Raw genomic sequence first — 104,386 nt, forward strand, 5'->3', positions numbered from 1 at the left:
TGTCCAAACTTGGCCACTTTAAGATGAGTGGACCAACTCCCAGAATTCCCCAGCCAGCATGGCTGGCTGGGGAATTCTGAGAGTTGAAGTCCACTCATCTTAAAATGGCCAAGTTTGGACAACACTGACTTATATGCTAAAAGCTACAAAACAGAACGTTCAAGAACCTGCAACTCTGCGAAAGCGGAGAGGACCATTGGGACGGTGAACCCAACCACCTGTTTACTGGGATTCATGGCCCCCGTGGTGAGTGAAGGCTACCTGGGAAGTCACTTGTGGTTGAATTCATGCAGTTGTGTCAACCCCCTTGAAGGAGGGGGTGCCTTGAAGGAGGCTATAGTGCATCCCTTCCTCAAGAAATCATCACTGGACCCAACAGTTCTAGACAATTTTCACTTGGTTTCCAACCTTCCCATTCAAGGATTATCTAGACTCTTTTCAGTTAATAATAATAATAATTTATTAAATGTATATGCTGCCTGACTCCCAGCAATTCTGAGTTAGGTCTCAGGTTGGGGCATATTATGGAGATAGCATTGATTGTGCTTGTTAATGATCTCTGGTACAGCCAGGACGAGGGTAATACAACCCTCCTGGTTTTCTTTGATCTCCCAATGGCTTTTGATACCATAACCATAGCACCCCTCCTGACCACCCAGAAGGAGTAGACATGAGTGGGCATCACTGTCCTGGAGTGTTTCTACTTTCTCTGTGAGCTGTTCCATCAATGTTGGGGTGGAGGAGAGATCTAACCCGAAGCCCCTAATGTGTGGGCTCCTGCTCTTGCCTCTCCTGTTTAACATCAAGATGAAGCCCTGGGTATGGTCATCCATCAATTCAGGGTCTGTATTAAGGAGTATAGAGGTAGCCTTGAAGAAGCCTTGATGTAAACACCAGCTTAGCCCTGAAATTGAGGAAGAAATGAGAAAGAAATTCAAGATTGTCCCACCTTGATTCTCTTTGATAAAAGGAGTGAAAATCTCTGTCGGGCTTTCAAGATTTTATTATGCCCTTTAACAATAGAGTTCCAATAGTTCTTGTGTATTTTTCTTGACTTGACCTATCTCAAAGGGCTGACGGTCAGGTATTGTCAATATGCTGATGGTATCCAGCTGTATATCTCAACCTCAGGCCAACCAAATGATTCTGTCAAGATCTTGTCATAGTTTCTGGAGACTCTGATGGTCTGGATAGGGAGGAACAAGGCTACTAAGATCAAATGACTGTTAGTATTTGGGCCACCCAATCCTGAAATCCTACATTTCCACCTTTAGTCCTGGGTGAGGTACTGCTTCCCCATTTAGGTCTGGTGCACAATCTGGGGTTTTTCTTGGACTCGTAACTCTTCCTCAAAGAGCAGGTGGCAGCTGTGGCTAGGAAGGCCTTCACATAAGTCCATCCTTTGCACCAGCTGTACCCACACCTGGACTGGGAGGCCCTCCAGACAATTGCTCATGCCCTGATCACCTTGCATCGGACAATTCCAATATGCTGTACAGGGAGCTGCCCTTGAAGGCCACTCAGAAACTGCAGCTGGTCCAGAAGGTAGCAGCATGAGCAATGAGTATGCCACAGAATGCCCACATAAAACCTCTGCTTCATGAGCTGTGGTGTTTGCCCTTTAGCTTCCAGGTACAATTCATGGTGCTGGTTATCACCTGTGAAGCCCTTTGTGGCATTTGAGGAACTGTCCATATTTGAGGAACTGTCCAGTCATTTCTGTCAAATTGGATTGGAAAGAATTGGCATGCTCTGGGTTCCACCATCCCCCCAGAAATCTGTAGGCTCTTATGCGCCCCTCATTTAAAAGGTATTTAAAAATATGGCTTTGCCCCAGATCTTAGGTTAGAGTATGTGATGAATCTCTTATTGGATTATATATGTTGAAATGGATGCTTTTCTTTTATGGAAAACATTTTTTCTCCTTTGTTATATAGGTTTTGTATGTTTCTTTTGTTGTAAGTCACCCAGGGTTGCCATGGAGTTGGATGACTTTATAAAACTTATATAAATATTTATAAGGCTGCCTGACTCAATGAATATTTATCTATTTTATTTATAAATAAATAAAATCCCTAGTATTATCTCATGCATCTTGTGTTAAATACCAGAACTGGAGTAATTTTTAAACTTAAATGTGATGCCTATGAATTACAAAACAAAAGCCAGAGTAAAATTATTCAATAGAATTTTTTTTCATAGCTTAATACGTGATATAGGCAGAACCATTTATTGAAAATTTCTGTTAAGAACAGGATAGGTAATATATAGATGAAGTATAGGCAAGGAGGAAGGATGGAAGGAGGCAGTTTAAATCAAATTAGTGTTCGGACTTTTATATGAATGCCAAGCAGAATCTCAGTTATTAAGTAAATATAAATGAGAGCTTAGTTTGAAAATAACAGCTGTTGACCTAATACAGATTGTGCAGGATCAGAGGAAGGTAATTATATATAATCACATTTGCACTGTGTACTTTGTGGCATTGCACCATCCATTTAAAAAAGTAATACAATAATAGAGCATATAGCTAAGTTTTTAGGAGGACTAGATAATGTTCTTAAAAGGCGAATAGGTTACTTAGATGTATGTACCCATGCTTTCATATATTTTAATGCATCTTTATTAATTGAGACATGCATGCACGCATACATATGACCCACAAATAAAATCAGAGTTTATATTTTTAATTCATTTGAGAGGTTTGAGTACAAATATCAGCAATACATGCACTGCTTACAGTCATATATTCCATCAGACACAAACATACACAACCACACTATAACTTTCTGAAGACAGACAAAAAAATCAGTATGATATAACTTTAGAGAGTGTGTGTTCAGTTCTGAACATTTGCACATAGCATAATATGGAAGCCTGACCACAGAGTTAATTTGGTTTGGGGTCAGAAACAGCATGAGCACGTTTGTAATGGTCTGTATGCCATCCTCTAAAATTGTAGTTGGGATATATTTTATACTTGTAGGCATAGCTATTGTAATTTTAAACTAGCACTTTCCTACAAATAAAACAGTATTTTACTGTTACAATAAAGTTTCAATATGTCTCTATCAACAATAGAAAACCTAACCATTGAATAAGTACATTCATATTTATATTCATTTAATATTCTTAACTTTACAGCATCTTGCCTGTCAGACACATACAATGGTTCTCTTCTACCTTATCCTCTAAAAAAAAAGTTAGGGGAGTGGTGGTGGAGCTGAGCCTAATACAGTCTCCAGTTAGTTAAAATAATTCACCACAAAAAAAGGGGTGGAAAAAAATCCCAAGGAGGAAAGGAAGGCTTTCGCTGGTTTCTTTCACATTCTAGGAGAGGTTATTATTTTAAATATTTGCCATTTGATTCATCAAAGAGGAGCTATACCATCATCAGCTCCGTAACAGTGGGGTGTAGAGCTAAGTTGTTGCACTAGGACCAGGGAGACCTTGGTTCAAATCTGCCCTGAACCACAGAGGTTGAGTGGCTTTGCGCCAGTGATGTGCTCTTAGCCCAATCTAGCCCACAGATTGTTCTGATGGGGAGAAGGGAATGATGGATATGCCACCTTGAGCTCCTAGAGGAAAGGCAGGGTATGCATGTACGAAAAGATAGAAATCCAGTAGGTGATCTACACTAAGGGAAAGCTTTAGTGTGCATGTGTATGCACGTGTGTGTGCGCCTTTGAGTCAGTCTTGAGTCCTGGCAACTGCCTGGACTAGTCCCTGCAATTTTCTTGGCAAGATTCCAGAAGTGGTTTACCCTTGTCTGCTTCCTAGGGCCAAGAGAGAGAGGGACTGGCCCAAGGTCAGCCAGGTGGCTTCATGCCTAAGGCAGGACGAACTCATGGTCTCCAGATTTCTAGCCTGGTAAGCTACACCAGTAGGCTTTCTTAAGAAAGAATGGTGACAAAATTACTTAGAAATCTACCTTTGTATAACTGCCTTTCCTATTTTCTCTCCATGGCCATTCTCTCTCCAAGTCTCTTCCATCTGTAGACTTCAGTTGGGGGACCCCAGATATATCATTAAACAAAACAAAACCAGGTCAAAATAGGTAATTAGTGGAAACAAATCTGGTGTCAACCTATGACTAACAGTTCTCTCCCATGCATGCTTATTTTTAAAGAAAGACTCAGGGAACAAAAAGGGGGACTATTCTAAATAGACATCCATAGAATTACAGTTTGGTGCCATAGGTATTTTCTATTTTAAAATTATTGTAATTTCAAAAATATATTCAGTGTCACTATCCTATCTGCATCAGGATATTTTCTTTTATTTTTATCTACTTGCCTTTCATGCAAGTTCCCAAGTGCCTCCCCCCCTCCCAATTTCTTCTATAGGGATGAGGGAATCTGTAGAGCAGATCTGGGGGGCCCCACAGGGGGGAGGAAATGAAAGAGAAAGTCCCACTGCATAAAGAGATGTCTGTGCCACATTGAGCCCCTTACTCCAACAGCTAAATACATTGGCGTGCAATTCATTGCTTAAAAGAATTGTGTAAATTCAAAAAGCTGAATCATTTCAGTTTGCAAAACTTTTTTTTTTTTTTTTTTTACAAATCTGAAACAACTGTTTCAACTATTTGGGGAGTGTTTTGACCTGAAACATCTCCAAAATGACTGAAACAACCTGTTTCATTCTTAATATCCGTTATTAAATCCACTGCAAAACCCTGGGGCTTCATGGCAACTCACTGGCCTGTCTTCGGAGAGGGAGTTCTGTGGGAAGTGGCCTCAACTCAGTTTTTACACTTACTGTGGAGCCACTGAGCTGTATTCTGGTCAAATACTATTGGACCAAATCTTTTCAACCCTTTTGTCAAAGCAACCCATCACGGAACACTGCTTCCAGCCATATAAAGTAGAATTAAATAAAACGAAGTGGCATTAACAAACCTTGCAGTGCAACTGTATTTAAAAAATAGAAATAACAGGTATTAACTTGAAAAGGCATAGATATATCAGCTTACCAGTAATGCTTTATTCATGAAATGGTTGGGCTTATGTATTTATGTCTTTTATTTATTTAATTGGCAGATTCCTGTCCTCATTATCGTCAATGCATTACCAAAATATCTGAAGGGATACTGTACACCAACATTTGGACATAACACAAAACCTCATTTTTTAAATATTTGCTACAGAAAAAAATCAGGTTCATTCATTTATTCATTCATTAACAAACTCTATTTAAGATAATATTTTTGCCAGTATCTAATTCAGGTAGTCCTTGACTTATGACCATTTGTTTAATGACTGCTCGATATTACAACATATGTCGGTGCTGGAAAAAGCAACTTACGACCGGTCCTCGCACTTACGACTGTCACAGCGTCTCCCAGTCATGTGATCAAAAATTTGGGCACCATGATGGAATGTATCTACAAGGAGGAGAGTGATGTGGGAGATGAAGGCTATCAGGAAGGACCGGGTGCATTCTAGCAGGGCAAAGGAGACAAAAGACGACACAGCTTGCAGGGGAAGTATGGGAAGACTAAGAGGTTGAGGGTAGCCACTCCCTAGAATCTCCCAGGGTATATCCACTAGTTGTTGTAGTATAGATTTAATTTGGCAAGATTCTGTCTATAAGGTATAAGCAACTATACTCAACTGTTTCATCGTTCTTGGGCTGGGCCTGACAGGTGCTTGGCAAGCAGCATGTATTTACAACGGTTGCAGTGTCCCAGGGTCATGTGATCGCCATTTGTGACCTTCCCAGGGAGCTTCCAACAAGCAAAGTCAATGGGGGAAGCCAGATTCACTTAACGACCACGTGATTTGCTTAATGACTGCAGCAAAAAGGTCGTAAAATCAGGTGTGACTCACTTAATGATGGCTATCCCGGTCCCAATTGTGGTCGTAAGTCAAGGACTACCTGTATACAAAACTTCAATCATTTTATGGAACAAATGTACTGACTATATGAGTATTTATAGTTTAGTGCTTTTACTACTTACTGCTTTGAAGGATTGTAGATCCCCAGTTCCCAAATTCTGTTGGAATAAATCTACTGTCCAGTGGATTTTGACTGCTTAATAAACATCAGCATGCATGATTCCATCACATTATGAAAGATGCACAAATCAGATACAGTATAAAATATATACCCAATATCAGAAAAGGCCATACAGATAATTGTTTAAGGTGGAATACAGCCCTTTTAAGAGATTTTGTTTTAAAAAATCATGTGTGCTATCTTAATATTTCTATACAAGACTTTCCCAAATACTCAACAATACTAAACATTGAGCCCAAAAGTTAAAAGTAAATTCTGCATCTGTGAATTCTTTCACAAAATTATCCTGTATAGCTTTTACTTTGCGTGCTGTCTTAACTTATACAATGTGTGCATGTAAAGGAAGTTTCAGGGCAATGTAAGTTGGCAGAACTTCCAACATCCAAATCTCTATTATCCACTTTTTTCAAAAACGTATCCCATTGCCATGTAAATTCAATTGTATAACTGTAAACTGTCTACTTGGACCCAGTGACAAATTATCAACTATTATTTGAAAAAATAATATTGCATTGTAATTTTTTGCCTATGAAAAGACTGAATGCAAATAATACATAATTCAAGAAAATCTTAGTAGTTTCACTGATAGTTACATCCTGCCTCCTTAGCCACTGAAATAACACTATAAAAATTAATAATGGAAAATCATAATTAATGGAGAAACAGATGTGGCAGTCTGATTACAATAAATAGAAAAGTATGTTATTTTTTAAGAAACAGAAACACTAACATTTCAGCATCTACTACCTAAAACTAAAGTGAGGCATGTCGTAAAGACACTTGGATGCCAATAGAGTTAGTAATTGCAAACAAGAGCTGAAAGGATGTGCCTCAAGACATCAGTTCTCAAACTAATCTTACCTGGAAAACTTAGGACACTGCAATAGCTAGCTTGGTTTGCTATGACATCCAAAATTTATAGATTCTCAATGTCAAATGAACATGGCAAAGCAAACATCCTCAGCTGAAAAATTTTGTTGTGATTTAAGCAAAAGTCTTGAGCGATCCCATCCCTTAGGAGATACATTTGCAAGTATTCCACATAAATTGTATTAGGCAAACATTATTTCATTATATTCAGAGTACATACTTGCAAGCTAGTCAGTCAAAAGCCTGGTATTCATGACATTTTTTTCTGTAATTGTTACCAATGTTTAGTTTAATGTGCCTGCAATTCCTTATCAATCATTCCTGCAGGAAGGAACAGACTATCTGCTTTTGGCCTAATTTCTAAAGACCTGTGCAAGGGATCTACTCAAAACTTTGAGAAGTATCTTTCCCCACATAATGGGAGAGAGTTAGATAAGAGAGAAAATTGAAAGGCTCAGAGAGAGTATGAGTGTCCCTAGACAGTTTTTTGCTTGGTCCTGGCCATTCCTCGCCTCTACCCTGCCTGTGTGGCTCTCCATGAATTCTAGCCAGGACCACATTCTCTTGTATGTAAACATTTTCCTCACTCTATTGTTATTAATCAGATTTATAGATCATCCTGATCCAACATCTTTCCTTGGTTTTAAATCCTAATGGAATTTCTTCTACCTTCCTGGGCATATGATTGCAGATTTAAAGCATGGGCCTGTGTTAGTCTATACAAGTATAACAGAAGTTATATTCTATGAACGTACGTAGTAGTAGTAGTATTGTAATTCCCATCAATCTGAGTCAGTCTAAGTACAATAGGATTTATACCCTATGAATGTAATAATTAGTAGCAGCAATAATACTGCAACTCCCATCCAACAGTCCCCAATATTGTTATCCAATCAATCTTCCTTATCTGACTTCAGTAGAAGCAAGACTGGGTGGTTTACATTTGCCAGGCCATGCACGTTGTTCCACTGATAAATGGCTAATTTCATTCCTTTTTCCTAAGTTACAAAACTGACCCACAACTTTGACCTAAACTATTACAGCATGCAACATGCAATGATATCTAGAACAACAGTGTAATTTATATAACATCTATAATGATCTTAACAAGAAATATTAGCAAAGTGTGTTGTGGCTTCCTGAATTTTCAGCATAAGGCTATGACCCTAAGAACCTGTAGGTAAAGTAAGTTTCAAATTACTGAACTTATTTATAAGTAGGTATGTATAAGTTCAGGGTACACATTTGCAATCAGTGTCTTCTCTTCTGCTAAACATTCTGAAGACACTAAAATAAATTATAGACTGTTTACAGTACAGTATTAGCTATATAGTTACACCCCCATTTTTCCCAAGGAATTGTGGCAGTGCACAGTTAAGAGTACACAGGAAATCTGAACTATTTTGCCTACCTCTTTGAATATTAAGAGAATTCTTGCCTTAAATGTTGTGGTATGCATTTTCCATTGCACATGGCCTAACTTGTTATATTTAAGATTGCTATAAGCACTCTTGTAAGTCAATGTTTTTATACTATAAATTACACCCTAAAATAAAATTGTTAATTTGCAGATGGGAATGTCAGTGGATTACATCCCTTTTAAGAATACACAAACTATCTCAGAGTGATAATGAGAAGCAATCTTCTCATTATGATAAAGAGACTGCCTGATTTACGGATGTCAGAAATTATGAAATAGCTTTGGGAAAGCTATATTTTAATACTGAGATAAAATTTTGCAGTATCAGTTATAAAAAAAAAATCAATTACGTTGCTTCACTGAGTGTATTCTTGCTGACTGTAAGTTTGCATATCCAGCACAGCTCTAATTTTAGAAGAGGGCCAATGAAATGAAGACATGAGAGATGTCTGGCCAGACTCCATTTCACTTCCTGTGGATTGGCAGCAAGTTCCCTAGATCTAGCCGTTCTCCTTCTACGTTCCCTTTTTCTCTAGGGGAGCAAGAGGGAGAATGCTGATTCTGAGTGAAGAGTCTCCACTTGGTGACTGCTCACACACAGTGGCTGGGTTCATGCATGGCACTGTTACTCATTGTTATGCACCACTTTTCCAGTAAGGCAAAACATTCAAAGTGGCTTTCAGTTAAAATATGCTAAGCCATTATGTAACTTGTTTCATTTGGCTTAGCTTATGCAACCAACAAATTGTGATTTAGCCACAAACTATAGCTTGGTACAATACATGAACCTAACTGTGTTATTTTGGGTTACTTAACACTGGCAAGAAATACAGGCCTTGGACAAATCAAATGCCCTGCCACTTTTTTGGGAGACATGAACAACCTTCCCTCAAACTATGATCTACTGTAGTTCCAGTTTGCTTCCTGCACATGGTTTGAACTGGGTTTTCAGTTACGATTTGGACTCAATTGCCCTGGATGTGATTATCATCAGTTTATCCAGATTGGATATACCAGAAAGGGAATAAGAATTCACAAATGATAGAAAGAGATGGAATAATGTAGACTCCAACAATCAAACCATTGTTTTGCTATAACAAGTGAACTGAGGTACAATGGCTATGTTACTTGAGCCAGGATTTTAAGCATAAAACATAAGGCCTGGGTTACATGTATGACGATACTATACTGGGTGAATTCACACATTGTGGCTCATTGCAATGCATGGATCCAATCAATATTTGCCAAACAAGGAAAGGTTCAAGGGCCTTTAAAAGTTTCCATTTTAGTATCTCACAAACATTTCCATAAGCAAAGAGCAATTTCCAAACAGACAAGCAAAGGGATGAGTTTTTTTTTTGAAAAAAAGAATATAATAGGATTTTGCAATTGTGCCAGCTTGTCAGAAGAAAAAAGGATATTGCAGTCTCCTGCAGTTAATTTCCAGAAAAGAACTTTTTTTTAAAAAAAATGAACAAATACATGTATAAAGGCAAAGATATTCAAGAAACTTTATACCACACAAAACAGGGCAGCTTTTTTGTTTCAGTTTAAAAGCAACACTGTACAAACAAAGCAAATTTGGAGAGTTATTGGGAACAAAGCTAAGGCACTAGAACTGCAGCAGGTAAAGAAAGAAAAAATCTACAACTCTTGGTGGAAAAACCTTCAGCCTCTCAAGGATACTGGTACTTGCATTTGCTGAAATAATTTACTAAATTAGAAGGAAAAAGATAGGTGAAGACGAACTTGATCATACCCCTGATTCTGCTTAAATTTAAAAAAAGATTATGTTGTCCTCAAACATAAAGATTGGCTTCGGTTACAGGATTTATTATTGAAACAATGTTTTAAAACATTTGGAGTTGATGAGAGCTGTTCCTCTTCTGAAATTAAAAAAAAATTATGCCACTTTTTCCCTTCTTTTTTTTGGCATGACATGCAGATTCAATGTTCAATGTTTCTTGATCTTCCCTGGATCCAAACAGGTGGCAGCTTTCCCATGTGTTCATTTTATCTTAATCATCACAACTTTATAAATACGGATGGTTGGCTCTGTTTCTGAATGGTGTCATTTAGAGGAAAGATGCAAGAGATGGCTACATCCACTATACCTTGACAAAGCTCTGCATAGAGTTTCCTAAAAAACCAAAAGGTGGAAAACAGTAATTAAAATTACACATTTAAAATACTGATTAAAGTCTCAAACACTGATCCAGAATAACTGCAATATTGACCCCGTCAACAAACTGATTTCACAAGGAGCACTATCTTACTGATTTTGATGCTGCTTAGAAGCTTCTACATTTCTTCCTGATAGCCTCAGCAGATGTAGATTTTATGTGTGGGGTTCTTTTGTGCCATAGGAATTAACCTCTCTCCAGAAGACAAGAATAGATCCCAACTGTTAAATCATTACTTCTGTGGTCCTGACTCGAGCACATTTATTTTTTGTTGTTTTATTTTTCACCACCTCATAAATAGCAGTTAGAGCCATAGAAACAGGACTACCCAATACCTGTCCTTGGAGGCCTCCGATGCCAGGGGCTCCAAGGAATCCAGTGTGCTGGACTTCTGCCAACAGGGCCCAAGTAAAGTTAGACACATTTGTATCTCTCCATCTTCATCCTGGCTTTTTTCAAAAGCCCTTTCCTTGCAGGGGAAGATTTAGATGCAAGGCAGTTGGACTTGATTATAGTGGTGTGGGTACAACACTGAGAGACCTGAAGGGCCAGGCTGGAGACCGACCATGCTGGAGAAGATCCAGCTATGTGGTCACTAAGAGTTGATACCACCTTGATGGCACATAATCAATCAATGAGCACTAAGAGGGTGTAGAATCCAGCAGAAACCTAGCTCACTGTCGAAGCTCCACAATTAGTCTTTTGGAGCCTTCCTGAAGCCAAACTTTCCAAGTTGGGAATAGCTGGGCTTGGAGACTGACAAAGGTGACAGCAAGAAAACTGATATTGGATTTCATCTTCCAAAGTCCTCTCTTCACTATTGGAGTGGGAAATCACAAAAATCCTATGGATGCTGGGATGTTGCAGCAATTAAAATTTGGGACAGCATTTTTTTAAATATTTTTTTTATTCTGCCTTTATTAGTTTTTATAAATAGTTTAAGGTGATGAACATACCTAATACTCTTTCCTCCTCCTATTTTCCCCACAACAACAATCCTGTGAAATGAGTTAGGCTGAGAGAGAGTGACTGGCCCAAAGTCACCCAGCCGGCTTTCATGCCTAAGGCGGGACTAGAACTCACGGTCTCCTGGTTTCTAGCCTGGTGCCTCAACCACTAGACCAAACTGGCTGCTATTATTATTAATAATAATAATAATATTCTTATTAACATTATTGTAAGAGACTCCACTGTTTATCTATAACCTAATTTTTTAAATTTGTTTTTGTTACACTGTGTTATTAATAAATTAATTCAGCTGCAAGGGACAATATCATGGTTGAGATCTGAGTTTACATAATTTCATTATGATTATTATTTATAATACATTAGCTGATCTAAATTAGGCTCAGAATAAAGTTTGTAGGGTTCCACTGAAAGATGAAAATTTTATCCTTTGATATTATTGTGTTGGAAGGAGCAGAAATTTCAGTCTCCCAATCAATCAAGCACTTGCAAGGATCTAAAATGAATGTCAACAACCGTCCCATAAACGGCATTAAACACATGCACAGGCAGCAGGTGGAGAGACAAGCTGGGCAGGGATCTAGGAATTCATCAAGACCCTTGTTCTTTATCACTGGGCCATTTGTTTTCATGATAGTCTTGCTGAAAATAGCATCTGGGGCTACTACAAACAGGCATGAAATGCAACTGTCTTTAGATACCAATTGAGCTTTTTGGCACAAAGGAGGGTTAGTGGTTGTTCATAGTCTCTTTCTTCCACTTTCCTTTTGTGACAGGGGAAGACAAGAACAACTTTCAATTAGTTTTCCAGTGAAGTAGGGGAAACTTGAGAAGAGAGTGATAAATAAAACCATATCACTGGGGGAGTCTTTTCTGAACTGATCCTTTTGCATTTCAGGGGATTACACTGGATTTCTCTTTCATCAGCACGCAACAGTTGTGGCCTCCTTTGAGCTTCTGCCTGCAAATACACCCAGCAGGAAAAGATTTAAAAGCAGATTCTGGAAGCAAAAGAAAGGCATCCATTCATACAGATGCCACAGATGGAGGTCATTTGCTGTCCAATAAGTCTTTATCCATATTTCTGTAAGTACCTCAAACTCAGCCAGCCTTGCACTCATTTTCCTCTACTCTAAGAAGCGATTCCAAGAACAATGGTAGAGTATTATTTTGTACATGTTCTTATTCAGAAGACACAAGCATCAATCTGACAGTGCAGTGCAGGAAAATATCTCTTTGGCACAACACCCTGAAAAGTAGCTATAGATCAGTCCTAGGACAAGATGAACCAGTAAATAAAAGGGCCCTTCCTACATTAACAGCTTATGACAGAGAGGTCCTTCCCATGTATTCCTTAGCCAAAGCTCTTCTGTTGCCCATTTTTCATAGCTATCGAGCATAATACAAGCATAAGAAAGCACAAAACATGTAGATCCCCTAAATTATTACTGTCTACCACATAGTTCCAATGTGATCTGATTTCCCCACCTTATCTTTTCCCTAGAAGAGAGGAAGGAGAGTTTAGGATAGTTCAGGCAGAGGGTTCTCCAGTTGGCCACCTCCTTTCTTGACGGCCTTATCTAGAATGAGCAGAAGCCACAACCAGGCCAATGGATCTTGCCTCCTCTAAGCCATCTCACAATATTCCCAACACAAAAATATTTTGGGGCATTGTAAGAATTTAGAATGGCATCTAGAGCCAACCAATCAGGGCTGTTTGGAGCACCAGGCAAGGAAAAAATAGATGTGTTAAGAGAGGGAGAAATATCCAAGGTAGGCATGAGTGGTAGGGCAGGCTGTAACACTGTGACCCTGGCAGTAGTGTAAGAATGCAACATTGATTGATGGCTTTCCAGAAAGGCCTGAAAACATGGCTTTGCCATCTGGCCTGAGGATCAGATAGTGGTGCAGAGTAATATAACAGTAAAATGGTTGTACTGTTCCTGAATTGATTGTGCTCTTCCACTGATTGTATTGTATGGTTTTTAAACTGTTTTAATTGTTTTTAACCTTTTTATGCTTGTATCGTTATTCTATTTTAGGGGGGGGGTTGGTATTGTTTATATTTGAATTTTGTAAGCAGCCCAGAGTCATGAATGTGAGATGGGCAACTATATAAATCAAATAAATAAAAAGCCAGCCTTGTGGGAAAGAAAGAAAAGCTGGCACCTATGGTCCACCTACCAAACGCCGGCTATGGACAGCTTTATCAGTTCAAAACAGTTTTACCAAACACTCCAAGGAAGACATTATGGCACCATTCACACATTCATGGGGAAGTTTAGAAGGATGCTTACTGGGCACATGCAGGAGCACCATTGACTTCAATTAGCCAAACCTTCATGTCTTCATCCACCATGAAATCAAAACCAAAGAGCTGGAAACTCTGATAATGAAGATGTTTGGTGCTGATAGCAGGTTCTATACACATAAGGCAGCTTCTGTGAATAGAATGAAACATCCCATCACTTAATTATTTTAAATTATGATCTGCCCAACATCTACAATACATTAAACTGAATTCTCAGGGTACTAGAAAGAAATGCCAAATACTGAGTATCTGTGATGGACTGGAATGGAGGAAGGGGGGTGAAAACGGTGCTCTCGCTCTGGAGACAAGCGGAGAAAGCTGGCGCATCCCTAAACATTCCAGAAGATAGTAGAGACTTGTGCATGGGAACTGCTGGTCAGTCTGAGAAGATTTCTGTAAACAGGTGCTGGCAAATAAACCTTGCTGATTGAACCTGCATGGTCTCCAGGAGTTCTTTGGGCTAGGCCTGACAGTATCTTTGCCTAAAATAACAGTTAAGGCATTGAGAAGGATTAGGTGGCACAATGTACTCACTGAATGGGTTCAGACATTGCATTAAATCTACAATGTAGTTTGTTTAGTTTTTACTCAATATGTTGTGTGAACAGTTAAGTATTTATGGCAGTTTTCCCCAACCCGTTTCCCAGGTGTTTTGGATTTCACTCCGTATAACTGTACTGGCCAAGGTGTTGGGAAATTACGGAAGTTGAGGTCCAGCATATCTGGAGCCCAACAAGTTGGATTTTAAATGATTTTGTTTTCAACACCTAAAATCTACCCTGTCCAAAATTAGGCAAAACTTTAACTTACAATGAAGCTGTCAATGGAGGGTTTTCTTTAGACAGACAGCTAAGGTAACCTAATTTCCCTTCTAGAATTGTCTAGAACTTGCTACAAACAAATTGAATTTTATTTTAGGAACTCAGAATTACATTTTTAAACTTCCTACTTTTAGCACAAACTTGCAAGCAGCATTCTGTGGCAGGGTGATGGACTTAGGATGATATAAGTCATCCTAATGATGCACATTAAAGTTTTTTTCCTGAAAGCAGGCTCAGTAGCTTTGTGCCTAATGAAAGCTTCTTTACAACTATAAACATAGAAAAGGCAGAAACATTAAGTAATGGAGGAAGAAATTGTTAGATATTCCTAGAGTTGTTTTTGGTTAGCAGGGACTGCTGATACTCTGTGTGTCAAGAAAGGGAGGGAGTGAAACAGCAGCTAAAGCCCCTGCATATATTAAATATCACTGTAAATAGAGAAAAACTCTGTGTGTGTGTGTCTGGAAAGTTCCTGTCCCTTTTCCCCACTCTCTGACACATTCACAATTCAAATTCCAAGGGAGACTTCACACAGCTATAGAGAGCACATGTGATGTCTTTGGCCATATAGTTCCTCCTAGCCTCTGCTCCCAGGCTGCTATAGTGCAGATAAAATATGAATAACAACAGTGCAAAGAATGCTGGGTTTTGCTTCCTGGAGGTAGGCTGGGATGAAAAATAAAAGACAAACATATTACCTTATTATATTTTTGACTTGCAGTAAGATTGTATTTTCCAAAGTAACGTTCAAAGCATTCATCAGATACCGATTAAACTCTTCAAAAAACATTTCATTCCCTTCTTCATATCTTCCATAGTTTTTAGAATATTCCTTCTGTATGCAGTGATTGGTCAAATGACAGGTTTTGTCCAGGAAATTAGCACTATTGTAAGGTTCCGAAGAGGTCCGTAAAACGCCTTCTCTATAGAGGTAGATACTATATTGGTGATCCACTAGGACCCAACTTCTAAAAGTTAGAAAGAAGACACATTATATAGGTTTTTTTAAAAAAAAATCAGGTATCAAGATTCCAAATCAGAAGAATCAGATTTAATAACAAGTATTCAATAATGTGCGGTAATTAAAGTGAATAAAAAATCAATATTTACATCAAACTAAAAAAAAAGGCAATAGAAATACACATATCCACTGCATTTGAGATGCTACTAAACAAATCTAAATTGACAGAAAATTAATGAGAAGCATCTTAGATGCAAAATATTTTTTAAAAAGGAAATTGTTACCTAATATCAAATTTGCGATGACCTGGTTCTAAGAGCATAGGCTTCTCCAGATATTTCTGAATCACGTGCACTTGTCCTTGATTATCTATAAAGTCCAGAAGTTCAGTAGCCTCCGAAGAAATAAGAATTCCTTCACCTAGACCAAAAAAAAACAGTTAAGAAGTTGGACAGGAGGATCACTAAAAAAAAAATATCAACACTTCTTCAACCCTAACAGTCTTAGAATTGTATCTCAAAATATGGAGCTTAATATTTTGGAGTTTAACCTATAACCTTGGATATGGAAGACAGCCATATAAGCCATCAAAAGAAATTCTATCAAGCTGTATATGAAGCACCACAACCATGGTTGCTGATATACAGACTCTATAGAATATGACCATAACAGGGTTAAACTTGGCAGCTTTTGTTCCGCAGTTGACTTCTCAGCCAAAAAGAAAGTAAGCATTTTGCATTTCAAGTATTTCCAGACATCACCAGCAATTTTCTAGGCCCCAGGTATAGTAGTAAAGCTTTGGCTGCAGTTACTGGGCCCCAAAAAGCAGGCTTGCTTAGTTCTTTTCTCACGCAGCTATCTTTCTCAGTGGAGTTATGGTCTCAACAGATCTGTAAGACATCAAGTCAAAGAAAGCTACTGCATAACATTTGACATCAGGGAAGGAAACCACTTTAAGCTGGCTTTAGTATCAGAGTCTTTTTCCAGATTCTGTTAATTTTCTCTATCAATTTTAATCAAATCTATGCCTGCCTCCCAGTACACAATTCTGGCTGACTTTGCATATCACATTATGTCATGATTTATTTTACCCATGGTTTATCAAATAAGCCACAATGGCTGAGTTTATGTATTCCAATAAGCCCAAAACTTTGACAAAATACAACAGTTGAGTTCACACCAACACACTAGGTTGTGGCTTAGCACACACCACACTGTGGCTTAGCACAAAGTACAAACCCACCATGGAGCCCAGGAGAAGGTGGCTTGATCAAAGCCAAGCAGTGATTGAATAGCAAAGTTGGAATTTGAGCAGGGGACCTTCTTTATTAATAAGCCAGTTTTTTAATACTCTATGGCTCCCTAGCTTCTCTTGGATAAATAAAAAGCTACACAAATAAAAGTAATGCATTTCAGAGTCTTTGCCAGAAGTTAACCTTTGGCTCCTGCTGAAGATTTGGCTATCCACACGTTTCCTTCTCCACTCTCTTTCCTCTTCTGATAGGATGACAAGAAGACTTCCCTTTCATCTGTTCTTGAGTTGTGTATCAGGTGATGAAGCCCATTCTCTGCTGGAGCTACTGGTGTCTTCAAATTGGTTGGATAAATCACATAGGATTCTGGAAACCATGTGCAAGACTCCACCAATTCAGGACTTGTCTTGATTAGTCTACAGAGAAAGAGAGGGAGATCTTAGCTGGTCTTCTTGATTGTAAGCTGTAGACCTCTTAGAAGACATATTGTATTTAAACATCTTTCACATTACCAGCAAGTGTCTCCAACACATTTGGATCAATCCAATCATTTCTGTTTTCCAGAACACAATGTGGAAATGTATAATTCAGTGACCCTATTTCACAATGCATGTTATTTCCAAAACTATAGGGAAACTATTTTTGGAAACATTCCTATGATGGAAATAATGCATTCTCTACTTGATTTTTGAAGAACTGGGTGAGAAACGTATAACAAATCTGACAGCAATAATCTCTGCACCTGTAAATGTATTTCTTGAAGAAGTTTATAAAGATGTGACAGACAAAAATATGGAAGAATTTATGGACAGACAGGATGAAGAGGTGATACAAATCTTAGCTGATGGAGAAATATTGAAAAATAAAGAAATGGAGGATTATAAGATAGAGATGACAGGATGGAAATACAAATGACAAATCAAGACATGAAAAAGGACCTGGACAAGGACTTATTTTTGGATTTACAAAAGGTTTCTAAAACCTTGAAAAAGTATTTGAGATGGGAGAAAGAAAGTATGCATGGAGATTCAATTTTACAACAGCAGCTTGATGAACTAAAGAATACAGTTGTTAGAAGCAAAAGAAAGGAATTTAAAGTTGACTTGTTTGACCAGGGTTAAAATATGGAATATTTTTATAAAATTCTGGAAACCCTTTATGGACTTTTTGCCGACATTTGGACAGAAATGACAACAATTTTTGGATTGTGAATGGAGTGGGGGGCAATAGGAAAAAGTGAACCATGTATGTAATTTCATAGGGGGTGGGGAACTATTAATTTGCCTGTACTTGTTGCAAGGAAGATTGGGAGTAACTTCTTTAAATATTCTTTTTTTCTATCTCTCTTCTTTTTTGCACTTTTTGTTTCTTTTTTTCTATTCTTTTCTTTCTGATTTCAGTTTGTATTATCTTTTAGCATTGCAAAACTCTAATAAAAAGTATTTTTTTAAAAAAACTTCCCAGACAGCATCAAAACTATAGTTCTAATTTACTTGGAGAACACCAAATACTCTACAAATAATTGGCTGGGGAAGACTGGTTTGGGAGCAAATTTACCAACAGTTTAAACAGAAAGATACTGTTGTGCCAGTTAAAATTTCTAATAACCAAAGGGCAAGCTTGCTATATATTTTGCAAGATTCTTAAATGAATCTTAAAAGACAATAAAACTTTGGCAAAACCCACAAGCATTTTATTTTATGTTTCAAGAAAGGTCAGAGATTTTAGAAATGCCAACCTGAACTTAATGAATTTCATACCCTTAAGGCTTATTAGTATATGTAAATCAACAGAGCATAAAGGTCAGACATAATCCAAATGTGTATTATCCATTAAAACAAGCCCTCTAGCACTCCTTTTCATTGAATGAGAGTGGACTGTCATGTAATTTTCAGCCAAGCAGCACAATTCTGAGAGAACCATGAAGTAATGCCTCTGGTCATATTATTTATTGATACATTTTTTTAAAAAAAGATACTTGGCGTTTCATAGCCTTAATAGTTGAAAGAAGGCTCTACCTTCAGGGAAAGTATTTGTTTTGCTACTATTAGGGAAAATGAAGAGAAGGTAGTAAATTACATTCAAAACTCATTCCACGTCCCCAAGACCTGTGCCCTGAAAATAATGATTGAGCATCCGTATCTGAAAATGAGGCAATGCCCTCTGAAGTCATAAGCCAGCAGGAAACATTCTGGATTTGAAATCAATTGACTGTCGGTGGCAGCGCTGAGAAGGTTACCTAGAGGGGTAATTCCAAGGGATTTGCTCCAAAAAGGCGAAGAGACATTTAAATAAAGCTAACTATGTACATAGTTAGTTGTTTCAGATTTATCCCCTCTTCAGATTTATCCCCTCAGTACATTTCTGATTCTGAAACTGTAGGTTGCTTGGATTGAGAAAGCTTCTTTACCGTTTTACACATTATCTGTATATGGGAACTGTAATGCTCTGATTCAGTAGCTAAGTCTTATTATTACAAGTTAATAGAAAATATGCAGCCCAACAGCAAGCACAAATGAGTTGCACTCCTGAGATCCAACCAACGTCCACAACCCTTTTACTAAGATGGGGGACACAACACTCAATTAATTTTGTCTATATTTATTTATTTATTTATTTATTTATTTAATTTAATTTAATTTAATTTAATTTAATAGACTTGTCCCCGCCCATCTCCCAACAACGGGTGACTCTGGGCGGCTTACAACAAACTAAAATCAGAAATACAATTAAAAGTTATAAAAACCAGACATTACAAAGATAAAAAGGCTAAAAAATCCAAGAGGCCGATAGGGGCCACACCAGGCCGCTAAGGGGCCAGCCAACCCCATTTCTGCTGAATGGTTATGCACTAAGACCCACAATCTCTTTATTTCTACAGATAAGAAACATATCATCTTTTGCCACTCATCTGTATTCACCTTTTTTTTGTTTTTTTCTTCTTTTTGTTTGATAAACATTTGGAATGCAAATGCTCTTTGCCACACCTAAAACGGTTGCAGTTATTAACCAGAAACAAGCTGAGCATTGCTCCTGAGTATGTTGATGCAGAAGCAACTTCAGAAAATTGACAAAAGGCGGCAAGAATCTCACCGTAACATATAAACAAGCAAGCAAAAATATCTTACCTCACTAAAGAAGCTTTTCGACAAAGTTTATCAGCTCCTCTGTAGTAGTTCACCAACTGTGTAAGTCCAGGTTCATGACCTATAAAAAGGGAAGTAGAATTTTTATATCCATGTTGTTTGCATTCTGGAAATGTTTTTTTTTTAAATTAGACAAACATTTATACGGATAACACCACTATTAATCTCCACTTTTTTAAAAACAAAAAAGGAGTTGTTCACTGCCACATTTTAAGTATCAGCAACTCTGCTTATATATAAGTCTTGTACATTTTTGATTTAAATACAGTAAGCCCAAACTGTAGCTATCCCAGCACTTTTGGTCAGCAAGAGGAGGAGTCTGCTGCACCAGATGTTAAGAGAAGCATTAGAATAATAATGTAACATAAACTAAGAGAAATAGTTAATGAGCAAATAAAATCTTGAGGGATACAAAATTTCAGAGGAACCTGCCCAGCCAAATAATCTTGCTAGCACATAAAATTAAAATAGGGAGCAGAGAGAAAATGTAATGAGAGAGGGGGAAATACATGTATTCCCACCTCAACACCTTTTTATTTTTTTTTTCTGAAAAATTAGAAACATTAAAATTTTTGAACAGATATTTTCTTTTAGAATAATGACTGCAGAAAGACAAGATTTCTGTATACTTCTCTCCTTAATTCCCCTCCTCCATATTTTCTATTAACTTGTAATAATAAGACTTAGCTACTGAATCAGAGCATTACAGTTCCCATATACAGATAATGTGTAAAATGGTAAAGAAGCTTTCTCAGTGCAAGCAACCTACAGTTTCAGAAATGTACTGAGGGGATAAATCTGAAGTCTCAAAAGAAACTAAAACTGACTACAACAGTAATAAATCAGAAAATGCGATTCAACACAGGTAGTCCCCAGGTTAAGAATGCCCAGTTTATGAACGAGACATAGTTAAGAATGGAATCTATTGTAGCAAAATTTGTGTTAAATACAGAATGGTTTGAGTTAATTACACAATACTACTTATACAGTATTATATAATAATACTGTTCCAGCTTACAAACAAATTTGACTTAAGGACAGACCTTGGGAACGGAACTCAAACTGGGGACTACCTGTATGTAATACGTAAAAACAACCCCTTTATGCAGAAGGTTTTCTGATTTTTCGTGTTTTCTTAATTTTTTTCTAAAAAATGTGAATATATGAAAAGTCTAAGACCAGAATATATAATTTTGGTTTTATTATCTTGATGGTTTCTTCTCTCTTTATTTTTGCCAATTTATCAGACGGCCAAAATTAAGAGATCCTGGGTTTCCAGAGTTAGACTTCCATTTTGTAAGAAAATTTTAAACATTTATAGTAATTTCAGTTGGTAAGAGTAATTATTATTTCTCTAAACCTCACCTAAAACACAGAGACGCTAGAGCCTGGTGCTCTTCAGGATACACCATATTCCTGCCACAGAGCTTTTATTTTGTTTTGCTTAATCTTAATCAATTCTGATGAATTGAAATCTCAGAAGCAGAGACTTGGATTTGTCAATTAAGACAGGGAAAACCACAACCACTGATCTTTTTCTTAAATTAAGGCAGAAGAAATAAATCATTGCAGCCTAAATATTTTGCTTGTCATTCAAAAATCCCTAAAATATTGTTTTTCTTCTTCAAGTTTATGTCTTCTAAGTTTTCACTTCCTGGAGGTTTTAAGTCCATTTTTACAGCGGTAGAGCCCCCTGCTTTCTTTTTAAAAGACAGTCTTACCTATTCTACAAGCCAATCTCCCCCTCCCTCCCATAAATGTCTCTCATATCCACTACATAAAGATATCATGCAGCATTAATACTCCTTGTTGGGAACTGGGCATGAGTGAATGAATGTTATGTGTGGAACACCCCAAAGTATCAATCTCTATCTAACTGTGTATCCAGACCCAGACAAAGTGCATCATCATCTGAGCCCTTAATCAGAGACTAGTAAAACCAGTGCCATTTCTGAAAGGTGGACACGAACAGAGGCATCCATAGATAACTACAATTGTATACAAAATGATGATATCCATGCAGCGATGTCAGGATACAATCTCCATCCTTTTGTACTTGTGTTTCAACGCTGGAGACAAGTATGTAAGTCATAAGGTTTGAATCATGACCTCATAATGCAACCCTGTCACTTGCTCTCCGCCTATGATGCTGATGGGCTGAAAGCTTCTGCTAATGCAATCCATTAGTCTTTTAAACGGACCTCTCTCACTGCTGACTCATGTTACTTAATCCACAATCATAATTGTTTCGGTCTCAATTCTTCTGACTAGCTGCTCGGATTTGCTTTTCATAATTTCATTACTTTGCCACACCTTCTCCAGTTTACTAAGATTTTTCTTTAAGTTTTCATAAGGGATAAAAAAAGCATTTCTTTTCTTGATATGCCAAAACCATTCTGGCCAGCTTTTCCAACCTGGCAATCTCCTGATATGTAGGACCGCTTTCACAAATTTGCAGCCAGCTTGGCCTCACAAAAGCTTGTGGCCTCACCACTTGTTAGACTTAGCTACGCTGGCTAGGAATTCTGGGAACTGCAATCCTAAGACATGTGGAGCAACACACTGGGTTGGGTGGTGGTAAAGGATCAGTATTATGGCTGGGTAGGGCTCTGGATTTGAGGACACAAAGCTGCTGTGGAGCACGTGCAGCACAAAGCGTCTGTTGGCAACTCCGCAAAGCAGCCATGTCTTCTGCCAGGATGACGAGCTCCCCACCGCCTCCACAGCTGTGGTGTGATCCCAGGAAAAGGCATGTTTGGTTTAAGGTGTTGCAAAACATGCTATGTTCATGTATTTCTGCTCAAAACCCAGAAATTGCATGCATTATATAAAAGTTTTAATTATGAAAATCATTAAGTATTGTGCCTATGCCAATCCCTTCTTATCCATTAAGCAAGATTAATCAAAACAGTTTCCTCCCAAATAAAAAAAAACCTAGATCAGAAGTAGCAAAGACAACCTGAACCAGAAGTCACTGCCCATAAATGTTTCTTCAGCATCAGGCAGCCTGCTAATTGCTTCACTAGTGAGGGATTCAAGTCCATTATCCTCAAGTTTTTTTTTTAATGTAGAGGCAGAACTTGGGAAAAGACAAAACTGTTACCAGGCACAGGATAACACTCAGCAAAAGCCTTGTAGTAGCACAGACTAACTAGTTCCTTGCAAATGGGGCTGCTGTATTTAAAAGAAAAATCAAACCATTTCCTAATAACAATGTCTGTCTGACAGACAGACAGACAGCCTAGGTATCTCCAGCCTAGCTATCATTAACAATAAATAGATACCTGTCAGAAAAAAAGGAATTGTTTTTATTGCCAGAGACTAACATGAATACCCTTCCTGGCCCAGAAATTATAGTAGTTCCAGTTTCAGCCACAGAGACATAGGACTGTAAGATATCGGGTGTCTGACAAAGGAGCCACACAAAAATTTACACCATCATAACTGATTTGTAGCATAAATGTTCCACAAGATTTCACCTACTGTTGCAAAGGTGATTAATTATTTGGTAATTTCAGCTGGTTTTACTCATGTATAGTAAATACCTCCTTTAAATAAGCATATTTTCTTTAAATTAAATTTTTCATTGTAGCATCTTACTTTGCTTACTCATACACTCCCAACACTGAATAATGGCCTTCAGCACAAAAAAGCCCCATACCCTGTTACACAGACAGAATGTTTATGACATTATACAGCCTGCCATTTGCTGGAACAACTGTCCTATTCTAAATTAAACAACTGCCAGCATCACTTAGCAGCCTATTTCAACCTGATATCCTCCAGATATTGGACTATAATTGCTCTGATTTCCAGGCAACATACTGGCTGGGGGAGACAGAGAGGCTGACTTCTTGGTGGTAGAATCTAATCCATTACCAGTCTACTTCATTCCAACTTCAAAAATAGGAGCAAATGTAATGTTTACCCCTTTTGAAATCATGGCTAAGATTTGCAGCAGGTGCAAATCACAGAGTAGATACTCCTGGGGAAGGGGCACCTGCAAGAGAATAGAGCAATGCAGAAGTCTCACATGGGCACAATATCCCTAGGCAGTTTCCATGATTCTGCCCCTTCTTTTAATAGATGGATCATAGCAGTGTTTCTCAACCTTAACTTTAAGATGTGTGGACTTCATGCTGGCTGGGGAATTCTGGGAATTGAAGTCCACACATCTTAAAGTTGCCAAGGGTGAGAAACACTGGATCATAGGGTCTTATTTGGTTTGCATAAGTAGGGTCCAATTAAATATAAAAATTTAATAACAGCTGCAATGTTATGTCCACACAGCCAGGTCTGTTCTGAATAGATATTTTCTGTTTACTAGAACACTCAAAGAGGAATTGTTCTTTGGGCAACGAACCCAAGGGTTCCAGAGAAGTCCTATTGTAGTGTTAAACTGCTCTAAACACACTCCACAAGAATAGTGTTTGGAAAGCAAGAGGTATGTCTATATGGAATAGAAATTTGTAAGTTGCATGAAAATAGTTGGTTATATCTTTTTAACCCCAATGTAATGAATAATTTTTCATGGACTAAAGGTGAAAAACAGTTCTAGAGATCTGTTAGTCCTTGAGGTACGACCAATCTCTTTGTTGCTTTAAAGCAGGACTCTGGGTGTGATTTATTTCTTTTATACTGGTTCTTGCAATACTTTGCATTTTGTAGGATGGTTTGCTTTCTCCTCTACTTTTTTCTACAGCTTTAAAAACTTGAGCTCCTCTACCCTCCTTATTATTACAGGCTAAAATAGGTTAGTCTTAAGTTACATCTTAAGTGTACAAAGCACTGTTACATTTTTTAATTTTAGTCTTACTCCAAAGAAGAAGAACTGGAAGAAACTTCAGAAATTATCCTGTTCAATTCCCTGCAATGTAAAAAAATCTAGTATTACAGCATCCATGATCATCCAACCCTTGCTTAAAAGGGTTTAACAAGACAAATCCATCATCTTCAGAAATAGCAGAAGCTGTTTGGCAATGGAACTGACTATCTGGACTTTTTTCTATATATTTAGTCAAAAATCCTTTTTAAAATCCTCCAGATCCCATCCTCTGGAGCATGCTTTCCCAAGCTGGTGCTCTCGAGATGTTTTGAGGCACAGGTACGTCATTATCAGTGAGCAAGAATGGAGTTGTAGTTCATTCACAGATTAGGAGGACACAAACTTGGGGTAGTCTGGAGGAGCAAAAAAGGACAGATTTGCTCTAGTGTTTAATTGATGCTATTGAACTATGCTATTATTTTGAGTTATAATGTCCTTAGCTAAACATACTCACAGGACTTAGTTTTCCTGTTCCAGTCATTCAGGTCATTTTCCACATTCAGCAAGTCACACCATTGTAGAATTGAAAGAAGCCATTTAGGCCCTCAGGTCCAATCTTCTCCATGCCTCCATGCAAGAATCCAAATTAAAGCATCTCTGAGAGACAGCTGTCCAACCTCTACACACATTCAGTGGAGGGGAGCCCAGCTCCTCTCTTAGTAACTGCCCTTATTTCTTGTATTATCTATTTTAATTTGTATATAAATAAACCCTATACTTTATTTATATTTATTTACAGTGCTTAGAAGCTACACCAATCAACTGACTTATCTTCAATTATGTATGGAGACTAAAAACCAATGGGACCTCCAGGTTAATGATGCATATAAATGTAAAGATGCAGCCTCTTTCAAGCTGAACCCAATTCCTTGTGCCTACGTGCGATAACCAAATCATCTTCTTGGCAACAGTGGTTTGCCACTGCCTTGTGGGGTGGATGGTTTTGGTGACTTCAGTCTGCTCTATAGCCCTAGAATTCTCTAGAGCAATGTTTGTCAACCTTGGCAACTTGAAGATGTATGGACTTCAACTCCCAGAATTCCCCAGCCAGTACTCGCTGGGCAATTCTGGGAATTGAAGTCCACATATCTTAAAGTTGCCAAGGTTGAGAAACACAGCTCTAAAGGTGTCCCACCCAGGTTCTAACCAGACTCAGTCCTGTCCAGCCAAGGCCACTCAAGTGCCTAGGACAGCTCTTTAAACCTCTCCTTCTGATGTCAGTGAAACCTGAATGCATTTAACAGTAGCTGGAATGATTGTTGTGACTGTCTAACATCACAATAACATAAGCAGCCCCTATACAGAAGCAAGCTATTCTTCTTTGCTTTTGAAAGCTTAACACAGGTTCCATGAACAGCACTTTAAAAGAGCCCACTTGAAGAAAATAAGACCAATACTCTAAATTACAGCAAGAGAAAATTTGCAGGATCCATTTTCTTCCACTGACATGTGGACCAGTGCCATGTAAGTGAACCAATAACTTTTAACAATTCGATTCAAAGTTTTATGGCATACTGACTGAGAATTCAGGGAGCTGGAGTGGAGGATGCCAAGTTAAATAAATCTGCTGCTTATTTTTTTAAAAAATAACTGCTTTTTGATTGAATAATTGTTAGTATTTCTCAAAGATTTCCCCAGCATGGAAAAAACATTCCCCAATTCACTTGAATAAAAATCACTATAAAAATCCACTATAAAATTTTCATAACACTGGCCCCAGTCACAGTCCAACAGAGGCACGTAGCACATTACTACATGCATCTCCTCAAAGCTAAATCCCACTTGAGATTCCTGCAGCTTACTCCCAAGTGAATGAGGACTTCAGTCTTTGAGTAAACATACAAAAATCATTGGGTCTGTGACTCTCAACAGTTCATGGAAATTGGAAATGCTTATGCCCAGAGTTTTTCCCCCTTTCCTTACATCATGAATCATTTCAACAAATATATCCAGTCTTTAAAATTCAGAACTCATAGAGAACCCAGTCTGTAGGCCAGTGCTTCTTAACCTTGGTAGCTTGAAGATGTGTGAATTTCAACTCCCAGAATTCCCCATGCTGGCTGGGGGATTCTGGGAGTTGAAGTCCACACATCTTCAAGATGCCAAGGTTGAGAAACACTGCTGTAGGCCATTTAAATATACCCTGCACCCAGTTCAAACCAACTTGAAATAAAAGGCAGAGAGTTGGATGCCTGACCCTTGACACAACCATGCTCAATAGTTCGCTACTGGTGAACAACATAAAATATTATGGCAAAAGGAAAAAAGCATTTTCTTTTCAGTGCCAAAAGGAGTCAGCAAAGGTTAAATAGATGACCAGCATCCTAATCATGGCTAGACAGAATGCAGAGGACTTGCACTTAAATTGGAAAAAAATCACTAACATACAGACTTAAATACAGCATCAAATATTAGGAAAGCTGTAGAAACTATATTAGTATAATTTTATTTTCATTTCAGATATAGGTTTTCCTGGATAGTAAACATATTATTAAAAAATAAAAAGATCAATTAGAATGCTAACTTAACAGATGATTCTGCCCCGGTTAAAACAAGAAATGCAAAAAATTATCTCAGTACCTGTATTATTTCCTTGCAATACTTTCTGACCCAAACAGATACACCACCACCCTTTTCGCAACCTGGCATCCAGCTAGTCTCAGCGGCTTGCTAAGGGCAAAATCACTCCCGTGTTGCAGCAGACAACACCCCGTTTCCAACATCTGCAGACCCGGGTCTGGCACACGTTCCCCACCGCCGCCCTCTCGCCAGCACTTCCAAACTTCAGCCGCCGCCTACAGATCGGCGGGTCTCGGAGGCGGATCGGCCAGGACCCCCTTCTTCCCGGAGAGCTCCGCAGAAGGGTCGCGCTCGGGCTTTGCGTCCCCCACCGGTCGCGCGCGGCTTGCTTACCCAGTCTCCCGAAGGGCAGCCTGTTTCTCTCGCCCAACATGAGGTTGAACCTGGGATTGTCTCTCTTGAGTCTCTTCCATTGTCCGGTGGAGAGCAGGATTTTAGAGACTTCAGCATAGACGCTGCTGTTCTCATCTCGCACCACAAACGTGTACATCTTAAACTGTAGGGCTATCCTTATAAAAAAGCCACCGGCCACTTGGAAGACCGAGCTGGAAGCCCCTAATTAAAAAGGCATAAATCCCACCCATTCACGCAAGCCGACGCCTCTCGGCCGGCTTCAGGAGCAATGCAACCCGGCATCGCAGGAGGAGGAGAAGGAGGAGGAGGAGGAGGAGGAGGAGGCGCTCCTTTGCAGCTGGCGCTGGGACGCGTCGCGGGCTGCCGCCTGCTCCGGGCGGGAGAAAGGGTCGCTCGGCCCGATTCCTCCGTGAGCCGCGCCAGAAGGAACCTGCTGGGCGAGCGCGGCCTCAGAGCGGAGGCTGCTCGCATGAACTCGCAGGCACTTCCTGCAGCGCTGCCTGCATGCCGACGACGCGGCGGCTCAGCATCCAGAAGCGGCGGCCGGCGCGCAACGGCCCCCGTCGAATTCCTCCAGCTGCCCCGTCATCCGGCGGGCGCTGACAAGCCCAAACTTTCGGCCCCGTTCGCTGCAGGCGGGCAACCGCCTCTCTGCCGGGCTCCCGCGCGTCTTCGGGGCCGGAGGCTCGCCCACTGCCATGCCGACTCCTCCCCGGCGGGGCCAGCGCCGCTGAGCGCAGAAAGAGGCGGATCCAGCGGGGACCGAGTCTCGGCGGCGGCGGCCTCGCAACGTAGAAAGCACAGGCGAGCTGCGCCCCCTGGCCGCGCCGCCCCCTTAGTGCACCGGCGGCTTTGCGCGCGGTCGATTCGGAGCCTATCCAGTTTCAGGGAGGATGGCAGGCTGGTTTTCACGAGAAATACTTACGATCTGTTTTGCAGCCAATAACGCGGAGCAGGAGGCTCTAGTTTTTGCTGCCCGGCCCGTCACACCCTCCATTCAGGCGAAGGAGGGGAACCTCCACGAGCCGAGGGAACCTTGCAGCGGTCTGGCCCTGACCATCGGCTCCTTCGGGTCCTCGTAAAAAAGAGCAAAGACCCGTCTGGCCCAGCGTCGCTGCGTTTCGAACAGGGTTGGTGGGGAGCGGAGCAAAGGAGGCGCTTCAGCGGGCGCTTGGGGTGCAGGGAAACGGCACGGGGAGCGCCCTTCCTCCTCCTCCATCCCGCTACAGCACTGGGTGTGGCCTGCGGGAACCGGGTCCGCGCTCCCCTCCCTCTGCCAGCCTGCGGGACCCTGGGAGTCACGTTGAGGCATAACTGGAAGCGCACCCCCGGGTCTCCCCCCGGATGTTAGGAAGAGAGGAGGCGAGGCAACCCGTAAAGCTCAGCCGCAGAGAGACTTCAGGGGCGGGCGCCTTCACGCCGTCCGCTGTATCGTGCACGCGCGGGTGGGCGCCAGCTGCCGGGACGGCTTTAAAGGGTGTTAGGCAAATAGAAGGCTAGCTTGGCTGCAAGGCACTGCCGGCCATAGGCATTTCGGGGGGAGGCTGTGTGACGTGTGCTTTTTTGTCCCCGGAAAATGTACCATTTCAATGTGTTTCAAGCTGCCGAAGATGACCGCGTGATTTTCAACTTTTTTCAGGAATAAAAAATTGATATGCTAAGCCTCTGATAGGCTTTAATGCAGCTAACGTAATTAAAAAAAAATAAATGAGGAAAGAGAACAGGGCTAAATTTTTAAAAATCTGCCCCCACCTTCTCCGGTGACGTCATATCACTGCCACTGCCTTTTGGGGTCTTTGGCAGTTGAGAGAGAGAGATTGATTTTGATTGATTACATGCCATCAAGTTGGGGCTGACTCTGAATACCCACATAAAGGCTTCTTCAAGACAGAGAGAGAGATCAAAGGCAGTGTATCTGTCAGTAAGAATTTCAGGGTACCAACGGTGGGGAAGGGGGCCTGTTGGTGGGCTTCCTTGGTGGCTGCTGTAGGAATATAGCGCTGGACTAAAGAAGCATTTGGTCTGACCTAGCAGGGCTCTCCTAGGTTTTTAAAAATTGAAGATGCTTGTTATACGCAAAAGAAAAAGGAAGGAAGCCCACACGAATGATGCATCTCTTACGTGCTAAGCAAAACTAGTTTTACATATTCATGTTATGTTATCCAATTAAATTAGTAATATTTAAATTATTTTACTTAAACATGGAAAATGAAACAAGTGTATGGAATCCAAATTCCCTGATAGGGGACTCTTGATGGTAAAAAGTTTCTTCAAATATAGAAAGAGTTGAGTTCCTCAGCCCATGATATACAAAGAACAGGAGTTTCCCACCTTGTAGTATCCTTGCCTACATGAAAGTGTGCAATATTGATTTCTGTTGTCCCCTGCTAGTTTCTAAACCATTGGTATAGAGTTCAAAAGCTTAAAGTTTTTAACCAGCATTTTGCCTGTTGTTCAGGCATGGATGCAGGATTTCTCCTGCTGAACTTCAGATACAATATGGAGCAATCTACACACCAGGCCATGACTATATGATTCAAAGCTTATTGCCTCTTTTTCTCTATTCCTTTTTGGGGGAGGGATTTTAATAGTAAACACAGGGTTATTTCTACCACAGTTGTGACTGACTGATCATTTAGGCTTTGGAAATTCACCACATCTCATCTTCTCAGGGCTCCTATTACTAGTAAATAAGCCTGTGTAAATTATTTATTAAAGCTGACCTCTCACGTTGCACATATCAATGAAAAGTGCATGCTCAGAACTTACCAGAACCCACCTTAAGTAGCAAAGGAAATTATTGTCTCGCTCTTTTTCTCTGTTGCAAGCATCTCCCTTGAGCTGGTGTCTATCTGAATGGTTCCTTGAAAAGGAAGACCACATGAGTTGTCATTTTTACCTTTTATGATGAAAAGAGAATTACGAAGTGAATTCATGGTTCAGCAGTCTATGAGTCTTTGTATTTTCAGGCTGATTTGAAACCTTATTTTTAAGTGTCCTCATAGATCAAGAAAATGGAATATATCCATTCAGAGGAAACTGCCTGATACTGGATCAGAATATTTATCTATCTAGTCCAGTTTTGTCAACTCTAACTGACAAGACCTCTCCAGGTTTTCAAGCTTCACATCACTTGTTGTCTGATCTTTAGAAACTGTCCTAGAGATATCAGGGACTGAACTAAGACTTTCTGTTTGCAAAGTATGTGTTCAACCACGGAGCTTTGGTCTATCTCCTGACTTCCACCCTGATAGTCATCTGAACTTATTGCTCTTTGGGCAAGGAAGAAAGCAGCTTTTAGAATCTCTTTGTCTTTTTCTTATACTCCAGTTCCTTTTCCTCCTTCTTTTCCTCCCTTGCTCCAAGTTTATTTCATTTTCTTTCCAGGCCATGCTTTCTAATTAATGGACTGTGAGACTGGAAAATTGTTTATGCTCCAAAGAATGGCACACGGGAAGAAGATGGCAAAGACTGGTAAAGTAGAGAATTGGTAGGATATGTATATGGATAGGGACCAGATTGTTAGTTAAGAAATGCTTGATTTATCTAAGAACAGCTTTTTGACTGGAAGTGTAACATATGCTTACTCAAATGCATGTATCTGTTCAGAAATCAGTTCCGCTGGGTTCAGTAAGATTTATCCCCATGTAGGATTGCAGCTTCATTGGTCTGAGCTGGGCATCTCCCTGATAGCTGGAGCTACTTCCAAGATGGAAAAGTAACATTAGAAGGGGAGATGGTAGGTCTATAAAAGTGGGGAAACTGCTAGATGTATCATCTTGTAGGGAACTTTGGGGGAAGTCTGGTATTAGGAGGGCGAAGAATTTAGGCCTGGAAATGGAGAGAGTCTGCTTTAATTTCTGAAAATTGCCTACACTCCATTTGCACTGAGGTAGTAGATGAAATGCATAAATAACTAAAATAAACATGCAGCTTTTCCCCTGGGTCCATTGGAATTTCTTGATATGTATAGTTAGACTATATTATATTATAATGTTTGGCAAATGAAGAATATTTGAGATGATCCTAGGAAATATTTGCCAACTCTTGTGATAAGCAATATTAAAAGCACTTTTTCTGCAAAACACGTCAGAAGATGTGCTATTGAAGAGATACCTTTCTCAGCTCTCTAATTTTCAAAAATGTTTATGATTTTATGGATAGCTTGTTAACTAGAGTATAGTAAATAGCACTGCATGTTTTATTATTCTATTTATGATGTTCGTGTGTGAGTGATGTTGCTTATGTAGCCAAAACAATGCTACCCACTCACAGTGTCTGTAGTGCAAAAGCAATTCATTACTGGGTTTCCTTTTTTAAAAGAGATTTTTGAGATTATTTGATGTACAGCATTATCAACTTTTAACACTCATTGCTATTACCAATTTAGCTAATTAGGTTTGTTTTGAATGGCTTTTCAATAGATTTTTGTACAGCTTGGATTTAACAGTCCTTATGAAAATTTCTCCTCAGCCACAATGTCACCATGGTTGAGAGAAATGCCAGTAGCGTCAGACAAAGAATGAGGATGTTTAAAATTTAGAGCTGACTAAAATTGAGATATCTGTGGGGATCTGATACATAGACTTGCTTCTATTATGGTCTTTTGTAAGAGCTTGCCTCTGAAATATCCTTCCAAATTTTATAATTTGATGTATCATAATATTTAAGTGTTTTTACTTAATAAATATAGCTCAGATAATTGTGTCTCTTATTTCCAAAACAGAAGCAATAGAATGCTTCTCCCTGTATGACATCAGTGCTATTGTTTATACCAAATCCACGCAGAGAATTATTTTGCCCATGATTGCTCAACTTTACAATTTAATAATAGCAATTGAGCAGAGAGAAATTACCCATGAAGCTTTTGCTGATTTAGAGACAACTGCAGAAGAATTAGCCAAAGCTACTGAAGAACTCAGCTGTCTTGCTAGAAGGTAATTTTTATTTTAAAATATAAGCTCTTTAATTGTGAAATTTGGGCTCAGCCTAACCACCAAGTAATTTGTATATTATAGGAAGGAAATGTAGGTTTGCAACTCAAAAGGGAGCTGCGCAGAATGATGCTATACGTGGCACGTGTGCGTGACCTCACAGACAGTTTGTTTACAGTACCAGCACCCATGAACTGAGCTGAGTGCCACATCTTTTGTTTCATTCTAGACTGGCCGAAGCATCTGGTGATGAGGTCCTTGAGAGGGAGGTGGTGCCAGCAGCTCAAGCTCTCCTGATATCAGGGAAGAACATCCTTCTTGATGTTCAGAAGCTTCTCATTCAACCTGATGCTTGCAGTTCTATAGAGGAACTGGCTGTCTCTGCAAAAAGGATTCTTGTGGGAACCATAAAAGTACATAAAATTTATTACTATCTGTTGGAGCATAGTTTTGCATGTTTGGCATAGCAGCTAGTCAGGGATGTACAGAGCATTTATGAAAGCTTGTTGTTAAAGTAAGGTCTTCCTTGCCTTCTATCCAGTTGCTTCTGAAGCTTTTGATAGAAAGAAAAAAAAGAACATTACTGATTTCTGCTGTACTGTTTACTCTCTTTGCCTTATGTCCCTGAATGGGTATTTAAGCCATCCCCCAGATACATAAAGGCTGCCAAATGTTCAACTATCTGTGTGCCTTTAAGGATGGCTAGATCTGTAGCAATTTAGAAATGATGATACGGTAGTGTTCTGCCAGTACATTCCACACCAAGAAGAAGACAAATAAATAATCTCTTCCTATGACTTATGCCTAGCTTCTACCAAAAGACATAAGCAGAAAATGCTTGGCTATCAACTGATATTTGTCAGATCCAAAAGAGCATTATCTCAGGGACCTCATTCTGTTACCTCAACTTGAGAGGGGAGTTATGGAGTAGAAAGAGAATCTATGGGGTCATTTTAAACCTAATCATAGCAATAATTATCTCCATGCAACAAAGATATTTACTCGGTAATTGTTGAAAATCCAAAATTCCTGCCAAAAACGTAACCTCAGAACCCAGTTGAGAAGTTGACAACTCATTGTACGTATGTCATGCAGTAACTGTACTGATCTAATGATCTCCATTGGAATGTGTGCATATGGACTGCACACATACTTTCCTGAAGTGGCAATGCAGCCATGTCTTTATTAGTAGCAGTAGTAGTTGTAGAGAGTAAGGAAGATGACCTTGATGGAGCTATGCAAGATCTGTTGCCAGGGTGATGGGGGGATGAAACATATTTTAAGTCCACAATGGAGATTATATTTGGACATGGCTCAGACCCCTCCTTAATTTGCTGAAGCATAAAAAGGAGGAAGAGGTGCAGCACAATCAGACTTGCAAGATTCTGTTATTATAGCTGATCTCAATAAAAGTAGTTTTAGACTTCTTGTGGAACTGATTTCTTGGTCTGGTTTACTTAGTGGGGTTGATAGTACAGTGGTACCTCTACTTACGAACTTAATCCGTTCCGTGACTCTGATCGCAAGTCGAGTTGGTCGCAAGTCGAAGTAAATTTTCCCATAAGGTTCAATGTAATTACCGTTAATCCGTTCCGGCATCCACGGACTAGGCGTCAGGGGCGGAAAAACAGCCACTGACCACGTGGCAGGGGCGGAAAAATGGCCACAGACCACGTGGAATGGGCGGAAAATGGCCGCGGACCACGTGGAACAGGCGGAAAAATGGCCGCGGACCACGTGGAACAGGCGGAAAATGGCCGCGGACCACGTGGCACGGGCGGAAAAATGGCTGCGGACCACGTGGAATGGGCGGAAAATGGCCGCGGATACGGTTCGTAAGTCGAGGTGAGTTCGTAAGTAGAGGTAATTTTTTGGGGCCGGAGCTGGTCGTATCTCAAAAAATTCGTAAGTAGGGGCGTTCGTAAGTAGAGGTACCACTGTATTAGCACATGGACTGAATGTGTACAGAGAAAGTAGTTCTACTTGTACCTTACTGAATGATTTACTAGATTATGAGAAGGTTTTCAGATTCTCTTTCTTTAGTGATATTAACAACAAGGGAGTTTGTCATTGCCTTGAATGCACTATAGAAAGGGAAAGCGGGATGATTGTTCTCTTTCATCTGTGTGAAAATATGTCCTTCAGAGAAGCCTCCACTTTCTTTATTATAATATAATGTGTTACAAGGATGTCAGCATTTTATATTTTCTACAGAAAGATGAAAGCAGTTGGCAGCAGGTAAATTTAAATGGTGGTCTATCAGAATTGTGCAATATCACTAGGCTGCTTAAATTCCTAAGTGCTTTAATTCTGTTGCCCTTTCATATTTAGTACAAGGTGAAATAACCTAATAGTAGGATGATAGGGCACTCCTCCTCCCCTGCACCCCCCCCATCTGCCTCCTAAACAGAACACAGAGGCATCTGGAAGTTAGCATTTCTTGATTAAATAAAGGATGGAAAGGGAGGGCAGAGAAACCATAAATAAAAGTGTCCAAGCTTCCTTTATGTCTAATCTGATTTTAAAATCTTTATTCAGCTAGGATTATAGCAGAATAGATGGAGGAGGAAGAGGAGCTCAGGAAGATGCCTAGTGATGATGGACAGTCCTACAGGTAGACCTGCCTCATTCCTGCTGGGCTGCTATGAAGGGTGGCTGTTTTTTCCACTGGGTGGTGGCTCAATGAATGGTGGAATCAACCGATCACTTTGCCTATCATGTACTCTCTGAGGGAGTGAAGTTGGGGTTGCTGTCTGTGCTTGGGCAACCAGGCAGAAACGCTTCTCACCCCATTTCCCTCATACCTTCATGCATTAACTCAAACGTTACTCACAAGCATCCAAGCCGGCATTCCAGCTGCATCCTTATAATCAGAGGCAGAATAGGAATTGGCAGTGGGGGCAGCAAATAACTCAAAGATAGGTGGATGGCACTTTAACTTTGCTGAGGAGAAAGGCCCTAAATGATACTGTTGCTGCATTAGGATAAAAGCATTGTGAGCATTGGCAAATAAATTGTTGCAATGGTCTTGACCATTCTAAAATGAGACTTGTCTTGAACAAATGCTGATGTTACTATTTGGTTTTAAAATTTAATTTACAAGGTTCTCCAGGCACGAGATGATGCCACCATCAGGCGGATAATCCAAGCTGCTCATTGGCTATTAGACTGCCTGCTAATGCTGGACTCTGCTGAAGATGTATCAGCAGTGCTAAGTGCTTTTCGCCCTTTTTCAGAAGCTCTGCTGTTACTCACCAATCTGACAGAAAGGCTCCTTTGGGATCTTAAAGAATCTTTGCAACGGAAACATTTAGCTCAAACCCTGCAGATCCTTAAAAACAGCATCCCTATGTTATTCACAGCAAAAGTCAGCCACCTTCAGTATCCCCATGAGCAGCAAATGAACCTATCAAAAAATTATATTTTTGACTTAGCAAAAAGCAATGTAAAAAAACTGATATCCCTGTTGCAGAGCAACATAGGAAGGACAAAAAAATTGCATGAAAGGTATGGCCTCTTTTCCCAGCATTTGCATCAATTTCTGGACCTTATATCTGGTCCACAGCCAATTGATCTACATGAAGATAAATTAAGCTTACATGTAGAAGTTCTAATTTTTTATTGCATGCTGTTTGCTGATTCATCAAGAGCAACCCTAAAGCAAGAACTAATCCAACTCTGTCATCATCTACTGAAATTCAGAAAAGTGATTGCCATGGATATAAGCACATTGGATGTCTTTCCAAAGGAAAACATAAAGGAGGAATGTTTTGCCATGAAAACTAAATTGGAACATCTTAATCAAGTAGTACATTCTGCTGTTATCTATCAGATTTTGGACAATTTGGCTGATATTAAAAGCCCCATGAAGAAACTGATAGAAGCTGCCGTGGAACCATGTTCTCATGTTGGAAAGGGAGGCTTCCTAAGAAAATTGAAGCCTTTGATTACCACGTTCTTCAGCCATTCCATGCAGATGCTTAAAGCAGCCAATTTGATTCTTGTTACATGCACTGAAAGGGCAACTGTTGAAGACATTGAACAGTGTATAGACCAGTTTAATAGACTTCTTGCCACAATGCCTGCTCTCCTGAGTGAAATGAGCCTTTTTCCAGGAAATAGTGATGTGTCTAAAAAATTAAACTTCTTGTCTCAGATATGGTCAAGCACAACAGAAAGTCTGATGATGTGCTTGGACAAAGTACTTGACTTGCATGAATTCCTTGATGTATCTGTTCAGGAGATGATGAGACACAAAGAGGCGAGTGAAAAAGCTTTAGATATGCAGCACTTTGAACATTTTTTGGGGCATACATCTAGACTGTGCATACAAGCAACACAGATAGTTGAGTTTATTAGTAGACACGTGGACAAAGCCAGAGATCCCATTTTCCGGAATGGACTCTTGGTTTTAATTAAACAACTGAAAAATGCTGTAACACAGACAGAAGTTACCATAAAGTGGTGTATGGCAAGAATGACTAGCCTGCAAGCTAAAGAAGAATATTCAAAGAGAGCAAAGGAATTGATGGAGTTTGCTTGCAATGTCCAAAAGGGGCTAGATGAACGCAATCAGCCAGACATTCTTAGTCCGCTTCGGGATGGTGTCCGTAATTTCAATATTTCCAGAGACTTTCCAAATGTCCTTACTTCACAGGATCCTATAAAATTTAGTACACAAATTGTTATAAAACAAAGCAGCCCAAACAACTCAGAATCTCTGGTAGAGTCTTTGGACAAATTTATTCCAGCCTATTGTCCTTCTCCTGAATTTCCCAGAGGAAATACTTTATACCTGGCAGATGCAGTTGGAAGAGCTGATTTACACCCGCTGATTAGTCAGCTCATAACAGCAACAAGAATACGTGATGCCGTACGCCTTAATGGTGTTTGTGCTGATTTGCTGGAGCTTGCTAACTGTTGTGTTGATGCAGCTAAAGAAGCCTTAAAAATTGTTGGGTCACCTGTGTCTGATAAACTGTTGCATTATAAAGAAATAGTAGCATTAATCCCTTGTTTTATTGGATTAGCTAGAGAGGTAGAGGCAAACTCTGTTCTCAACCCAGAGCAACTGCTGCAAACAGCTATCTTGCTTTCTGAGAAGATTGGTGAGACAAAGCACAGTCTAACTTCTGTTGTAAGTTCTTGGTACAGGCTGGCAAAGCAGTTAATTTGCTTTATGCCTCCTTTTAATTCTCATGACAATATCCAAAGTTTAGATGAGATCATGGAGATTTTAGAGACTGTTGTTCAGTTAATTGGGAAAGTCATCCATTCAGATTACAGAAAATTGCTCCCTGAGCATCCCAGCCTTCAGGAAATTTTCCTACGAGTTCAAACTAAGTTCACTTGTGTACAAGCCAGGACAAAACTCCTGTTTGAAAAAGCACTGGATATTAATAAATCTCATCCTGACTTAGCTAAACAGGAGAGTTTTGATGCAAGCTGCATTCTATGGTCTGTCACCATCCAAGCATTGTTAAATATTGTAGATCAGTTTATAGGAAGAGATGTGTTGGCCTTAGGAGAGTTACAAACTAAAATGAAATACCGGCTTTGCTTGCAGAGTGCTCTGGCAGCAGTGTCTGAAAATTCTCTTAGAATACAGAAAGCTGCTAAGTTGTCGTTTCTGTTGTGTGCCGGACAAGGTACTGAGAATGAGATTCCATCTCAAACAGAACAGATCAAAATATTGACGGAATCTCTGCTTCAAATTGCAAATGCTCTGGCAGTCTCTCCAATAGCTGCCCCAAATTTGTTGGTTCATTTTGAGCTTCTCCAAAGAAAACTTGCCATAGCAGCCAAAGCCGTCTTGCTTCAACTGAATGGACTCAATGGAGAATACTTCAGCAGCATCCAGAATGTTGTCAGATTAAGCCAATTGATACCACATAGCACTGGAAGTAACAGTGATCTCACCCAAAAGGAGATCTTTGAAAGAAAGGCAGCCTTTCTTAAGGCAAATATCCAAATGGTGGACAAGGTCATCCGGGATGCATTGGAGGAGCCATCTGACTTTCTAAAGCTGAAAGAGAATTTACTCGCCACTGCAGGCAACCTTCTCCTCCTTACTAATGAAATTATGGGGCGAGCTGGACAATTCCACAGCCAACTAGACCAGGAGCGTCACCTGGTAGATAGTCTTCTGTATGAGTGGTCTGCTAAAGCTGGTTATCTTGTGAGACAGCTTCAGTCCACAAAGGGCATCAGTGAAACAGTTCTGCAAGTTGTTAGAAGATGTTTACAAAATGATGAGGAACATGTTTATTCAAGCCAGCCTTCCTCACTGAAGGAAGAAGATTGCACATGGCCTCAGAATGTCCCATCCCCAGAACACAACGCCATCAAGACTGGAGAAGGATTTTTTTCTTCTAGCAACAAAATTACCATGGTAATATTGACCTCTTTTCTTAACACTCGAAAGATCTTACTTTTGTTTTAAATTATAGACAACCATGGAGGGAGTGTGACAAAATTCTGTGGCTTATATCCTTTTGTCCAGTAAGAGACCCAGTTAAAGAAGGGCAGGATGTCCACTGTGAGGTCACAATGCACTTTTCACCATTTTTGAATCATGAGATTTCATAGTGGATGCTGATGTTTTTAATAATATTTCTGGAGTGCTGAGAAATACAGTGGTACCTCAGTTCACGAACTTAATTTGTCCCACGATTCTGGTCGCAAGCCGAATTGGCTGTGAACCGATGGCCGCGGGTCATGTTCGTCACCCGATGTGGAGTTCACGAATGGAAGCAAACATTTGTGAACGCTGCTGTTTGCGAACCGAATTGTTCATGAACAGAAGCATTCGTGAACCAAGGTATTACTGTACAGGGGGCACTGCAGTGACATTGATACCACTGGAGTGGGCTGGACTAGAGTTTTTGACCCTTTTAAAATCATGGTTACGATTTTTCTTTAAAAAAAACAACAAAACAGGTTTACTAAGCATATTAGAGCAGTGTTTCTCAACCTTGGCAGCTTTCAGATGGGTGGACTCCAACTCCCAGAATTCCCCAGCCAGCCATGGGAGTTGGAGTCCACCATCTGAAAGCTGCCAAGGTTGAGATACATCATATTAGAGGCTTAGCACAGCTATTTTACTTGTTTTAACCAAACAACAACAAAACCTTACCATCATTATGTGGCAGTTTATCACCAGGTTTCAACAATTCTGGGAGGCTCAGGGATTATAAAAATAGGAACTGAAGGTATAAAACAAGAGTAATGGTTCTGCCCATTTGCATTTCATACTTTTTTCAGTGGTTGTATTGGGAAACATTGTGAGAAATAGATAAGACCAACATGGAAACAATACCAAGCGCAACTGAATCTGAGAATCTCAGTCTATTTGAATATCTGGGGGGGGGGGTGTTCCTAGATTTCTTGACCCTTGCCTGAACCCTTATTATACCTCCAGCACAGTCCTTTCATATTAGGCACTGCTTGGGGCAGGGGAGGGGGCTTTTAACTGGATTTTGATAACTTTTTGAAATATGCAACTCTGTGAGACCAACTAGTCCACTTTCGACCTTGGGCACCTAACTGGTTGCCTGTTTGTTCTCTCTCTCTTTCTCACTGTCTATGTTTTGCTGGAGTGCAGCAGTAGAAATAGGGAGGAGGCATTGAGAGGCAGTGGGCAGACATTATGCCTTAGGGTCTTTGCTTGGGGCTTCACAATCCTGATAATGTCAGTGGTTCTCAGGTAGCATGGCCAAAGTGCAGGCATGCTGTCATCAGTTCTGGAGGTTGGCAGGGTGAGGTGGGGGTTTGGTGGGTTGGGGTGGGGGTTTGCCTCATAGCATAAACCTTTTTTTATGAACATTCTGGAGCTTGAGAAATGAGTGAACTGTTTTGTTATCTCCACAGTATTGGGAAGATCTTCCAAGTGGTTTCCAGCCTGGTTGCTCTGAATGCAGCTTGAGAGCCAGCCCAACCTCCTCATTGGGAGACTCGGAGAACCATGACTGTCCTATTTCACGAATAACCGAGAAAATGAGAATTCAGGTGTCATACATGGCCCAGTTTCTAAAAAGGAAAGGGCCAATCATGGTATTTCCTCTTTAACAGTTTTGCATGAAAGGGGGTGTGTTGAGGGGAATGATTGTATTTTTGTTTCAGAACAAAAAATAATCTTTTTAATTCTGCTAGGGTAGCTCCTAAAGTCTCTTGCAAACTGGGCATTCCTTGTCCTCTGGCTCCCAGTAAAGACAGGATGCCAAAGGAGAAGGGAATGATTGGAAGAATGGAAAAAAAATCCCCTTCAGCCACAGCCACAACATTTTTATAACGAGTAGAAAACTTTCCATTTTTTCTGCTTTCTCCACAGTTCTTTTTTCCTCTTTGCAAACAACTGGAAAAGCCCCATATTTTACAACAAAACAAATCTCAAGCTCATATGGAACTCACATTGGTCTTGCTATCTTCAAGCTGATTATTTCTTTAAATAGTTGAACCATATCATTCTGCCTTCTAACTGGGTTGGGCCCCATGCTTTTAGGTGCAGTATTTAAGGTGAGGTCCCTGTTTCCTGCCACCGCTAATAATTGTCAGGGCAGAAATGCTCCAAGCCCGCCTCTCCAAGGCTAGAAAGCAGCAAGAAGAGCCTCCTGTTGCACAATGAGGACATAGTCCAGGAAGATGCCCTGCAACACTCTTTGCCCTGGGCCCAGTGAGCACCTCCAAGAAGAGCTGGTGCATGAACACTCCACAGTGATTTAAGTCTTCTTATATAAACAAAGTCTCAGCAGATCTACATCTGGCCAACCTTGGATACTAAGCAGGGTCAGGCCTGGCTCATATATGAATGGAGATCAGCAGGAAATTCCAAAGCAGTAGGCTAAAGTAGAAAGTAAAAAAAAACATCCTGGAAAAAAGGCCATGGCAAACAACCTTCATATTGTTGCAACAAAAACTTTGTGGATGTGGACATGCAGTCAGCATGAGTCAAGTTGAACCTGAAGGAGTCTTTACTTTTTTGTAAATAAAGCAAAACGTTTGGGAGATAATAGATGCTAGCCTGCTGGAACACTCAGCCCTAGTGACACAGCAGTTGACGCACTGGATATGGGGCTAGGGAGACAGATTCATGTCCACTCTCAGCCACAGACGTTCAATGGCTGGCTTTGAGCTCTTTCCGCCCAACCTATTTCCTAGGGCAGTGGTTGTGGGTACGTTGGAGGAGGGAGCGCTTGCTTGGCTCATCAGCAAATATGGCAAGAATTTTCACCACTTCACCTGAATCATTAATGAAAATGTTGAAGAATGTACAGCCTTGGACTAAACCTTGTGGCAACCCATCTGAAACCTCCCTCCAGTGTGGCAAGTTGATAAGCATGCTCTGACACAATTTGTAAGTTAGCTATCCTGTTCACTGCCATTCAGTCATACTTGCTTGTGTTTCTATGCACAATTTAATAATGTGCTTTGTAAGCTGCTTTGCTAAGATTAAGATACTTGATGTTTATAGCAGTCAACTGTTATTCTCCCCCGCCACACACATACACAAAATATGTAGTAAATAGGCAGGCAAGCCCCCAGCTCCACTTTCACCCTCAAAGCCTGCCTGGCAACCACTCATACTGTATCAGAATCAATATTTTCTCTCAGGCATGATCTTTAGCATCAGTGACAATGAAATCATGATAGGAGGAGAGCCGTGTTAGCCTAGGGTAGCCAAACATTAGAAGGAATCTGGTAGCATCCTTTTAGACTAACAAGTTTTATTCAGAGTGTAAGTTTTTGTGAGCAACTGATTGCTTCATCATCATCTGATGCATCTCATGAAGTGAGCTGTAGCTCATGAAAGCTTATACCTTTTAATAAAATATGTTAGCCTACCAGGCTCTTATGATTTTCATAAAGAATCAGATTCCCTCAAATCCTTCCTCTTTGCCAGAGGTAGGAATCTGGGGTCCTTTCAGAAAACCAAGCAGAAGTCCAGGGACATGGAGCGAGAAGATGGGTGTAGCAGCTCCCCAGCAACTCTGAGAAATAGCTGGAATTGCCCCAAGAAGCTGGGTAGAGGATCTGGAGAAAAAAAGCAGGTGACTTAACTTCAGGATTCAGGTCATTTCAGTAGAAATAGGTAAAATCTAACCAGGAGTCTAGGTTACATTTTTAATTTCTTTTTTTAAAAGAAGTGTTAGAAACTTTATTCTCTCTTATTCCTATTTTTCTGTTCAAATAAGGCATTCTGTGTAATGTCAGACTGAGTTCAGCATTTACTTTTCTTTTTATTAATTTCTTGTGGGCTGTTTCTTTCCCGTGATCACTACATATGGTGGACCAGCACCATCTAGTGGTCTGCCAAAAACATTGCATGTATTGCTTTCCCAATTGAGCTTCATCCAGCCCGGTGTTTCTTAAGCTTTTTGGTCTCAGGACCCCTTCCCACTTTTAAAAATTATGGAGGACTCCAAAAGAGCTTCTGTTTGCACGTGTTATATTTATTGGCATTTACTGTATTAAAAATTAAAGTTGACACATTCGTAGAATACAGTACTTATTTATTGAATCATGTAAAAATAACAGTATTAAATCCATTAGATATTAACATAAAATATTTATCATGAAAAAAACTATTTTTAAAAAAAATAAAAAATAATAATGAGAAGAATGACATTGTTTTAAATATTTGCACATGTCTTCAATATCTGGCAAACAATTTTGATTTTGTGGATCCCTGGGAGGGACTTGGAGGACCCCTAGGATCCTTGGATCACACTTTAAGAAATGCTGATCTAGCCTATAGCTGTTATTATTTTTAATAAAGCTTAGGGTTTATCATTTATCTTTAGCAAGGTTGATTTATTTCCCAAGGGGGAGAAAAGAGCTGTGGCCACTAGTCACATTGCCTCAGCTTTATGCTACAGGGGCCAGAAGGTTACATTATAGGAATTCCATTTCCTTATCTTTATCTCTCCATTATTAATAAGATAGTACCATTGGGTAGGACTTTATCTTTCATCCATCAGAGTTTGAAAGATGATGGCACCTCTGGAAGAAGAGTCAAGTAACTACCAAAGAGCTACACCAAGATAGGAAGGTATGTAGACCCTGAAGACTTATGGGAGAGGTGGTTGGAAACCTGTACTGTTTCCCCAGCCATGAAAACATTCTTAATACGTTCATAATGACTTACTGAATCATTTTATTCTTTTCAAAACACAGTTCAATTGTTTAGTGATCTGCTGTAGAATCTTCCCATGTATTGGGAAGAATTAGTGGTCTGTAATTCCTGGATCCTCCTTTTCCCCATTTCTGAAGTCGAACAATGGTTGTTTTTCTCTAGTAATCTGGTACATTACTCATTCTGCAGGATTTTTTTAAAGGCACCAAAGGTTAGGACAAGTCATCACCAAATCCTTCAGTATCCTACATTGCAATTCATATGGCACTGAAGATTTAAACTCATTCAAAGTTAATTTTATGAAGAGGCAGAGGAACTAGAGATCAAATTGCCAACATTTGCTGGATCATGGAGAAAGCACGAGAGTTCCAGAAAAACATCTACTTCTGCTTCATTGACTATGCAAAAGCCTTCGATTGTGTGGATCACAACAAACTATGGCAAATACTTAAAGAGATGGGGGTACCAGACCACCTTACCTGTCTCCTGAGAAATCTGTATGTGGGCCAAGAAGCAACAGTTAGAACTGGTCACAGAACAACCAATTGGTTCAAAATAGGGAAAGAAGTACGACAAGGCTGTATACTGTCACCCTGCTTATTTAACTTATACACAGAGTATATCATGAGAAATGCCAGGCTGGAAGAATCACAAGCTGGAATTAAGATTGCAGGGAGAAATATCAACAACCTCAGATATGCAGATAATACCACCCTAATGGCAGAAAGTGAAGAACTAAAGAGCCTCTTGATGAGGGTGAAAGAGGAGAGTGCAAAAGCTGGCTTGAAACTCAACATTAAAAAAACTTAAGATCATGGCATCTGGACCCATCAATTCCTGGCAAATAGAAGGGGTAGAAGTAACAGACTTCATTTATTTGGGCTCCAAGATCACCGCAGACGGAGACTGCAGCCATGAAATTAAAAGACGCTTGCTCCTTGGGAAGAAAGCTATGGCAAACTTAGATAGCATATTAAAAAGCAGAGACATCACCTTGCCGACAAAGATCCGCATAATCAAAGCTATGGTTTTTCCAGTAGTAATATATGACTGAGAGAGCTGGGCCATAAAGAAGGCTGAGTGCCGAAGAATTGATGCCTTTGAACTGTGGTGCTGGAGAAGACTCTTAAGAGTCCCCTGGACTGCTAGGAGGTCAAACCAGTCAATCTTAAAGGAAATCAACCCTGACTGCTCATTGGAAGGATTGATAATGAAGCTCAAGCTCAGATACTTTAGTCACCTAATGTGAAGAGAGGACTCTTTGGAAAAGACCCTGATGCTGGGAAAGATTGAAGGCAAAAGGAGAAGGGGACCGCAGAGGATGAGATGGTTAGATAGCATCACTGAAGCAATGAGCTTGAAACTGAGCAAACTCAGGGAGGCAGTGAAGGACAGGAAGGCCTGGTGCGATATGGTTCATGGGGTCACAAAGAGTCTGACACGACTTAACAACTGAACAACAACAAAGTTAATCTCAAATTTCAGTCCTACCTCTTCATCCTGCTTTTCAACTTCATAGTGGAACACTCAGCCAAAATAGGAATGGAATAATTCCGGCTTTTCTTTATCTGTTAACATTTTGATGCCTTTGTTGAGCAGCTGAAATACTAAGTCTTTTATTTTGAAGATATCTGAAGAAACCTTTTGTTGTTAGCATTCATTACCATCTCAGCTCATTCTGACATTGCCTCTACAATGGCAGGCTATTTATTTGCTTATATCCCACTTTTTTTTTTTTTTGTACAACTCAAGGCAGTGTGCATAATGTCCTTTCTCCTAATTTCCCCACAACAACAACCCTGTAAAGTGAATTGGGCTGAGAGAGTGCGTCCTAAAGTCACCCATCCAGCTTCCCTGCATAGGGGAGGACTAGATCTTGTAGACTCCCTGTTTCCAGTCCAGCATCTTAATCATTACACCAAGCTGGATCTCTGTATCTATATGTTCTTCTCTGGTGACCTGTTCTTCATTCTTTATACGTGTCCATTTTTCTTTTCAGACTTCACTAAACTTTTGTAGAGTAGCTACATGGTTTCTTCTGTTGCCTTTCCTATCAAGAGCAGTTCTTGTTGGCCTCCTGTCTTGCTAGATGCAGGAAGTTAACTGTTGTTTTTTTTAATGACAGAGGAATGCAGTATCCTTGCCACATGATAGAAAGTGTACTGTTAGAGTATACCAGTTGCATAAACTGGCTTCAGGCCATAGGCCTGAGTTCTTCAGATGAAGGATAGGAATGTTTTAATGGAGAGTCAGATCATTTTTATTCACTTCTGTTTTTTTTACTGCTTTTGACTTAGGCCAAAGAGCAAGTCATTGCTACTGCTGTACAGGTCATTTCTGGAGGGGAAGCACTGGTGAAATTTGCTGGCATAATTGCAAAGAATTGCTTAGATGAAAGATGTGCAACTGAACTGCTGCGTGCCTTGGAGAAAACCAAAACAATTAATTATCAGCTTAGCATCATCACCCGGTAACTAGATTTTTGAAATATTTTTTCCCCATAAGTTGAAACAACTTGAAATATATCCTTATTTTTTTCTCTTCTAGTGCCAAGGTACTGCCATATCTCTAGTATAACCTATAACTCAAATAACTCTCATCAGCCCAGACCATCATGACTAATAATTGGAGAATATGTGAGTTGTAATCCAAGAATATGGAAGGCATTGAATGGTGCAGGCAGAGGTGGTATTGGGAATCTGTGCCACCAATTTCTATTTTTTATTTGTGTCAATGAAGTTAAGTAAGTGCTGACTTTCTAAAGGCAGCCAGAAAATTTCATTAGATTATCTTGGATTCAAAATTTAGTGTTAGTTGCACTAAATTTTAACCTAATTTGAAGCAATTTAAGTTAAATATCTGATTTGTCCCATTGATTTAAGTAGGATTTTAGTTCAACTAACTTAATCTGGTTTCTAATTAATATTACGAGTAATTGTTATTATAAATCACTCTTAGAATAACTAAATTGAAATTAGTGAGACTTAAATTAGTTATAATTTAACATAGGTTCCATAGATTTCAGTGCTTAATTCATGACCAAATTTGAATTCAACTCATAAGTGAGGCCTTCAATAAAATATTGCAGTGTGAAACCTACAGAAAGTTTCTAACCAGTCAGTCAATTTCCAGAAAACTCCATTTTCCTTTATTCTGTTCCCCACCCAATCATCTGAGCATAGTTGAGGATGCTCAATCCTCATTAGACTGTTTTACTTGTGTGTACTGAATAAATACTGGTGTTATGATCTTCTCAGTGCCTGGGAAACAGAAGGGAGGTTTGGAAAACAGGAACTTCAGAACATCTGCACAGTCTTCTATTATTTGGAAGCAGATGGCTAGCTCTTCTGTTCATCAAAGGGTTATTACCAAAAGAATAAAGAAAGCTTTGCCCTAACAAACTCAAAGATATTTGTGTTCTAAAAGTGAAAGTATTTAGTTGTCAAGATTCCTGTAACCAAATCCATTTTTTCTTGTTACACTTATTTTGTCCCTTAGGTATCTCATAACGTTTTCTCTCTTTACTTCCAAGCGTAATTACATCAACAGGTAGCAGCAGGTCATCTGCAGAACACCTTGTAAGCAATGCTCAAAATCTGATCCAGGCAGTTCTTCAAATGTTTATGGCAATAGAAGCAGCTTGTGTCAAAGTAAGTAAGATGCTGTATTCTTTAGAATGTATTATGTAGCAAATCCTAATGGGAACTTGAAAGTCCAAGTGAATCTTCCATACTTGGCACCCCTTAATTCTGAGAAGTGCAACTATCAGAATTCCCCAGCCAATAGGAAACACACATGCACTTGTAGGTCCAACACATTTGGAGGGTGCCAGACTGAGAAAGGCTAGTATAAATATGTAACCTCCAACCTGACTGGCTTTTACCTGTGTCTACTCTATTTCTGTTTAGGGTAGAGTTAGTACTATATAGCAGCAAAGAGATACCAAAATGCAACTTGCTTGGATTTTTGCAGCCCAAATCTGGTGCACAGATGTGTATACATGCTTACATATCGATCCTATTACAGATGTGAACTTCGGGGTTTTATGCAGTAAAGAGAACACAGAGAGAGTATCTATTAACCTTTTCATTTTCTTGATTACAGTTGTTTAAGCTACATATACTGATAGGTGCGTACTTACCAAGCTTCATCACAATACTGGCCAGATAATACAAGCGATGTTGGAGAAAACAGAGTGAATGGTAGAGGTCTGTGTGCCCAGATAGGGTCTTCTGACAAGTCTTTTCTTTCTATCCTCAGTTTCATAAACATTTAATAGCATCAGGGATAAAGATACATTTTTGTTTTCCTAGGACACAAACACCTCCCTTTGCTGCCAATATGTAGTTTAAAATGTGTCTGTTTTTGTGGTTCATCTATCTAATGGCTGTAACCTCTTTACCTATGCCCCTAATAGCTTTTACAGTGTCATTTGCTATTTCATCTGAAAGACAACCCAATTCTTTACTTCCTTAATTGTATGTGCTATTCCATTATTTGCATGATTACTTTGTACTATTCCATGATTTGCAAACTTTCTGTTTGTTATTGCTCTTTTACTTCACCGTTTGGGTGACAGAAATGCTTATCATATGGCAGCATACATGCCACCAATTTAACAACCCTTCAACCACATCCATTAGGCAAACGTTTGTGTGCATTGGTTCTACAAATAAAAGTGTCCCACCAGAGTACTAAACCCATTTTACAGGAAGTTCTATAAACAAATGTGTATCCATAATACCCTTTGAACAATGGTGCCATAAATGTTTCATTGTATGTTTGGGCCCCATCTTGAATATAAATCATATTGCATATGCTATTTCCTACAAATGTAGTTTCATTGCACTGTAAACAATGCGGTCCAGTAGATGGTTTGTGATACAGTAATCGTGGGGTAAGCTTGTCAAGTGAACACTGCCAGCGTCTCTCGACCTAATTCATCCTTGCTCACATGTTTTGGTATCAAATCAGAGGAGGAAGTAGAGCTATGTATGCCACCTTGTGTCTTTGGAGGACATACAGGCTATAAATTAAATAAATAGATAATAGGAATTCTTCGGAAGGAAACGCAAGTAGGTTTGGAGCTGGAGGAAGATTTTAGAACTAGAAGACAATGAGTTAACTTGTCCCCCTCCCACAGTACTGCTGCAGTGATCAAAATCTCCCCTGTAGGTATTCTTGAATCTTGATCAGTTTTCTTAACCATTCTTTTTTGTGTCCCATCCTAGATAATGAAGTATTTTGATGGAAAGTTTTCTTAAGGAGTACTATAATTCTAAAGCATTTTGCCATGAACTGTTTTAATAATAAGACTGTAACATTTTTCTGGTTTTCCCCTCCTTCAGGGTTTGCAACACCCATCCCTGATTCAGAAGAATCAAATATAGCTGCATTTTGCAGCCAATGGAGGAAGAGTCTTCATTGGCATGGGGTCAAGGAAAGGTTGAATTCAGACAAAGATGAGTTGGGACTCCGCAAAACAGGACTGTGGCCCAGGCCACTTTCACCTCTATGATTTTGGAACCATCATGTAATAGCAATAAATATTCCAGTCCCTCTAAATACAGGTAGTCCTTGCTTGGTCACTGCCTTGTTCAGTGACTGTTCAAAGTTACAACAGTGTTGAAAAAATAACTTTACGAACAATGCCCACATTTACGATCTTCGCAGCGTTCCTCAGTCATGTGATTGCCATTACAGTCAGTACGCGTTGCCCTGTGCCTAACCTGTTGTTTTTTCCCCCCTTACCCACAGATGGGTAAGGAAACATGTTATCAAAGACACCTTCCCCTCCCTCCCCCTTTACCCTGTAGATTTATTGGCTGTCAACTCCTATGATCTCTCGAGTCCTTGGTGCTCTCTGATGTTACCTAGTCAGGTAATGAAATGTCTGCAAGCAAACAACCAAGCTCAGAGAACACCAAGGACTCCACAGTTCAACCCTGAGCTACATATATTCCCTTCTACTGGATCCTATGATCTCTAGCTGGCAGGGTTTGGAGAAAGCTGCTAAAGCTGGACTGTACTTGAAGGAATGAGCTTCCAGATACAATATGGTTTCTGCTTTCTATAGCACTTAGGATCGCTTATTTTTGCCTGTACTAGCTTTTGCTTCCATAAGAGTGTCACAAGAATATCATTACTTGCATGATTCTGATCTTTGTAGGTATAGACACATCACAGCATCTGAATATCTTCTCCAAGGCCTTCATGGCTGCTGTACCAAGTGCTAGTCTACTGCTTGTTCCTTTACTGTTGATGGTTGATCCTAAAAGCAGTAGCTATCCACCACTTCAGTATCTTCATTATCAATCCCAAGGCTGATTGTTATACCTGTTTTCATTAGTTTGGTCTTCTTTATATTTAATGTCAGTCCCATGTTTTGCACCATGCTCCTTGTCTTTTACTAGACTTTGCAGATCCTTTGCATTTTTAGCTATTAGTGTCATCAGCATCATGCAGGATATTGACGTTTCTTCCTCCAGTTTTAAATCCATGCCCATCTTCTTTCAATCTAGCTTCCCTTAATATATATTTAATATATAGGTTGAATAAATAAGAGAGAGTATACAGCCTTGTTGCACTCCTTTGCCAACCTGGAGCCAGTCTGTTTCACCATGTTCTATCCATACTGTGGCTTCCTGGCTTGTATAGAAGTTTCTCATGAGGACAATGAGATGTTCTGGATTCCCATTTTTCTGAGAACATTCCACAGTTCAATGTGATTGACACAATTGAAGGCCTTTCTATAATCAATGAATCCACATACTGACTTCCTTTTGGACTCCCTTGGCTGTCTCAATTATCCAGCGTGCCTCAAAAATAGTATCTCATCTTCCTTGATCTTTTCTAAAGCTAGCTTGAATATCTGGCATCTCTTTTTCCAAGTAGGACTCTAATCTGTGTTGGATGTTCCTAAGCATTACTTTGCTAGTATGTGAAATTAAGGATATTGTATGATGGTTTGCACATCTGTTAAATTTCCTTCTTTTCTTGGTATTGGAATGTGGATTGACCTCTTTCAATCTGTTGGCCACTGTTTCATTATCCAGATTTGCTGTCATACCTTGATTAGAACCTTTACTCATTCTTCATTTCTTGCCGTATTTCTGTGGATATTCCATCAGTTCCTGTAGCCTTCCAACTTGGTAATGACTGGAGTGCTGATCTAACCTCATCTTCTAGTGCTAGAGGTTCTTGTAAGTAGGAAATATCTTCTAAGGTATCTTGGATGTTGACATATCTATTGTATTGTATTTCAGTATATTCCTTCCATATTTGATCTCCTTCGAATTGGTTACTATCTGTCCATTGGCGTCCTTTAACGTATCTTAAACCCTAACTCTTTAACTTCCTTCTGAGTTCAGAGATCTTTTGAAAGACTTTCCTTGTCTTCCATGTCTATTTTCATCTTAGATGTCTTTACATATGTTGTTGTAATCCTGCTTCTTGTCTCTTCTAATAGCTCTCTGAAGCTGTTTAAGTTCCTTCCTGAGATTTTTGCCTTTCTTGGCTTCTCTTCTCGACAATTTCCAGTTTTTTCTGATATTCAGTTTGCTTCCTTCTATTTCATCATCTTTGGCAATCTCTTGGTTTACCATTTGTATTCTTTCCAGGATGTTTGTCGACCTCCCAGTTTAGCCCACAGTATTGGTATTTCCTTGTACTAAACTTACTTGGTTTGCTTAGCTTCCAACATTTTGATTTGGGAATGAAGACATTATCTCAGGTTACTTTCCATGCAGTATATGTCGTACCTGAGAAATGAATTCTGAAATAATTGAATCAGAAAAGCATAAAAAAGAATTTATGCAGAGGCCATTCATCTGTTAATGGACAGCTAATTTTGTGTCTCAGATGGATCTGGCAAGTAAATGTTTTTATAAGCCTTGGTGATATCATAACATGAATCCTAGGTTAAGCTAAGCTAAAAATCAGCTTGTTTCAACCTTTAATAGAGTTGTTTTAGTAAAATATACTCTTTGCTTTAGAGAATCATTTAAAGATAGTATTGTGTGCCTAAGATCCCAGGAGACAGATGTCCCAGAGACTACTTCAAAAGGTCTGAATGTAGCTGTTAAGTGATAGCTCATGGCTTAGCTAACACAATGTCACCTTAGGGTTTTGTTTTTATTTTTAAATACAGAGGTAATAGCTCAAAAAACTAACTATTTTTATGGGCTTGCTTATTCTCCTCATCCAACAGCTGCCAGTAAGACTGGGTGCAGGGGTGTCTGATGGGGGTGGGAGTCAATTGCACATGTTAAAAAAGGGTGGGACTTCAGTTGCCGGATCACACCCACAGTTTTGATGTCGATGGAGGGAGGGTGTAACCCTGACGCCCCTCGTTGGATGAGATAGAAGCATAAGAGGCTTCCACAGATTTCCCATTTCTTCATAATTCTAATGTCTGCATCTCAATGCTTAGCATTTGGAAGTTAACTCCACCGCTTACTCACTCAGTTTGCTTAATAAACTTATTTTCCTCAATCAGTTACCCCAATTACTTTCTGCTGCCCTCTGGTGACTTGCAAAAGTTAAGCTTTTGATTTTTGTAACATAAAATAAATATTCAGCTAGAATATTTTGGCCAGAAGGCTATCTAAAATGGTCTTCACCAGAGGCGGTTGGCAAGAGGTCAGAGTTACAGTAGAAATTCACAAAATTTTCTGTTCATGAAATCACATATCTAAGGAAAGCACATGAGTCCATGGAAAGTCAGAGATTTCACTCTTTTAATTTGTTAAAAATGCCAGACACATGAATACATGTTACTGTCATTACATCAATACAAAAAAGCAATACAAATTAAGCAGCTGAATACAAAAATACATTGAATACATGAACACCACAATGTGACATAACACAAATAGAGAATAGTGTATAGATGAAAAAGTAAATGCATTTTATAGACAACCTAGGTGTTTTCTATTTTAACAATAATGTTTTAGTTATGTCCTTTGCCTTTTTTCTATATACAGCATAGAATAAAATACTTTAAAAAGTTTTTTTCAGCTCCTCAGTATGTAATACAGTATCTTTTAGGCTAAGAATATCAGTTTCATGAGTAAAAAATGTTGCCCTGTGTCAAATGCTTAGCAAGTTGGGCTTAAGAAGATTAGATAATTGTCATCTTAAATAATGTTTCTCATAGTAATGTACATTATATTGCTTGAAACTGTACAATCATACAAAAGTGGCAAACATAAAATGTTGATTTTGAAAAGACACATTACACATATACAAGTCTTTAAATTGAATCCCTTAATGATGATTTACAATGAAAGTGCTTCTCTCAGATCTAACATGATATACTTTTTTATTTAAACGGATCAATGATTCATATCCCTGAAATGGGAAATTTAAATAGAAAATACCAAATTGGCAAACACTATAGTATACTGTATTACTGCATGTGGTTCTGAAAATAGCAGCCCCAAAGTGTTTCTGGTTATAATTTAAAAATAAATAAAGCATAGAGGTAAACCAGTTACAAAACTGCAGAAACCGGCATTATTCACAATGGTAAAAAGTCTTAATCAACAATTAGCTAACAAAAAGGTGAAGCAGTTGGGTCAAAAGTCTTGAAAACATCTTTCAGTGATTTGTCATCTGATTCTCCATTTGGATCACTTTCTAGTGCTTGAGTGATCTGCCCAGGCTGCCTTACTTGCCTCTGATCACTGTACTGTGGTCTGATTAACCCTGATAAAGCTTGGATAGGAAGGTTGTGCACTGCTGGAGCAGCACTGGAGTGTTTAGCCTGAGATTTATTGACATTAGTTACTTTCTCTGAATTGGTTTCTCCAAATGCTTCCACATGTTTTTCTATGTGCAGGGATGCTTTTTGAGGCAACTGTTCTTCTGAGGGGGTTACTTCATTCTGGCCAGTGTTTTTCAAAATGCCCCTTTTCTGGTTCTCTCCATTCTCTCCTGCATTAACTGGAGAAGAATCCAATGCAGTATGATTTCTTGGATCATACAAACTAATGCCACTTATTATTGAACTAGAGGTGCCTAGTTTGACACTTGCAGATGACAACTTAGGTGCATATGGAGGCAATGCATCTGAGTCAGACTGGAAGATTGCAGCTTCTGAGGATTGTGGTGTAGTAGTGCTGGATTTGGCTAACCTGGGATCAGTTTTTGAAGGCAAAAGGTCCTTCACTATTCCATGATGGGAATCTGTACTGGACAGTCTATGGAGCCTGGGGTCAGTGGATTTTTGTAAGCGAGGATCTCCTAGTTTGCTTATATTACCAGGATGCAAATCTGTAGAGTGCTCCAAAGATCCACTTCTGTTTGCTAAATTTATATTATTTTTTGCTTTTGCTGCTAGTCGTGGATCAGATGGAATTGTACTTGGGACAGAATCACTTTTGCTATTCCTTAATTGATTAAATCTCTGGTCAGCTATAAGTGGAGGAAGGGGTAAATTGATTGAAGATACTGGATCTGGTTTTGGCAAAGGTACTGGGAGTAAGTCTTCAGGAGCCCATACAATATGCTTAGCAAAATTGGGTTTGCTTAGAACAATGTCCATTTTAATATGGCTGAACTGTCTAAGCTGAGATCTTGGATCCCGTAATGTTACTCCAGGAAGAGGTTCCAATGGTATGAGAAAAGCTCTCTCTCTTAACTCTCTTTCAGTATCTTCATCATCTTCATCCAGTCCTTTTTGCGTGATCTTGACAACGGGGTGTGGATAATGCACATCCAGTTTTGCTCCACTAGTAGAGGAGCTTACATGACTGCTTTCATTACCCTTTAAGGTTCTTGGATCTCGTGCAAGCCTTGGGTCCAAGACTCCTGATTCTGATGATTTTCTAGCATTTGATCTTGAAACTGATCTGAGTCTTGGGTCAACAGCCTGGTTTCCTGAACCACGTTCCTTAGCAAGTCTTGGGTCAACCGGCATAACACGCAGTTGCTGATCTGCTGACTGCTGATTTCGAAATGTTTCACTTTGTTTTTTTAAGGTCTTCAGTATGGATTTAACACTGCTTCCTTCTTCTTCTTCACTACTAGAATACCAATTTACATTATCATCTAGAAGAAAAAGGAGATTATCAAATAAATCTCAGGAGAATGCTATAGATTGTCTAAAATAAGATTCTTTCATTTGATATGAATAAAAGTTGCAAGGCACTATTATGAAATTGTAAGTTTCTACTAGAACAATAAATATAGTATGAAAAGAAGACAAAATTGTTTAGTTTTATGCCTGTGTAGTCTCTCATCTTGTAATCAGAAAAATTCAACTCCAAAAACCTCAAAAGTTAAACACTTTTAAAAACATTGGGGTTACATAATTGCCCAGATATCTTAACATGGGGTTTAAGGACTCCTGAAATGCTCAGAAGAGCACATAAGAAATCCAGAACAGCCCCTGCATAACCGCAAATTTTAAAAATAATTAAAATATCACTAAGGTCTTGAGATCACCAAAATCCTGTAAAATTTCAGGCAGTTTATTTGTGGGAGGAATTACACAGTTGTACTCTGAATGTAAAAATTGTTGTTGGTATTAACAAAAGGGCTCATAGAGCAAAGGAATCATGTATGACATCAACCACTACTCTTTCAGTCACAGAACGCTGTGTATTGGGTTATGAAGTCTGAACAGAAATTCAGCAAACATTCACTTGACCTCAAGAAGAACTGCCAGCATTACTGAGGACACTGTTTTATCATGCTACAGTTCAGTTCAGTTTATATAGTCTGGATGGGATACAGAAGCAGAAAGTGTGTAGCTCAATGTTATTCCAGTATATGAGGGGGAACCAGTCAATCTCTCTGTATGACTATTCTGTAGCAGATATGTGCATGCTCTTCATCAGAGATTCAGCCACAGAAGCCTCTCTTCTTGGATCAATTGAGAGTTAATTATGAATTATATAAATGGTGATCTTAATAAAAATTACAAAGAATGTAATGAACATAAGAGGGAAGAAATACAGTAAAATATTCAGATATCTGAAAAAGAAACAACATTCAATATTGTATTTGACAAATGCACAATCTGAAAATACCTTCTTCTCTGCTCAGTGACCTTTGACACTGATTGCTCATCTGTTCTCCATCATCTTGATGTTTTTGACTGAGCCTCACAAAAAGGGCTTTCTGCATTGCAGGAAGGAAATCAGGTACATTCATAGCTGAATTGTGTCCTGCTGTAGTAGCACAATCTGATTCATACTCATTTCCACTGTTATGTGAATCTGAAGAATTCATATAAGACTGGTGTTCTGTAAATTCTCCTTGCCATGTAGCATCTGCATTAAGTATTACAAATAATTAGTGTTCATTATGAAACTTCAGAAGTTACTTAATAATAAACCCTCTATAAAAATAAAGTGTTGCCAAAAACATAACCAAAGTGAAACTAGAGGCTATACACAATTAGTTCTCAATGGCCGAGGAACATGAAAGATAATGGAGCAGATTTAGGCCCATCTCAGAATCTTTCTTCTATGCATAAAGGTTTAACAATTCCACTCCTCATGATTTGCATGATACCTGCCTCTGACAACCAACCAGTCTTTTCCCCAAATGTGTAGATGTGGATGGGAACTGTCTCAGCAGTTGTATGACAGTTCTTCCAAAACTGAGGATAGCTTGGGGCTCCTTGGCAGCTATATAGGAAAGGCACCTAAAGTACTCTGAACCAAACTGAACTATATATTTTTTTGCTCTGAATCAGGAAAGGCCCAGTGGGGGAGAACTGAAACTTAGGGTGTCTTCAAGGAATGATTTCTAAGCCATCATCGCTCCTTCTTATCAGCTTTTCAGTTCAAAGTAGCAGCACCCAAGGAGGCATACATCCTCTTCCATCGGGGTGGAGGAAGCAGACAAGCGTTCTGCGTGCTACTGTTCTGAGGCACTCCAAGCATTTAAGAAAGGCCAGTGCATAGCCTGCAGCATGAGGAGAGTTGGTGACTAATATTTTTACTTGCTGAGGCAGAAATGATAGGGCTCCTGCATGAAAATGAATCATTGCAATATACCCCTATAGGAAAAAGAAATGTATACATAATATGAGATCTAGTTTGGTGTGGTGGTTTAAGGCAACAGGCTAAAAACCAGGAGACCATGAGTTCTATATCCTGTCTTAGGCATAAAGCCAGTTATGGGTCAGTAACTCTCTCAGCCCTAGGAAGCAGCAAAGGCAAGTCCCTTCCCAAAATCTTGCCAAGAAAACTGCACAGACTTGTCCAAGTAGTTGCCAGGAATCAAGACTGACTTGAAGATATTGAAAAAATATATATACAGAATGCTGTTACAAGTGAGTGTATAATACATGCTTTATACTTATCCAGGGTGTTCCAGATCCCACTAACAAGAATTCTAGAAAGGGATGAAACTGTTCCAATGCAGAGTACATAGATAAGTACCATATCTTTACTTCCATAATATTCCCTATTATAAAGTATGTGCATTTTGAAAACACTTATATGTAAATCTTTAAGGATTAAGACAAGAGCCCTCTGCAAGCATTCACCCAAAACTGCTGAACTTTTAAACTTATCTGCTAATCTTGATATATGGAGTTCCTACAATTTGCAGAGGTTTAGTAAGCATGTTGAAGCTACATTCACTTACAGATTTCCCTACAATTGAAGCTTAGCAAGGTGAGGTTCCTGATTGCAGAAAGACTTGTAAGTAGTCAAATATGTGGATACTCTTTCCCTACGACCCCCCCCAAAAAACTGAAAACTCAATGCATAAAAGTCTTAAGAAATGCCTGTATGGTGCCCAAAGATGCTAGGGATGAGGCTTTCATGCATATCCTCTTAGCCACTTCACACTTAACCCTCAAATTTGGACACCGAATGCCTACAGAAAACTAGGCTGACTGCTAGTTTTAATACATATCAGATGAGTCAACAGATAAGATTATTCAGTTCAGAATGGTGAACTAAAATGAAACAATTTTATAAATTAAAACTTACCACTAGCATCATTGGTTGTCTGGAAATTATGCACAGCCTGATGTGAATAGTAGTTATCATAGAAGTTAGCTGGATTCTGAAGAGACTCATAGGCAGGATTTGGCTGCCGTTCACCAGGAATGTGCTGATATGGTGGACCAGGTGGGCAGTGATTGTCTCTGGGCATGTTTGCCATATGTTCTTGAGCAACTGCACAGTTGTATGACACACCAGGTGGTGTTAAAGGTGGGCCACCCTGATTTCCATGCATAGGTCCGCTGGCTTGAACCTGTGGTCCTAGGTATCCTGCAGGAACTGGCTGCAAAGGTGGACTGTGTGGCACCACTGGACCAATACAGGGATGACCAGGAGAAGCTGGGTGCCCTGCTGGTCCATTATGTCCTGGGCTTGATTCTGTGTTATACATGTGTGGATCATTTCCTTCAAACTCTGGTCCAGGTGGTGATGTACTATTATAGAATGCTGGTGGACTGTAAAACAGAAAGCTAGGTCAAGCACATTTCTGTATGAATATTAAAATCAGTCCACAGTTGACAAGCAGCACTATGGTAAAAAATCTAAGAATGGCAATGTATACTATCTTCCCAAAATTATGTATTTTTAAAGAATTACTACTATTTAATATGTTTTCTTTAATTTGGTTACTCTGTTATATAAATATTCTATTACTATGGCTTCAAGAACTACTAAATAAATTTGATAACAGCATCTCATAGTCTTCAAATGTTTAAAAACCCAGTAAAAAGAATGGAAAGCATTTATTGTTTCAGAACAAAAGAGTATAGGTAAAAACTGCATGTTGGTAATTGTGTAAAATATTAAAACTGAATCCCTTTATAAACTCCTGCTAACATTTGAGATAGGGGTCAGCCACCTTGTCATATGACAGGCACCAATGGGTAAAAAGAGAAAAAATTAAATACAAAGCGTGTAAACACAGATACAATGAAATTTCAAGCACTTTGAGTTTAATTTTTAAAATAAAAGTTGGAGGTCAATGGGCATAATCTAGGGGTGCTGTGGATATTATGATACGATAAGCACCACATTGATTGTATTATAGTAAGACAGTTGCAGAAATTATTTAAAATGAAATTTTATTAGATACCCAACTGTCTATTTAATGTTCTCCAAAGGATTTCAACAGACTGCAATGAGATTTTAAATACAGGCCAGGTTTTAAATTCAAATAGGCAGACAATTATTGAATAATCATAGGTGTCATGTTCATAGGTGTCATTTTTCAATTAAACATACTAGATCTAAAAGCAATTATAAATGTTTGTCACCATTATTTTAAACATTTCATGTAGCTTTGCAGATGGTTACTGACATTAGTAAAGTATCTGTTATCCTAGCTAGAGTACAACAAGGTGGCAAACTATACCTGCTGATCATTATGATACATTTAATGGCTAGTATGTTTGCCATTATCCCTTTCTTTAAAACAGACAATTACCAAACAATAGCCAAAAAGCCAAGTTTAAAAAGCAGAACCACAAGGAAAGTGACCAAAGAATGCATTACTGGATCTTAGTCGAAGCACTGTTTCCTAATCTGGCAATAAATAAGAGATCAGTAAAGAAGAGATTCATATACTTGCACAGATATACCAAATGAGAGAAGGGAAATAGACAGCAAAAAGAAGAGTTGCCCTAGCTGGGTTCTGTGATGCATTCTGAATTCATTTACTGTAAGGTTCCTTTAAAACCATCTATTTTCTGAACTACATTTCCTCATTAAAACTTAATGTACACTTTTAAGAATTCCTAGACTTACGTTTTCCCAATTTTATGTGCTAAATCCACAGTAGGTTTCACAACTATTTCAAAGAGAGATGGAATTTTCTTGAATTCACCAGAGGGATCCTGAAAGTTTTCTGCATCTTCTTCCATAAATGAATATGGCTCTGGTGGGGTGGGCAAAAGTCCAACTCCTGGAGGTGGCTTTGGAAGAGGAACTATTCCACGTTTCCTAAGTTCTTCCACTTCTTTTTCATCATCATTCTGAGGCTCATCTTCAGTATTCAGTACCTAAAAACACCACATTGGAATATAATCAGGTTATATGGGTTCCAGTTGGGTAATTCTGGCAGCTATCTAGAACTTCGTGGCAAAAGCACCTGCTCTATATAGCTCAGATTAAATTAAAATACTTCAGAACAGTTGCCTTCAAAAGAAAAATGTAGGACATCCAACAACATTAAAGCAGCAACACTTATTAAAGTAATTTGGAATCATTCTTCAAAATCCCTCTGTATGAACATTTAACAAAGTACAGGCATACTTTAGCCTAAACTGGAGTACAGAACAGTACTGGGCCCATGAGTTAAATTATATATGGCAATGGACAAAGTACAAATTCTGACTTTCCTTATGTCATCCAGCTGCCTTGGAGGTAGACCTTACAGGGGGAGCACCTTCAAACAACAGCTTATCAGCTTTCCCCACCCCCCACCTTTCTGAAAACAGAAGGTTTTCCCATATGAAAATGATTGGATAAGGGGGAAGGAAACAAGCACATGACTTTATGAAGAAGTTTTGCAGGCTAGAGATTTCCATCCCTTTCTCAAATGTGACTCTACAGACCACCATCCAAATTCTTAGTATTGCCAGTATTCAACTAAAAAAATGTTCCAAAACTGGGGAGGAATAGAGTGTTTCATCAGAAAACAAATTATTTCAAGTAGTTTCCTATTTGAGTAGAATTCAACAATTTCACTCATCATTCTTGACATGGCTAGAGTGGAGCCATACTCTGGTAAACATCACAAATCCAAAATAGGTTTTCTCCCTTAATCTGGAGGTAAAGAAAAGGAATAACCTGCTGAATACACATCACCCATCCTCACCCCAAGTTCAACTGAACATGAATATGTTTTGCTCTTCAGTCAATGGGCACAAGCAAAGAGCCATAGCAAGTCTGCTTTCTGCAAGAGGATTACCTCTGCACAGGCAAACATCCTAGGTCCCTTCCAGTTACAAATCTATTTGTCACACATCCTCCATTTCATATGCATACATGAACTCACATACAAGACTATAGATTGCTTTAACGTACACATGCTCACACATTACAAAAGACAAAAAACAAGAACTGACTTTTTTAAGAAAGTCACAGTAGGACTCTATCCTCTTTCATTAGGTATCTGACTTGTAATGGAAAAGCAGACAGAAGACTTTGGAACAGATTACACTTCCTGAGTGATTGTAACGTCATTAAATATATTAACAAGAGTTTAAGGCAAAGCACAGCATCTTCCACCAAAATATATAAACTGATACTCTTGCTTTGTAGCAGTATATAGGAAGAACAAAAAATAGTCCTGTTTTTCACAGTAGTTTAGGTGCATCTCATGTGCAACTGACTCTCAATCAACTTATCTAGCTTTCTTGAAAAACTGGAAGCATTTTTTATTTAAAAAATGAAATAACCACTTCTAATTGAAATACAACATTTGATTTGGATAGCATTACTTACCTTATCAAGCAGCTCCTTTGTCTCTTTAGTTAGAGGATCATGAGAAAACTTACATTTGTCACCATGGTAGCATTTTGCTCCTGTATGATAGAACTTGCAAGGAAATTCATGTGAACAAATATTAAGGAATCTAAACAAGATAATTTTTAATGCTAGTGAAATTCCCATTGTTTTGGCATTACCTTCCTCTTTATTGTAACATATGCTTAAGAATACATTCCTGAGGCAGAGCTATGGCAGCTTGCCAAGAGAAGTCTTTTCTGTCCTTTGTGAATTGGGGTACTTTTAATTAACTCCAAAGTATTTTAGCCAGGATTTAAGATAAGAAAGCTTGGCCAAGGAGCTCTGGACCCCCTTAAGCTGTCCCTTTACTTTGAAACATCCAGCATCTGCACAGAAGCAGTTTTTAAAAGCTGACCACCTAAAGGTGATTTTATTTGCTTTACTTCTCCCTCCCCTCCCCCTTCTATTCTAGCAGAAGCATTAGAAGAACCTTTGCAAGAACTAATTACTGGTTTATTGCTTTCCCGTACTGGCCTTTTTAACTACAACTTTCTTAATCATCCTAACTGCCCCTGCACCATATTGAGGAAAGAGAGCATTTAAATGAAGCAGAAAACGGCTTTGTGGAGAGATGAACCTTTAGCTGATTTGAAAATTGTCACCACTTTATGAAGGTAATTTTTTTTTAGTTGGAATGAGCTTGGAGTTGGAAATAAGTGGAGAATTGGAATACAGATTCTGTTGAGCTGATACAGAAATCTGATTTGGACATGGAATAATTACACTATTTGCTTAAAGGAATGACTTGTGGGCTTTAATCATATTATTTGCCAAAAAGCTGTCTCTATGAATGCCTATGAATCATAGAGAACTATGACAGTGGAGAAAATTGTTTGTTTGGAACTAATTCTCCCAATGACATACATGGATTGCAAACCAATTTTAATAACATGGTTTCAAGGAGAAAAGTACTTTTTAAATGGAGAAAAAGGAGAAAAACTGTATTTTAAATAGAGCTTAAAAACTACTTTTAAATGGAGGATGAATGATAGGTTGTTACTCTAAGAAGGTATACTACAGAAATGCAAAGAAAACAAATATTTCAATAAATACAACTCCAGGCATGTCAGAGACAACCATATGGAAGGCAAGCTTATATGAGAGGAATTCTTATAAGGGTTGCATAAAAACAGAAAAGAATATGACAGAAGGAAAGTACAAATGGGAAGAAAAAAATAAAACAATTTCATAAAATTAATCCAAAACAACAGGTATTAAGAGAATTAAAAATTAGACTTATTAGAAATGGAAAACTCCAAAAGAAGATAAAATACATCAAACAAAATCATTCTGAGAATGCAAATAAACCAGGATTTTTTTTTGGCATATCAAATTAGAAAAGAGAACTGTTGAGCAATTACTAAGAACAGTGCATGAAATTAAAGAGACAAACACAGTACCAAAGACATGGGAAGAAGCAGACATAACCTTGATCTACAAAGAGGGGAATGATCTGGAGAAACTTCAGTCATACAGCCAATTTCTCTACTGAATGTTGATTACAAGATATTCAGTACAATACTGGTTGAACATCTGACAAAGTGCATTCCTGAAATAATATATACAGATCAAACAGGTTACATTCTAAAGAGGAAGATGAAGGACAACAACAGATTTATAATAAATGCATCAGAATATATCAATAATAAGTAAAAGAAGGTAGCAATAATAATAGACAGAAAAACTTTTGATAATCTGGAGTGGCCTTTCTTATTAGCCATTCTGAACAAAATGAATCCAGGAGAAGAATTTAAAATTTGGGTACAGAGTATATATTAACATCAAACAGCAAAGATTATAGCAAATGGAATACTCTCGAGTTTTCCAATAAGAAAGGGTACAGTGCAGGAGTGTCCACTCTCTCCTCTTTAGAAGTTTTGGCAGACAAAATTTGGGAAGACAAATAAATATTTGAAATCAAAATTCAAGGAGAAGAATACAAGATGAAATGTTATGCAGATACTGTAGTGTTAAGTATTATGCAACCAAAGAGCTCTATAACCTACTGATGAAAACAATCAAAGACTGGTGAATTATCTTATTACAAAATTAGTATGAATACAACAAAGATAATATCAAGATATTTAACCCCAGAAGTAGACAACTTTGTGAAAAAAAGGGACTAGTTGCAAGATAACCAAAAAAAACAACAACAGCAAAACATTTGGGACTTTATCTGACAGGATACAACAAAGGCATATTTCAGAACAATTATAATAAATTATGAAAGGAAATAAAACAAGGTATTGATAGGTGGAAAAAACTAAAACTTTCATGTTTAGGATTTGAGACTGTAAAAATGAATATACTACCCAAGATGAACTTCCTACTATAAATGGAATCAATTCCAGTCTCAGACAAAAGCTTGCAGATTGGCAAAGAATAATCAACAGAGTTATATGGAGCAGAAAAAAATGAGGGTAAGATTCAAAATTTTGCAAGACTCAAAAGAAAGAGACAGATTTGCATTTCCTGTACTTAGATTATCGTGCAAGTTGTCTATCATGGATAAGAGAATGGGTAAAATCCTCAAACAGCAGAATATCAATCACAGGAGCTGACTTTATAGATATTTGTGCTACAAAGAAACAAAAGAAAAGAACTTGAAGGACATATTATAAGACAAAGTTTCAACAGAGAGAATACATGTAGCTCAGAGCTGAACTGTGGAGTTCTTGGTGCTCTCTGAGCTTGGTTGTTTGCTTGCAGATGTTTCATTACCCGATTAGGTAACATCATCAGTGCCTAGTCAGCACCCAGATGATGTTACCTAGTCAGGTAATAAAACGTCTGCAAGCAAACAACCAAGCTCAGACAGCACCAAGGGCTCCACAAGACAAAGTTTGCTAAAAATATGGAATGTTCTGGAAATAAGTCTGGTGACCTTTAAATCAAATGCCTTTTATTTCAGGGGTAATTATAGTAATTATAGTGAGAAAGATTTAATCGCATACAGTATAACAATATGGTACATGCAGATTCAGTCAACAGACTAAAGACACAGCAAGAATTGCTAAATGAAGGTAGGAATCTACCATGGTTGCTGTATTTACAAATTGCTATAGAATAAAAATGTGATCTTAAAAAAGGAGGAACCGTTAGAAAGATGACAAAATTTGAAACACATTAAATTAACATCACCTATTAGGACATATATAAATTGTTACTGAAATATGACCTGGAGATGGAATAAATAAAAAATTGTATGATAAAGTAGATGCAAAACTTCAAAGAAGAAATCACAGTACAACAGTGGGAAGAGTTATGGAAAAAAAATCAATAAAATTTACTCCAAGCTACAATTTAAGAGAAAATTGATATGTTTTACAAATAATATAGAACTCTGTCAATAATTACCAAGATAGACAAATCATATAACAACAAATGTTGGAAATACCATAACAAAGAAGAAACATTTTATCATATATGGTGGTCATGTAAAAAATTCAAAAGTACTGGAAAGAAATACATCAAAAATTCATAAAACTCTAAAAATAAAATTTGAACTGAAACCACAAATATTTCTATTAGGTATGATTCCAGTAAACATTCATGAAAAATATAATTTTTTTAAATACATGCTGTAAGAATAAATTTGGCACAACACTGGAAAAAACTGTGCCAACAATACAAGACTAGGATACTAAAATTGGAGAATATGCAGCAATGGCAATACCGACAATATATATTCATAATAGAAGTTTAAGCAAATTTAAGCAATGGTTAGCAGTTAGGTAAATAAATAGAAGGGAAGGGGAGAATGCATCACTTAAAAGTTTTTCCATAATGCTTTTACTTATGTTTTATTATTAATCATCTATTTTTTTTCTACATAGTTTTTTGTATCTTTAATCTGGTGTATCTTTCTAAAAATTTGTTATAAATTAACCTTAAAAAAGGGGGGAAAAGAATAAATTCCTAAGACTGCTATCTAGTTTACATTAAATATAACTTGTACAGCCTAAAGTTCTTAGGAACACTCTATACACTGTTATAAATGGATTATTTTAAGTGGTATAGCTTCGATCATGATATCACTGAAATGTTTTTGTCAAAGGATATTATGCATGTAAATGCAGTTTTCTCCTTTGGAACAATAACCCTGAATGTAAAATTTGCAGATTTCCTTTTTCTTTTCTATTTCTGCATCATGATCAAATTTACACTGGTCTCCCTGTAACATAAAGAGATATTATCAGTTTCAATAGTGACTTTTTACATTTCATGCTGAATATACAATGACAAAATATTATTCTTTGTTTAATTCCCCCCTTCAAAGAAAATTAAAAATTAATTTTACACCAAAAAGATAAAATGAATAATAAATGATACAAAGGATATGAAACTAAGACTTCATGTCATAAAACAGATTAGAAATCCACAAATTCTATCAACAGACTCTGTATTCACATATTGATAGAACTGCTAAAGCAGCTGTATTCAGTGATGCAACACTATGCAAGAATATCTAAGTGTTAACTAGTACAATAAATGCTGCATATGTTCAATACTAAATATGAAAGTTCACAAGAGATTTTAGAAATATAGCAGCCAAAAACACCTGCACCAATCTTTGTAATATTCTAAGCAATAATTTTCTCTAGTATTGTTCATGCTGAATACATGAAAAGTTCCCAAAAATCAAATAAATCCTGGATATAATTTTTCTATAATTATTTTTTATGGTTGTTGGTTTTTGATTATTGTAAGCCTCCTAGAATTTATGGATTTGGCATTTGGAAAGTGATGTAATAAATAATTCAACTTTGAACAAGCTGGAATAAAATCTATAAATCACCTACTCTCTGCAGAAAAAAGTACAATTATATATTCACCTTAATACATCGGGCTTCTAAGAAATATTTACAAATTTGTTTTCCCTTGTGTTCCACCGTATGCTGGTTTATGAATGCCTGACTCATAGTAGGCCATTTCTTTACTGGCTTCATTTCCTGCTAAAACAAATGCCCCATTTTAATGTGGTAATTCCTCAAATGTCACTCAAAATCAAAACAGTTATAGCACTCAAATGACAAGATAAAGTATCTATTCAAACTTCTTGAAATATTTTATGGTTAAACAATTTCCATGCATACATATGTACAGTATGTATATTGATAAGAACAATATTCTTATCATAAAAGATACCAATGTTGGGCACAGCTGTACAGAAGCTTCCCGTCTTAATGAACAAGCAAGCAATAAACAGCTATCTTGAAAATCAAAACACAATAAAGACTGAAAAGTTTTTTTATTTTTTGGTTTTAAGTAGTAGGGATATGAAAATGACAATTCAACCATTAGCTGTTCTCCAAACCAAAATTTTCCTGCTATTAAGTTCACTAGGATTATATTTGTATTACTTTGGTTTTGCAAATGCAGCTGTCACTGACTGTTAACAGGTATCTTAATTATGTTACTCACTGTCATAACACAGGTATCTTAGGTCGCACTGCTAGGGCTGCTGAAGGCACAGCACTTCACACTGTACAGTTTTGTACTGAGCTTTAACAAAAACCACAATTTTTAACGCAGTAAACATTTCCATTTCACTTACTTCCTCAGATCCTTTATTTACCCCTCTTCCTCTTCCACGGTCTTTGCGCTTCAATTTCTTTTGCATGCTGCGCCCTCGGCCAATACCGTAACTATTGCTTGTTTGTGTAGCACCTAAAAGATTACACATTTCAGGCTGAATATAATATACATATTATGGTCCAGAAGAGAAACTATATAATACATACCACTTATATTTTTCTGTGTAGTGATTATTCATTAAACTTGACATATTGCCAGCTTTAAAGTGTCTTGGCAGTTTACAGAAAAACCCATTTAAAATAATTAAAAACCATTTAAAATAGGAAGTAAACAATATTCACTGATAAAATTGACAATTATTTTAACTGTTAAAAGACTGTTCAAAAATATGACTTAATGACCTTTTGAAAATTAATAAGGATGTTATATCCTTCAATTCTGCAAGGGACTGCATTCCAAAGAATTGGAGCAGCAACGTAAAAAGGCTTGACCCCAAATGCCAGCAGATAGATTGCAGCAACTGTAGGCAAACCGTTTCAGATGAACTGACTAGCCATGGAGATTCATCTAGAAAAAGACATTCTTCCAAACAGCCTTGGCCCAACCCATGTTCTTAAAGATAACCACCAGTACTTTGTATTCTGCCCAGAAACAAACTGGCAAACAGTGCAGTGTTTTAAGCACAGTCTCTGTGTTCTTCCAGAGACCAACCTGACTGCCAACTTCTGTACCAAATAAAATTTCCAGACTAGACGAAAAGCAGCCCCACATACATTACAATAACCAGGCCTGGAGGCTACCAGCACATGCACCAGTTTCAAGGTACTTCTGTAAAGGACTTTTTGAGATTTCTAAGCAAGTTGTTTCTGAATTTAAATTCAGAATACTTTACAGATACTTTAAAAAGATAATTTACTGAACAAGCTGTAGTTTATGTATAACTGACAATAGTTTTACATTGTGTGAGGGGTTTTTACTCTGATCAAGCCTTCAGTGAAGCACTCCTTTAACATGGCTCCCCAAAGTGAAGCAGCACCCTACTTCTAATCATCCCAGTGGAGCTGCCAGGCAACACTGAGGCAGCCATTTAATTGGCCTTCTAAACATTTCTGATGAAGTGAAGTGGCCAGCCTCAACATTTCAACTGGAGGTATCAAGGCTGAGGACCTCATTTTTCCATACTGAACCACCACTTCATTTGAGTGACTGGAGTTAAGGGTGCCCTGCAAAGAATTGCTTTGCACAATGTGTGGACCAGATAGTCACTAGGAAAATGGTCAAGATTTGGTTTATAAAACAATTTAATTTTGGCAACTCATGGCAAGTTTAGACCCTATTTGCAAAATATTGCCTATCATTTGTGTATAAGAAAAATATTTTTGTAAGTTATTCCATGCTTACATGTTATGTCCCCAGATCTGAATGTCCCATAATAGAGTATTATCTGGACCCCTTTCAGTCAGGATTCAGGCCTGGGCATGGGACTGAAACAGCACTGGTTGTGCTTTTGGATGACCTTTGGCAGGAATGGGATAGGGATAGTGCATCCATCCTGGCTCTATTTGACTTCTTGGTGGCCTTCAATACCATCAACCATGGCATCCTTCTGGATTAGTGTGAGGGAGTAAAGTTTGGAAAAGTAGCTGTAGCCAGGCAGAAACACTTCTCACCCCATTTCTCTTATACATTTATTCATTAGCTCACAACCTTACTCACAAGCATCCAAGCTGACATTCCAGCTGCCTATTGAGCCACACCCTCACATTTCAAGGATGTGCCAACGTCCAGAGGCAGCCTCGCACCACCCAGGCTCTTAGCTTACAAAAACAAATGGTAAGACAGAGTGGGGAGGGGCGTGTAGGAGAAAAGGAGATAGGAAAACAGCAAGCAGGCAGGGAAGCAGGAGGCGATGTCTGGAGATTGACAGCTATTACAGGCAGGCAAGAGGACTATCGGTCAACTGCCAGGACCACAAGCAACAGTAAGCATATCCTGGTGGGATTCCTGCCTGGAGCTTGGCTTGGGAGCTCAGCTGGAGTGCTCAAAACCAACAGTGCTTAAGAGCAGAGCTTGGAGCTTGGCAGCAACTAGAAAAGGAACAACCACACCGAGGCAGCACCTCATCCCAACTAGTGCAAGAACTTTTGGGAAAAGGCAAAGTATGCTACTTTATAGACTTTGAGACTTTTGTTTGAACTGAGTATAAAGGACTGAGTAGTAAACATGTATTTACATGGCAACAGCAACTTGCAAGTCCTAGATGGATGGAGTTGACCCAGAGCAATAGCCTGTTGTTGAGGAAAGTGCGTGCTTCAATAAAGCATTGTGTACAGATTTGATGCACTGTGGTGTGTCCAGTCCTTGGAAAGCAAAGAATCCTCATAATCAGCAATGTAGGGTGGAATTGGGTGGCACTGTATTGTGCTGGTTCTCTTCCTTCCTCCCCAGCTGATACCAGTCGGTGTTGATCGGGAGTGAGAGGTCCCACCCTTGGCCCCTACTATGTGGGGTTCAACAGATTCAGTATTCTCTCCATTCCTGTTTAACATCTACATGAAGCTGCTGGGTGAGATCATCTGTCACCATGGGGTGAGGTATCATCAGTATGCTGTGATATCCAATTATACATCTCTGCCCCTGGCAAACTATGTGGTATGGCTGATTCCTGTCTCGGTGCCTGGAGGCTGTGGGGGACTGGATAGGGAACAACAGGCTTCAACTGAACCCTGGCAAGACCAAGTGGCTTGAGGTTTGGGGGCCTTCTGGATCTGTGAATTTATCATCTTTGGTGCTGGATGGGGTTGTGCTGCCCCAAACAGACATTGTGCACAATCTGGGGGTTCTTCTGGACTCATGACTCCTGCTTGAAGAGCAGGTGGCAGTCATAGCTAGGAGGGCCTTTGCACAACTTTGTGTTGTGCACCAGTTGTGTCTGTTCCTGGATCGGGAGGCTTTACCCTCAGTTATTCATGCCCTTGTCACCTCCCAAATGAACTACTGTAACATGCTCTACATGGAGCTATGCTTGAAAGGTATCCAGAAGCTTCAACTGGTGCAAAATACAGTAGCGTGGGCAGTTTATGTGTGCTCCTAGAACTGCATGTTACACTTCTGCTTTGTGAGCTGCACTGGTTGCCAGCTTGCTTCTGGGTTCAATTTTACAATTTCAATTGCGAAATGGTTATATTGTATGTGGACTTTGAGCCCACTCTCCCAATCACTCTCCCATTTGTTTATATTTATGTTTTTAATTGTTTTGTTTCAATTGTATAACACCCAGAGTCACATCTGTGAGATGGGCAGGTATATAAAATAGACAGACAGACAGAGAGACCGACCGACTGACCGCCCGCCCGCTATGTGGCAATGTTGGGGTTATCTGGCCAAAATAATACATGTTTTAATTACATTACTTCTGGGCTACTGCAATGTGCTTCATATAAAGCTGCCTTTGACAATATTCTGAAATGGTCTAGGAGGCTGCAGTTCATTCATTACCAAATGCTGCATAAACAGAGTGTAAAACTCCCTCGCTAAAATAGGTACACTGGTTTCTAATTTTAATCAAAAGTGCTGGCATTAATGACCTTTAAAGCCTTGAATGGTTTAAGAACAGAATATTTAATGGACTGCTTCTGTATGAATCCTCTATGTTGAGATAATTTTCAGAGAATTCCTTGTACATCTCAAAACTTTACAATCTGTATGACTGGAATTAAGAACATCTTTTTGATAACTTATATCTAGGCTTTATACTTCCATTTTGATGGACACATATCTCACTCCATGTATGATCTTGTTTTATTTAATATTTAAATATTTTATTGCTACTTTAGAAATTCTCTACTGGTTTGTTGCTTTTTGTTTATGTATTTTTATTGGGACCTACCGAGGACCCTATGGAGGATAAATAGGGTAGGTATGTTCTAAATAAACAAGTTAATGTTATCACTGAGCCTATTTGAAGGGGTTTTGATTACCAGCTATCTAATTAAATGTAATCAAACTAGCATCTAACAGAGTGCTTTCTGAAAATATAGAGGTTGTCAATTCCCGATTTCAAAGTTCTGGCAACTTAAATTTGGTTAAACAGTAAAACAAGTATTCAAATTATTTTCTGGGCAGGAAAAACATAATTATGCTTTTAATGTGTTTCTTTTGAGTACAGGTAGTCCCCGGATTAAGAACACCCAGTTTAAGGATGACCCATAGTTAAGAACAGAGCCTATTGTTGCAAAATTCAAGTTAAATATACAATGATTCAAGTTAAATACACAATGGTTTGAGTTAATTACACAATACTACTTATACAGTATTATATAATAATACTGTTCTGACTTACATACAAATTCGACTTAAGGACAGACCTTGGGAACGGAATTTGTTCTTAAACTGGGGACTACCTGTATTAGCTGAAGAACAGTTTGGAATCCTTTAGCACAAGACCCTTTAACCAACATGAGACTGAAGTTGCAAAGTCAATTAATTTAATCCCCAAAGTTTCAATCTTTTCAGATCCATAACCCATGTTTAATTTACATGGAACCTGCATTTCTCTAGGATGACTAAATACAGAACAGAATTCAAGAACTGTATGGAAGAGGGACTTTGGGTAGGTCCAGAATGAAAAAAACTGCTCCTATCATTTTTTCCTTTCCTTTAATGAAGAAATTCTCTGCTTTGCGCCTGATCTTCAACTGGGTACAGTTCTCTTTTTCTTAAGAAAAAGCACGCATCTCATTGAAAAGCATCAAAAGGTATGTATCAAAGGCAGTAATAATGCTAGCCATTCCAAAGTTAATATGCTTACACAGAAAAATTATTACATTAACTGGACTTCAGGGAAAAGCATTAGCACATATAATTCCTCTTTTTATTAGTGTGTAATTGTCATTCTGGAATAATATAACTATGTTGTCTGTGTTCTCTTATGTTGAAATTTCCCATTCTTTCCAACAAAGTGAACCTTTTTGGATATAGGAAAGCAGTCTAGACTGGAAAACAAAGTCATAAACCTAATGAACCTATAAACGTATAATTAAATTATTGGAAATGTAATGGTGATATGGTTAATAGTGAAATGATTATTGACAGTTTTACTGCTGCTAATGGATTAATAGTTAAGTACTGGAATAATAAACGTGTATTCCACTGTTGCTATAATACCATTCTGCATAGCTAGGTACCAACTCAGATCTAACTATTCTTCAATTACCGCCTTACCTTTGTGAATCCCTTTCATCCCTTGCTTTTTCCCTGGTTCTTTTGAAATTGGAGCTTCTAAATCGTTAGTTTCTTTAGCTTGCCTATACTGCTTTAACTGGTCAGCAAAATCTTCTTTCTCATCTTCATTGTAGCCAAAATCATCACTGTAATTATCATAATCTTTGCTTTTTGATTTTTTATTATGCTGTGTCTTCTGTGAAGAGGTGTATTTTCCTGAAATATGCCCATGCTGGATAAAAGATAATGATAATTAGAAGCATATTAGGATACTAATTAAGAACAAATATCTAGGATATGACATGTCAAGATTCTACCTGGGATTACCAGCATAGATAGCATTTACCCTACTAATGTTTTCTGTACTCTAACTTTAAAAAACATACTATCACTATTGTACTACTACTATGCACTTTCAAAAGTGGGAGGAAAATGTTTCTAGTACATGATCACCCCCAGACAAATTGACAGTTAAGGTAAGGTATCTGCTCGTTTGATTATGGGTAAATACTGGTCTTGAAAGATTCTAAGATAAAATGAGTATAGTTGGATTACCACATGTCTCTTTTTTTAAATAAATTTTTTTCCTCTACACTGTACATATAATTCATGTGAAAAGGGCTACAGTAGAGAGTGCTTTTTCAGGCAGAGCACTAATTTTGTCTCCACGTGAAGCTAACTGTATATATGCAAGTAATTAAGCTGGATGAGAAAGTCTTAAAATTAGAGCTGCAGAGAATAATGAAAATTCTTTTAAGCTTCAAGCTATCACAGGATTATGGATGCAAACAGCTCTGGTACAGACAACTTTCACATCCTTTTTTTTATATCCTCTTTCTACTTATTCTGATGGGAGATTAATATATATATACAAGACTTGTACTTTCTTTTTCTGCAGGCATTCTATTTTCATCTTTCTTTTCTTCCATGCCCATTTCTCCTTCAGCCATGCTATACCCCTTTTTTACAAGGAAAATAGCCAATTTGATGAATTCCAAAAACAAGAAAAAGATCAATATTACAGTAAATTGTCTGGAAAACTTCCTTCCACCATTTTGGATTTCCTTTTTAAATTTTTTTAAATGTTGGCATTACTTCCAATCATATTAAGCCTTCATATGATTGCTGAAAATGTTAAATAGAAGTGATTTCAACTCAAATTAATTTGTTGAAGTCAAACTATTATTGCACTTTTAATTTTAATATCCATATAATTCATTAATCTATGTTAAATCAAGTCCCAACCAAAATTAGTCCAGCATTAAAGAAATAGTTTATGATTCTGCATCTTCTTGGGCTAATCAAGTGAAACTGGATGTTCCACTCAAGTTATTTTATGTAAATAATGGAAAAAGCTTTCTAATAAATTGAGGAACATAAGAAGCTTTAAAATGTCTCTTTTTTCCATAAGAGATATTTACCAGACTCGCTTATCTATTATCTCATATTAATATTAATATCATGCACATGGAGCAAGCAGCTGAACAGTATTCATGGAGGCTTATTTAGACAACATGTGCAGCTTCACTATACATTTCAATATTAGTGGGTGTTTAGCGCCCTGACAACACTCCCTGAGTTATTCGCCAACTCTCCATCTTTTTTGGAAGCTATTTATTATTTGGATTGTTTTTGTATTGTATTTTAATGAATTTTATCTCTGCTGTAAACTGCCCAGAGTCGTTTCAACAAGATGGGTGATGACACATTTGCTATATAAATAAATAAAATATAAATTATGAAAAATAATATGGTGGAGATACCAGAAATCCAAGGTGATATCAATTTCCTTTCAAAATGTGTGAACTAAATGGAGGATTTTCATACAAATTGGGAAAAGGGCAGAAACAAAAATGATTTCATTTTGACTGGAAGATTTACTTACCCAAAAAAGACTACATCTTTTTATATATCCCTTACATCTACATCACAAAAATAGTAACAAACCAGAAACTAGAATTATATATTTTGAAAATAATACAGTACAGTTATATGTCTAAATATATAATTCCAAAGAAAAATTAAGAAGAATGGGTAAGATCAAGTGCCTATTTAAATACTGTGGAAAAACCAACAAAACGAAGTTCATTTTGAAAGCTGTACCTGAAGGAATGAAGACTCATAATCTCTATAGAAACCAGCTCCTTTCTTATGAGATCTTTCTGTACGTTCGGCATCAGAATCAATGCTATAGTCAGAACTGTCATCACTAGAAGGTGAATTATGCTGAAAAGCAAGAAGTTTCATTTATGCAATGCTGTAGCATGATCATACAGTATGTATGTATGTATTGTATGCCTATGTTTATGTGTATGATTAAAACTGCTGCAGACAAGTATATCTGAACAAAAATGAGTGCAAGCTAGGGTTATACAAGGCAAATTAGCACAAGGACCAGCTTATCACCAATTAAGGTAGATTGTGCATATAGCTTTATGCAGTATTGGAACACTTAATGAGCCTTGCCAGTATACATTTCGGTTCACATGGAAATAAGAATGTTAGAAGCAGCATGTGATGATGGTTCAGTGGACTGCTTCTCTTGGCTACCTTGCAGTCTGTAGGGAACCTCACCTTGCAGTCTGTAGGGAACCTCACCTTTCCAATGACTTAATATTCAGTGAACTAATTAATTCAAGGGCATTCCAGTATAGCTTACATTTTGTTTGAAATGGAAAAGCATTTACTAGTTAGACATAAACTGCATAACTTGTTGAAGAACAAACCTTGTGTTTATCTCGTCTTCTCCTTTTTGATTTTTTCTTCTCTTTTTCTTTTTTGCGCTTCTTGCGTGATTTTCTATGAGATTTTTCATTTTTAGGTTTATCTTCAGCTTTTGTGCCTTTCTCTTCCTTATCTTCTTCAAGTCCAGCATCATCTATTTCACCATCTTCAAGTTCACCATCCTCTCTGCTTAAGAAAGGTATAGTTTAGATAAAATAAGAATCTGGAAAATTCAAGGAGACAATACAAAATTATTTATGTCCATGTGTCTATTACTCAAAATAATGATATTCATTTAAATATGCTCACTAAAAATTAGCATCTAGCAGTATATAAGTCCACACAACTTCAACTGCAATTGTCTTACTATTATTTTAATAAATATACAGTGCATTCGGAAAGTATTCAGACCCCCTTCACTTTTTTCAATTTTGTTATGTTGCAGCCTGATACTACAATTGTTCAAATTCACTTTTTTTCCTCATTAATCTACACTCATACCCCATAATGACAAAGTGAAAACAGAATTTTAGAAATGTCTGTAAATTTATTAAAAAGAAAAACCTGAAATAACACAAGTACTTAAGTATTCAGACCCTTTACTCAGTACTTTGTTGAAGCACCATTGGCAGCAATTAAAGTCTTGAGTCTTTTTCGGAATGACGCAACAAGCTTTGCACACCTGGATTGGGGGATTTTCTGCCATTCTTCTTTCCAAATACTCTCAAGCTCCATCAGGTTGGATGGGGACTGTCGGTAGACAGCCATTTTCAGGTCTCTCCAGAGATGTTCAATAGGGTTCAAGTCAGGGCTCTGGCTGGGCCACTCTATGACATTCACAGAGTTGTCCCATTCCTGTGTTGTCTTGGCTGTGTGCTTAGAATCGTTGTCATGTTGGAAGGTGAACCTTTGGCCCAGTCTGAGGTCCTGAGCACTGTGGAACAGGTTTTCATTGAGGATATCTCTGTACTTTGCTCCATTCAGCTTTCCCTCAACCCTGACCAGTCTCCCAGTCCCTGCTGCTGAAAAATACCCCCACAGCATGATGCTGGCACCACCATGCTTCACTGTTGGGATGGTATTGGGCAGGTGATGAGCGGTGCCTGGTTTCTTCCAGACGTAACGTTTAGGCCAAACAGTTCAATCTTGGTTTCATCAGACCAGAGAATCTTGTTCCTCACAGTCTGAGAGTCCTTCAGGTGCTTTTTTGCAAACTCCAAGCGGGCTTTCCTGTGTTTTGCACTGAGGAGAGGCTTCTGTCTAGCCATTCTACCAGAAAGCCCAGATCAATGGAGGGCTGCAGTGATGGTTGTCCTTCTGGAACTTTGTCCCATCTCCACACAGGATCTCTGGAGCTCAGTCAGAGTGACCATCGGGTTCTTGGTCATCTCTCTTACTATGGCTCTTCTCCCCTGATTGCTCAGTTTGGCCGGGCAACCAGCTCTTGGAAGAGTCCTGGTTGTGCCAAACTTCTTCCGTTTGAGAATTAGGGAGCACACTGTGCTCTTGGGAACCTTCAGTGCAGCAGAAATTTTTTTGTAGCCTTCCCCAGATCTGTGCCTTGCAATAATCCTGTCTGAGCTCTGCAGGCAGTTCCTTTGACCTCATGGCTTTTGCTCTGATACAGTATGCACTGTCAGCTGTGAGGCCTTCTATAGAGAGGTGTGTGCCTTTCCAAATCATGTCCAATCAATTTAATTTACCACAGGTGGACTCCAATCAAGGTGTAGAAACAACTCAGCAATGATCAAGAGGCACCTGAGCTACATTTCAAGTGTTGTTGCAAAGGGTCTGAATATTTATGCCAATGTGATATTTCAGTTTTTCCTTTTTAATAAATTTACAGACATTTCTAAAATTCTGTTTTCACTTTGTCATTATGGGGTACTGAGTGTAGATTAATGAGAAAAAAAGTGAATTTGAACAATTGTAGTATCAGGCTGCAACATAACAAAATTGAAAAAAGTGAAGGGGGTCTGAATACTTTCCGAATGCACTGTATATTGCCTTATAACTTGTTCTCAAAGTAATTCTGAACTATAAAATTCCTCAGCCCCAATCTCTATATAAAAATATATTAATGAAGCAATAGAGGAAAGCAGAAAGAGACAAAACTAATAAAGCACTAAAATCCAACATTATAAATCAGTAATTAATCTTTCTTACTGGTGCAATCATTATAACATCTACTTGATGGACAAGACATTCTGATTCAAAACCTGGAAGAAATGTTTTTAGAGACAGTGTAGTGCAGTAATTAAACTGTGAGACTAGATGCGGAGAGACCCAGCTTCTACTCCACTCTCAGCCTCACATCACAAAGTTGCTGCTATGGGGCAAAAATAGACTTTCCACTGCATTTAAACACATGCCAAATAAAAATACTAAGAGTAAAAAATAAACTAAATGAATTATCCATTCATTTTATAACATGTTATTGTATAATTACAATATATATAGAAATACATAATTATGAAATATTATATAAATTGATAATTAGTTTACCCAGTTAAATAGGCCAAATGGTATTTAAAATGATGCTATTATATGTTTCTCTTTCCTTCATTTAAAGGTTACTTTACATAAATTATAGCTATGTATTTTATTTATTTATTTTATTTTTGTCCAACTCAAGACAGTGTATATACCTAAAGCTCCTGCTTCCAATTTTGCCCACAACAAAGTTGTGAGGTGGGCTAAGAGTTTGACTGATCCTAAGTAACTCAGCTGGCTTTCATGCCTAAGGAAAGACTAGAAGACTGTCTCCTGGTTTCTACCCAGCACCTTAGCCACTATACCAAATTGACTCAAACAATTTTAAATTGTTTAACTTAAAAATTTATTCATGGCTGTTTTTCTAATTTATTCTTTTAAAATTGTATTAAGGGAACATTTTAGTCTGAAAATTACAGAAAAATCTAAATCTCTCTTAAGGATTATGGTTCTTGCTCAATAAAGCAAGTATTAGAAAAAAGGATTTAAACTGGATTTAACGTACCTAGCTATGCTTAATATGCTGCCTATTTGTCTCTAAGCAAAACTGTCAACAACTGATAGTAACATAATACTGAAAAAATGTAGTTCAAATTCTAGTGAAATTGCTAAACCTACAAATAAAAAGAAAAGTTATATAAAAGTTTATATACATATAAAGGAACACCATAAAAGGGGATTCTCCACAAATTTAAAATATTTTAAAGGACACATAGCTACCCATTTGCTCTGAATATTGGCTGAAACTGAACATAGAAAATAAGGCTATGAACTTGTTTTTGGACTTTAAGTTGGGGTCACATAGCTGAACAAATCTTCATGCAAAAACATAAAGCAAACTATGTATCATTAGAGAAAGATTCTGTACTAGCCTTTTCCATGACATGCCAATTTCCTACAAGGAACATTTTTTAAAATATATATATATTTTTAAAAGCACTTTAACAAAAAAAGTGAAAGAAATACAATAAAGAAAAAAACATGTTAATATACCATAATAACAGTGAACAATTACAATTCTATACATACTATCTTGGAACAGGGCACTATACCAGAGTGGGTTTTTTTAGCAGAAGCCTAGTAGCTATGGAATATCTTCACTCTTAAATGTTCACCTCCAACATATTTTGGCACAAACCAAAGTTTTCAAACTCTTAGGCCTTTTAGCTCTCATATATTTCTACTCTACCTTGCATTCTCTGCACTTTTTGAATGCTGTTTATATTATTGTATTGCTTTTCATTTTAGTTAGAACTTTTCTTTTTGTTTGTAGTGTACATTGCCCTGAATTACAGGGCAACTTAATACATTTTATAATAAATAAAACCAAATATAATGCAGAGATCATGCAACTTTTTTGGACCAGTGGGCACATTTGGAATTAAGAGAATACCACATGCATTCTCACAACGTAAGTGTCCTAGTAGACAAGACAAATCACAAGACATCCATCTGCCTCCTATTATAAACATTTGGAGGATGAATTATTACAACTGTTGCAAAAAATGATGAATTCTATTTTACAGACTGGAAAGATACTAGTTGGACAGAGGCCAATATGGCATTAATACCTAAAGAAGGTCAAGACTTGACTTCACCAAAAAATTATTACTCAATATCATTACTGAATAATAATTATAAGTTATTCACAATGATTTTAGCTGAGAGGAGGAAGATGGTTTTACAGAACTTTATTCATGAAGATCAGTGTGGGTTTTTACCTAAAAGACAGCTGAGGGACAATATTAGAAAGATACTGGATATTTTGGAAATAAAAGAGAAACATATAAATTACATGTGTTTGCTGATGACTTGGTGATAAAACGAAGATGTTATCAAAGAATATGAAAATGGAAAACCAAATGGAATTGATGGAAAAATTAGTTTTAAGATTGAGAAAAAAGTGAAATACGTGGGTATCACTATGACTAGCATGAATTGTACGTTATACCAGAATAATTATGTTAAGACACGGAATGAAATCAAGAAGGACATGTTAAGATGGGAGAAATTACAATTGTCATTACTGAGAATTTCTGTGATAAAAATTAATGTTTTGCCAAGAATGGTGTTTTTGTTTCAAACAGTATCTATTATGACAACTGATGTACCATTTAAACAATGGCAGAAAATATATCTAAGTTTCTATGGCAAGGGGAAAAAAACAAAGAGTTAAATATAAAATACTTCATTTTATATTGGGACTGCCTGACTTGAAATTGTATTTTGCAGCCTGCTGCTTAGTCTGGATGCAGGAGTGGGTTTTTCTAAAAAATAAGAGAATTTTAGAATTAGGAGGACACAATCTGAGGTTCTGATGGCCTGGTTTTCTATGGTACAATAAAATTAAGGTTAATATAGATTTTAAGAATCATTATATAGAAGTGCCATATTGAGAATGTGTGTGTATGTATGTATGTATGTGTGTGTGTGTGTGTGTGTATGTGTATGTATGTATATATATATATATATAATATATATAAACGCAGACTGTGCCCAAAAATGCTTTTATGGGTCTCAGCACAAGCAGCATTTTACAGGAAAGAAGCAGCAGATAAAGAAAAATAGTTAACTTATCGAAAATAGGAACATGGAGAATATAAGATGAAATCAATAGAGCAATTGACTGCAGAGGGATTTAGTTTTTAATTGTTTTCGTATGGACAGTTAAGAGAAAGATTGAAAGCAGATAATAGGACATTTGGAATTGAGCAGAAGACAGAATTTGAAGCTGAACTATGTACAAATGATGAACATGCAATTGCTAAAATGTATAAACTTTTATTGAAATTTGAAACAGAACAAGTGAAAAACTGCCTAGAGTCACTAATATAGTGAGATGGGCAGCATATATAAATTTGAAAAATAAATAAATAAAATAAAATGGGCTAAGAATTTTAGGCACAATATATTGATGGAACAGTAGGAAAGTATATGGTTAAAAGGACTGAAATTTATATTATAACTTAAAAGAGCAGTTTTATAAAATAATACATGACTCCAGAAAAATTGTCTAGAATGTATAAAGGTACTTCAAATTTATGTTGGAAATGTGGACAATATGAGGGGTCTTATCATGCCTGGTGGATTTGTAAAAAAGCCAGAAATTTCTGGGTTCAAATACATATATTTGAAAAATACAAAGAATTTTAAAGATCAACATTCAACTGAAACTAGAACTTTTCTTGCTGGAATTAATGGACAGTCAATTAGAAAAGAGCAATGGAAGATTATTTTTATGTATGTATTTTTATGTAAGATTACTGCTGTGAGACTATTATATGGCAAAAATGGAAATACTCTGAAATATCCCAATGGAGGAATGGTTGGTAAAGATGACAGAACTAGCAGAGATGGCAAAATTAACTTGTTTGATGAGAGAAAGATCAACAACTACATTTATCAGTGACTGGAAACCCCTTATGGACTTTTTGCTGAAAAAAGAGAAAAATGAACATGTGATTTTTGGGTTTGAAGATCAGAAAGGGAAGCTTATGGAAAGAAGGAAACTATGATGTAACCTTAGAGAGAGAGGGTAAAATATAAATGCATTTATAACTGCTGTCAAAAAGATTGGAAGTTGCTTCTTTATAATCTTTTCTATTTCTATTTCTTTTTCTTTCTTTCTTACTCTTCCTTATTTTCTTTGTTTCTTTTCTAATATTTGTATTGTTTTTATCTTGTTAAAATTTCTTCAATAAAAATTATATTAAAAAATGAATTACAAGACACCCAAAGGCAGATAAAACATTGGCCTGCAGCCACTACCATTTTATTTTCTGAGAATGCCCTTGGGGTCTATGTGGAGCCCTGAGGCACTGCCAGAAATACAAGGTATGTTTGCAGCTGATATTTTACCACGTTTCCTACCATTCATTTTTTAAAATTAAAATAGTATTTTAGAAAAATCAATGGGTTAGGGAATTTGGTATTCATCATAAATGTGTTAGCAGGTACACTGTAATCCACAGGCACCAAACTGGTAATGCAGAATGTAACCATGCCTTGTAGTTTGAAACAGTGTACTCCAAAAACAAATCTATTAACTGCTGTTTGAATAAACTAGGATATATCTCACACATTAGTAAACGATGCCTAAATCTGTAGCAAAAGCTAGCATGATGTTCAGAGCAAAGGTCTCCAACTCCCACAGACATCCTTCATTTTCCCAACTAGTAAAGGATACAGAGTTAAAGCTACAATGATAGAACACTTCATGCTTCAAATGTTTATGTCTTAATAACACACTGAAGTTTAACTCCCTTACTCTACATGCTCACTTAAATTACCCTTCCCCAAATTGGCATTGCCTAGATGCATGGAATATAATTCTCAGAATTCCATATCAACTTCTGGGATTTGTAATCAAATACTTCTGGAGAATGCCAGGTTGAGGAAGGCCAATCTAAAACGCACAGAGAACTAGTGTCTGTGGAAACTTTAGAACAAAGGAAAAACAAAATGAAATTCAACACAGTCAAATAAACATTGGCACAGCTGGCGGAGGAACAGGATGTGTTCAGAAAAGTGACTTAGTTCAGCCATGCAATAAGCTCCCTAAGGTATACATGAAATCATCTTTGATTTCAGGCTATAGTTACATGAGATTCTTAATTTATAAATATTCAGACGTGGTTAATATATAGAATATCCAGCTTCAAAATTGAGGTTAAACAAGATGACCTTTTCAAAATGCATGATGCTATAATTATGCCTGTAATTTAATAGTTAAATATTTAACAATATGCTAGCTTCAGGAACTTAATTGATGTAATTTTTATCTACAATTTAGGCATATTGTACAAGAACTTTATATATTTCAGTTACAAAGTATATTTTTGCCATAACTGATATATCTAAAAAACCCATACTACAAAGGCAGAGTAATAGTGTAACAAGAATGTGTATCTTATGAACTTGCTTTGAGAGAATACTGTTTTGAAGACAAATTTCCAAAACTTCGTTTTTAACACCATCCTATTAATAAAGATTTAAAAAGCTTTATCATTAGAAAATAAACAACAGAAGCTACCTTACAATGAAGATGCAAAAATATATTTGCTTTCCAATTATTTCAGCTGAACTCCATGAAACTACAGTATGAATAGTTTTATATCTGACACTTGAAACTACATAAAAACATTTACCCAAGCAACTAAAATGTGGTAATGTATAATAAAGTGAGAAAGGTTCTTTCCAAACTTTTAATTGCAATCTTTAACCAAACCTTTAATCAACTATTTTAAAAACATTTAAGATATATAAAAAATACTAAACAGATCAGTGAAATTTGATTCCAACTATCACTTACTATAAGTGCAGTGGGGCATACTTCTTGTAATTAGTGGTATACTCACTTTAGTTTTAACTCTGACAACTATCAGAAGTACCAAATATTCCCATTAAGCTGTAAATTTTTATAATGATACATTCTAAGGCTTCTGTAATATAAAATTCTCTGGAGCAAAATACTTGAGGTTGTCACTGCTAGTGCTACTCTTGTGAAGAGATGCTAAAAGAATTTCATTTGTATCTTAAATTCTAAGTTATTTTATATTATGAAGAGAAAGATACATGTATGCATATTTTGTTAGCTCTATTATGAAATGGGAAATTAAAAGCATTTGAGTTAATGTTAAAATATTTACATGTTAAAATAATTACACGTGAATAAGCTATATTTATATTTTAAGCCTTTGTGTACTAATTCATTTATAAACTCTTATGTAGAAAAATGGTCAAGAAATGCACTTTCAGACTGTTAGTAGTACAATGGTTGAAGTATTTCTCTTATCTGTTCCAGATATATTTAGTCATGGTCAGTGCAAAAATGGAACAGGAGAACGGGCAGCTGGATCTTTAAGAACTAAGATGGGTCATCACCACAGGGTAAATAATTGAGGTATCTGTCTCTTAGGTCATTTTTTCGAAACAAAATGAGCTCTCTTGAAAAGAGCCCATTCCCTTTTATTATTTCCTTCAAAATGGTACATGGAAGTCAGTGGACAAGATATCTCCATTCTATTTGAAATAGCTGAATGTGGACTTTCACTACTTGTTTTGAGATTTATGACTTTTCTAATACTTTTGCGAGAGAGAGAGAATATACTCTGCTTAGCACTTAAAAATAAAAAAGTATGACTCGTCTGTTATTCTGTCAAAAATAATTAAATGATTCCAACTTTAAAGTTATTCACCTGAAATATTTTCATTTATTAGAGACATCTTGAAAGTTAAAAGGAAAGAGTATAAGAAAGCATTAATGCATTTGTCATGGTTAACTGAAGATGTTACCTAGCCGGGTTACAAAACGTTTGCAAGAAGACAACCAAGCTCAGAGAACCCCAAGGACTCCGCTGTTCAACCCTGAGGTACATATATTCTCTTCTATTGTTAACAGGAATAATTTCATTAGGGACTGCTATTTTGCAAAGCCATACAATTTCTAAGCTTTGGGTGTCCTCAGACTATTTAGTATAATTCCACTTATCTAAATAGATCTTCTAAACACATTTAGATTGGCTACTCAATGTTGATATACTATATGAGTATTTTTTTTAAAAAATTGTGCATATCTACAGAAAAAAATAAGTTTCATTGTTATGTTTTGCATGCATCTTGTATTTATTACAGTTTGTCATTTAACATGGAAGTCATAGGATAATTTGTTCTGGCTCTATTAATTTAACACTATGCAAACTGTTTTTTTATCTAAGCATATCTTGCTGGACTGCTCAGCTCAGGTTGACTAATGTTGTTAAAAGTAGCAATACTGTACTATAGTATCCATTTTGAAATATCAACTGCTTTATCAACAATTTAAAACACTATAACTATGTTAGTGAAGAACTGTTCATTTGAAGGCATGATATACGAGGCCCAGACCTGATTCACTGTATCTATGGGCAAGTCATTTGAATTGCCATTCTCTTTTGTATTCCTGTTTGTAGAAGAGGGGAACATACTACATTCTACTTACTGTGTTGCTGCATGAATTAGGGAATATGTAATGTTTTGTATGACTTTGATAAAACAGCATTGTACATACTTGTGGAGGGACATTTGGATCATAGGCAGATTTGTCTGTTAATGGGACTACCATTACAAACCTTGATGTAAAGAAGATTTTGCATACATGTTGGAGAATGTTGGAGAAATAATTTCAGGTTTCCACATGTTTAAAAACAAATTAGTGAAGGAAGCCATATCTGTATGAAAACAAACGTTTGCAGAGAGAGAGAGAGAGAGAGAGAGAGAGAGAGAAGGAGCAGGACCGCAAACCAGAAAAATGCTTCTGGTTTGTTTGATTATGGAATTAGAATTGTAAACTGGCAAAGAGAAAAATCTGACAAAACTTCATATATACACACACATAAGAAAAGAGTTCCAGTTAATGTGTAAGGTGTATACATTGTTATACAGCTTCATATATGTTACATATATGAGGGGATACAGTCTGTCTTTGAGTTCAAATGGCAATGGGACAGGGGATTAAGAACAACAGTGACATTACACAGACAGCCAATGTAAAGTGCATTTTATGAAAAAATGATTTTGTAAAAAAAAAGGAAATGTAAAAAAGAGAAATGCATGCAAAATGCACCTTGAAGTTATCACCCACCCTTAAAAACATCTTTGTATCTAGACTTAAAAAAAACAAAACCACCCCTATCTCAGTCTGAAGGTGACTTTCCCCCATACAATGCTATAGACATTTTCTTTCCTTAAATCCACCTAGGCACATTTAACACATCGTTATTACCACCATTATCATCATCATCACATAGCATACCATCATTCTTAGTTATTATCACTGTTAATTATCACCATTGAGAAGCGGAGAGAGAGAAAGAGAAAGAGAAGAACGTTACTCGACCTTTCGTCCCCTGCATGTTGCCTGTCAGAGTCGGGCATGTTTTGGTCAAGAACTGGGTTTGGGGGCTTGGAGAATAGGCTTTCAAAGGCCATTGTGCTGGCTGTGCCTGTGTGCAGGGAGGAGGAGGAGGAGGAGGAAGGGGGAGGAAGGCAGAACGCTGCTGCCAGTGGTAGGGCGCTGGGAGAGGAGGTGGAGGCGGCGCGCAGTGGCGCGCACACACAAACACACACACTCACACGGGGGAGCAGCGGTGCTGCGTCTACGGGGCTGGGCGTCGTGAGGCGTCCCCTCGGTGCAGCGGCGAACGGAGACTTCACTCACGGTTTTACTGAATTGGGGGGACACAAACATAGATACACGGAGGGGCACTTTTTAACGGCCGCTCGAGGGGAGGCTGTCCTGCGCCTCACCGGAAAAAAAAAAGATGGGAGATAAAGGCAGCTTATGAGGAGGAGTTCAGTACACACAGACCACGAAGGAAGGAGACGGCAGGAAGAAACAGGCAGAGCGGAAGGGAGGAAGACGGGATACGTTGGCCGGAGAGATGAGCTGCTCTGGTTATGTCTTCCTTACAAACATGGCGCCCGCCCGCTCGCTCGCTACTAGAGAGAGAGAGAGAAAGACGGGAAAAAAGGGGGACCAATAGCGCGCGCGGAATGGGTGGGGGTGGGGGCGGAGGCTGAACACGCTCACAAAATGGCGGCAGTTGGCGTCGCTCACAAAGCGCCGAGGAAGGCTAGGAAGGGAAACAACAGGCAGCTTCTCCCTGGCACCTTTCGAGTCGCCGTGACCGATGCGGCGTTTGGTTGCGCGCTCTTCTGTGCCTCGCTGTCGTCATCGGACATCGGACAGGCTTCCCCGCCCGCCATTGGTTCACGCCGCCGAGGGCAAGATGCCCGTTGGGCGCGCTAGGAAAAAAAAGGGAAAGCGAAAGGCGCGCGCACCCACGCGGCGATGGCGCAATCGCTTTCCGAGGAGATGGCGCGCGGAGAGCGTCGCCTCTTGCGCTTTTCTCGGCGGCGCTTTGGCGTGGGTTTGATAGAGGAGGAGAAGGGAACGGCGCTCGTCCCGGAAAAGCCGGGAAACTGATTAGGAGCATCAAGTTGGTTAACTTATTGTCAGTTCCTACTCACGCTCAGTAATAGTAGGACCGCACTAAGACAAAGGAGAAATGTGTGTTCATGGCGCTAAGAAGATAATAAGTTTTTTAGATATATAGATATATAAAACAGTGTAAATGTATGTCCATGTAGGTAACCTCAGACTAAACCCTGATGATTTCTCCGGTAAAGATATGGAACTTACCTGCAGTTCACAAGACAGAACTGGCATGCCCAGGATGGAGAGAGGGTATTGGTGGAAGGGGGAGATAGGCTTGTAAAACACTGGCTCTGAGCATGTAAGTATATTTGTCATATAATGCTTGCAGGTGTATACAGTTTGCCTTCTCAGACCTGTAAATGCCCACTTAGAACTCAGGTTGTACAACTCATGTTGTAACATTGTGCTACATGCTTACCTAGTAAAAGTTGTGTCTCGAGGCAAACTCAATCCCTGGTGACTTCATGAACACTTTCATATGATTTTTTTGGCAACAGTACAGAAATGGTTTGCTATGGTCTTCCAGGATGTTTTTTAACTTTCCAATGTCTAGCCTATAGTCCTGATCATTTTAATTTTATTCATTAAATTTATATGCCGCCCAACTCCCAGTGGCTCTGGATAGTTTACAAATTGTTAAAAACATTTAAAAACAAGGAAACAAACAAAAAGATGGCAGAAATAGCAAAACTGGATGGGAAGAAAGAAAAAACAACCCCCACAATCTAAACAGGGTTTCAACAACCCTTGCCAAAGGCTTGGATGAAGAGCTGGGTCTTCAGGGCCCTTTGAAACACCAATAGGGTGAGGGCTGTTCAAATCTCGGGAATCTCATTCCAGAGGGAAGAGACTGTTACAGAGAAGTTGTGCTTCCTGATAGATGCATTGTTTAATCGAAGCTGGAGTGTGCCAACCCTGCCAGATTGGACTGGCTGGGCAGATACTATGGGAGACAGGTAGTCCCTCAGGTAACCAGGCCCTGTGCCATGTAGAGATTTATAGGTAACAACCAGCCCCTTGAATTATACCTGGAAGCAAACTGGCAACCAGTGCAGCTCGCAAAGCAAAGGTGTTACATGGGAATACCAAAGCATGCCCATCATTGCTCATGCCTCTGCATTTTGGACCAATTGAAGCTTCTGGGTGACCTTTAAGGGCAGCTCCACGTAGAGTGCATTTCAGTCATCAAACTGTGAGGTGACCAGGGCATGAGTGACTGTCTGAAGGGACGCCCAATTTATGGTTTATGGTGGTTGCCCATCCAAATTCTAACATCTGAGCAGTTCATGGAGAACTGTCTGATCTGTGGTAGAGGTCCAATTGATGCAGACAGTGGCCACATCTGAACTGTGGAACTCTGCCTCAGGAAGCTACATTAGAATTCTCTTTAATAGTCTTTCAGAAGTTGATGAAAATGTTTTGAATTAGAAAAGCTATGTTTCACAAGGAATGTACATTTATTTGGTATATTCTTTTAGCTGTTGTATCTACCTGCTGTACAATCTTTTTTATTTTTAATTCTAATTGTTATTCAGGCTATATTATGTTTCAAAAAAAATATCATTAAAGACATTTCATTCCATAATACATTTGCCCTATCTGTAACGTCACAGGTTATTGGAGACAATACAGAATGAAGTTCCATGTAAATAAGAGCCTTTCCATACAATGATTTCATGTCATTATCCAGAAAGGTGCCACATACATGCCCACTTAGTCACACAGTCAAAAGCACTTTTTCAGAATCAAATCTGAAGTGTTGCATAGCTCTAATTGGTAACATCTGAATAGATTCTAGTGGCTTGTTAAAATTAGTCAGAATGCTTAAATGACATAGTTCAAATATTCTTCCTCTTCATGAAGGAGGCTACTTTAGGAAATGCTTTGGAGATGTTGATAGAACTGCAGCTGACAGAGTTCAGACCAGATATGGAACTGAAACTATATTGGTCACATTTGTGGATGACCTCCACTGGGACCTGGATGAAAAAATTGTGGCTCTCCTAATCGTTCTAGATCTCTCAGAGGCCTTTGGTGCTATCAACCATACAGTAGTACCTTTCTAGACCATCTATCAGGATTGGACTATATAACAGTGGTTCTGCTCTGTTCTAAATGTGCAGTTCCAGCTGATATTGGAAGGGTTGGTATGCTCAACTCCCTGCAGCCTGCCACCACTGCCCCTGTGCCTCTACTTCAGGCCCAGCACTGGCTGGAGTGCTGCCTCAAGCACTGTGCTGTGGCTAGCCCTACGCCAGCTGGCCTCGAACCCCAGCAGTGCCAGCTGGCCTCAAGCCCCAGCACCAGTCTCAAGTCCCACCCGAACTGGCCTGCCTTGAGTCCCAGCACTGGCCTCCAGCCCCAGCACCACGGGTAGCCCCAGTAGCACCGGCCTGTCTCCAACCCCAGCACCGGCCTCAAGCCCCAACAGCCCCAGCCAGCCACAAGTCTCATGCCATAGCAAGTCCTGCATTGCCTCAAGCCTCACACTCCCTAGCACCCACCCATGGCGCCCGCTGCCCCACCTGTAGCTCTCACCCACCAGTTTGTTTGCCTGGGACTCCTGACTCTTCCCAGGCGAAGAAGACAACAAAGGGCAGCTGGAGTTGGCAGCAGGGAGGGTGATCGTAAATGTGGTCAGGCCTGAATTTTTATCATGTGACTGCAGGGGCACTACGACGGCCGGAACTTCAAGGCTGGTTGTAAGTCCATTTTTTCAGTGCTGTCATAACTTAGAATGGTCACTGAACAAATGGACATAACTCAAGGACTACCTATACTATTTTTTTTTAAACTCCAAATACTCCAAATACTTCAAACTCTTTGTCTCATTAGTTTTCCCTGATATGGGATCTTACTTATTCTTCTGTGTTTATTAAAATCTACTTTCTTGAAGTTCCAGATATGTGTTTAACTACACTCAGCATTAGTTTTACTTAACATCAAGAACTTCAGTCAAATGGAAACAGGATAGGACTGTCATAATTGAATTTTCTAATTGTCAGTGCTTTGGTAGTCAGAATCATGTACTATCTAAACCATAAATCAAGGTTAACAAATAGTTAAAAAACCTGGCTTATTGTGATAGTAAGTTTCACAGCACATGCTAAAACATAAAATAATTTAAACTTATTTGCCAGGATTGTGTGAAGACAGCCAAAGAAAGAAAATGAAATCTAGGAGGCCTAAATGTTCTCAATGGCTATAAAATTATTCCTTAGAAAGTAGAAATGGAAAACCATGCGTGAAACCCATATCTTGGAAAGAGGCATGGCTGACCAGAGCATTAAATAAGTGTAATATTTGCTGTACAGAGTTTATTTTTTAAATAATGTTATTAAAGGTTATAATTGCAATAGTAAAAACTAATAGAAACTAAAAGAAGAGTAGAAAGAAAGAGTAAAAAGTGCAAAGGAAAAGAAAGAAAAATATGAATACAGTAAAGAAAAGAAATATATAAAGAAGTGACTTCCAAACTTCATCACAACAAGTATAAACAAATTTAATAATTTTTCACCACCTCTTAATTTACAACCAATTTTCTCTTCATCCCATGTCTTATCTATAAACAAATCCATAAAGCATTTCAGTCCTGGTGTCAGCAAAAGTCCATTAAAGGTTGCCAGAAATAACATATCTACTTTAACCTTGATCAGATAAACTAACTTTATATTTCTTTGTTTTAGATCTAACAATCTTAATCTTTAGTCCATTCAAGTAATGTGGTAGAACTTGATTTCTTTTCATTTCTTTTTTACCCCTTCTCACAAGATTCATCCAAGCTTTAACAAACCTCTTTTGTAAATCCAGTATAAAAGAACTATCCAGGTCACTATCCTTGAAAAGGTTCTACTGTCAAACAGTACAAAAAGTTGGTGTATTGATGACATGTCACATGATGCAGAAGTGGTTTTGTATGATAAACTGAAGAACAGCAGATTTTCTATCCAAATTGATGAGTCAACAGATTTCACCAATAAATGTCATGTTTTGGCATTTGTAAGATTTGTAAATGATGGTGAAATTCAAGAAAACTTTTTCTGCTGCGAAGAACTACATGAAACATGCAAAGGCCAAGATGTATTTAAAGATTTATCTTCATATCTGGAAACAAGTCTGTCTTGGAGGAACTGTGTCGGCATCTGTACTGATGGTGCTCCATCAATGTTTGGCTCCCTGAGAGGTTTTGTTTCTCTTGTAAGAAAAGAAAATCCTGATGTTGTCACAACACACTGCTTTCTTCACAGAGAGGTGTTGGTGTCAAAAACTCTTGGAGATGAAATGAAAAAAGTTCTGGATGATGTTACAAAAATGGTTAACTTTATTAAACAAAGTCCAGTTCACTCAAGATTGTTTTAAAAAACTGTGTGAAAACCTGGACAAAGAGCACCTGTCTCCTGTTACACGAAATATGGTGGCTCAGCAGAGGAGTTCTCAACAGGGTTTTGAGCTGAAGGCAGAATTGCAAAAGTATTTTCGAAAAAATGATATTCCATATTTTGCTGATTGGTTTGAAGATGGAGAATGGTTGCAGAAACTAGCATACTTAACGGACATATTTCATCACATGGACCAGTCTCTGCAAGGCACTGGAGAAGATGGTTTGACTTCAAGTTACAGGATTTTTGGATTTAAAAGAAAACTGAAAGTTTGGAAAAATCATGTTGCAAATGGAAATATTGAAATGTATCCACTGCTGCTTGGGCTTGAGATTGAGGAAGGATACCAGAAAGTCTCAAATCGAATTGAAAACCATCTGGAAGTACTGCAGAACAAAATTGATCAGTACTTTCCCTCCCTTTCAACGCAAATGTATGACTGGGTGAGGAGATCCTTTCTCTGCATCTTCTGCTCAGCCTAGAACTTCACTTCGAAGGAGGGGGAAGAATTTTGTGAGCTGCGGTCTGATCGTACACTCAAGATGAGATTCACTGATCTGTCTGTGGACAAGTTCTGGATTTCTGTGAAAGAAGAGTATCCTGCCATTCATAGGAAGGGATTGAACATTTTGCTGCAGTTTTCAACTTCTTACATGTGTGGGCAAGCCTTTTCTTATTTAACAAGCATCAAAAGCAAAGACAGAAATCATCTTATTTCAGTTGAAGATGAAATCTCTGTGTGCTTATCTCAAGTTTGGCCCAAAATTGAGTATTTGTGCAGCAAAAAACAAGTAGTTTTCACATTAAAGAGGTAAGTTTCATTCTTTATTTTTAATTTAAGAACACTGTTAATGCATATATACAGGCCTATACTTGAAACAAGTATAATAATTTTGTAACTTCTGGGCTATATTTGAGCCTGAATGTGCAGGGGTTCCCCAAAGCCTGAAAAATATTTCAAGGGTTCCTCCAGGGTCAGAAGGTTGAGAAAGGCTGGTCTAGCTTGATAGAAGTTTATTATTTATTCATGTCCACCAGGAGGCATGGTTGAGCTATTTTATGATTTTTTAAGGTAAGCAATAGAACATACAGCCATTCAGATGGAAAAAATTGTGCTTCTCTGAACAAAATATTGACAATTTTCAGAGAGACAGCTATTTTACAATGTAGAAGAAATTCAGCAGGAATCTTGTGGCAATGTTTTTGAAATAAAATTTGTGGGATAAGCCCTGCTCTTCCAAATACTTATAGCCCTCATATTTGTTTTTAAGCATAGTATAAGCACACAATCCCTCCTCCCCCGCACCCCATATGAATGATAGCACTTGGAGTCACCTTTAATACCATGTAATTTAATGACCTATTTGATGTCGGAATCTTAATGCTAGTCACCTTATCTTATTCCAGTAAATTCCATAATATATAAAATTCCACCTTTTTACTGGTATTTGACAGGTAACAATCAAGAAATGTATAATGTTAAGTTATAGCAAGAAATCAAAAGAGATCTTAAAAGGTGGAGAAATTTATAGCCATCTTGGTTAAGGTCAATTGCAATTATTAAAATGAATGTATTACCCAAGATAAATTATTTGTTCCAAATGGTGCCAATTACAATCTCAGAACTTGACAAGAATGGCAAGAAATTGTCAGCAAATTCATATGGTGTGGGAAAAGACCCAGAGTTAAATTAAAAATTCTACAAGATTCAAAAGACAGAGGTGGTCTTGCCCTTCCAAATTTTAAACTGTATCATAAAGCAAGTTGCTTGTCATAGATAACAGAGTGGATAAAATTCCTGAATAGCAGAATGTCAATACTGGAAGGAGCCAGCCTAGCTAATAGGCTTCACATATATTTATGCTACAGAGACACAAAGTTGGGTAAAAATATAAAAGGTCATATTATTAGACAAAGTTTGATTAAAAGCATGGAATTCTATAAGGAAAATAATAAGCCCAACAATTTCACCATTAGCCTTTCCTTCAAATGTGTTCCATGTTGGAGATAATTATAGTAAGAAAAATGTAATTACATATAATGTCCACTCAGATTCAATGAATAGATTAAAGACACAGCAAGAATTATTCAGTGTAGGCCAGAATATACCATGATTGATGTATTTACAAATTGCTGGAAGGATAAAATCTGATCTTAAGAACAAGGGATATTAAGAAAAAAGGCAGAATTTGAAATGTGTATACAAAACCAATATCATATATTAGGGCACATATATAACCTCCTACTTAAATGTGACACAGAGACAGAACAAATAAAAAACTGTATGATAAATTGGATGCAAAATTTTAAAGAAACAGTCACAACACAATAATGGGAAGAATTATTGATCAAATCCATAAAATCCAAGTACAAGTACAATCTAAATCCAAGTACAATCTAAATCCATAAAATCCAAGTACAATCTAAAACAAAATAGCTACAAAATGGTTTACAGATGGTACACAACTCCAACAATAATCTCCAAGATAGACAAGTCATACAGTAATAAATGTTGGAAATGCCATGGAACAGAAGGAACATTTTACCACATGTAAAAAAGAGTCTTGATGTTTTTGAACTTTAGTATTGGAGAAGGCTGTTGAGAATACATGGATAGCCAAGAAAACAAACAAATGGATCATAGAACAAATCAATCCAAAATTCTCACTTGAGGCACAAACAACCAGACTCAAATTATCATCATTTGGACACATTATGTGAAGACCCAGCTCCCTTGGAAATCTATAATCCTGGAAAAGGTGGAATGAAAAACAAGAGGATGGTCACTAGCAAGGTGAATTGACTCAATTACAGTGGCAATGGGTGCATTGTTGGGATACCTGAAGGGCCAGGCTGGGGACAGATCATCCTGGAGAAGGCCTACTATGTGGTCGCTAAGATCTAACACCAACTTGATGACACATAATGTTTTTTTTTATGCATAATTTTATGTACCTCTATCAGGTTCCCCTTTTACCTGTTCTTTCTAAGGTTAAAAAGCCTCAAACATCATGATCTTTCCCAATAAACAATAACCCTCCTCATAGTTTTGATGTTCTTTTCTGTACTTTTTTTCAGTTCTGTAGTAATCTTTTTGAGATGTAGTGACCCGTATTGTATACATTATTCCAAGTCCAATCATACCATAGATTTTACCCCACAGCAAATTGTATTTACCCTTTCTTAATGATGACAAGCATGTAATTCATCTTTTCCCACAACTGCTGTGTATTGGGTTAACATTTCCAGATAACTGCTTATCACAATTCAGTATCAGCCACTATGAGCTCAGATCCTCCCAGTATAAGTATCATTCAGGTGTTTTTGCTCCATCATTTGCAATTATTTCCACTGAATTACATTTGCCATTTTAAAAATCATTCATCCATTTAGTGAGATCCTCTGGAGCTCTTTACAGTCCCTGATTAATACGGGGCCATCAGCAGATTTGGCCAACTCGCTCCTCTTTCCTAATACCAGGTCATTTATAAATGAGTTAAAAGCATTTGCAGAAATCCATATACTTATTCTTGACTTATCAGAACTCTTTTGTCAGCAGTATCCTTACCTCCTCAGAATTAAGTTTTAATTTATAGAATTGCTATATTATCAGGATCCTGTTTAATAAGGGCATCAAAGAGACCTCTCAGGAAGAGGCATGGGAACATTGTGAACATCATTATAATTAAGGAATTAATAGGGGGTATTTGGCTGCAGACAAGCTTATTGTATGGGAGGGTCTACATGGGAGGTGTAAAAAAAAAACCCTTAACTATAACTTGCACAACTATCCGGATGTCCAGGTGGGGTGATATGACCGTGAGAATGTAACCAGTTATCCATTCTGCAGCTTTACCCAGCTCTGGTTCAGTATTTGGTCCTGACCATAGACTGACTTACATAACCTCTGTGGATGTGGAAGATGGCAGTGAGGGAGAATGCCAGGAATCACTCATCTCTCCATACTGAGGTTACCACATCCAAATCTTGGAATGTCATTTTATCTAGATTTTTAAAAATAATGGAGACAAGATAGATGTGCTACTCTGTAGATAGGTTCATACATCACGTTAAACCAAGTTATATTTGGTTTTGTGGTATGTTGTGTGAATTCAGTCCATTATGGTTTATTTTAAAAAATCACTTAACCTAATACTTTCCTGATGGATTATGACTCCCAGAATTCCCCAGACACCATGGTCTTACCTCTGGAAGGCACAGGTTGTAGAAGGCTGCGTTAAAGAATTTATAAAGATGTGATAGAGCCTAGAAGAATTTTTTTCTTATGGAAATATCCATCAAAGTGCAAATTACTTCCATTTACTTAAGTGCAGAATTGTGCAGGAAAACTTCCTATTGGGTTACAAAAATAACTATCTAAATAATTTCAATTCAATATTGTTAATTGTTTTGAGGATTCAAATTCCAGCGTATTTTCAATATTCTTCTCTACATTAAAAAACTAAAATACATTGCTTAAGATCCATCATTTGAGAAAGAGGACTACATTTAAGTACAGTACTTGTTTATTATATCCAGAATAATTTGTCTGCATTCTGTTAGTTTATATATCTAACAGTATACTCTGTAGTCATTCTTTTTCCTCTTCCAAGTGCAAAATTAATGCTCACTTAATAGACAGCTATGCAAAGAACAAGCTCTCCAAAAACATTTAACTATAATTACATGTATTTTGTGTTATGAAGGAAAAATGGTAAGCTCATGGGAAGCTAATAAATGGCCCTTTTTGTTAAATGCAAAGTATAGCTAAAGTTGCCTGGTTTGGCTAACAAAATTTCTTAATACGGCAAACCCTCTCCAGTTGCACAAATACCACAGGAGCCAGGCTTCAGTACATATAACTTAGCAACATACTTAGCAACCATAGCAAATAAAAATATTATGGTTAAAATTTTCGTTAAAGCCTGCAGCGGGATTAATAAGTATTTTGGAATGTGGACTTGCTGTTTGGAGCTAGTATAATGTTTAAATGGAAGAACCCTTCAAATAATGAAATATCTACAGTTTGAGCTTTAAATTCACTCTCATATTTTTGAGAATCAGTTTAATAATCAGATTATCAAATATAGATTGGCTTTGCCAATAGCCTAATTTCATTCAACTCACTGTCTTAGTCATATCTACAATAAACTCTGCACATGCTGAAAATAGTGTTAAGAACCTTTGAAAATGTCTCATGGATTTAGAACTCAACCTAAAGAATTGTGTGACTTCATTCTCAACCAAGGCCTCTGTAATGGCTGGAAAAAAGAAAATATTCTGTAATGGCTGGAAAGTAAAGTTCAGAAGCTTCTACAGAATGAACTAAAGATTAAGATTGTTAGAAGCAAAAGGAAGGAATATAAAGTTGGTTTGTTAAAATGAGACATGTTTGTATAAATCTGGGATCCCTTTTTGCTGACAACAGGACTGGAATGTTAATTATTTATGGATTTGTGTATGGATAAGGGTTGGGTTATAGGAAGAAGAGATACTAGTATGTAACATTATAAGGGGTGATGAATTATTAAGTTTGTTTGTACTTGTGATAAATATTGGAAGCTACTTCTTTAAATATTTTTTCTTACTTTTTTCTTTTCTTTTTTTTCCTGTACATCTTTTATTGTCTTTTCTTTACTTTCCCCTCTTTCTGAGTTTAGTTTGTATTTTCTTTTACTATTTCTATTAAAACTTTTAATAAAAAATTATTTTTTTAAAAAAAGAAGAAGTTATTTCTTTTGGGTTTGGCACTGATTTTTCACCTCAGGAGGGAGGCTATTCAATAGGAGTGGGGCAGCCCCTAAGAAGATCTGCCTTCAAACCCTCAACTCTCTAACTTCCCAAAGAAAGAGAAACACACCTTCCTGGACTGAAGACACAGGACAGGCAGATTTCTCTCTCATCCGAGGATAATAACACCATACACTTCTGTGGCAGACTGTAACTCTTTGCAGTTAACTCTATTCCAAGCAGCTTCCACATCCTCTTTCCTTACATCCACTTTCCATTAATCCTTGGGGAATCAATCTGTCTTCTAATCCTTTTTTGTAAGGGGCTTCTACTTTCTTTTTCTACAGTAATTATCTTTCCTGTACTTTCTGTCATTCCTTTTTTCCTATGCTCATTTCCACCCCAAGATTTGCTCTTGACCCTACAAAAGATGGTCGGTGCCAGATTCAGAACCTCTCACTATCCTTGCATCCTTTACTAATTTCATCATAAAGAATCAAATCAGTCATGCTCTGAGATTTATATTCATTACCATCTCATGTATACCATATATTTGAAAGAAATAGACCTAACAGACATTCCCTGTAACTGAAGACTAAATTTATTAAGAAATATAGAAAAGCCTCACTTTTATCTAAACTACATCTTAAAAACTAGCTAACCAGGATTGGAGGAGCATCCATGTAGTTAATGGTTTGAGATCCAGTTTTTAGAATACCCAGAGACCTACAGTTCTAAGGTCCTCTCTAGCTGTCTTTATGGAATATTCTGTATGCTTTGATTTGCTTTTTAAGATCCCATTTTCATGTAGCTTAGTGCCAATGGGTGGTTTGATTCCTTTTATTAGAAGTTGGTAGAATGTGGCTGAAAGTTAATATAGCCATTCAGCAGCATTTCTGTACAAACTAGATGGGGCAGTTCAGGAGCATATTAAATAAAATTACTCAGTTGGAAGGAACCCTGAGGTCATCTCTTGTAACCCTCTGTATAATAGAGGATCTACCATGCAGAATACAACTACAACATCCACAAGAGATTATTTCCAAGCTTTGCTTAAAGGCTTTCACTTTATTTCTGCATGTGTATCTTACCTATGGGTGCAGACTTATGAAGCAGTATCAAGTATTGATCTGTGTATGAGCAAGTCAGATCTACAGTATTCTGTCACCAGACACAAAATATGTATTCTACATCTCTTATTTGAGGATAATCCATACTGGTTTGCATTCTGTGTTCATATTCTAAGGATAAAGTTTTGACTTAATTGACTTCTGGCTGGGATTTTCAGGGAGTGGTATTTCAAGGTAGGCTGAAATGTGACATTTCTTCAGTTTCAAATGATGTTAAGTATATTCCAGGCTTACACAATGTTTTTCATATGCTTCCTACTTCAAATGGCAAGAAACTGAAATTGGTACTTGCTTAAAGGAATTCAAGGCTGCAGATTGCCTACCCCAACCTTGTGGTGAAGGTGTTGGAATAGGATTCAAATTCTAGTCCAACTTAGCTTCAAGTTCACCTTCAGCCATGGAAGTTCAGTGAGTGATTTTGGGCTAGCTGCTATCCCTCAGTCCAACCTCCCAATTGTGCGACGGACTAGATGGAGGACAGTGCTCCAGTCTCTGGAGCTCCCAGAAGAATGGTGGAATATCAATCTAACAGTTTTATGATGGAAATTTTTTTTCTTCAGTTTGTCAGCTTATAAATTTGCTAGAGAATTTTGAAAAGCCATTTATGCTGAGCTTCACCTAGAAGCTGTTCAAGGAATGGGCAAAGTTTGTTGAGCAAACAACACAGGGTCATCTGACCATAGCAATTTTCACCACTGTATTGGGCATGAAGTAGCTGGACTCGATGTCATTTAGTGAAAAGGCATAGGAAACTTTTGAATGATAAGCAGTGTTTATAGGAAGGAGGATGAAAAATGACAGCCCATGAAAAAATGTGCATTGGGAATGCTGGTCAACAATAGCGGGGAAGGAGGAAGAAGATTCTTCTTGATAACTCCTCAAATAAGAAGAAAGCTTTAGGGAGCATCATTTGCCCACAGTACTGTACAATTAAGTGGTTATTATTTGACCAGGTAGCACTGTTATGGGCCCAAATCAGCAACAGCAAATACCTGAGAATTACCAGACTTGGGCTACAAAATCCAGACAATTACTGAATGACAATAAAGTGTTAAACTTTCTGTATTTCTTTGCTGCCATCCAGGGGATGTCTATGTTTTTGCTGCCCTTCTCCACCGTCTGCCCTCTGGGATGGAAGCCTCATCTTGCCTAACCATGGAGCTAGCCTTGCTTTTATTGCATTAAGAAAGTACAGGTAGTCCTCGACTTACGACCATTAGTTTAGTGACCGTTTGAAGTTACGATGGTGCTGAAGAAAGAGACGACTGGTCCTTGCACTTACAACCATTGCAGCATCCCTGCGGTCATGTGATTAACATTCGGGCACTTGGCAACTGACATATATTTACAAAGGTTACAGCATCCTGGGGTCACGTGATCACCATTTGTGACCTTCCCAACTGGCTTCTGACAGGCAAAATCAATGGGGAACTGCATGATTTGCTTAATGACTGCTGCAAAAATGTTGTAAAATTGGGTGTGGTCATGTGATGCCTCAATCACTGCACTGCTTAACTTTGATAAGTAAAACTATCCAAATCATAGCCCAATTGATATTTCTATTGATTTCAAGGTTAAAAATAAACCTTGCTTTCCCTTTATTTTCTGGTGTAATAAAACACTATAAACAATTAAAGAATATGATTTTAAAAATCCACAATGATAAGATTTCAGTAATAAAACTGCAATAAGTACTATACTAAAACTTTACCAAGAACGTAGTTGGGCAATTAGCTATCTAACCTCGCTAACACACATATGGAAATAATCTATACCAAAGACCTGTTTTTGAAAGCTGGATATGAGCTTCACTAAAAGAGGGTGCTGGAAAAATTATGAAATGGCTCCTAAGTATAGATAATAGCCTTTCTATTTTTCCATGAGTTATTTTTATCTTTGTTGTCTAAATGCTCATAAATGGTGGCTCTTCTCTAAGGGCTATTTTAGTATGTACTGACAGCTTTCCTGTTACAAACTGAAATTATACATTCATTTTTTTTCTTTTGAGAATACCAGATTAGATAACTGGCAATATTGAGTAGATCAATAGCCTCCAAAGTGCTCTACTGGCATAAATTCACAGTAATGTTTTATGAATTAATTTGGGCCTTTTAAGATGAGCATTATGAGCAATTTCTTCCAGGGACCCCAACTGTTTTGCTCCCAGTTATGCTTTGAGAGGGAAACCAATTTTTTGTTTTCACTTTTCAGTATTGAAGAAATTGGTGGGAGAACCTGTTGCCTGAAGTCCCTGTGGGTCAGAGAAGTTGAAGAAAGTGGGGGAAGGAGGAAGAAATAAGCTATATATCATTTTTTCATTATTATATTGCATGGAAATTGTAAAACTAATCACATACCCAACATATCTAATTTTTAAATATATATTTAACAAATTTGTGTAGCTGATTGTCTAACCCAAGGAATTCATGGCAGCTAACAGAAACCAAACATAACCAAACTATACATATCCAATTCAAAAGAAACTCGGTTGAGGCTCCTAAAAATTGCATTTTCAGTATATCAAACAAAACCATACCCATGCCAGGGCTCCATTAAAATTCCAGCAAAGCTATTTAATTACTATATCTGGTGCAGAAGTAAGATAATCCCAGTCAGATTTGTATTTGGCATTTTCTAGTAGATCAGCCCACCAACAAATAACATCATAGTTATGAAGGCCTCTTTGGGTGTACTATGTGTTCAACGCTACAATCTATTGTTTAATGGAGTTAAATAATCTTAAAATTAATTTCAATGTTTTCATTCTTAATGCTAACTTCAATCCCACATTGTTAACTTAATAATGACTTGATGACTAAGCCATAGTGGCTAACCATTAGGCAAAACCAAGCAATCCCCATTATAATTTCAGTGTAATTTATGAGTTGAACCATTATGTAATCATGAAATAGTAAGGAATTAGGGCAAACTCAGTTTGGCTGGGTTTAGGTTAAAATCTGGTTACAGATCTGTGGCTTAATGTGTTACATGAACCTGGGAATTGTGTGTGTTTGTGTATGTCTGCATGACAAAGAAAATGAGAGCCAAAGGTCCTATTCTCATATTCTCTTGACATTGGCCTAAAGATGCCTCACTAATGATTTTTAAGAGCATATTCTCCTGATGTCACCTTTATCTCATTCCCAGTCCATTGCAGAAGCAGCATACATTTGAGAGTAGCTGTTCCAGTTTCAAAATACAGTGAAACTTCATCCTAACAGGGTATTTGTTATTAATGGAAGCCTGGAAGATTCAAGAGAACGTCACTGCAGCAATTCTACATAACTGGGGTGATGATGTTATGCAAATGATGTAAATTGATGCACATTACATCATTACATAAATGATATAAATCACAGTGGATTTTGATCCATGCATGAAAAGCCCATTGCATCAAGGGCTGGTAAATCAAGGTGTCATTGTCGTGCTCATCTTCATCCAATGCAAGTCTTGCGAGGGGACAATCTACAGCACCTCCCTGATGCTGCTGATGGGGCTGGGGTCTATCCAGCAGTTACTGACATTAGAGGCTGCTGCAGGCTCCTCTCCCTCAGTGGCTCAGCACAGTGACTCTCCGTGATTATTTTAGCTTGGGCTGCAGGAAAGACCAGACACCTGGCTTGCTCAGAGGGAGGGGGAGAAGCAGCCTTGAAGAACTCTTTTGAATCTGATGAAGCAGTCTGGCTGAGCTCAGTTTAGTCCTGAGTAAGCACTTATTTGAATGGCAAAATTAAAAGTTAAATGCCCAAGGGGATTGAGAGGGGTTGGTTTTAATTGACCATTAGCACTGTCACTGTTATTATGTCTATTTATTTTCCACTAGCTAGTAGGAATTAGTTATTTGTTCATTCCAGGGGCAAGAAAGAAAGAGAGAATCTGGAAGATGGTTCTGAAGATCTGTGGAGCAGCTGTTCTTGCCCCCAATTTGAAAAGTGGCCCACACAGAACAAGGTCACCTACTTTTAATTCATCTGCAGGTATTAGCAGAGCTTAAACAAAAAGTCAAGGTCTCAAGACTAAAATGTTTTGTGTGGGTTGCACAGGTTATCTGCTTGGTTTAATGCTGACCTGGGATTTAGTGCTTTTCAGATTAGCATTATTCTAGAAAGCAAGTGCTATTCCAGAACAAGCACTAAAAGAAGCTGATAGTTGGCTTCCTTTGAACACACCCACACAAAATACTTGTGCAAAAACAGATGAAGATTTGATAGATAGTTAAACCTGCCACTCTAGCCATCTGTCAAAACTTACTCCCTCCCCAACCCCCCCCCCCCCGCCTTAGCCCAATACCTCATGTTAAGGAGAGCAATTAGTGGCTGCTTTTCCCCTGGCTGGCGACACTTGGTGGGAGGGCAAAGCTAGTCAGGAGAATCCACCAATCACTTTCCTTAACTTGTCTCACAATAAAAATATAAGGACAGCATCACGCCCTGGCCTTATTGTTGAGGCAGAACAATACTGAGCAGTGAAAATGAGTATCTTTCTGCTAACTCAACTACAGAAAGGTAGCACTTTAATGCTATGATGAGGAAGAGCCCAAAGAGAGAAAAGTGGCGGAGGCAAGAGAGAAAAGTAGAGCAATATGGGAGTGTGGCGGCACTCATGTCTGCCGCCTGTGAGTGTTAGCCCCATCCACTTCCTACATGTGGACCTCATTGGATTTGCCCTGAAGCTATGCTATTCTAAGCATTGCTAAGAGAGTGGGGGTGGGGAATGAATCCATGGGATAAAAACTGAATTAATTTCAAGTGAGTAAAGTTTAGCAAATAGAAAAGTAAGAAAACTGTAAGCAAATCAGTTACCCAGATCAAGAGCTTTTGATTCGTTCTTTCACCAGAGAATAAGGCCTATTTTTTAAAAGTATTTGGTGATGCACAGATTAAAAATAAGTACACTGCAGATCAAATCCAAAGCTTATATGCAGTTTTGCCCCATTTCACTTACAAACTGACCATGAACTAGCCCTAATCAGCCTCTTGCTCTCTTGAGCTTTTAAGTGAACTGGATCTAGATCTAATGAGCACACATATTCTTTGGCTTGTGTGTTTTATACTTGAATAATCAAGCCTGATTATCCATGTGGACAATACATCTATTGTCCACATGAGCATGTAAACAACAGCAACATTGTTAAATTCTGATTCATAAAAATAGCAAGTCTTATCTAAATATTGACTTTTTAACTAAAAATACTGCATTTTGTTTTACATTTACATACCACATAAAATCTATACATCTTAGCTGAGAACTGTTTCTGATAGTGGAAGAAAATCTTAGTCATGGTGTTGATTAACTCTTTAAAATATATGTGGCTCTTTGCACTCTCCGGTTATGAATATTTGCATATAAAACATGTAGGATGTTTTTGAATTCACCACTCCCCACACTGGAAAATTTCAGTTCAAGAAATTAAATGAAAAAGTTCACAAAAGCTTCATTTCTAATCACAGCTACTGATGAAAAAGTAAATAAATATCAGACTGTTGCATATTTTGGAGAGTGCATCATACAGATAAATGTTGCATCTGAAAAATTTAAGGGAGAGAAGAAACATAGACACAGGAGAGATTGCTCATCAGTTATGCATTCTATCACATACTGGCCCTGATATCTCTGACATTGTGTTAAACAGAACAATAGCAGTCAGTTTGCTAACTACAGAATGAGTGTTTTTCTCCAAGTACAAAAATAGTACTTTGAGTGCTCCCCCAAGAAAATGGAAGTGGATCTGCATAGGAAACAAATTTGCATTGGTTTGATTACATTAAAAATCAAAATCCTTGGTGGTTTGGAAATGCCTTGAGCTACACATAAGATGATAGCAATCAAGTGTTTCCTCCTTTTTGAAACATTAAGTCTTCTCTGATAGCTTTTGCTGTCCAAATTTTGATGTTTTTAAAAGACAGCTGTAAATATTCTCTGTTTATTTCTTGTTATGCTTTGCTTCAGGGTAATATGTTCTTGGCATATTAAGGTTACTCTGCAGGATACATTAATGAAAAAGAAAAGCAGGTTCTAACAGCTATGATTCAGTCATCAGCCAAAGCAAAGGGCCTGGCAGGAAGCTCGGTAGTAGCTCCTTTGTTGTTTGAGGTATTTGAACTGATGGGCTTCTGCACCTGCACACACATATTTTTTTTTTAAATGACCAGAATATGATCAAGCAGCACTGGGGTTAAATATTATGAGACAAATTATGCTGAATTAAGAATACTAGAACAAGGATACACAGAAATTTGCCCTTTTCTGGTTACTATATTGGCCCTTCTCATCCACTACTATGTACTTCAGCCTTTCCCAACCAGATATTCTTCAGATGTGTTGGACTACAACTCCCAGAATTCCTAGCCAGCATGGCTAAAATTGCTATCTAGGAATTCTTGGGTTTTAGTCATACATATTATGAGAGATGAAGTTGGGGAAAATTAGAATAAAACATAAAGCCCGTAACAGCTAGCTCATATCATATGGGGATAGGCATGACGCTAAGAATTGCAAAACAAGAAGTCTTGTGAGCATAATATATGTTAATATTCTGTCCAAAGTGAAACTATATTAACTTTCCTTTGTAAAAGCATATTTGCTAAATGTATGCACTTCTATTGCTAGCTTTCCCCCATGCACTAGAAATATATCGGGTCTGTGACTCTAAACGTGTGCAAGCAATACAGACACACTGTGCCTCCAGGGAATGCCAAGGCTGTAGGCTCATCTGGAAAGTTGAAAAATCATCCTGGAAGGAGACCAGGAGAAACCACTTCCATATCATGCCAAGAAAAATATCTAAGTATGTCTGTGAAGCCAACAGGACTCCAACTCAACTCAGAGGAGACTTTACTTTTGATGGGCACTCTGCTGAGAATTCTGGGATCACACACATCTATAGGGCAGCAGGCTGGTTCACATAGTGATTAGATT

The 104,386-nt window shown here is 38.1% G+C and overlaps 3 protein-coding genes across 6 annotated transcripts; 1 reads left to right on the forward strand and 2 right to left on the reverse strand.

The window, feature by feature from the left end:
* Positions 1 to 9,808: 9,808 nt before the first annotated feature.
* Positions 9,809 to 28,434, reverse strand: TTL (tubulin tyrosine ligase). The gene is made up of 7 exons (XM_007426619.4): positions 27,691 to 28,434; positions 19,935 to 20,013; positions 16,990 to 17,222; positions 15,838 to 15,973; positions 15,291 to 15,560; positions 13,758 to 13,901; positions 9,809 to 10,451 (listed from the first exon to the last, which is right to left on the reverse strand). The coding sequence occupies exons 1-7, from the start codon at positions 27,845 to 27,847 to the stop codon at positions 10,337 to 10,339; spliced, it is 1,134 nt and encodes a 377-aa protein (XP_007426681.1). The 5' UTR covers positions 27,848 to 28,434; the 3' UTR covers positions 9,809 to 10,336.
* On the forward strand, positions 28,410 to 52,679 carry LOC148217168 (uncharacterized). Its single transcript, XM_088148364.1, is given in 9 exon segments — positions 28,410 to 28,509; positions 32,438 to 32,648; positions 32,875 to 33,058; positions 35,749 to 39,036; positions 40,515 to 40,697; positions 46,074 to 46,246; positions 47,309 to 47,426; positions 49,125 to 49,140; positions 49,143 to 52,679. Coding segments are annotated over 9 exon segments (4,425 nt in total). The 3' UTR covers positions 49,295 to 52,679.
* ZC3H6 (zinc finger CCCH-type containing 6) lies at positions 52,493 to 86,012 on the reverse strand. 4 transcript variants are annotated; one of them, XM_088148382.1, is made up of 12 exons: positions 85,849 to 86,012; positions 74,762 to 74,945; positions 74,139 to 74,261; positions 72,036 to 72,267; positions 66,832 to 66,944; positions 66,110 to 66,229; positions 65,335 to 65,448; positions 61,212 to 61,319; positions 59,511 to 59,764; positions 57,732 to 58,201; positions 55,812 to 56,054; positions 52,493 to 54,828 (listed from the first exon to the last, which is right to left on the reverse strand). In XM_088148382.1, exons 1-12 carry the CDS (start codon positions 85,995 to 85,997, stop codon positions 53,330 to 53,332), a joined length of 3,609 nt encoding a protein of 1,202 aa, XP_088004508.1. In that variant the 5' UTR covers positions 85,998 to 86,012; the 3' UTR covers positions 52,493 to 53,329. The 4 variants fall into 4 exon arrangements, with proteins under 4 accessions (XP_088004508.1, XP_088004500.1, XP_088004523.1 ...); XM_088148374.1 differs by lacking the exon at positions 85,849 to 86,012 and adding an exon at positions 85,129 to 85,801 and having other exon boundaries at positions 66,110 to 66,226; XM_088148397.1 differs by lacking the exon at positions 85,849 to 86,012 and adding an exon at positions 85,129 to 85,386.
* Positions 86,013 to 104,386: the final 18,374 nt, after the last annotated feature.

This window comes from Python bivittatus, unplaced genomic scaffold (assembly GCF_059951505.1).
Source record: "Python bivittatus isolate LINGU-HERP-01145 unplaced genomic scaffold, Pbiv_v1 ctg000020_np1212, whole genome shotgun sequence".
NCBI classification, from domain to species: Eukaryota; Metazoa; Chordata; class Lepidosauria; order Squamata; family Pythonidae; genus Python; species Python bivittatus.

What these genes read in the sequence shown, in the direction of transcription:
- TTL (XM_007426619.4), bottom strand. Translation starts at nt 27,847, where the DNA reads ATGTACACGTTTGTGGTGCGAGATGAGAACAGCAGCGTCTATGCTGAA. An exon ending in CATCGCAAATTTGATATTAG is followed by an intron (nt 15,561 to 15,837) that starts GTAACAATTTCC and finishes TCTAACTTTTAG; the next exon opens with AAGTTGGGTCCTAGTGGATC. An exon ending in GGTGCTCCTGCATGTGCCCA is followed by an intron (nt 10,452 to 13,757) that starts GTAAGCATCCTT and finishes TTGGTTTTTTAG; the next exon opens with GAAACTCTATGCAGAGCTTT.
- ZC3H6 (XM_088148382.1), bottom strand. Translation starts at nt 85,997, where the DNA reads ATGGCGGGCGGGGAAGCCTGTCCGATGTCCGATGACGACAGCGAGGCA. An exon ending in TAGAAGCCCGATGTATTAAG is followed by an intron (nt 65,449 to 66,109) that starts GTGAATATATAA and finishes TTTATGTTACAG; the next exon opens with GGAGACCAGTGTAAATTTGA. An exon ending in GCACATAAAATTGGGAAAAC is followed by an intron (nt 58,202 to 59,510) that starts GTAAGTCTAGGA and finishes TCTGTTTTACAG; the next exon opens with TCCACCAGCATTCTATAATA.